Source organism: Nerophis lumbriciformis, linkage group LG32 (assembly GCF_033978685.3).
Source record: "Nerophis lumbriciformis linkage group LG32, RoL_Nlum_v2.1, whole genome shotgun sequence".
NCBI classification, from domain to species: Eukaryota; Metazoa; Chordata; class Actinopteri; order Syngnathiformes; family Syngnathidae; genus Nerophis; species Nerophis lumbriciformis.
In genome coordinates, this window is record NC_084579.2 from 3,938,522 (window position 1) to 4,082,700 (window position 144,179).

A 144,179-nucleotide genomic window follows, 5' to 3' on the forward strand; every position below is an offset into this window, starting at 1 on the left:
AGAAGAAGAGAAGAAGAAGAAGAAGAAAAGAAGAGAAGAAGATGAAGGTGAAGATGAAGGTGAAGAAGAGGAAGAAGAAGATGAAGGTGAAGAAGAAGAAAGAGTAGAAGAAGAAAAGAAAAAGAGAAGAAGAAGATGAAGGTGAAGATGAAGGTGAAGAAGGAGGAGAAGAAGGAGAAGAAGAATAAGAAGAAGAGGAAGAAGAAGAAGCAGATGAGGGTGAAGAAGGAGTAGAAGAAGAAGAAGAAAAGAAGAAGAGAAGAAGAAGAAGATGAAGGTGAAGAAGGAGGAGAAGAAGAAGGAGAAGAAGAAGAAAAAGAAGAAGAAGAAGAAGAAGAAAAGAAGAAGAAGAAATAGATGTATTTTAGTGTAGAAAAGCATATATATATATATATATATATATAGAGTATGTGAATGTTTTGAGACAATAAAGACTTGCCTGCAGTTTAGCACAAATGAAAGATGAAATAAAGAATAAATCATCTTTGGAGGAGCACAAGAAGAAGACTGATCCCTCTTTCATGTACTGCTCCTTCCTTCCTTGCATCTTCTTCTCCTTCCTTGCATCTTCTTCCTTTTTTACAGTCTGTGGGGGCGCAAACACTCTTGCAACACAATCTACACAATACACAATCTACACTATCTACACAATCTACACAATCTACACTATGTACACAATACACAATGTACACGATACACAATGTACACAATCCATGATATCTCTTCTCCTGAGGAGATTTGCCATCACACATTGTCTTCTAATATTTGATCATTCTGCATCATGAACTTCTTTCTTTCTTTATTTGTGACACATTGAAGCAGGCCACTGCAGCTCCAATCAGCTTAAAGCAACTCTTTCTTTCTTTTTTCTTTTGTCCCGAGACTCAGCACTTCCGGTGTGGGGCGGTAAGGAGACACCTGTGAGGGGGCGTGGCCAAGCAGATGCGCTGGTCCTGCTCGTCAAGGTGTGGTCCTTCACTTGTTTATCGCGCTCAGCAGCACTTCCAGGAGCACACGGTGAGCAGCTCCTCTTTTTTCTCTTCTGTCAACTTCAAACTGTCGTCTTGGTTTCCTTCAAACTGACCTTCAGGTGGTCCAACCGGTTTCAAGTCCATTTAATGACGTCATTGATCGAATATTGTTTGGTAGCTAAAGAAGCTAGCTTAGCCCTTAAATTGATTTCGTTATTTCAGGAATTTAAAGTGATTTAGATGAGCCTTTTTTTGTCTGAGTAACCTATTTTTATGGACTTGCCTCTTTAAGTTAATGTCACAAGCTGTTATACAGTATATGCCTTGAGCTCTTAATTTGAAGGCGCTAAGAGCGGAAGTGGTGACACGTTGCGGCGGAGCGGAGTTTTGAAAACAAACGAAATATAAAGTGGTCCTCGTCCTTTTATTCCACATATCAAATATAAATCAGAAGACAGCAGTCATTTGAAAGAAGTCTTCGTGCTTTCTGACAAGACTAAGCTCCGCCGTTGCTAGCTGCGGCTAACTGAGATCAAGCTAGCCGACTCTCCGAACTTTCCCGTAATTAGACGTCTTTCTTTGGCGGGACCTTGAAACCCACCGCTGCCACTAATGTAACCGAGGGTTTATATATGTCGCCTATACTGTATAAAACTACTAAATAACAAACACGAGGACCACTTTATTTCGTTTGTTTTCAAAACTCCGTGTCACCACTTCCGCTCTTAGCGCCTTCACAATAAGAGCTCAAGGCATATACTGTATAACACATTGCTAGGCAAATGAAGGCTCGGGGGCCACATGCGGCCCGTTAAGCTTTTCAATCTGGCCCGCCGGACATTCCCAAAAATTTTTTTTTAGATGTTTAAGATGTAAAGTGTAGCTGCCATTATGGTGTGCAGTGATGTTTTCTAATGACCGTAAGTCTAAAACTATACTAAGTATTTCAATGGTTGGAATCTGCACTTTTGCATGATATTTTAGTGATTAGTGTTGTCCCGATGCTAGTGATGGGTTGATGAGGCGTCATCAGGCCCGGCCCTAACCAATCTGGCGCCCTAGGCAAGATTTTAGGTGGCGCCCCCCCACATCGGCAGTGAAGTGTATATACTCACAAGAAACCGAATAGCTTTGTCTTTGACCTTTTTTTTTTTTTACTTACAACTATACCTAATATATAAAGGGGTGGAAAAGTGACTATTACCTGCAGGGCAAACATTAGCTAACCAGAAGGCAATAACAATGTAAACAAAAAACACCTGCTTAAAAGATCTAATACAAATGTCCCTGAGGAATGTAAGGTGGGAGTACTGTAATTACCTAACGTTACATTATTATTTTCCATAACAATTTAGCCCCCTCCACAATATTAACCCGACGTTAAAACAGAACTAGCTATTTATTGATTAGCAATTGCCGAATCATGTAACATTAGCTTCATGCTAAAAAGCCAGGTTACTATCACATTCTGGAACAGACAAATAATTTCATGTAGGCTAACGTTACCTACCTGCTAACTCTGTCTTTTCTCGTTTCTACTCCTCTTCTTTTCTCTTTTTTCTTCCCTGGGCACCTGACAGTTTTGGCCGTTTTGACATCTTGTGTTGATTTTTTGATGTGGTAACGTCCAAAAAGAGTCATGATACGGGAAGGGAGGGGGCGCACCGTGAGGGGGGAGGAGGGGGCGTAATGTTGTAACAAATAATATTTCTATTAAATAGGCTTTACTTTGCATTTTAATTTACGTGGGATTATTTTTTGTATTTAGAAATAATAATACCAACTTTTTTTTTTCTTTTTTTCTCCAATATTTGTGGCATTGGCGTGGCGCCCCCTGATGGACGGCGCCCTTAGCATTTGCCTATACGGCCTATGCCACGGGCCGGCCCTGGGCGTCATGAAGCGTTTCGACACATTGCAAAACTGTATTGATACTGTGTCGATACTGTGTCACTAAATACTGACATCTGCTGGACATTAAAAATCCCTACAGGCAACCTATGGACCGACTCAACTGACACTGATTTGATGCCCTAGTACAGGGGTCACCAACCTTTTTGAAACCAAAAACTACTTCTTGGGTACTGATTAATGCGAAGGGCTACCAGTTTGATACACACTTAAATAAATAAATATATTGTCATTTGTAAGTTACACGTAAGTGTGATTTAAACAAGAATAGCTAAATAAATAAATGTATATATATTAGGGCTGCAGCTAACGATTATTTTTCTATCGATTAATCTATAGATTATTTTTTTCGATTAATCGGTTAATCTATAGATTATTTTTTTCGATTAATCTATAGATTATTTTTCCTTTTACCGATTATTTTTTTTATTTAAAATGAAGAGGAAAAAATAAATGTAGGCCAGTTTTTTCAAAAGGCATGGCTTTTATTTACAAAAAAAAAAAGTATGGCCACTCAGTCAACATTGACAACAACATGACAAAATATTCTGTAACAATGTAAACATTTAAAACTTTTAACATTTAACAAAATTAAAAGTAGCTTATTTGCTTTTTAATGTGCAAATATAAAAGTAAACATCCAGTGCAAATCTTAATATTCTGGAATAGTATAAGCATTTCAAAAGTAAAAGTATTGCTTATTTTGCTTTAAAATGTGCAAAAATAAAGATAAACATCCAATACAAAAAAGTGCAAAACGGAAATATTCTGTAACAAGTGTAAACATTTCAACAAAAGTAAAAGTATTGCTTATTTGCTAAAATGTGCAAAAATAAAGCTAAACATCCAATACAAAAAAGTGTACAGTGTAAACATTTCAACAAAAGTAAAAGTATTGCTTATTTTGCTTAATAACACAACAATGATAGTATGATTAAAGTGAAAGTTAATTGTTGGTTTGTACATAGTATATGTAACTGTTAATGTTGTAAAAGGTATTTGCACAACTAATTAACGTTAGCGTTTGTGACACGTCTTGTGCCGTGGGGTTCTTTCAGGACCGACAGACTGAACGCCAGACGGCTTTGCCAGGTTTACAATCTTTTAATTTTACACAAAGTCTTTTCTCTTCCAACTCTTTTCTCTTTCTTTCCTCGCTTTTCAGCTCCTCTTCCTCGCTCGCTCGTCGTCCCCTGTCTCTTGCGGCGTCGCTCCCGGCGCGCCCCGCCTCGCCGCTCGCTCGCCGCCGCCGCCTCTCCACAGCGTTAAAGAGGAGCGCGTCTTTGTAAACACTGAACAGGCACGCCAAACGCGCCTCTCAGAGCAAACGGTGCTTTAGTTTATGAATTTACAACGCAGATACAAATGACACATTCATGTTTTTGTGTAATAATGACAACGTATACGCACGCGGACGATTGACTTGTTGATGGTGATGGCAAGAACGCTGTCGGGGGTTTTCTTTTCAAATGTTCGTTCATAGCCGTTGTGCTGCTATGATAGGCCATTTCCGCTCGACACAGTGTGCATACAACAACATTATTAGGCCGTTTATTGAAATACTCCCACACTTTTGACGACTTTTGGCGTGCTTTTTTCCCCTCGCTCGCATCGTCTGCTTTGCGCTCCGCCATGACAGTAAAGTAGTGTGACGTAAATATGCGACGCGCCGACGCACAAAAACGGCGTCGACTTATTTACGTAACCGATGACGTCGACTACGTCGACGCGTCGTTTCAGCCTTAATATATATATAAAAAAAATGGGTATTTCTGTCTGTCATTCCGTTGTACATTTTTTTTTTCTTTTACGGAAGGTTTTTTGTAGAGAATAAATGATGGGAAAAAAACACTTAATTGAACGGTTTAAAAGAGGAGAAAACACGAAAAAAATTTAAATAACATTTTGAAACATAGTATATCTTCAATTTCGACTCTTTAAAATTCAAAATTCAACCGACAAAAAGAAGAGAAGAACTAGCTCATTTGAATCTTTTTGAAAAAAAATAAATAAAAAAAATTTATGGAACATCATTAGTAATTTTTCCTGATTAAGATACATTTTAGAATTTTGATGACATGTTTTAAATTGGTTAAAATCCAATCTGCACTTTGTTAGAATATTTAACAAATTGGACCAAGCTATATTTCTAACAAAGACAAATCAGTATTTCTTCTAGATTTTCCAGAACAAATTTTTTTAAAGAAATTCAAAATATTTTGAAATAAGATTTAAATTTGATTCTACAGATTTTCTAGATTTGCCAGAATAATTTTTTTGAATTTTAATCATAGTAAGTTTGAAGAAATATTTCACAAATATTCTTCGTCGAAAAACCAGAAGCTAAAATATTTATTATTCTTTACAATAAAAAAAATTACTTGAACATTGATTTAAATTGTCAGGAAAGAAGAGGAAGAAATTTAAAAGGTAAAAAGGTATATTTGTTTAAAAATCCTAAAATCATTTTTAAGATTGTATTTTTTCTCTAAAATTGTATTTCTAAAAGTAATAAGAAGCAAAGTAAAAAAATAAATGAATTTATTTAAACAAGTGAAGACCCATCCATCCATCCATTTTCTACCGCTTATTCCAAGTGAAGACCAAGTCTTTAAAATATTTTCTTTGATTTTCAAATTCTATTTGAATTTTGTCTCTTTTAGAATTAAAAATGTGGAGCAAAGCGAGACCAGCTTGCTAGTAAATAAATAAAGTTTAAAAAATAGAGTCAGCTCACTGGTAAGTGCTGCTCTTTGAGCTATTTTTAGAACAGGCCAGCGGGCGACTGATCTGGTCCTTACGGGCTACCTGGTGACTGCGGGCACCGCGTTGGTGACCCCTGCCCTAGTATAACAAAAAATCTTAGGGTTTGGCGGACCGGTACTTTTCAGAGGCGGTATGGTACCGAATATGATTCATTAGTATCGCAATACTATACTAATACCCGTATACCGTACAACCCTACTAGTGACTATGATAATCTACGTCACAACAGGTCAGATGAGGCACCAAGCAGTGTGGGTGGGGAGCGTTTCCACAGAGTGGTTCCAGCGCGGCCAGCCTGAAATGTGGGTGTCAGGGACAGACGCAAAAGGAGATTTTCACAAGAAAGTTCTAAAGCTTAGTGATATATCAGATTGTAGATGTTTTTTGTTTTTTTACCCTTCGCGTTCATATTTTGCTGTGTTTGTTGCATTTGACTTGATTGTAAAATGTGACGTTCATATGTTCTCAATATTCAGGGTTTTATTGTTCATAGAAAAAAAAAATTCAGTTTTTAAGGCGGTTTGTCATAACGTTTTTAGCATTCAATCAGACTTTATTGTGAGGTTTTATATTAGTTTTCCTAAAAATAGATATACCGGCCCCCAGACACATTTTTTTTAATCTAAATTTGGCCCCCGAGTCAAAATAATTGCCCAGGCCTGATATAACAGCTTATGACAGGAACTTAACATCACAAAGAGGCAAGTCTATAAAAATAGGTTACCGTATTTTTGGGACTATAAGTCGCAGTTTTTTCCATAGTTTGGCCGGGGGTGCGACTTATACTCAGGAGCGACTTATGTGTGAAATGATTAACACATTAGCGTAAAATATCAAATAATATTATTGATCTCATTCACGTACGTACGGGTAAAAAGGTGTCTAATGCTTAACCCAAAAATAAACAAAAGGTGAGTGCCCCTAAGTAAGGCATTGAAGCTTAGGGAAGGCTATGCTACAAAGTAAACAAAAACAGAATGCTGGACGACAGCAAAGACTTACTGTGGAGCAAGACGGCGTCCACAAAGTACATCCAAACATGACATGACAATCAACAATGTCCCCACAAAGAAGGATTAAAAACAACTGAAATATTCTTGATTGCTAAAACAAAGTACCGTATTTTTTGGACTATAAGTGGAAGTTCTTTCCATAGTTTGGCCGGGGGTGCGACTTATACTCAGGAGCGACTTATGTGTGAAATGATGAACACATTAGCGTAAAATATCAAATAATATTATTGATCTCATTCACGTAAGAGACTAGACGTATAAGATTTCATGGGATTTAGCGATTAGATTGTTTGGTAAACGTATAGCATGTTCTATATGTTATAGTTAATTGAATGACTCTTACCATAATATGTTACGTTAACATACCAGTTGGTTATTTATGCCTCATATAACGTACACTTATTCCGCCTGTTGTTCACTATTCTTGATTTATTAGGGCCCGCATGGCCCATTGTATAAGGACTCCCAAAGGGAGTCCTTATGCAATGGGACATAAGGACCTATTGAATTTGTAAGGTTTTATTATTCTTTATTCTTTATTCTTCCGCCGACACTTTAAACTGTAATTTGACCCACTTAACATGCTTCAAAACTCACCATATTTGACCCACACATCAGGACCTGTGAAAATTGCCTTTTTAAAAAAAAAAAACCGAACCACAAAACTCAAAATTGCGCTCTAGCGCCCCCTACGAAAAAGAAAAAAAAACCTAGACTGCCTGTAACTCCCACTAGGAAGGTCGGAGAGACATGAAACAAAAACCTTTATGTAGGTGTGACTTAGACCTAGATTTCATAATAGTATATTCTCGGGCAAAAATCAACAGGAAGTTGGCAATTCCCCCTTCAAGACAAAAAAGTACTAAAAACAGTCACTTTTGCCTCTTTGAGCTGTAATTTGACCCCCTTAACATGCTTCAAAACTCACCGAACTGAACACACACATCAGGACTGGCAAAAATTGTGATCTAATAAAAAAAAACCTAACCCCAAATCTCAAAATTGTGCTCTAGCGCAATTTTTTAATGAAACGCACAAAAAAACTGTTCCTCGGATGAAAAAACTGACAAAACTGCCTGTAACTCTCCCTGGGAAGGTCGGAGGTCTCACTTAGACCTACATTTCATAAATTGACAACCCCCAGCAAAAATCAACAGGAAGTTTGCTATTCCCCCTTCAAAAATTTTTTTTTTGTAAAAACCGGTCATCTTCCTTCAAAAACTATCTCCTCTGAGCGCGTTTGTCGTTTCGGCTTCAAACTAACACAGGAGAGAGATTGAACCCTTGTGTATAAAATAACAGCGTTTTAATACCTGCTCCGATTTTGATTTTATGACCCTTCAAAGACCCGCTGCGCTGATGCTGCTGCGCTGCTGTTTTTTTAAGATGGCTGCTTAAAAGCAGGAAGCACCAACGTGCCCACACAATGCAGACAAGGTAGGTACACTAGACAAAAGTCTTGGGACACTTCAGACTAAAAGTAGACAAAAGTATTGGGACACTTAGGACTAGCACCTGCCAAATACGCGGGCCCGACCAACGCTGCTTGCAGCTTTAATTATTCTTTATTCTTTATTCTTCCGCCGCCACTTTAAACTGTAATTTGACCCACTTAACATGCTTCAAAACTCACCATATTTGACCCACACATCAGGACCTGCGAAAATTGCCTTTTAAAAAAAAAAAAAACCGAACCACAAAACTCAAAACTGCGCTCTAGCGCCCCCTACGAAAAACAACAACTAGACTGCCTGTAACTCCCACTAGGAAGGTCGGAGAGACATGAAACAAAAACCTTTATGTAGGTGTGACTTAGACCTAGATTTCATAATAGTATATTCTCGGGCAAAAATCAACAGGAAGTTGGCAATTCCCCCTTCAAGACAAAAAAGTACTAAAAACAGTCACTTTTGCCTCTTTGAGCTGTAATTTGACCCCCTTAACATGCTTCAAAACTCACCGAACTGAACACACACATCAGGACTGGCAAAAATTGTGATCTAATAAAAAAAAAACCTAACCCCAAATCTCAAAATTGTGCTCTAGCGCAATTTTTTAATGAAACGCACAAAAAACTGCTCCTCGGATGAAAAAACTGACAAAACTGCCTGTAACTCTCCCTGGGAAGGTCGGAGGTCTCACTTAGACCTACATTTCATAAATTGACAACCCCCAGCAAAAATCAACAGGAAGTTTGCTATTCCCCCTTCAAAAATTTTTTTTTGTAAAAACCGGTCATCTTCCTTCAAAAACTATCTCCTCTGAGCGCGTTTGTCGTTTCGGCTTCAAACTAACACAGGAGAGAGATTAAACCCTTGTGTATAAAATAACACAACAGAGTTTTAATACCTGCTCCGGTTTTGATTTTATGACCCTTCAAAGACCCGCTGCACTGATGCTGCTGCGCTGCTGTTTTTTTTAAGATGGCTGCTTAAAAGCAGGAAGCACCAACGTGCCCACACAATGCAGACAAGGTAGGTACACTAGACAAAAGTCTTGGGACACTTCAGACTAAAAGTAGACAAAAGTATTGGGACACTTAGGACTAGCACCTGCCAAATACGCGGGCCCGACCAACGCTGCTTGCAGCTTTAATTATTCTTTATTCTTCCGCCGCCACTTTAAACTGTAATTTGACCCACTTAACATGCTTCAAAACTCACCATATTTGACCCACACATCAGGACCTGCGAAAATTGCCTTTTTTAAAAAAAAAAACCGAACCACAAAACTCACAATTGCGCTCTAGCGCCCCCTACGAAAAAAAACAACTAGACTGCCTGTAACTCCCACTAGGAAGGTCGGAGAGACATGAAACAAAAGCCTTTATGTAGGTGTGACTTAGACCTAGATTTCATAATGGTATATTCTCGGGCAAAAATCAACAGGAAGTTGGCAATTCCCCCTTCAAGACAAAAAAGTACTAAAAACAGTCACTTTTGCCTCTTTGAGCTGTAATTTGACCACCTTAACATGCTTCAAAACTCACCGAACTGAACACACACATCAGGACTGGCAAAAATTGTGATCTAATAAAAAAAAACCTAACCCCAAATCTCAAAATTGTGCTCTAGCGCAATTTTTTAATGAAACGCACAAAAAAACTGTTCCTCGGATGAAAAAACTGACAAAACTGCCTGTAACTCCCACTGGGAAGGTCGTAAAATATATAATATACATATATATAAATTGACAACCCCCAGCAAAAATCAACAGGAAGTTTGCTATTCCCCCTTCAAAAAATGTTTTTTTGTAAAAACCGGTCATCTTCCTTCAAAATCTATCTCCTCTGAGCGCGTTTGTCGTTTCGGCTTCAAACTAACACAGGAGAGAGATTGAACCCTTGTGTATAAAATAACAGAACAGCGTTTTAATACCTGCTCCAGTTTTGATTTTATGACCCTTCAAAGACCCGCTGATGCTGCTGTTTTTTTAAGATGGCTGCTCTAAAGCAGGAAGCACCAGCGTGCCCACACAATGCAGACAAGGTAGGTACACTAGACAAAAGTCTTGGGACACTTCAGACTAAAAGTAGACAAAAGTATTGGGACACTTAGGACTAGCACCTGCCAAATACGCGGGCCCGACCAACGCTGCTTGCAGCTTTAATTTTAAATTGCCTTTCAAATGTCTATTCTTGCTGTTGGCTTTTATCAAATACATTTCCCCCCAAAAATGCGACTTATACTCCAGTGCGACTTATACTCCGAAAAATACGGTGCATGTGTTTAAATTTTTGTATTTTATATTATTTTTATTATTATTTGTATATTCTATTTGTATTTCTTTGACATGTTTTGCGAAAGACAGTATTTGCTCCACCTGACTTGAGCTGCGTGTAGTTGAGCTAAACAAGACTTTCTGTGTAGAAATGTGAGAGTACAAATGTTGTGTTCCAGAAAGAAGTCGTCCACTAAGTAGCATCAGAAATGTCCGGCAGGCCCAACGGGAGCCCGCCGCCATACGAGCCCAATGGCTAGTAAGTCTCCTTCTTAATGGACTTGATGACGTTTAGAGGTCGGCCGTGACACTTTTTGACCTTGTGCTCCTTGGCAGCAGCCACCCCCCCGCTCAGCCCGCGTACTCCTACTACCCGGATGACGAGTTCCAGCACTTCTACCGCTGGACGTCGCCGCCGGGCATCCTGAAGATCATGTCCATCATCGGCATCGTGCTGTGCGTCGCCATCTTCGCCTGCGTGGCGTCCACCTTGGCGTGGGACTCCCAGCGGGCGATGTCCGGCTTCGGCGGAGGTATCGGCGGAGGGACCGGCGGAGGCTTCGGCGGCGGGGGATTCGGCGGCGGAGGATTCGGCGGCGGCGGCAGCTTTGGCGGGGGATTCGGGGCTGGGAACAACTACGGCTACGGGGGAATAGGCGGGAACTACAACGACCCCCGCTCGGCCAAGGGCTTCATCATCGCCATGGCGGCCATCACCTTCATCGCCACACTGGCCATCTTCATCATCATCGTGTCCCACCAAAGCATATCAGAAAGCAGGAAGTTCTACCTGGCCGTCATCATCATCTGCGCCATCTTGGCTCTGCTGATGCTGATCGCCACCATCTGTTACCTGGTGGCGGTCAACCCCACGGCGCAGTCCCAAGGCTCCGCCTACGGCAGCCAGATCGCCGCCCTGTGCGCGCCATTCCAGCAGACGCAGACTTCGGGCGTCTTCGTCAACCAGTTCCTGTACCACTACTGCGTGGTGGAGCCGCAGGAGGTCAGCGCGCCGCGCCGCCATCTTTGTTGATGATGTTCAGCTGCTCAGTGTGGTCTCCTCGCAGGCCGTCGCCGTGGTCTTCGGCTTCCTGGTGGTCGCCGCCCTCATCATCATGCTGGTGTTTGCGGTGAAGACGCGCAAGAAGCTCATCAACTACGGGAAGAGCAACATCCTGTGGAAGCGCGTCAAGATGGTGGACGATGCTGAGCCGCCGCAGGACGTGGAGGCCTGGGTGAGGGACACACACACACACACACACACACACACACACACACACACACACACACTCCTAAAATACTTTGCACATGAAGTTAAAGTAGATAAACCGTCCCATAATACTAAAATGCATAATCCAGCTAATCTTTTCATCTTTTAACAATCCTTAATTAGCAACAATTTAAATAATCACAAATTCAAACAAATATGGTTTAGTCAGAAAAGTATTAAGTAACATTCTGAACTGCTAATATTTTCCCCATCGAGCGAAATATACATTATAAAATATATATATATATATATATATATATATTAGAGATGCGCGGATAGGCAATTATTTCATCCGCAACCGCATCAGAAAGTCGTCAACCATCCGCCATCCACCCGATGTAACATTTGATCAGAACCGCACCCGCCCGTTGTTATATATCTAATATAGACGATGCAAGGCATTAGTGAGGTTATAAAGCTTTTGCCTGTTAAAGAAAGGAGACTGATCCAATGCAGTGCAGGCATTCGCGTGCCACGCTGTCACGACCCAGACGCACACACCAGTGCGCAATCATATGGGAGCCGCGTTGAGCGCACCTCCAAGCGCGTCTCGCTGCCGGCGACGGCCGGGTATGAGCCCGACGCTCCAGCGCCATCCATTTTCAGGGCTAGTTGATTCGGCAGGTGGGTTGTTACACACTCCTTAGCAGGTTCCGACTTCCATGGCCACCGTCCAGCTGTTGTCTATATCAACCAGGGTGAGCCCCACCCCTTTCGTGAGCGCACTGCGCGCGGAGTGACCCCTGTTACGCGCCCCCGGCAACGGGGGTGGCGGGCAGGTAAGCTGCGCGGGCGGAGCTCGCGGAGTGACCCCTGTTACGAGCCCCCGGCCACGGGGGTGGCGGGCAGGTAAGCTGCTTACCTGCTGCGCGTGACGCCGGCCGCGGCGAAGGCGGACGAGGCGGGGTGTCGGTGCGGTGGGCGCGGTGGTGACCCTGGACGTGCGTCGGGCCCTTCTCGCGGATCGCCTCAGCTACGGCTCCCGGTGGGGCCCTCTCGGGGGAAGGGGCCTCGGTCCCGGACCCCGGCGAGGCGTCCCTTCTCCGCTCCGTAAAAGTGTCCATCTCTTTTTTTTTTTTTTTCTTCTGTTGTGGCATATGCTGCAGGTGCCTGCTCGTTTTTCGTATGTGGGTAACAACATTTAACTATGTATATATATTTCCCAATTGGTTTAACTGCCACCCACCTGAATCTATTTAAAATCTAATTTTTTTTTATTTCAACCACCCGACCCGACCCGCGGATAAAATCTAATTTTTTTTTATTTCATCCGCCCGATCCGCGGATAATCCGCGGACTCCGCGGTTGTGCCCGCAAACCGCGCATCTCTAATAAATATATATATATATATATATATATATATATATTTATATATATATATGTATATATATATATATATATATGTATGTATATATATATATATATATATATATATGTATGTATATATATATATATATATATATATATGTATGTATATATATATATATATATATATATATATATATATATGTATATATATATATATATATATATATATATATATATGTATATGTCAATGCTTATATATATCTATATATATATATATATATTAGTGCTGCAACTAACGATTAATTTGATAATCGATTAATCTGTCGATTATTACTTTGATTAATCGATTAATAATCGGATAAGAGACAAACTACATTTCTATCCTTTCCAGTATTTTATTGAGAAAACACACTCCTTAAATACTTTGCACATGAAGTTAAAGTAGATAAACCGTCCCATAATACTAAAATGCATAATGCAGCTAATCTTTTCATCTTTTAACAATCCCTAATTAGCAACAATTTAAATAATCACAAATTCAAACAAATATGGTTTAGTCAGAAAAGTATTAAGTAACATTCTGAACTGCTAATATTTTCCCCATCGAGCGAAATATACATTATACATACATATATATATATATATATATATATATATATATATATATATATGTACACACAGAATCTTTCTGTATGGAGTTTGCATGTTCTCCCCGTGACTGCGTGGGTTGATTGACAACACTAAATGATCCCTAGTGTGTGAATGTTGTCTGTCTATCTGTCTTGGCCCTGTGATGAGGTGGTGACTTGTCCAGGGTGTACCCCGCCTTCCGCCCGAATGCAGCTGGGATAGGCTCCAGCACCCCCCGCCACCCCGAACCTGACACTATTTATTTTTAGTCCCCCAGCTGACAAGCGGCTAGCAGTTAATTCTGTGTCTCCATGCACGGTGTAATAGTCACCTCCATTACGGAAAATAAACTGCATTCCTTTTGATCTTGAGTAACACTTATCAAGTATCACTATCCAAGTAGCATTATCACTGCATATTGTAAAAATGATTTGATTATTCATGATATATGATCTAATTTATATAAATATACATCATATATAACCTATATACAAATATATGATTTATACAAGTATATTCAAATAAATAATATATAATTCATTAAATTATATGCAATTATTGGCTTTGTGCTCAGCACTGTTTATATATATATATATATATATATATATATATATATATATATATATATATATATATATATATATATATATATATATATATATATATATATATATATATATATATATATATATATATATATATATAACAGTGCTGAGTACATATACTCCTGTATGTGTACACATGCTGAGGCAGTTTAACCAGTTTGGTAGCTGTCAGAATTTACAGGGGGGAAGGCAGAAGGAGGTGGGGGTAGGGTTAGTGTGTGTGTGTGTGTGTGTGTGTGTGTGTGTGTGTACGTACGTTTGGTTTCAAGGTGTGTCACCATCTTGTGGTACAGTTTCAGTTGGATGCTGACAACCAAAAGTCCTCTCACATTCCTGCCTTTATGTGTGGGTCACTCTCAGTGTGAGTGTGTGTGTGTGTGTGTGTGTGTAAGTGTGTGTGTGTGTGTGTGAGTCACTCACATCATTATACACTCGCTGGCAAGGTGAAAACATGTTGTGAAAGTGCACGCTCATGTTGTGTTGTTTTGATTCAGATCACATGATCTGACAAGACTGAGCTCGCACGTCATACCACAACGGCAACATTGCAGCCTTCTTCTTTCTTCTTTCTTCTTCTTTTTCTTTTTCTTTTTCTTTTTCTTTCTTTTTCTTCTTTCTTCTTTCTTTTTCTTTTTTTTCCTTCTTTTTTCCTTCTTTTTCTTTTTTTTCTTTCTTTTTCTTTTTTTTCTTTTTTCTTTTTTTTCTTTTTTTCTTTTTTTTCTTTTCTTTTTCTTTTTTTTCTTTTTTTTTCTTTTTTTCTTTCTTTTTGTTTTTTCTTTCTTTTTCTTTTTTTCTTTTTTTTTCTTTTTCTTTTTCTTTTTCTTTTTCTTTTTCTTTTTCTTTTTCTTTTTCTTTTTTTTCTTTCTTTTTCTTTTTTTTTCTTTCTTTTTCCTTTTTTCTTTCTTTTTCTTTTTTTCTTTCTTTTTCTTTTTCTTCTTTTTTTTCTTCTTCTTCTTCTATGAAAACACATTAAAGAAGTTTAGATTGGGGAATGACTTTTGGAACTAGAAGGAATTGTGTGTGAATGTTAAAGTGAAATGCCGACAGAATGTAGTATGAATGTAAGAATAGTTTGAATGTTGAAGAGTTTGAATTTCCAGGAAAACCAGAATTTGGTTTGGACTGAGAAATATAGTTAGAAAAAAAAGGTACAACAACCTGACAGCACAGTTATCGTAATCAGCTCGTTTTATTTGTTACATAAATAAATATTTTAATATTAAACAATTGAATTTATAATGGACACAGAAAGACCTGAAAAGTGCACTATTGAGTACCGGTGTGGCGACACCACATCAGTTGACATGAGAAAAGTACCCAGCCCTAACCGTGACTTTTTTCAAGTGCGGTTTTCCAATAATATCATTTGAAGAACTCCAGCTATGTTCTCCAGTCAGTACTTGTCATGTGAGAAATATCCTAATATCCTCCCAACTTGTCTGACTATGCCTTTAACAAATCTTTTTCTTCTTTGCAGGTCAACAACGTGTCCGTCCCGCCTCAGGAGCTGCCCATGTCCGACTACCCCGAGAACATGAGAAGCTCCAGGAACCACCTGGACGACGAGAGCACCAACTACAGCAAGCCTCACTACAACTACACGCCCCCGTCAGTACCTCCACCTTTCACACGCTTGCTTACGGAAGAACATAGTCCTTGTTGTCCGAAGAGAGGAAACACCTTTTATACATTTATTTTTATAAAAACAATGTTTTGGCATTATAGTCAACAACTTTACACATCCATCAGGTTGGGCAAATTATGACTTTAACAAATCATGTCAAGGAAAGAAAATACAAGCAAATACAAATAGAGTATTCAAAATAATAATAAACAATATCATAAAATATACAATTCAAAAAGACCAAAAAAAGGGCTAATTTAAATGACTTAAAAGTACAAAACCCTTTTAAATTGATATTGTTACTGCATTAAAAAAAACAAAACCTAACAAAACATGTCAAGGAAAGAAAATAAAAGCAGATACAAAAAGAGTATTAAAAATAATAATAAACAAAATGATAAAATATCAAATTCAAAAAGACCAAAAAAAGGGCTAATTTAAATCACTTAAAAGTACAAAGGCCTTTAAATTGATATTGTTATTACAAAAATTTTAAGTGATTTAAATGAGCCATTTTTATTTATTTTTTTGCAACAGTCAGCAATTTTACACATCCATCAGGTTGGGCAAATTATGACTTTAACAAAACATGTCGAGGAAAGAAAATACAAGCAAATTCAAATAGAGTATTCAAAATAATGATAAACAAAATGATAAAATATACAATTCAAAAAGACCAAAAAAATGGGCTAATTTAAATGACTTAAAAGTACAAAACCCTTTTAAATTGATATCGTTACTGCATTAAAAAAAACAAAAAAACTAACAAAACATGTCAAGGAAAGAAAATAAAAGCCGATACAAATAGAGTATTAAAAATAATAATAAACAAAATGATCAAATATAAAATTCAAAAAGACCAAAAAAAGGGCTAATTTAAATCACTTAAAAGTACAAAGGCCTTTAAATTGATATTGTTCTTGCAAACATTTTAAGTGATTTAAAAAAATTAATTTTTTTTTGCAACATAGTCAGCAATTTTACACATCCATCAGGTTGGGCAAATTATGACTTTAACAAAACATGTCGAGGAAAGAAAATACAAGAAAATTCAAATAGAGTATTCAAAATAATGATAAACAAAATGATAAAATATACAATTCAAAAAGACCAAAAAAATGGGTTAATTTAAATCACTTAAAAGTAAAAAAGCCTTTAAACTGATATTGTTACTGCATTAAAAAAAAAACCTAACAAAACATGTCAAGGAAAGAAAATAAAAGCAGATACAAAAAGAGTATTAAAAATAATAATACACAAAATGATAAAATATAAAATTCAAAAAGACCAAAAAAAGGGCTAATTTAAATCACTTAAAAGTACAAAAGCCTTTAAATTGATATCGTTATTGCAAAAATTTTAAGTGATTTAAATGAGCCATTTTAATTATTTTTTTGCAAGAGTCAGCAATTTTACACATCCATCAGGTTGAGCAAATTATGACTAACAAAACATGTCGAGGAAAGAAAATAAAAGCAAATACAAATAGAGTATTCAAAATAATAATAAACAATGATGATAAACAAAATGATAAAATATAAAATTCAAAAAGACCAAAAAAAGGGCTAATTTAAATCACTTAAAAGTACAAAGGCCTTTAAATTGATATTGTTCTTGCAAACATTTTAAGTGATTTAAAAAAATAATTTTTTTTTTGCAACATAGTCAGCAATTTTACACATCCATCAGGTTGGGCAAATTATGACTAACAAAACATGTCGAGGAAAGAAAATACAAGCAAGTATAAATAGAGTATTCAAAATAATAATAAACAATATCATAAAATATAAAATTCAAAAAGACCAAAAAAAGGGCTAATTTAAATCACTTAAAAGTACAAAAGCCTTTAAACTGATATTGTTATTACAAAAATTTGAAGTGATTTAAATGAGCCATTTTTATTTATTTTTTTGCAACAGTCAGCAATTTTACACATCCATCAGGTTGTGCAAATTATGACTTTAACAAAACATGTCGAGGAAAGAAAATACAAGCAAGTACAAATAGAGTATTCAAAATAATAATAAACAATATCATAAAATATACAATTCAAAAAGACCAAAAAAAGGGCTAATTTAAATCACTTAAAAGTACAAAAGCCTTTAAACTGATATTGTTACTGCATTAAAAAAAACAACTAACAAAACATGTCAAGGAAAGAAAATAAAAGCAGATACAAAAAGAGTATTAAAAATAATAATAATAAACAAAATTATAAAATATAAAATTCTAAAAGACCAAAAAAAGGGCTAATTTAAATCACTTAAAAGTACAAAGGCCTTTAATTTGATATTATTACAAAAATTTTAAGTGATTTAAATGAGCCATTTTTTTATTTATTTTTTGCAACAGTCAGCAATTTTACACATCCATCAGGTTGAGCAAATTATGACTTTAACAAAACATGTCGAGGAAAGAAAATACAAGCAAATACAAATAGAGTATTCAAAATAATAATAAACAATGATGATAAACAAAATGATAAAATGTACAATTCAAAAAGACAAAAAAAATGGGCTAATTTAAATCACTTAAAAGTACAAAAGCCTTTAAACTGATATCGTTATTACAAAAATTTTAAGTGATTTAAATGAGCCATTTTTATTTATTTTTTTGCAACAGTCAGCAATTTTACACATCCATCAGGTTGAGCAAATTATGACTTTAACAAAACATGTAAAGAAAATACAAGCAAATACAAATAGAGTATTCAAAATAATAATAAACAATATCATAAAATATACAATTCAAAAAGACCAAAAAAAGGGCTAATTTAAATCACTTAAAAGTACAAAAGCCTTTAAACTGATATCGTTATTACAAAAATTTTAAGTGATTTAAATGAGCCATTTTTATTTATTTTTTTGCAACAGTCAGCAATTTTACACATCCATCAGGTTGTGCAAATTATGACTTTAACAAAACATGTCGAGGAAAGAAAATACAAGCAAGTACAAATAGAGTATTCAAAATAATAATAAACAATATCATAAAATATACAATTCAAAAAGACCAAAAAAAGGGCTAATTTAAATCACTTAAAAGTAAAAAAGCCTTTAAACTGATATTGTTACTGCATTAAAAAAAACAACTAACAAAACATGTCAAGGAAAGAAAATAAAAGCAGATACAAAAAGAGTATTAAAAATAATAATAAACAAAATGATAAAATATACAATTCAAAAAGACCAAAAAAAGGGCTAATTTAAATCACTTAAAAGTACAAAAGCCTTTAAACTGATATTGTTACTGCATTAAAAAAAACAACTAACAAAACATGTCAAGGAAAGAAAATAAAAGCAGATACAAAAAGAGTATTAAAAATAATAATAATAAACAAAATTATAAAATATAAAATTCTAAAAGACCAAAAAAAGGGCTAATTTAAATCACTTAAAAGTACAAAGGCCTTTAATTTGATATTATTACAAAAATTTTAAGTGATTTAAATGAGCCATTTTTTTATTTATTTTTTTGCAACAGTCAGCAATTTTACACATCCATCAGGTTGAGCAAATTATGACTTTAACAAAACATGTCGAGGAAAGAAAATACAAGCAAATACAAATAGAGTATTCAAAATAATAATAAACAATGATGATAAACAAAATGATAAAATGTACAATTCAAAAAGACAAAAAAAATGGGCTAATTTAAATCACTTAAAAGTACAAAAGCCTTTAAACTGATATCGTTATTACAAAAATTTTAAGTGATTTAAATGAGCCATTTTTATTTATTTTTTTGCAACAGTCAGCAATTTTACACATCCATCAGGTTGAGCAAATTATGACTTTAACAAAACATGTAAAGAAAATACAAGCAAATACAAATAGAGTATTCAAAATAATAATAAACAATATCATAAAATATACAATTCAAAAAGACCAAAAAAAGGGCTAATTTAAATCACTTAAAAGTACAAAAGCCTTTAAACTGATATCGTTATTACAAAAATTTTAAGTGATTTAAATGAGCCATTTTTATTTATTTTTTTGCAACAGTCAGCAATTTTACACATCCATCAGGTTGGGCAAATTATGACTTTAACAAAACATGTCGAGGAAAGAAAATACAAGCAAGTACAAATAGAGTCTTCAAAATAGTAATATACAATATGATAAAATACAAAATTCTAAAAGACAAAAAAAAGGGCAAATTTAAATCACTTAAAAGGACAAAAGCCTTTAATTTGATATCGTTGTTGCAAAAATTTTAAGTGATTTAAATGAGCCATTTTAATTATTTTTTTGCAACAGTCAGCAATTTTACACATCCATCAGGTTGAGCAAATTATGACTTTAACAAAACATGTCGAGGAAAGAAAATACAAGCAAGTACAAATAGAGTCTTCAAAATAGTAATATACAATATGATAAAATACAAAATTCTAAAAGACAAAAAAAAGGGCAAATTTAAATCACTTAAAAGGACAAAAGCCTTTAATTTGATATCGTTGTTGCAAAAATTTTAAGTGATTTAAATGAGCCATTTTAATTATTTTTTTGCAACAGTCAGCAATTTTACACATCCATCAGGTTGAGCAAATTATGACTTTAACAAAACATGTCGAGGAAAGAAAATACAAGCAAGTACAAATAGAGTATTCAAAATAATAATAAACAATATCATAAAATATACAATTCAAAAAGACCAAAAAAAGGGCTAATTTAAATCACTTAAAAGTACAAAAGCCTTTAAACTGATATTGTTACTGCATTAAAAAAAAACAACTAACAAAACATGTCAAGGAAAGAAAAGAAAAGCAGATACAAAAAGAGTATTAAAAATAATAATAAACAAAATGATAAAATATAAAATTCAAAAAGACCAAAAAAAGGGCTAATTTAAAACACTTAAAAGTACAAAGGCCTTTAAATTGATATTGTTATTACAAAAATTTTAAGTGATTTAAATGAGCCATTTTTATTTATTTTTTTGCAACAGTCAGCAATTTTACACATCCATCAGGTTGGGCAAATTATGACTTTAACAAAACATGTCGAGGAAAGAAAATACAAGCAAGTACAAATAGAGTCTTCAAAATAGTAATATACAATATGATAAAATACAAAATTCTAAAAGACAAAAAAAAGGGCAAATTTAAATCACTTAAAAGGACAAAAGCCTTTAATTTGATATCGTTGTTGCAAAAATTTTAAGTGATTTAAATGAGCCATTTTAATTATTTTTTTGCAACAGTCAGCAATTTTACACATCCATCAGGTTGAGCAAATTATGACTTTAACAAAACATGTCAAGGAAAGAAAATACAAGCAAATACAAATAGAGTATTCAAAATAATAATAATAAACAAAATGATAAAATACAAAATTCAAAAAGACAAAAAAAAGGGCAAATTTAAACCACTTAAAAGTACAAAAGCCTTTAAATTGATATCGTTATCGCAAAAATTGTAAGTGATTTAAATCAGGTTGAGCAAATTATGACCAACAAAACTTGTCAAGGTATTAAAATAAAAGTAAATACAAATAATAATATATAAATAATATTAAAAATATTAAAAATAATAAATATGATGAAATATAAAATTTAAAGACCAAAAAAAATTATCACTTGCAATAACGATATCAATTTAAAGGCTTTTGTACTTTGAACCATTTTCCTGGATTGAATTGATCATTTGAAACCATGAAGCCAATTAGAAAATGAAGGTTTTACTTTCAGAAATGGACATTTATGTATAAAAACATTTCTAGGGCTGCAGCTAACGATTATTTTTCTATCGATTAACCTATAGATTATTTTTTCGATTAATCGGTTAATCTATAGATTATTTTTTTCGATTAATCTATAGATTATTTTTCCTTTTACCGATTTTTTTTTTTATTTAAAATGAAGAGGAAAAAATAAATGTAGGCCAGTTTTTTCAAAAGGCATGGCTTTTATTTACAAAAAAAAAAGTATGGCCACTCAGTCAACATTGACAACAACATGACAAAATATTCTGTAACAATGTAAACATTTAAAACTTTTAACATTTAACAAAATTAAAAGTAGCTTATTTGCTTTTTAATGTGCAAATATAAAAGTAAACATGCAGTGCAAATCTTAATATTCTGGAATAGTATAAGCATTTCAAAAGTAAAAGTATTGCTTATTTTGCTTTAAAATGTGCAAAAATAAAGATAAACATCCAATACAAAAAAGTGCAAAACGGAAATATTCTGTAACAAGCGTAAACATTTCAACAAAAGTAAAAGTATTGCTTATTTGCTAAAATGTGCAAAAATAAAGCTAAACATCCAATACAAAAAAGTGTACAGTGTAAACATTTCAACAAAAGTAAAAGTATTGCTTATTTTGCTTAATAACACAACAATGATAGTATGATTAAAGTGAAAGTTAATTGTTGGTTTGTACATAGTATATGTAACTGTTAATGTTGTAAAAGGTATTTGCACAACTAATTAACGTTAGCGTTTGTGACACGTCTTGTGCCGTGGGGTTCTTTCAGGACCGACAGACTGAACGCCAGACGGCTTTGCCAGGTTTACAATCTTTTAATTTTACACAAAGTCTTTTCTCTTCCAACTGCGCGGATCGCACACCTGGGCACGATTGCGGCGTCGCTCCCGGCGCGCCCCGCCTCGCCGCTCGCTCGCCGCCGCCGCCGCCGCCTCTCCACAGCGTTAAAGAGGAGCGCGTCTTTGTAAACACTGAACAGGCACGCCAAACGCGCCTCTCAGAGCGAAACGGTGCTTTAGTTTATGAATTTACAACGCAGATACAAATGACACATTCATGTTTTTGTGTAATGATGACAACGTATACGCACGCGGACGATTGACTTGTTGATGGTGATGGCAAGAACGCTGTCGGGGGTTTTCTTTTCAAATGTTCGTTCATAGCCGTTGTGCTGCTATGATAGGCCATTTCCGCTCGACACAGTGTGCATACAACAACATTATTAGGCCGTTTATTGAAATGCTCCCACACTTTTGACGACTTTTGGCGTGCTTTTTTCCCCTCGCTCGCATCGTCTGCTTTGCGCTCCGCCATGACAGTAAAGTAGTGTGACGTAAATATGCGACGCGCCGACGCACAAAAACGGCGTCGACGTATTTACGTAACCGATGACGTCGACTACGTCGACGCGTCGTTTCAGCCTTAAACATTTCTATGTTACCATCATTTATAAATATTCCACATGTGAGGTCTTCCACTGTCAACGTGGACATCTCCACACCCTCAGACAGGAAGCACACTTTCGCTTCCTGGAGGTGTCCCGATACTTTTGTCCTCGTGATGATGTCATGACTCATTCATTCACAAACCAACCAAACAGTCAAGTTTCGCATGTGTCATGTTGTGTAATGTGTGTGTGTAATGTGTGTGTGTGTGTAATGTGTGTGTGTCAGACCCGTGGAGGACGAGCGACCTCTTAACAACGCTCCTTACGGCGCCAACTCCGAGGTTCCCAGCTCGGCCGGCAGAACCAACAGGCGGCGCCCGGGTCGTGACCCCGACGCCGACTACGCCTCCTCAGGAGACGAGCTGGACGACGACGACAACGACTTCTACAGGTGAGCACGCCTACCTGCGTGTTTTGGGCGCCGACCTCTTCCTGGTCACCAGGGGTCATGACCTCCTCCTCCTCCTCCTGCAGTGAGTTCCCCGCCATCGCCAACGAGCCGCAGCGTAACGACTACAAGCGCGAGTTCGACCGCGACCACCAGGAGTACAAGGACCTGCAGGCGGAGCTGGACGCCATCAACAAGAGGCTGTCTGACGTGGACCGAGAACTGTACGACCTGCCCGAGGGCAGCCCCCAGTACCTGGTCAGTTCTTATCACACACTGCCCCCTTGTGGACACTTTCAACTATGTCCAACTCCTTTTATCACACACTGCCCCCATGTGAACACTTTCAACTATGTCCAACTCCTTTTATCACACACTGCCCCCCTGTGGACACTTTCAACTATGTCCAACTCCTTTTATCACACACTGCCCCCCTGTGGACACTTTCAACTATGTCTAACTCCTTTTATCACACACTGCCCCCCTGTGGACACTTTCAACTATGTCTAACTCCTTTTATCACACACTGCCCCCCTGTGGACACTTTCAACTATGTCCAACTCCTTTTGTCACACACTGCCCCCATGTGGACACTTTCAACTATGTCCAACTCCTTTTATCACACACTGCCCCCCTGTGGACACTTTCAACTATGTCCAACTCCTTTTATCACACACTGGCCCCCTGTGGACACTTTCAACTATGTCCAACTCCTTTTATCACACACTGCCCCCCTGTGGACACTTTCAACTATGTCCAACTCCTTTTATCACTCACTGCCCCCCTGTGGACACTTTCAACTATGTCCAACTCCTTTTATCACACACTGCCCCCCTGTGGACACTTTCAACTATGTCCAACTCCTTTTATCACACACTGCCCCCCTGTGGACACTTTCAACTATGTCCAACTCCTTTTATCACACACTGCCCCCCCTGTGGACACTTTCAACTATGTCCAACTCCTTTTATCACACACTGCCCCCATGTGGACACTTTCAACTATGTCCAACTCCTTTTATCACACACTGCCCCCCTGTGGACACTTTCAACTATGTCCAACATTTTTTTTCTGTCGCCTACTCCTTCCACATTTTTCAAGCGTTCCACCGTCAAAACATTCCTCTTAATCAGGACAAAAAAACAAAAATTCCCAGTTTTCCCAAAATTCCAGGAATTCTGTAATACCATTTTTCAATTAAAAATGTTACTACTTAAACATTCCTCAACCGTTTTGCCGTTTATTTTTTTTTGCCATTTTCAAAAAAAATCCTTCTTTTCCCGGAATTCCCAAATTTTCATGATATTCCCTTTGAAAAGAATGGGACATTTTTCAAAGTTCGAAAAAATTCAGAATTTCCAAAACATTTTTTTTCTGTCGCCTACTCCTTCCACATTTTTCAAGTGTTCCACCGTCAAAACATTCCTCTTAATCAGGACAAAAAAACAAAAATTCCCAGTTTTCCCAAAATTCCAGGAATTCCGTAATACCATTTTTCAATTAAAAATGTTACTACTTAAACATTCCTCAACCGTTTTGCCATTTTTTTTTTTTTTTGCCATTTTCAAAAAAAATCCTTCTTTTCCCGGAATTCCCAAATTTTCATGATATTCCCTTTGAAATGAATGGGACATTTTTCAAAGTTCGAAAAAATTCAGAATTTCCAAAACATTTTTTTTCTGTCGCCTACTCCTTCCACATTTTTCAAGCGTTCCACCGTCAAAACATTCCTCTTAATCAGGACAAAAAACAAAGTTGTTTTTTGAACTGGACAAATTCCCAGTTTTCCCGAAATTCCAGGAATTCCGTAATACCATTTCTCAATTAAAAATGTTACTACTTAAACATTCCTCAACCGTTTTGCCATTTTTTTTTTTTTTTTTTGCCATTTTCAAAAAAAATCCTTCTTTTCCCGGAATTCCCAAATTTTCATGATATTCCCTTTGAAAAGAATGGGACATTTTTCAAAGTTCGAAAAAATTCAGAATTTCCAAAACATTTTTTTTCTGTCGCCTACTCCTTCCACATTTTTCAAGTGTTCCACCGTCAAAACATTCCTCTTAACCAGGACAAAAAAACAAAAATTCCCAGTTTTCCCAAAATTCCAGGAATTCCGTAATACCATTTCTCAATTAAAAATGTTACTATTTAAACATTCCTCAACCGTTTTGCCATTTTTTATTTTTTTTGCCATTTTCAAAAAAAATCCTTCTTTTCCCGGAATTCCCAAATTTTCATGATATCCCCTTTGAAAAGAATGGGACATTTTTCAAAGTTAAAAAAAATTCAGAATTTCCAAAACATTTTTTTTCTGTTGCCTACTCCTTACACATTTTTCAAGCGTTCCACCGTCAAAACATTCCTCTTAATCAGGACAAAAAACAATGTTGTTTTTTGAACTGGACAAATTCCCAGTTTTCCCGAAATTCCAGGAATTCCGTAATACCATTTCTCAATTAAAAATGTCACTACTTAAACATTCCTCAACCGTTTTGCCATTTTTTTTTTTTTTTGCCATTTTAAAAAAAAATCCTTCTTTTCCCGGAATTCCCAAATTTTCATGATATCCCCTTTGAAAAGAATGGGACATTTTTCAAAGTTAAAAAAAAATTCAGAATTTCCAAAACATTTTTTTTCTGTCGCCTACTCCTTCCACATTTTTCAAGCGTTCCACCGTCAAAACATTCCTCTTAATCAGGACAAAAAAACAAAAATTCCCAGTTTTCCCAAAATTCCAGGAATTCCGTAATACCATTTTTCAATTAAAAATGTTACTACTTAAACATTCCTCAACCGTTTTGCCATTTTTTATTTTTTTTGCCATTTTCAAAAAAAATCCTTCTTTTCCCGGAATTCCCAAATTTTCATGATATTCCCTTTGAAAAGAATGGGACATTTTTCAAAGTTCGAAAAAATTCAGAATTTCCAAAACATTTTTTTTCTGTCGCCTACTCCTTCCACATTTTTCAAGCGTTCCACCGTCAAAACATTCCTCTTAATCAGGACAAAAAACAAAGTTGTTTTTTGAACTGGACAAATTCCCAGTTTTCCCGAAATTCCAGGAATTCCGTAATACCATTTCTCAATTAAAAATGTTACTACTTAAACATTCCTCAACCGTTTTGCCATTTTTTTTTTTTTTGCCATTTTCAAAAAAAATCCTTCTTTTCCCGGAATTCCCAAATTTTCATGATATTCCCTTTGAAAAGAATGGGCCATTTTTCAAAGTTCAAAAAATTTCAGAATTTCCAAAACATTTTTTTTTCTGTCGCCTACTCCTTCCACATTTTTCAAGCGTTCCACCGTCAAAACATTCCTCTTAATCAGGACAAAAAAACAAAAATTCCCAGTTTCCCCAAAATTCCAGGAATTCCGTAATACCATTTTTCAATTAAAAATGTTACTACTTAAACATTCCTCAACCGTTTTGCCATTTTTTTTTTTTTTTGCCATTTTCAAAAAAAATCCTTCTTTTCCCGAAATTCCCAAATTTTCATGATATTCCCTTTGAAAAGAATGGGACATTTTTCAAAGTTCGAAAAAATTCAGAATTTCCAAAACATTTTTTTTCTGTCGCCTACTCCTTCCACATTTTTCAAGCGTTCCACCGTCAAAACATTCCTCTTAATCAGGACAAAAAACAAAGTTGTTTTTTGAACTGGACAAATTCCCAGTTTTCCCGAAATTCCAGGAATTCCGTAATACCATTTCTCAATTAAAAATGTTACTACTTAAACATTCCTCAACCGTTTTGCCATTTTTTTTTTTTTTTTGCCATTTTCAAAAAAAATCCTTCTTTTCCCGGAATTCCCAAATTTTCATGATATCCCCTTTGAAAAGAATGGGACATTTTTCAAAGTTAAAAAAAATTCAGAATTTCCAAAACATTTTTTTTCTGTTGCCTACTCCTTCCACATTTTTCAAGCGTTCCACCGTCAAAACATTCCTCTTAATCAGGACAAAAAACAAAAATTCCCAGTTTTCCCAAAATTCCAGGAATTCCGTAATACCATTTCTCAATTAAAAATGTTACTACTTAAACATTCCTCAACCGTTTTGCCATTTTTTTTTTTTTTGCCATTTTCAAAAAAAATCCTTCTTTTCCCGGAATTCCCAAATTTTCATGATATTCCCTTTGAAAAGAATGGGCCATTTTTCAAAGTTCAAAAAATTTCAGAATTTCCAAAACATTTTTTTTTCTGTGGCCTACTCCTTCCACATTTTTCAAGCGTTCCACCGTCAAAACATTCCTCTTAATCAGGACAAAAAAACAAAAATTCCCAGTTTCCCCAAAATTCCAGGAATTCCGTAATACCATTTTTCAATTAAAAATGTTACTACTTAAACATTCCTCAACCGTTTTGCCATTTTTTTTTTTTTTTTGCCATTTTCAAAAAAAATCCTTCTTTTCCCGAAATTCCCAAATTTTCATGATATTCCCTTTGAAAAGAATGGGACATTTTTCAAAGTTCGAAAAAATTCAGAATTTCCAAAACATTTTTTTTCTGTGGCCTACTCCTTCCACATTTTTCAAGCGTTCCACTGTCAAAACATTCCTCTTAATCAGGACAAAAAAACAAAAATTCCCAGTTTTCCCAAAATTCCAGGAATTCCGTAATACCATTTTTCAATTAAAAATGTTACTACTTAAACATTCCTCAACCATTTTGCCATTTTTTTTTTTTTTTTGCCATTTTCAAAAAAAATCCTTCTTTTCCCGGAATTCCCAAATTTTCATGATATTCCCTTTGAAAAGAATGGGACATTTTTCAAAGTTCGAAAAAATTCAGAATTTCCAAAACATTTTTTTTCTGTCGCCTACTCCTTCCACATTTTACAAGCTTTCCACCGTCAAAACATTCCTCTTAATCAGGACAAAAAACAAAGTTGTTTTTTGAACTGGACAAATTCCCAGTTTTCCCGAAATTCCAGGAATTCCGTAATACCATTTCTCAATTAAAAATGTTACTACTTAAACATTCCTCAACCGTTTTGCCATTTTTTTCCCCCCCGCCATTTTCAAAAAAAATCCTTCTTTTCCCGGAATTCCCAAATTTTCATGATATTCCCTTTGAAAAGAATGGGACATTTTTCAAAGTTAAAAAAAATTCAGAATTTCCAAAACATTTTTTTTCTGTCGCCTACTCCTTCCACATTTTTCAAGCGTTCCACCGTCAAAACATTCCTCTTAATCAGGACAAAAAACAAAGTTGTTTTTTTGAACTGGACAAATTCCCAGTTTTCCCGAAATTCCAGGAATTCCGTAATACCATTTCTCAATTAAAAATGTTACTACTTCAACATTTCTCAACCGTTTTGAAAAATTCCAACACCAACCATTTCAACTCAATCAGAACATGGTCAAAAAAAGATATATATATTTTCCCAAAAATTCCGTCTTTTCCCGGAATTCCCAAATGTTCATGATATTCCCATTGAAAAGAATAGGACATTTTTCAAAGTTCTCACATTTTTGATCCGATTCAAACAGTTACAACTTCAAAATATTCAGCCTGTTCAGGAATTATGTGCGCTCCTTCAGCAATTATAAAAAAAATTCCCGAATTCCCAGTTTTTAGGGACATTTTCAATTGTCAATTTTTCTCATTTCCACATTTTTCAACCATTCCACCTTCAACACATTCCACTCATCCTGGACATGCAAACTAACATTTTTCACGCGTTCAACAAATTTCCAGGAATTGCTGTTTTTTTCTAACCTTATTTCCAACCTTTTTTAGCTTTCACATTTTTCAACCCATTTCAAATGTCAAAACATTCCTTTTAATCAGGAGAGAAAAGAGAAAACAAGTTAAAAGTTAAAGTAGCAATGATTGTCACACACACACACACACACTAAGTGTGTGAAATAATTCTCCGAATTTGACCCATCACCCTTGACCACCCCCTGGGAGGTGAGGGGAGCAGTGAGCAGCAGCGGTGCCCGCGCCCGGGAATAATTTTTGGTGATTTAACCCCCAATTCCAACCCTTGATGCTGAGTGCCAAGCAGGGAGGTAACGGCTCCCATTTTTATAGTCTTTGGTATGACTCGGCCGGGGTTTGAACTCAGGGCGGACACTCTAACCCAGGGGTGCTCACACTTTTTCTGCAGGCGAGCTACTTTTCAATTGATCAAGTCGTGGGGATCTACCTCATTCATATATATAATGTATATTTACTTATTTATGAAATATTGTTTTTTGTTAACAAGTTAAAGGTGTTTAATGATAATGCAAGCATGTTTAACACATATAGTTAATATTGTTAAAAATTAAAGGTGTTTAATGATAATACAAGTATGTTTAATACATATAGTTAATATTGTTAACAAGTTAAAGGTGTTTAAAGATAATGCAAGCATGTTTAACCCATATAGTTAATATTGTTAACAAGTTAAAGGTGTTTAAAGATAATGCAAGCATGTTTAACCCATATAGTTAATATTGTTAACAAGTTAAAGGTGTTTAAAGATAATACAAGCATGTTTAACACATATAGTTAATATTGTTAACAAGTTAAAGGTGTTTAATGATAATACAAGAATGTTTAATACATATAGTTAATATTGTTAACAACGTAAAAGTGTTTAAAGATAATACAAGCATGTTTAACACATATAGTTAATATTGTTAACAAGTTAAAGGTGTTTAAAGATAATACAAGCATGTTTAACACATATAGATTCCTTTCTTTCATGAAGACAAGAATATAAGTTGGTGTATTACCTGATTCTGATGACTTGCATTGATAGGAATCAGACAGTGGTGATGATAACGTCTGCATTTTCGAATGGAGGAGAAAAAAAGTCCTCCTTTCTGTCCAATACCACATGAAAGTTGTTGGTTTTTGCCATCTTATTTGTCCAGCTTCCGTACTCCTCTGTATACACTTTACAAGAAATACATTGTCGGCAAACTCTGCAGCTTGCTAGCTTGTGCACGCCAGCTTTCTGAGACTCTTATTTTGGTAGCGCAACTGTGCAGTCGGTCTTTGGAGTTTTGACGACAGGTACAGAGTCTGTTGAAATAAAGTGTTATAAAGTGCCAGCGTCATCTCAGAAGACCCTCGGGTGCCGTGAATGTCAATCAAGTGACGAAAGTGACGTCATAGTGAAGATTTATGATCGCTCATTTTTAGGACTATTTTTTTAATGCCTGGCTGGTGATCGACTGACACACCCTCCGAGATCGACCGGTAGCTCGCGATCGACGTAATGAGCACCCCTGCTCTAACCACTAGGCCACTGAGTCGGTTGGTTTAAGAACTTGAAAAATTCCATATTACCATTTTTAAATAAAAAAAACTGTTACTACTTTGACATTTCTTGACGGATTTAAACAATTCCAACACCGACCAATTCAGCTCATTCAGGACATTTATGCTCATTTTTTTCACGAAAATCCCGCCTTTCCCAAATTTCCAGGAAGTTCCCATTGAAGTGAATGGGACATTTTGCCAAGTTGCACAGGTCACACATTTTTCAAGCTATTCAAAGCATTCCAACATCAACACATCCTGGACATTCACACTAACACTTTCCTAAGTTCCCTTTTTCCTGGAAATTCAAACCATTCAAACTATTCTTCCATTCTGTCAGCATTTCACTTCTACTTCAGCATTGGAGCATTATAATAAAGTGCATTATTACTTCCTAATAGCCAATCTGCACGTTGGACATTATGGCTTTAACACTTTTTGGTTTCCACCAGGACGCTCTTGACGAGTACAACAGGATCAAGGACTTGAAAAAGGTGAGTGTTGCCGACACAAGCGTGCGTCAGCGGCCAGTTACATTTTTGGGATGTGTTAGTCGGCAGATTATCGCGGCAGGAAGCGACGCAGCAAATACTTGAAGGCCAAACTGAGCCACATCAAGAAGATGGTGAGCGACTACGACCGCCGAGCCTGAGACGCCCCGACTACACGCACCTGTTGTCACTGCAGGTGATCTTATGACATCATGGTATGACATCATGGTATGACAGCTGTCAGTGGCACACAGAACAAACAGTGTACATATTTAGCCTGCAACAAAGAACTATTCTTATATCAACCCAATAAGCTCCGTTTTTAAATGTTTTTAATCTTTTAATGCACATTTTTACCAACATGTATAAAACACTTTTTTTTTTTTTTTTTAGCGTTCCTTAGCTGTTTTTGTGTGTATTTTAGGAGGGTTTTTATGACACGGTTGTGTATCTTTACCATGATTTGTCTGACAACAATAATAAATTGTCCTCTCAACACTTATCTTTTTAATTCATCACACGTGTGACAACTTCAAAAGTCATGATGTACAATTTGGAATTTGAAGAAAATACTGAAGAATAGTTTGCAGTTGTATTATTTCACTGTTAACATGTGGAGCAAAATGAAGGTTTTGTACTTGGAAAAACAAACTAAAAAATCTAGTCTTTTTTTTTTTTTTTTAATTTATTGCAATGTTTTTACAAAAAATATACAATATCTTGTCCTTTAACGTTGCACTTTTTTAAAGAAATAAACAATGAACCAAAAACCAATTTTTTTTTTTAATTGGTTTTTAATTTTCATTATTGACTTCAAGTTATTACAGTATTTATATACATATTTATTTATTTTTTTAAATACTAGTAAACATTTTTTTACAGAAATTGTATTTTTTAAAAACCCACAAAATAAAGTATTGCTGTTGAATTTTAAAATAAATATAAAATAGGTGCACACAATTTTTCAGGTTGAATGTAAATATCACTGGGAATTTAAAAAATATATACATTTAAATTTTTCGCTTTTGTTCATTCTATATTTGAGTTTTCAGATTCGGACTTTTGGCCCGAATTGAGTGTGGGGGCGTGTCATAAACTGAGGGGCGTGGCCTCCTGACAGAATAGGGGGTCCACTATCATGTGATTAGATGTATAAAACCAAGCGAGGCACAGCATGAAATTAAAAACACAAAATTAATTATGTAACTTTATTTGGAAAAAAAAAAAACATTAGAAAAAATAATTTTCTAAAATTGAAAAAAAAAAGGTAAGCTTTTAGTTAATTATTATAATTTATTTTTTTTAAATTGGTTTTTAATTTTCATTATTTACTTCGTTATTACAGTATTTATATACATATTTATTAATTTTTTTAAATACTAGTAAAACATTTTTTTACAGAAATTGTATTTTTAAAAAACCCACAAAATAAAGTATTGATGTTGAATTTTAAAATAAATATAAAATAGGTGCACACAATTTTTCAGGTTGAATGTAAACATCACTGGGAATTTAAAAAAAATATATATTTAAATTTTTCACTTTTATTCATTCTATATTTGAGTTTTCAGAGTGTGGGGGCGTGTCATAAACTGAGAGGGGCGTGGCCTCCTGACAGAATAGGGGGTCCACTATCATGTGATTAGATGTATAAAACCAAGTGAGGCACAGCATGAAATTAAAAACACAAAATTAATTATGTAACTTTATTTGAAAAAAAAAACATTTGAAAAAATAATTTTCTAAAATTGAAAAAAAAAAAAAAAAAAATTCGGATTTTAATTTGATAAAACAGAAGCTGAAATATAACACTTGGAATTATATTCAACCTGAAATTAATCGTTAGAACTTCTGTTTATTTTGAATACACTGATCTATTTTTCACGTGCCAAACTTAAGCTTGGAAGGTTCACTTCTTTTTCCACTTAAAACATAACAAAGTGAGCACCTCTTTAAACTTCTCCATCACTTTTCCTGTTGCCATGGAAACTTGGCCAGCTCATCCGCAGCTCATGGCTCCACAGCCAGGTGGCAGCATCTGTCAGTCACGCTGGATAATTCCTTTTTTATCATGAATACTTTCATGAGGATTTAGCCTCCTTGACCTCTGCTTCAACTTCAGGGGGATAGCCCCGCCCCCTTGATGATCCTAATGTGAGACGGCGACCTCGGTTGTAATCCCGCTAAGACTTGACCGTACAACAATACGTTGTTGCTTTGTTTACTTCCTGTGCCTCAGTCCACAGTATAGGACACCGAGGACCTCCTAGTGGTTTTTGTCCTACCTGCAGCCCATGTGACCCTGAAATAACTTCAAGGATGATGATTGACATGCTCTTCCCCCAAAGACACGCCCCTTAAAGTCAGAGCAGGCTGCTCATGAATATTACTTACTCCCTCCAATCAACACTACAAGGTCAGAAGTTACACACACACACACATTCTTGTATTTCTTACCTTCTTGAGACCTGGGAAAAATGCCTACCTCTTTAGGACCACCCTTTCTAGATATATAAAGATGTGTATTTACAACATTAATAATATATACATACTATGCAAATATAAAAAAAGGTAAGCTTTTAGTTAATTATTATAATTTTTTTTTTTTTTTTTTTTTTAATTGGATTTTAATTTTCATTATTTACTTCAAGTTATTACAGTATTTATATACATATTTATTTATTTTTTTTAAATACATTTTGGCCAAAGGGGGCGCATTTCAATTTCTTACACACACTTGTTATTTCATATGTTGACCAGAGGGGGAGCACTTTTACACCCTCATGTTGATAGATGTCACCAGCAGGGGTGCAAATGAGACATTGTCTATTAGATGCAATGGTATTGATTTATGTCATCACTTGTTCACACCTCCTCATATGGAAGATACTTTTCCTTCTTCGTGTCTCAAGAAGGCTAGAAATACAAGAATAGACACACACACACACACACACACACACACATAACATCTGTTTACACACACACACTGCAACATCTGCTTGTCCTCCCAGGCTGGAAGAGTTTCAGAAAAAAAGCATCACGCAGTGGACACTTGATTAGGGACACCACCTCCAATGTTGACTTTGACAGTTATCATTATTGTCATTTTATCAAGGGTTTTTATTGTCGTAAAGGCAAATAGCTGATGGTGTACCTAATGAAGTGTCCACTGATGCTTTTCCAGTTCCATTTTTTTAAGTTCATCGTTGACCAATATGGAATTTCATTGAATAAAAATGTTTTGTTTTGTTTAAAAATTAAGTATAAAACCTTTCAGTGACATGACGTCATGCGTGAACCCCGTTAGGAGTTAGGAGGGCGAGGCTCGCAGCTTTAATGATTAATATTGTTTGTATTTAAAAACAATGTTACTAATAAAATTATTAAAATAGTTTGATGTTAAAAAAAGTCATTTCACAAAATTCAAATACATTTTTTTTTTAATTTTGTCAACTGAATTATGCTGATAATTTGAATAAAAAAAATGGTTAAATATGCAGTTAGTTAAAACAATGTTTTAAAATTAAGTGTAGATTAATTGTGTAAAAAAAACAACAAAAAACAGTGCATAAATATTGGTTGCTTCAACAAAAGTTTCTGTACGGAATTTTTCTGCATTACAAAAGCTTTTGTAAAAAAAGACCCAAATTAACCTCCATATGAATTAGTGTCTTTATTACGAAAGCTTTTTTTGACACTGAATTTATGTAATCTGATTTTTTTGTTTAAATTTTGTGAAATGATTTTTTTTCCTACATCAAACTATACTGTTAATTTGATTGAATAAAGAAATTGGTTGAAATGCAGTTAGTTAAAACACTTGTAAAAATTTAGTGTAAATTAATTGTTTTAATAAAAATGGTGCATAAATATTGGTTGCTTCAACAAAAGTTTCTGCACTGAATTTTTCTGAATTAAAAAAGCTTTTGTAAAAAATACCAAAATCAACTTCCATATTAATTAGTGTCTCTTTTTCCGAAATAATTTATGTATCTGATTTTTTTGTTTAAATTTTGTGAAATTATTTTTTTTTCCTACATCAAATTATACTGTTCATTTGATTGAAAAAAGAAATTGGTTAAAATGCAGTTAAAACACTGTTATAAAATGTAGTGTAAATTATGTGTAAATAAATAAATTAAAACTGTGCATAAATATTGGTTGCTTCAACAAAAGTTTCTGCACTGAATTTTTCTGCATTAAAAAAGCTTTTGTAAAAAAAGACCCAAATTAACCTCCATATTAATTAGTGTCTTTATTATGGAAACTTTTTGACACTGAATTTATGTATCGGATTTTTTTGTGTTTAAATTTGGTGAACTGATTTTTTTTTCCTAAATCAAATCATTGTAGTGACGACTATGACTGCTTTAATTTGGATTAGCAATCACTTCAGGACAGCAATGATGCGTTCAGGTGAGTGTAGGAGAAATGAGAGATTGTCCAAGTAAGATTTGTAGTTTGAGTTGAAGACGTGACTTTCAGTGAATTCTAGCTATATATATATATATATATATATATATATATATATATATATATATATATATATATACCGGTATATATATATATATACCGGTATATATATATATATATATATATATATATATATATATATATATATATATATATATATGTCTTAATAAGGTTATCCAAAAAATAGTGCTCGATACCGTAGTAGAGCGCAATATATGTATGTGTGGGGAAAAAAAATCACAAGACTATTTCATCTCTACAGGCCTGTTTCATGAGGGGGGTACCCTCTCCTGACGATTGAGGGTACCCCCCTCATGAAACAGGCCTGTAGAGATGAAATAGTCTTGTGATTTTTTTCCCCACACATACATATATATATATATATATATATATATTATTACATATATATATATATATATATATATATATATATAAATAAATAAAAGAAATACTTGAATTTCAGTGTTCATTTATTTACACATATACACACACATAACACTCGTCTACTCATTGTTGAGTTAAGGGTTGAATTGTCCATCCTTGTTCTATTCTCTGTCACTATTTCAGAACACACACATTATACAAATATACATTATAAAATCAATAAGAAAACGGGAGCTCTAATTTGGGAGTCTGAATTAGGATCAGAAGTTCCTATATAAACATTGCGCACTCACGTCGCCATTTTGTATTGATTACTGCAGCTGTGCACTGGATTCATTCACAAATACAAACTACAACTCACAAACACTTTAGAGTTAGGCTCCACCATCAGAATGTGTACTTAAACTTATAAAGATCACATGGATATTATTCAGTGAGTTGATTCACCAAAACTAACCTGTTATACAGGAGGAAAAAGCACACAGGACGTTTCAATTGTTCACAGACTGGTCGCGCTCATCAGAATGACAAGACACTTCCGGTCTGCAGGTGATAGCATTCAATTGGGAACAAACGCCCTACTGTCCCCTACTGACCAATGTGAATACTGATAAATGTGTAATGACAGCTCCAAAACCGAATTCAAACCACAAAATAAAATAAATAAATCAACACAAAAATGTGACACATTATGGGTGGGTCACATATGCATGTACAGTAGATGGCAGTATTGTCCTGTTTAAAAGTGTCACAACATTGCTGTTTACGACAGACGAACTGCTTTACGGTAGACGAAAACTTGACTGCTGTTGTTGTGTGTTGTTACCGCGCTGGGAGGACGTTAATGAAACTGCCCAACAATAAACCCACATAAGAAACCAAGAACTCGCCCTCCATCATTAGCTGTTTAAATTGTGAGAAAGCGGACGTGTGAACAGGCTGTCAACACGTCACTCGGGTCCGCATGGAGCTGGAGGGGGCGTGGCCTCCAGCTCCGCCTGAATTTCGGGAAATTTTCGGGAGAGGCGCTGTATTTCGGGAGTCTCCCGGAAAATCTGGGAGGGTTGGCAAGTATGATGTTCACATAACCTTCAGAGAATGCTGATGCAACGATGCGTTCAAAGCCCCCTCCAGTGTCGTAAAAGTGAACTACAACCCTACTTTCTGCCCTCTTCCGGTAAATAAATGAAATTATTTAAAAAAAAAAAGCTTTCGTAATAAAGACGCATGAATGTGTCGGTTACCATAAAGTGTGTCTTTATTAACAAAACTTTTTCAACACTCAATTTATCGAATTGTTTGAATTTTTGTACATCAAATTATGTTGACCAAATCGTATAATTTTAGTTGAATTTAGTTTGATCATTCCATTGGATCATTTACGTTTACATATTTTTTTTTTTTTACATCAATTGATGTTACATACAGTTTATGGAAATAAAAGTGTATGAGAAAAAATTGCGTAAAAAAAAAATCAGTGCAGAAATATTTGTTGCGTCAAAAAAAGCGACACACTTTTACACATTTTGACAAACTGATTTTATAAACATTGTCAGCATAATTTGATGTAAAAAAAACAACCATTCATTTTACAAATTTTGAACACTAAAAAATTACAAAAATTCAGTGTAAAAAAAAATCAGTGCAGAAATATTTGTTGCGTCAAAAAAAGCGACACACTTTTACACATTTTGACAAACTGATTTTATAAACATTTTCAGCATAATTTGATGTAAAAAAAACAAAAAAACATTAATTTTACAAATTTTGAACACTAAAAAATTACAAAAATTCAGTGTAAAAAAAAATCAGTGCAGAAATATTTGTTGCGTCAAAAAAAGCGACACACTTTTACACTTTTGACAAACTGATTTTATAAACATTGTCAGCATAATTTGATGTAAAAAAAACCCCCATTAATTTTACAAATTTTGAACACTAAAAAATTACAAAAATTCAGTGTCAAAAAAAATCAGTGCAGAAATATTTGTTGCGTCAAAAAAAGCGACACACTTTTACACTTTTGACAAACTGATTTTATAAACATTGTCAGCATAATTTGATGTAAAAAAAACAACATTCATTTTACAAATTTTGAACACTAAAAAAATTACAAAAATTCAGTGTCAAAAAAAAGTTTTTGTAATAAAGAAACAAAAGAAGCTGCATACAAATAGTCTGAAATAAAACAGTTTGATGGCTGGGATAGGCTCCGCCACCGAAAAGGACAAACGGTAGTAAATGGATGGATGGATGGCTGGACTGGCAGGAGGCCACGGGGAAGACCCAGGACACGTTGGGAAGACTATGTCTCCCGGCTGGCCTGGGAACGCCTCGGGATCCCACGGGAGGAGCTGGACCAAGTGGCTGGGGAGAGGGAAGTCTGGGCTTCCCTGCTTAGGCTGCTGCCCCCGCGACCCGACCTCGGATAAGCGGAAGAAGATGGATGGATGGATGGATGCATTTTATAAACATTGTCAGCATAATTTGATGCAAAAAACATTCATTTTACACATTTTGAATGCTAAAAATTCAGTGTCAAAAAAAAGTTTTTGTAATAAAGCTTGAGACCTCCGATTTCGGGCGTGGGGGCGTGGTTGGGGGCGTGGTTAAGAGGGGAGGAGTATATTGACAGCTAGTCACCAAGTCAAGTATTTCATACATATTATATATATATATATAGATATATAGATATATAGATATCTACATCCTGAAAATATGTAAACAAAACTGTGTTTAGATGATTGATACTTCAAACTTGCATAAATAAATATTAAGGAATATAACATAACTTGGCTTCTGAGAGCTTCAAAATGTAATGAATAAAATGCTAAAGTTGTTGATAAACAAGCAATTATTTTAATAATTAAATATGGTCATTTTAAATGAATTATTATGATCATTTAAAATCAATTATTTGAAATACGTTCATTTAAATGTATAATTCTATGGCTGGATGTAATAAGGAGTCACGAAAAAATACAAATAAAAATACAATTAATTTTGATGTTTTTAGCAAAATATAGTACAAATGTATTTAGTTTTTTGTTTTGTTTTTAATTAATAAATATATTTATTTTTAGGTAAAATAAACATAATAATACAATTTATCTCTAGTCTGGATGATTTAGTTCTTGTCACCCTGTTGTCCTCCCGTCGTGAAAAAAGGCTGTCCTCACTCAGGTCCGCATGGAGCTGGAGGGGGCGTGGCTTCCAGCTCCGGCTGAAAACCGGGAGATTTTCGGGAGAATATATTCAGCGCCTTTTTTGGGAGAGGCGCTGAATTTCGGGAGTCTCCCGGAAAATTCGGGAGGGTTGGCAAGTATGTAATAAAGAAACAAAAGAAGCTGCATACAAAGAGTCTGAAATAAAACAGTTGGGATAGGCTCCGCCTCCGAGAAGGACAAACGGTAGAAAATGGATGGATGGGTGGACCATGATACCGCAGCCCGCCTTTGATTGCGCGCCCGTCCTCACCTGTCCTCCTCCTCCTCCTTGGCACGCGCCCACGCGTGCTGCTGTGCCTTTAAGTGGACTTGAAAGCCGATTAGCGCTCCACGCCGCCGCCAGTCCGCGAACATCATTGGCGTCTTTGTGTCATCCTCATCCTCATCCTCATCCTCATCGCCCTCCGTTTTAGGGAAGACCCAAGTTCGCTTCGCGCGCGAGCGTGATGCCCACGCAGCGACGCGGGAAACTTTCTGTCCCGCGCCAAAAACCCCGGATTAGTTTACCCGCGAACGGAGCCATGACGCGCCGTCACCGCGGCGCGCCTCTGCCCCTATAGCCTAGCCGGAGCGCGCGCGCTGTGACGCGCGCAGGAGCCCGCGCCGGGACGCATCCCCGTGGACATGCAGAAGAGCGTGCGCTACAACGAGGGCCACGCGCTCCACCTGTCGCTGGTGGCGCGGAAGGAGGGCGCCAAGCGCGGCTTCCTGAGCAAGAAGAGCGCGGAGAACAGCCGCTGGACCGACAAGTTCTTCGCGCTCTACCAGAACGTTCTCTTCTACTTCGAGGGCGAGCAGAGCGCGCGACCCTCGGGCATGTACCTGCTGGAGGGCTGCACGTGCGAGCGCGCCCCCGCCACCAAGGTGACGTCACTGAGCAGCAGAGAAACTCCCGACAAGCAGCAGGTGGGTCCCCGTGACGTCATCCGCTGTTTATGTTTGGGACTTTATACAGGGGCGTGGAAAGGAAGTGACGTCACGTTGTAGTTGACGCGAAAGCACTACTTAGAGACTAAAGTAGTGACCTCTGACCTCCCAGAGGACCGGAAGCTCTTCTAACGTTCACTTCCTGTTTGTGGTGTCCGTATGGAGCCGCTCCCAAGTTGTTGTTGTTGTTGTTACAGACTCATTAGTGTCATGTGACTTGTTTCCAGACCTCAGCTTAGAAAAGGGGCGTGGCCTGTACACACTGTGTGTGTGTGCGTATGTGCGCGTGTGTGTGTGTGTGTGTGTGTGTCATTGTTGTCCTCCAGCTTAAATCCAGCCGGCTGCCAGGGAAGCCGCATTAGCGCAGCAAAGGAGCTGTACAAGCCTTGTTGGTTATGTAAGCACCACACACACACACACACACACACACACACACACACACACACGAACAAGCCTTTAAGCCTCCTGCTGGTCTGATGCTGGCACACGCTAGCAAGTGTCTCCTGATTATTTGACTGTCGTCATGCACACAACATGCCTGAAAGTGTTGCAAAGTGTTGCAAAGTTGGACATTTGCTATAGGGCAGCACGGTGGTAGAGGGGTTAGTGCGTCTGCCTCACAATATGAAGGTCCTGAGTAGTCGTGAGTCGGGATCTTTCTGTGTGGAGTTTGCATGTTCTCCCCGTGACTGCGTGGGTTCCCTCCGGGTACTCCGGCTTCCTCCCACCTCCAAAGACATGCACCTGGGGATAGGCCCCTCCCACCTCCAAAGACATGCACCTGGGGATAGGCCCCTCCCACCTCCAAAGACATGCACCTGGGGATAGGCCCCTCCCACCTCCAAAGACATGCACCTGGGGATAGGTTGATTGGCAACACTAAATGGTCCCTAGTGTGTGAATGTTGTCTGTCTATCTGTGTTGGCCCTGTGATGAGGTGGCGACTTGTCCAGGGTGTACCCCGCCTTCCGCCCGATTGTAGCTGAGATAGGCGTATGCGTGTTGCCACTTTGTCAACATGGTTGTCACTTCGCTGCGAGCGTCTGAGAAGCTGTCACAAGAAGTCATGTGACTGACACGATCAGGTGCTGCGGGGAATCGAACACGCGGCCTTCGTGGATCCTAACGCGTTTGGACACGGCGGCGTGAGCACGACAACAACCGCTGTTAGCACTCTTGCACCTTCAATCATGTCCATCAGGAAGTCAGCTGTGATACAGGAAGTGATTGTGTGAAGTCAGGTGCGATGCAGGAAGTGACTGTGGTGCAGGAAGTCAGGAGTGATATAGGAAGTCAGGTGTGGTACAGGAAGTGATTGTGTTACAGGAAGTCAGGTGTGGTACAGGAAGTGATTGTGGTACAGGAAGTCAGGAGTGATATAGGAAGTCAGGTGTGGTACAGGAAGTGATTGTGTTACAGGAAGTCAGGTGTGATACAGGAAGTGATTGTGTGATACAGGAAGTCAGGAGTGATATAGGAAGTCAGGTGTGGTACTGGAAGTGATTGTGTAATACAGGAAGTCAGGTGTAGTACAGGAAGTCAGGCGTGATACAGGAAGTCAGGTGTGATACAGGAAGTGAATGTGATACAGGAAATCAGGTGTGATACAGGAAGTCAGGTGTGATACAGGAAGGGGATGTGGTACAGGAAGTCAGGTGTGATACAGGAAAAGAATGTGGTACAGGAAGTCAGGTGTGATACAGGAAGTCAGGTGTGTCAGGTGTGGTACAGGAAGTCAGGTGGGATACCAGAAGTGAATGTGGTAAAGGAAGTCAGGTGTGATACAGGAAGTCAGGTGTGATACAGGAAGGGAATGTGGTACAGGAAGTCAGTTGTGATACAGGAAGTCAGGTGTGATACAGGAAGGGAATGTGGTACAGGAAGTCAGGTGTGGTACAGGAAGTCAGGTGGGATACCAGAAGTGAATGTGGTAAAGGAATTCAGGTGTGATACAGGAAGTCAGGTGTGATACAGGAAGTGAATGTGGTACAGGAAGTAATGTGTCGTACAGGAAGTCAGGTGTGATACAGGAAATAATGTGTGATACAGGAAGTAATGTGTGGTACAGGAAGTCAGGTGTGGTACAGGAAGTCAGGTGTGATACAGGAAATCAGGTGTGATACAGGAAGTCAGGTGTGATACAGGAAGGGAATGTGGTACAGGAAGTCAGGTGGGATACCAGAAGTGAATGTGGTACAGGAAGTAATGTGTGGTACAGGAAGTCAGGTGTGATACAGGAAGTAATGTGTGATACAGGAAGTAATGTGTGGTACAGGAAGTCAGGTGTGATACAGGAAGTAATGTGTGGTACAGGAAGTCAGGTGTGATACAGGAAATGCATGTGGTACAGGAAGGCAGGTGTGATGCAGGAAGTAATGTGTGGTACAGGAAATAATGTGTGGTACAGGAAGTCAGGTGTGATACAGGAAGGAATGTGTGATACAGGAAGGAATGTGTTGTACAGGAAGTAATGTGTGGTACAGGAAGTAATGTGTGGTACAGGAAGTCAGGTGTGATACCAGAAGTGAATGTGATACAGGAAGTCAGGTGTGATACAGGAAGTCAGGTGTGATACAGGAAGTCAGGCGTGATACAGGAAGTCAGGTGTGATACAGGAAGTGAATGTGATACAGAAAATCAGGTGTGATACAGGAAGTCAGGTGTGATACAGGAAGGGAATGTGGTACAGGAAGTCAGGTGTGATACAGGAAGAGAATGTGGTACAGGAAGTCAGGTGTGATACAGGAAGTCAGGTGTGATACAGGAAGGGAATGTGGTACAGGAAGTCAGGTGTGATACAGGAAGAGAATGTGGTACAGGAAGTCAGGTGTGATACAGGAAGTCAGGTGTGTCAGGTGTGGTACAGGAAGTCAGGTGGGATACCAGAAGTGAATGTGGTAAAGGAAGTCAGGTGTGATACAGGAAGGGAATGTGGTACAGGAAGTCAGGTGTGATACAGGAAGTCAGGTGTGATACAGGAAGGGAATGTGGTACAGGAAGTCAGGTGGGATACCAGAAGTGAATGTGGTAAAGGAATTCAGGTGTGATACAGGAAGTCAGGTGTGATACAGGAAGTGAATGTGGTACAGGAAGTAATGTGTCGTACAGGAAGTCAGGTGTGATACAGGAAATAATGTGTGATACAGGAAGTAATGTGTGGTACAGGAAGTCAGGTGTGATACAGGAAATCAGGTGTGATACAGGAAGTCAGGTGTGATACAGGAAGGGAATGTGGTACAGGAAGTCAGGTGGGATACCAGAAGTGAATGTGGTACAGGAAGTAATGTGTGGTACAGGAAGTCAGGTGTGATACAGGAAGTAATGTGTGATACAGGAAGTAATGTGTGGTACAGGAAGTCAGGTGTGATACAGGAAGTAATGTGTGGTACAGGAAGTCAGGTGTGATACAGGAAATGCATGTGGTACAGGAAGGCAGGTGTGATGCAGGAAGTAATGTGTGGTACAGGAAATAATGTGTGGTACAGGAAGTCAGGTGTGATACAGGAAGGAATGTGTGATACAGGAAGGAATGTGTGGTACAGGAAGTAATGTGTGGTACAGGAAGTAATGTGTGGTACAGGAAGTCAGATGTGATACCAGAAGTGAATGTGGTACAGGAAGTCAGGTGTGATACAGGAAGTCAGGTGTGATACAGGAAGTCAGGTGTGATACAGGAAGTGAATGTGGTACAGGAAGTAATGTGTGGTACAGGAAGTCAGGTGTGATACAGGAAGTAATGTGTGGTACAGGAAGTAATGTGTGGTACAGGAAGTCAGGTGTGATACAGGAAGTCAGGTGTGATACCAGAAGTGAATGTGGTACAGGAAGTCAGGTGTGATACAGGAAGTCAGGTGTGATACAGGAAGTCAGCTGTGATACAGGAAGTCAGGTGTGACACAGGAAGTCAGGTGTGATACAGGAAGTCAGGTGTGATACAGGAAGTGAATGTGGTACAGGAAGTAATGTGTGGTACAGGAAGTCAGGTGTGATACAGGAAGTAATGTGTGGTACAGGAAGTCAGGTGTGATACAGGAAGTCAGGTGTGATACCAGAAGTGAATGTGGTACAGGAAGTCAGGTGTGATACAGGAAGTCAGGTGTGATACCAGAAGTGAATGTGGTACAGGAAGTCAGGTGTGATACAGGAAGTCAGGTGTGATACAGGAAGTCAGGTGTGATACAGGAAGTGAATGTGGTACAGGAAGTAATGTGTGGTACAGGAAGTCAGGTGTGATACAGGAAGTAATGTGTGGTACAGGAAGTCAGGTGTGATACAGGAAGTCAGGTGTGATACAGGAAGTCAGGTGTGATACCAGAAGTGAATGTGGTACAGGAAGTCAGGTGTGATACAGGAAGTCAGGTGTGATACAGGAAGTCAGCTGTGATACAGGAAGTCAGGTGTGATACAGGAAGTCAGGTGTGATACAGGAAGTCAGGTGTGATACAGGAAGGAATGTGTGATACAGGAAGGAATGTGTTGTACAGGAAGTAATGTGTGGTACAGGAAGTAATGTGTGGTACAGGAAATAATGTGTGGTACAGGAAGTAATGTGTGGTACAGGAAGTCAGGTGTGATACCAGAAGTGAATGTGGTACAGGAAGTCAGGTGTGATACAGGAAGTCAGGTGTGATACAGGAAGTCAGGTGTGATACAGGAAGTGAATGTGGTACAGGAAGTAATGTGTGGTACAGGAAGTCAGGTGTGATACAGGAAGTAATGTGTGGTACAGGAAGTCAGGTGTGATACAGGAAGTCAGGTGTGATACCAGAAGTGAATGTGGTACAGGAAGTCAGGTGTGATACAGGAAGTCAGGTGTGATACAGGAAGTCAGGTGTGATACAGGAAGTCAGGTGTGATACAGGAAGTGAATGTGGTACAGGAAGTAATGTGTGGTACAGGAAGTCAGGTGTGATACAGGAAGTAATGTGTGATACAGGAAGCAATGTGTGGTACAGGAAGTCAGGTGTGATACAGGAAGTAATGTGTGATACAGGAAGCAATGTGTGGTACAGGAAGTCAGGTGTGATACAGGAAGTCAGGTGTGATACAGGAAGACAGGTGTGATACAGGAAGTCAGCTGTGATACAGGAAGTCAGGTGTGATACAGGAAGTCAGTGGTGATACAGGAAGTCAGGTGTGATACATGACGTGAATGTGGTACAGGAAGTCAGGTGTGATACAGGAAGTGAATGTGGTACAGGAAGTAATGTGTGGTACAGGAAGTCAGGTGTGATACAGGAAGTAATGTGTGATACAGGAAGCAATGTGTGGTACAGGAAGTCAGGTGTGATACAGGAAGCCAGGTGTGATACAGGAAGTCAGTTGTGGTACAGGAAGTCAGGTGTGATACAGGAAGTCAGGTGTGATACAGGAAGTCAGGTGTGATACAGGAAGACAGGTGTGATACAGGAAGTCAGCTGTGATACAGGAAGTCAGGTGTGATACAGGAAGTCAGTTGTGATACAGGAAGTCAGGTGTGATACATGACGTGAATGTGGTACAGGAAGTCAGGTGTGATACAGGAAGTGAATGTGGTACAGGAAGTAATGTGTGGTACAGGAAGTCAGGTGTGATACAGGAAGTAATGTGTGATACAGGAAGCAATGTGTGGTACAGGAAGTCAGGTGTGATACAGGAAGCCAGGTGTGATACAGGAAGTCAGCTGTGATACAGGAAGTCAGGTGTGATACCAGAAGTGAATGTGGTACAGGAAGTCAGGTGTGATACAGGAAGTCAGGTGTGATACAGGAAGTCAGTTGTGGTACAGGAAGTCAGGTGTGATACATGACGTGAATGTGGTACAGGAAGTCAGGTGTGATACAGGAAGTCAGCTGTGATACAGGAAGTCAGGTGTGATACAGGAAGTCAGGTGTGATACAGGAAGTCAGGTGTGATACAGGAAGGAATGTGTGATACAGGAAGGAATGTGTTGTACAGGAAGTAATGTGTGGTACAGGAAGTAATGTGTGGTACAGGAAATAATGTGTGGTACAGGAAGTAATGTGTGGTACAGGAAGTCAGGTGTGATACCAGAAGTGAATGTGGTACAGGAAGTCAGGTGTGATACAGGAAGTCAGGTGTGATACAGGAAGTCAGGTGTGATACAGGAAGTGAATGTGGTACAGGAAGTAATGTGTGGTACAGGAAGTCAGGTGTGATACAGGAAGTAATGTGTGGTACAGGAAGTCAGGTGTGATACAGGAAGTCAGGTGTGATACCAGAAGTGAATGTGGTACAGGAAGTCAGGTGTGATACAGGAAGTCAGGTGTGATACAGGAAGTCAGCTGTGATACAGGAAGTCAGGTGTGATACAGGAAGTCAGGTGTGATACAGGAAGTGAATGTGGTACAGGAAGTAATGTGTGGTACAGGAAGTCAGGTGTGATACAGGAAGTAATGTGTGATACAGGAAGCAATGTGTGGTACAGGAAGTCAGGTGTGATACAGGAAGTAATGTGTGATACAGGAAGCAATGTGTGGTACAGGAAGTCAGGTGTGATACAGGAAGTCAGGTGTGATACAGGAAGACAGGTGTGATACAGGAAGTCAGCTGTGATACAGGAAGTCAGGTGTGATACAGGAAGTCAGTTGTGATACAGGAAGTCAGGTGTGATACATGACGTGAATGTGGTACAGGAAGTCAGGTGTGATACAGGAAGTGAATGTGGTACAGGAAGTAATGTGTGGTACAGGAAGTCAGGTGTGATACAGGAAGTAATGTGTGATACAGGAAGCAATGTGTGGTACAGGAAGTCAGGTGTGATACAGGAAGCCAGGTGTGATACAGGAAGTCAGCTGTGATACAGGAAGTCAGGTGTGATACCAGAAGTGAATGTGGTACAGGAAGTCAGGTGTGATACAGGAAGTCAGGTGTGATACAGGAAGTCAGTTGTGGTACAGGAAGTCAGGTGTGATACATGACGTGAATGTGGTACAGGAAGTCAGGTGTGATACAGGAAGTCAGGTGTGATACAGGAAGTCAGGTGTGATACAGGAAGACAGGTGTGATACAGGAAGTCAGCTGTGATACAGGAAGTCAGGTGTGATACAGGAAGTCAGTTGTGATACAGGAAGTCAGGTGTGATACATGACGTGAATGTGGTACAGGAAGTCAGGTGTGATACAGGAAGTGAATGTGGTACAGGAAGTAATGTGTGGTACAGGAAGTCAGGTGTGATACAGGAAGTAATGTGTGATACAGGAAGCAATGTGTGGTACAGGAAGTCAGGTGTGATACAGGAAGCCAGGTGTGATACAGGAAGTCAGCTGTGATACAGGAAGTCAGGTGTGATACCAGAAGTGAATGTGGTACAGGAAGTCAGGTGTGATACAGGAAGTCAGGTGTGATACAGGAAGTCAGTTGTGGTACAGGAAGTCAGGTGTGATACATGACGTGAATGTGGTACAGGAAGTCAGGTGTGATACAGGAAGTCAGGTGTGATACAGGAAGTGAATGTGGTACAGGAAGTAATGTGTGGTACAGGAAGTCAGGTGTGATACAGGAAGTAATGTGTGGTACAGGAAGTCAGGTGTGATACAGGAAGTAATGTGTGGTACAGGAAGTCAGGTGTGATACAGGAAGTAATGTGTGATACAGAAAGTAATGTGTGGTACAGGAAGTAATGTGTGGTACAGGAAGTAATGTGTGATACAGGAAGTAATGTGTGGTACAGGAAGTAATGTGTGATACAGGAAGTAATGTGTGGTACAGGAAGTAATGTGTGGTACAGGAAGTCAAGGGTGATACAGGAAGTCAGGTGTGATACAGGAAGTAATGTGTGGTACAGGAAGTCAGGTGTGATACAGGAAGTGAATGTGGTACAGGAAGTCAGGTGTGATACAGGAAGTCAGGTGTGATACAGGAAGTCAGGTGTGGTACAGGAAGTCAGGTGTGATACAGGAAGTGAATGTGGTACAGGAAGTCAGGTGTGATACAGGAAGTAATTGTGATACAGGAAGTCAGGTGTGATACAGGAAGTCAGGTGTGGTACAGGAAGTCAGGTGTGGTACAGGAAGTCAGGTGTGATACAGGAAGTCAGGTGTGATACAGGAAGTGATTGTGGTACAGGAAGTCAGGAGTGATATAGGAAGTCAGGTGTGGTACAGGAAGTGATTGTGTTACAGGAAGTCAGGTGTGGTACAGGAAGTGATTGTGTGATACAGGAAGTCAGGAGTGATATAGGAAGTCAGGTGTGGTACTGGAAGTGATTGTGTAATACAGGAAGTCAGGTGTAGTACAGGAAGTCAGGTGTGATACAAGAAGTCAGGTGTGATACAGGAAGTGAATGTGATAGAGGAAATCAGGTGTGTACCTTGAAAATGTTTTTGTACCTTGAAAATCATTTTTTACCTTGAAAATCATGTTTTAACTTAAAACATTTTTTTTGTTTTTTTTTGTTTTTGTTTTTTTACTTTTTGTAACTTTTTTTTTAACTTTTTTAACTTTTTTTAAAACTTTTTTTTAACTTTTTTAAAACTTTTTTTTAACTTTTTTTTAACTTTTTTTAACTTTTTAAAAACTTTTTTTAACTTTTTAAATTTTTTTTTACCCTTACCCTAACCCTAATCTTAACCCTAACTCTAACCCTAACCCTAACCCTAACCCTAACCCTAATCTTAACCCTAACCCTAACCCTAACCCTAACCCTAAAAAAAATGTTAATTGTTAAAATTGTTGAAAAAAATTAAAAACATTTAAAATTGTTTGAAATTGTTTTAAAAAATTAAAAAAATTTAAAAAAAGTTTAAAAAATTTTACAAATTAAAAAAAATTCAAAAAATAAAAAAATTTAAAAACATTTTTTTAAAATTTAAAAAAATTGAAAATCATTTTTTACCTTGAAAAAAAAATGTTACCTTGAAAATTTTTTTGTACCTTGAAAATCATTTTTTACCTTGAAAAAAAATTTTTACCTTGAAAAAAAAATTTTACCTTGAAAATTTTTTTGTACCTTGAAAATCATTTTTTACCTTGAAAAATTTTTTTTACCTTGAAAAAAAAATTTTACCTTGAAAATTTTTTTGTACCTTGAAAATCATTTTTTACCTTGATAAAAAAATTGTACCTTGAAAAAAAAATGTTACCTTGAAAATTTTTTTGTACCTTGAAAATAATTTTTTACCTTGAAAAAATCATTTTTTTACCTTGAAAAAAAAATTTTGCCTTGAAAATTTTTTTGTACCTTGAAAATCATTTTTTACCTTGAAAAAAAAATTTTACCTTGAAAATTTTTTTGTACCTTGAAAATCATTTTTTACCTTGAAAAAAATATTTTACCTTGAAAAACAATTTTTACCTTGAAAAAAAAATTTTACCTTGAAAATTTTTTTGTACCTTGAAAATCATGTTTTACCTTGAAAACAAAATTTTACCTTGAAAAAAAAATTTTACCTTGAAAATTTTTTTGTACCTTGAAAATCATTTTTTACCTTGAAAAAAAAATTTTACCTTGAAAAAAAAATTGTACCTGGAAATTTTTTTTGTACCTTGAAAATCATTTTTTACCTTGAAAAAAAAATTTTACCTTGAAACTTTTTTTTTACCTTGAAAATAATTTTTTACCTTGAAAATCATGTTTTAACTTAAATTTTTTTTTTTAATTTTTAAATTTTGTTAAAATTTTTTAAATTTTTAATTTTTTTTTAAATTTTTTTAAATTTTATTTTTTATTTTTTAATTTTTTTTAATTTTTTTTAATTTTTTTAAATTTTTTTTTAATTTTTTTTAAGTTTTTTTGTAATTTTTGTAAAAAATTTAATTTTTGTAAAAAATTTAATTTTTGTAAAAAATTTAATTTTTTTAAAAATGTTTGTAAAAAATTTAATTTTTTTTAAAATTTTTGTAAAAAATTCAATTATTTTTAAATTTTTAATTTTTTTAAAAATGTTTAATTTTTTTTTTAAATTTTTTAATTTTTTTAAAAATATTTTTTAATTTTTTTTAAATTAACTTTTTAAACTTTTTTTTTTAACTTTTTTGAACTTTAAAAAAAAAAAATTACCCTAACCCTAACCCTAACCCTAATCTTAACCCTAACCCTAACCCTAACCCTAAAAAAAATGTTAATTGTTAAAATTGTTTAAAAAAATTTAAAAAATTTAAAATTGTTTTAAATTGTTTTAAATTGTTTTAAATTGTTTTAAATTGTTTTAAATTGTTTTAAATTGTTTTAAAAAATTAAAAAAATTAAAAAAAAGTTTAAAAAATTTTACAAATTAAAAAAATTTAAAAACATATTTTAAAAATTAAAAAAATTTGAAAATAATTTTTTACCTTGAAAAAAAAATGTTACCTTGAAATTTTTTTTGTACCTTGAAAATCATTTTTTACCTTGAAAAAATTTTTTTACCTTGAAAAAAAAATGTTACCTTGAAAAAAAAATGTTACCTTGAAAATTTTTTTGTACCTTGAAAATCATTTTTTACCTTGAAAAAAATTGTTTACCTTGAAAATTTTTTTGTACCTTGAATATCATTTTTTACCTTGAAAAAAAATTTTACCTTGAAAAAAAAATTTTACCTTGAAAATTGTTTTTGTACCTTGAAAATCATTTTTTACCTTGAAAAAAAAATTTTACCTTGAAAAATTTTTTTTACCTTGAAAATCATTTTTTACCTTGAAAATCATGTTTTAACTTAATACATTTTTTTTTAATTTTTTAATTTTTTAAAAGGTTTTTTAATTTTTTTTTTAATTTTTGTAAAATTTTTAATTTTTTTAAATTTGTTTTAATTTTTTTAAATTTGTTTTAATTTTTTTAAATTTGTTTTAATTTGTTTTAATATTTTTTTAAATTTTAATTTTTATTTATTTTTTTTAATTTATTTATTTATTTATTTTTATTTTTTTTAAAGTTTTTTTAAAAAAAATTAATTTTTAAATTTTTTTTAAATTTTTTATTTTTTTTCACTTTTTTTTCACTTTTTTAAAACTTTTTTTTAAACTTTTTTTAACTTTTTAATTTTTTTTTTACCCTAACCCTAACCCTAACCCTTATCTTAACTCTAACCCTAACCCTAACCCTAACCCTAATCTTAACCCTAACCCTAACCCTAACCCTAAAAAAAATGTTAATTGTTAAAATTGTTTAAAAAAATTAAGTAATTAAGTAATGTGTGATACAGGAAGTAATGTGTGGTACAGGAAGTAATGTGTGGTACAGGAAGTCAAGTGTGATACAGGAAGTCAGGTGTGATACAGGAAGTCAGGTGTGATACAGGAAGTGAATGTGGTACAGGAAGTCAGGTGTGATACAGGAAGTCAGGTGTGGTACAGGAAGTGAATGTGGTACAGGAAGATGTTATTGGATGTTGCTCACTGCTCCCCTCACCTCCCAGGGGGTGATCAAGGGTGATGGGTCAAATGCAGAGAATCATTTGGCCACACCTGGTGTGTGTGTGTGTGTGTGTGTGTGTGTGTGTGTGTGTGTGTGTGTGTGTGTGTGTGTGTGTGTGTGACAATCATTGCTACTTGAACTTGAACTTACATGACCTGTGTATCTCTGCAGCACTACTTCCTGGTTGTCACATGACCTGTGTATCTCTGCAGCACTACTTCCTGGTTGTGTTCGGCCATGACGCTCAGAAACCTCTTGAGCTGCGCACTGAGGAGGAGTCCGACTGTGCCGAGTGGGTGGAGTGCATCCAGCAGGCCAGGTGACACACACCCACACACACAGGACTTCACATGTCAAACACCGTCAGCTGGAGGCAGCACGATGGCACAGTGGTTAGCGCTTGTCGGGTTCGATTCCGGGGCTTTTTGTATGGCGTTTGCATGTTTGCATGTTCTCTCCGGCTCCCTTTCACCTCGGACTAGGCTGATTGGCAACACTAAAGTGGCCCGAGAAGGTGTCTAACATGATGAGGTGACTAAGAGTGAAGTTGTACAAAACAAACAATAACAACATCAGCGTGTGAGAGGATGAATTGAGCCATGTCAAGGTCAAAGCAGTCTTAAAGTTTGCTTTTTGCAACCTCGTTGCTATGGATTGTGGGTTATTGAAACTGAAAGTTAAGTTGACGTCGCCTTCTTCACTCTCTCTCCAGGCTGGTACTTTATGACAACATTAATAATATTAATAATAATAATAATAATAATATGTGCGTGAGAGCAGAGATAACAAAGGTTGTGTCTCTTCTAGCCCAACCAAAGTTAATGATTTCGAAGGCCTTCGTATTCTGCCAAAAGGAGGGAAAATATTCCTCCAACACGAGCTTTAATAATCTATACAATGATTCATCCATCCATCCATTTTCTACCGCTTGTCCCTTTGGTGTTATTTTAATATCTTATGATTATTAACAATAATAACATACCTACAGTACCTATAGGTGTAAAGGCACATACAAAGTGATGTAACAACTGATGATGCGTAAATAAATACCCAAAAAATAATAATAGTAATAATAATAATAATAGTAATAATAATAATAATAGTAGCAATAATAATAATAGTAATAGTTATAGTAATAATAATAATAGTAATAATAATAATAATAATATTAATAGTAGCAATAATAATAATAGTAATAGTTATAATAATAATAATAGTAATAATAATAATAGTAATAATAATAATAATAATAGTAATAATAATAACAATAGTAACAACGTAGACATCACATGATTGTTAGAAACCCTCATTCTTGCATATGTTGAAAATCATATATCTCTTTTTAAACTGGTCTATAATTATACATTCTATTAATTAAACTGTTAATTGTATCCCTTGAATAAATTAATAATAATAATAATAGATTTTATTTGTAAAAAAAAAAAAAACACTTAACATTGAGCAAACAACCTCAAAGTGCTACAGTGTATTAAAAATAATAATAATAATAAAAAGATAATAAAAATAAATAAAAATAAAAACTAGAACAGCCTAATAGCTAGAACTAGTCTGCATATATATCTATTAAAAGGCTTTTTTTTTTTTTTTTTTTTTTTTAAAGAAGGGTTTTTAAGCCTTTTTTAAAAGCATCCGCAGTCTGTGGTGCCCTCAGGTGGTCAGGGAGAGCGTTCGGAGCAGAAAACAGAAATACGCAGGGTTTTCCAATCAAAAAAACATGAATAAATAATGTAGTAATAATAAACTTGTTTTCTAAACAAAAAATTAGTAGTGAAATGAATATGCATAACCAATATGGTGACCACAACATGTTTAATATCAAACTTCTCTTCCTCTCGTCTTGTTTTATGCTGACACACATTCTTCTACATCACACAGCAATGTTGCTGATGGTGTGTGTGTGTGTGTGTGTGTGTGCGTGTGTGTGTGTGTGTGTTCTGCTCGCAGCAGTTGACATTTAGGTCACACTGGTGCTTTTTAGCTCCTCTGCTTACATCACACACTGAAGCTGGCCTTCTGTCGCTGCCGCTCCTATTTTTATCTCCTCATTCTGCTGCCTTTTGTTTGCTCGTCTTCATTTGTATGGCATTTATTAGAAAACATGTCTTTAATAATTGTTCACTAACAGACTTGTGAACACAAGTTTGAATAGGACACTATAATGTTGTAGCTCCAAAGTGACCAATAACACCTTTGTTTGACCAAAGTACTTTTCCATTTTGACATTTTCTTTGTTTTCCACATGGAAATAAATAGTCTGTAGACAATGTTTTATGTGAGCATTTACATAGGAAGTCATGTAGAAATAGTCTGTTCTAGGGTCAAACTGTGGTCGTCACAAAAGTTATATTGTACAATGTTTCATGTGAGTATTTACATAGGAGGTAATGTACAAATAGTCAGTTCCGGGGTCAAGACGTGGTTTTCACAAAAACTTTATTGTACACACAATGATTTATGTGAGTATTTACATAGGAAGTAATGTAGAAATAGTCAGTTCTAGGGTCAAACTGTCATCACAAAAACTTTAGGTAACACTTAAGTTTGGGGAACATTTTCTACCATTAATTAGTTGCTTATTAACATGCAAATTAGTAACATATTGCCTCTTAATTAGTCATTATTAAGTACTTATTAATGCCATATTCTGCATGGCCTCATTATACAAGCAGTAAGCCATTAACTAAGAGTCTTCCCTCAATAACCTCAGAATGATTGCTTATTAGCAGTGTTGGGACTAACGCGTTACAAAGTAACGCGTTACTGTAACGCCGTTAGTTTCGGCGGTAACTAGTAATCTAACGCGTTATTTTTTTATATTCAGTAACTCAGTTACCGTTACTACATGATGCGTTTACGTTACTTTTTATGTAGTATAAAGTGTGTTTTATCGGAGCGCTGCTGTGTCATCGTTCTGATTCTTCTTGTATCACAAGCCGGAGAAGAGAGAGAGACATGCGCTCTGTGTGGGTGTGTCTGAGTGTGAGTGTGGGGAGCGAGGGGGGGGCGTGTCTGATCATGGCGGAGCCAGAAGTCGAGTTTGCTAACATGGAGATATTTTCACTACTTTTCTTTTGTCGAGCACAAAGAAAATAACATTTTAGTTAAATGTAAATTGCGCTTTGGATCAAAGATGCCATCTACTGCCCAAAACAGCAATTCAGATCTGCTGAAACAAGCTACATAAGCAACATGCTTCGACGAAGCTAGTAAAGAGAGACAGAGACTCTGATGCCATTTCACCTCCACCTCCACCACCATTCACCGCTGAAGGTACACACTCTGTCAATCAATGTTCCCTCTAATTGTTCATGTGTGAGCAAATGCAAAAAGTCCCTGAGCATTGAGTGGAGTCCATGTGAGCAACTTTAGACGTGCACACTGTGGCTACACCAGCAGCACACCTGTCCCAAACCTGACTAAATAACAACTTACATCTCCATCCATCCATCCATTTTCTACCGCTTGTCCCTTTCGGGGTCGCTGGAGCCTATCTCAGCTGCATTCGGGCGGAAGGCAGGGTACACCCTGGACAAGTCCCCACCTCATCACAGGGCCAACACAAATAGACAGACAACATTCTCTTATTATTAGAATCAAATGACAGCAGTCATTTCCATTTCTAATAGAAGTGTTTAGGCCCACTTACAATGACAATAACAACAAATATTGTTTTTCATGAACTGTGTACTTGTATTGTTTGTCTGGGTGGAGGTCCTGCTTTGGAAATAGTTTGTACCCCTTTCAGACATTGCATTTAGTTCCCATTAAAACATTCACATGTTGCACAATGAGATGTAAGCAGGGGATCATGTGTACATTCCTGCAACTTCCTGTTTGTAAAAAATATATTTTTATTAGTATTTATTTAATATACTAACAGCATTTAATGATTAATATTTATAAATTAAGATTCCTAATAAATGACACTAGAATAAGCACACATTTGATTGGTAAATCATAGTGTAACGACCTGGAATGACACTTTATGTGTGGTGTTGGAGTTGTCCGACTTTTTGTGTGGCTGTAAACGCATCACTGGCTAAGTGCCATATGTGCAAGTGTTGGCGCACGTGAGAGAGCGAGCGGCTGCTGTTGATATAACAAAGTTGCTTTTGGTCTGGTTTGTACTGCAGAAAATGACCAGTTTTGCTAGATATCATTTTTTTTTACTAATGTTTTGGTGATGTGTTTATGGCCGACAGTAAAGAGTTTTGCTCAGTAAAGTGATGGATGGAATTCATGTCCTCAAAGCGTCTCGACAGACGTTACAATATTTGAACAATGATGACGAAAACGGTTTTCTCTGTCGTGTCCGTGTCGTGTCGAAAATTGTTATGCGCTTATTTTTTTATTTGATTTTGTGCATGGCATAGATTTGCCGTGCGCAGAGGACGCTTGAGCAGTGCGCAATTGCACAGGCGCGCTCCTGAGAGGGAACGTTGCTGTCAATTCTCTTATATACTCTTTCATTCTAGACTTCTAGAGTGTTTGATTATCACATCACTCTAAATGTATAGACTATAAAGTTCACAAACAAAGAGGGATGCTAGTGGGCCAGGCCAATCTTTCCTTATCTCTAAACTAAAACTGGGGAAATGTGTAGAGTGTTCTGGGTTTCAGACATGATTTTGTATAAGAATTACTTGAGGAAGAAAACGCCTGGTTAGACTTTGTGTATGTAGTGTGTGCCTTTCTTGCTTTACATCTATGCTGTTATTATGTTGTTTGTTACTTATGTATGTTATGTTGCAGCTATTTAAAATAGTTTTGTCAATTTGTTCTGGCCAGAAACAAATTGGCCCTTTGAAACATATCTTTGTCTTTGTGTGTTGTATGTAGAGCACATTGCTTAGCAGAGTTCAGTGATGCAAATGCATGTCAAGTTGATCAACAGATTGTATTATTCTCCAGTGCAATAACAGTACTGAAATGAAGGCTAAAAGGGCATTAAATGGAGCTTTAAAAAAAAAAGAAAAAAGAAGTAACTAAATAGTTACTTTTCACAGTAACGCATTACTTTTTGGTGTAAGTAACTGAGTTAGTAACTGAGTTACTTTTGAAATGAAGTAACTAGTAACTGTAACTAGTTACTGCTTTTCAGTAACTAACCCAACACTGCTTATTAGTAACCCTAACCCTAACCTGTTAGAACAATTGTATCTAAGTTACCACAAAACTTTGTGTTACATTGAGTTCCCGGCAAGAGGACAAAAGCTGTCTTTAATCCTACCAATCAAAAGGCTTGTAAAACTCCACTGTGTAGGATGGGAAGCAACATCAAGGTGTTCTGTTTCTTTCATGTATTGTAATCAACAGAAAGATATTGTCTGACCCAAGAACTACAACGTGGAGAGGAAGCAGTGCACCGCTTGTTTGAACTGTTTTACGACCTTTTCTGTGAACTGTTTTACGACCTTTTCTTTGAACTGTTGTAATCAAAGGCCATGGCTGTTTACGACCCACGTCCCTTAGAAACAGCTGTTGCCATGTAATCAGGGAAAGTCCAAATACAAGAGGCGGCGTACAATCTTTCGCCAGATTTCAAGAGTACAGCCCAGACGTCTCTCCTCAAATTGAGCCACATTTAATTCTGTCTCTGTTTAATTCTTTGCTTCTTGTCTTGTTTAATAGCTGTCATCAGTGTTTGAACCTGACATAACCCTGATATGTTCCCCTATTGTCCAAATAACTCTAAATGTTACTCATTTGCATGTTAATAAGCAACTAATTAATGGTGAATATGTTCCCCATACTAAAGTGTTACCAAACTTTATTGTACAGACAATGATTATGTGAATAATGATGTATAATAGACTGTATTTATATTATTCACATGTGAATAATGTTGTATAATAGACTGTATTTATGTTATTCACATGTGAATAATGCTGTATAATAGACTGTATTTATATTATTCACATGTGAATAATGATGTATAATGGACTGTATTTCTATAATTCACATGTGAATAATGCTGTATTTATATTATTCACATGTGAATAATGCTGTGTAATAGACTGTATTTATATTATTCACATGTGAATAATGCTGTATAATAGACTGTATTTATGTTATTCACGTGTGAATAATGCTGTATTTATATTATTCACATGTGAATAATGCTGTATAATAGACTGTATTTATATTATTCACATGAGAATAATGTTGTATAATAGACTGTATTTATATTATTCACATGTGAATAATGCTGTATAATAGACTGTATTTATATTATTCACCTGTGAATAATGCTGTATAATAGACTGTATTTATTTTATTCACATGTGAATAATGCTGTATAATAGACTGTATTTATGTTATTCACAATGTGAATAATCCAATCCAATCCACTTTATTTATATAGCACATCTAAACAACAAAAATGTTTCCAAAGTGCTGCACAACAATATTAAAAACAATATTCAAATCAATAATCAAATATTATCCTGATAATGCTGTATAATAGACTGTATTTATATTATTCACATGTGAATAATGCTGTATAATAGACTGTATTTATATTATTCACATGTGAATAATGCTGTATAATAGACTGTATTTATATTATTCACATGTGAATAATGCTGTATTTATATTATTCACATGAGAATAATGCTGTATAATAGACTGTATTTATATTATTCACATGTGAATAATGCTGTATAATAGACTGTATTTATATTATTCACATGTGAATAATGCTGTATTTATATTATTCCCATGTGAATAATGCTGTATAATAGACTGTATTTATATTATTCACATGTGAATAATGCGGTATAATAGACTGTATTTATATTATTCACATGTGAATAATGCTGTATAATAGACTGTATTTATATTATTCACATGTGAATACTAAATTGGCCCTAGTGTGTGGATGTGAGTGTGAATGTTGTCTGTCTATCTGTGTTGGCCCTGCGATGAGGTGGCGACTTGTCCAGGGTGTACCCCGCCTTCCGCCCGATTGTAGCTGAGATAGGCTCCAGCGCCCCCCGCGACCCCAAAGGGAATAAGCGGTAGAAAATGGATGGATGGATGGATTTACATAGGAAGTAATGTAGAAATAGTCAGTTCCAGGGTCAAACCGTGGCCGTCACCAAAGCTTTATTGTCCAGACAAGGTTGTGAGTATTTTACGTGTCGTCCTCACCAGCTACTCTGACATCATCATGGAGCGTGAGATCCTCATGCAGAAGTACATCCACCTGGTCCAGATCATGGACACCGAGAAGACGGCAGCCAATCAGCTGCGCACTCAGCTGGAGGACCAGGACACGGAGATCGAGAGGCTGAAGGCGGAGGTAGGCTGAAGCTAATGCTAATGCTAATGCTAAGACGGATTGTCACAGTAGAAGTGCTGTGCAGATCGTGCTGCTGAACAGGACCAAGGAGCGCCTGCAGCCCAACCACAACCACCAGGACGAGGAGGACCCGGACATCAAAAAGATCAAGAAGGTAAGTGTCAGGTGTCAGGTGTCAGGTGGCGTGTGGGCGGAGTCAGACGCGCCGCGTGTGCGCAGGTGCAGAGCTTCATGCGCGGCTGGCTGTGCCGCCGCAAGTGGAAGATCATCGTGCAGGACTACATCTGCTCGCCGCACGCCGAGAGCATGAGGAAGAGGAACCAGATCGTCTTCAACATGGCGGAGGCGGAGACGGAGTACGTGCACCAGCTCTCCATCCTGGTCAACTGCTTCCTGCGCCCGCTCCGCATGGCCGCCAGCTCCAAGAAGCCGCCCATAAGCCACGACGACGTCAGCAGCATCTTCCTCAACAGGTAGGCGTCGCCATGGTTACCCCAAGCACACCTGGAGCTCAGCCCCGCCTTGTGTGTTCCAGCGAGACCATCATGTTCCTGCACGAGATCTTCCACCAGGGACTGGACGCCCGCATGGCCAACTGGCCCACGCTGGTCCTAGGTGAGGACTCAGGTCCAGGGTCCCAAACCCCCCCCCCCCCGCCACCTTTCACTCTGCTCCTCCCCCTGCAGCCGACCTCTTCGACATCCTGCTGCCCATGTTGAACATCTACCAGGAGTTTGTGCGCAACCACCAGTACAGCCTGCAGGTCCTGGCCCACTGCAAGCAGAACCGAGACCTGGACAAGCTGCTCAAGCAGTACGAGTCCAACGCCGCCTGCGAGGGACGCATGCTGGAGACCTTCCTCACCTACCCCATGTTCCAGGTACAGGTCACATGACCACCAACACATGACCACCAATACATGACCACCAACACATGACCACCAACACATGACCACCAACACATGACCACCAATACATGACCACCAACACATGACCACCAATACATGACCACCAACACATGACCACCAATACATGACCACCAACACATGACCACCAACACATGATCACCAACACATGATCACCAACACATGACCACCAACACATGATCACCAACACATGACCACCAACACATGACCACCAATACATGACCACCAACACATGGCCACCAACACATGACCACCAACACATGACCACCAACACATGACCACCAACACATGACCACCAATACATGACCACCAACACATGACCACCAACACATGATCACCAACACATGACCACCAACACATGACCACCAACACATGACCACCAACACATGACCACCAATACATGACCACCAATACATGACCACCAACACATGACCACCAACACATGACCACCAACACATGACCACCAACACATGACCACCAACACATGACCACCACCAACACATGACCACCAATACATGACCACCAATACATGACCACCAATACATGACCACCAACACATGACCACCAACACATGACCACCAACACATGACCACCAACACATGACCACCAACACATGTCCACCAACACATGACCACCAATACATGACCACCAATACATGACCACCAATACATGACCACCAACACATGACCACCAACACATGACCACCAATACATGACCACCAACACATGACCACCAACACATGACCACCAACACATGACCACCAATACATGACTACCAATACATGACCACCAACACATGACCACCAACACATGACCACCAACACATGACCACCAACACATGACCACCAACACATGACCACCAACACATGACCACCAACACATGACCACCAATACATGACCACCAACACATGACCACCAATACATGACCACCAACACATGACCACCAACACATGACCACCAACACATGACCACCAACACATGACCACCAACACATGACCACCAACACATGACCACCAATACATGACCACCAACACATGACCACCAACACATGACCACCAACACATGACCACCAACACATGACCACCAACACATGACCACCAATACATGACCACCAACACATGACCACCAACACATGACCACCAACACATGACCACCAACACATGACCACCAACACATGACCACCAACACATGACCACCAACACATGACCACCAATACATGACCACCAACACATGACCACCAACACATGACCACCAATACATAACCACCAACACATGACCACCAACACATGACCACCAATACATGACCACCAACACATGACCACCAACACATGACCACCAACACATAACCACCAACACATGACCACCAACACATGACCACCAATACATGACCACCAACACATGACCACCAATACATGACCACCAACACATGACCACCAATACATGACCACCAACACATGACCACCAACACATGACCACCAATACATGACCACCAACACATGACCACCAACACATGACCACCAACACATGACCACCAATACATGACCACCAACACATGAACACCAACACATGAACACCAACACATGACCACCAACACATGAACACCAACACATGACCACCAACACATGACCACCAACACATGACCACCAACACATGAACACCAACACATGAACACCAACACATGACCACCAACACATGACCACCAACACATGACCACCAATACATAACCACCAACACATGACCACCAATACATGACCACCAACACATGACCACCAACACATGACCACCAACACATGACCACCAACACATGACCACCAATACATGACCACCAACACATGACCACCAACACATGACCACCAACACATGGCCACCAATACATGACCACCAATACATGACCACCAACACATGACCACCAACACATGACCACCAACACATGACCACCAACACATGACCACCAATACATGACCACCAACACATGACCACCAACACATGACCACCAACACATGACCACCAATACATGACCACCAATACATGACCACCAACACATGACCACCAACACATGACCACCAACACATGACCACCAACACATGGAGCTGTGGGAGCAGAGCCTCTCCACCTTTTTCACCTTTTCCACTACACAGCAGCTAAGCACACAATAGCACTTCAGATAGACACACAATATCGCCTAAAATAGACACACAATAGCACTTAAGATAGATACACAATTGCACTTAAGATAGACACACAATAGCACCTAAAATAGACACACAATAGCACTTAAGATAGACACACAATATCACCTAAAATAGACACACAATAGCACTTAAGATAGACACACAATAGCACTTAAAATAGAAACACAATAACACCTAAAATAGACACACAATATCACTTAAGATAGACACACAATAGCACTTAAAATAGACACACAATAGCATTTAAAAAAGGCACGCAATAGCACTTAAAATAGACACACAATAGCACCTAAAATAGACACACAATAGCACTTAAGATAGACACACAATATCACCTAAAATAGACACACAATATCACCTAAAATAGACACACAATATCACCTAAAATAGACACACAATAGCACTTAAGATAGACACATAATATCACCTAAAATAGACACACAATATCACCTAAAATAGACACACAATACCACCTAAAATAGACACACAATATCACTTAAAATAGACACACAATAGCACTTCAGATAGACACATAATATCACCTAAAATAGACACACAGTATCACCTAAAATAGACACACAATAGCACCTAAAATAGACACACAATATCACTTAAAATAGACACACAATATCACCTAAAATAGACACACAATACCACCTAAAATAGACACACAATATCACTTAAAATAGACACACAATATCACCTAAAATAGACACACAATAGCACTTAAGATAGACACACAATAGCACTTAAGATAGACACACAATATCACCTAAAATAGACACACAATAGCACTTAAGATAGACACACAATATCACCTAAAATAGACACACAATATCACCTAAAACAGACACACAATACCACCTAAAATAGACACACAATATCACTTAAAATAGACACACAATATCACCTAAAATAGACACACAATAGCACCTAAAATAGACACACAATAGCACCTAAGATAGACACACAAAAGCACTTAAAAAAGGCACACAATAGCACTTAAAATAGACAAACAATAGCACCTAAAATAGACACACAATAGCACTTAAGATAGACACACAATAGCACTTAAGATAGACACACAATATCACCTAAAATAGACACACAATAGCACTTAAGATAGACACACAATATCACCTAAAATAGACACACAATAGCACTTAAGATAGACACACAATAGCACTTAAAATAGAAACACAATATCACCTAAAATAGACACACAATAGAATTAAGATAGACACACAATAGCACCTAGAATAGACACACAATAGCACTTGAAATAGACACACAATAGCACTTAAGATAGACACACAATAGCACTTAAAATAGGCACACGGTAGCACTTAAAATAGACACACAATAGCACTTAAGATAGACACACAATAGCACCTAAAATAGACACACAATAGCACTTAAGATAGACACACAATAGCACTTAAAATAGAAACACAATATCACCTAAAATAGACACACAATAGAATTAAGATAGACACACAATAGCACCTAGAATAGACACACAATAGCACTTGAAATAGACACACAATAGCACTTAAGATAGACACACAATAGCACTTAAAATAGGCACACGGTAGCACTTAAAATAGACACACAATAGCACTTAAGATAGACACACAATAGCACCTAAAATAGACACACAATAGCACTTAAGATAGACACACAATAGCAGCTAAAATAGACACACAATAGCACTTAAGATAGACACACAATAGCACTTAAGATAGACACACAATAGCAGCTAAAATAGACACACAATAGCACTTAATATAGACACACAATATCACCTAAAATAGACACACAATAGCACTTAAGATAGACACACAATAGCAGCTAAAATAGACACACAATAGCACTTAAGATAGACACACAATAGCACTTAAAATAGACACACAATAGCACCTAAAATAGACACACAATAGCACTTAAAATAGACACACAATAGCACCTAAAATAGACACACAATAGCATTTATAATAGACACACAATAGCACTTAAAATAGACACACAATAGCACCTAAAATAGACACACAATAGCATTTATAATAGACACACAATAACACTTAAAATAGACACACAAGAGCATTTATAATAGACAAATAGCACTTAAAATAGACACACAATAGCACCTAGAATAGACACACAATAGCACTTACAATAAACACACAATAGCACTTAAAATAGACACACAATTGCACTTAAAATAGACACACAATAGCAATTAAAATAGACACACAATAGTAAGTGTTAACAATTGAACACTATGAGTCACAATATTTGTTGATATGAACAAGTTTAAAATCATGATATTATTGACACAATAAAGTCTCCGAGGCAGATAGGTAACAGAAAGCATCCAGTAACAAACGTGTCCGCATCATTCAACACTCACTTCCAAAGCATAAATCTGCCATAAGGTGAGTATTTTTAATAATTATTTCCCTCGGTCCGACCGACAAAACAATGCGCGCGCGTGCGACGATATCGGGTGCGACGTCAGTATGGAGGCTCCAGTATCGGCGGTGTGCGGGTCCCTAATGAAGTGACTGTTCCAGATCCCTCGCTACATCATCACGCTGCACGAGCTGCTGGCCCACACGCCTCACGAGCACGTGGAGCGCAAGAGTCTGGACTTTGCCAAATCCAAACTGGAGGAGCTGTCCAAGTAAGGCTGGGGGCAGGTTCGGGAGCGGGCGGGTTCGGGAGCGGGCGGGTTCGGGAGCGGGCGGGCTCGGGAGCGAAAGTGACGAGCGTGTTTGGTCGACCAGGATGATGCACGACGAGGTGAGCGACACGGAGAACATCCGTAAGAACCTGGCCATCGAGAGGATGATCGTGGAAGGCTGCGACATCCTGCTGGACACCAGCCAGACCTTCGTCAGACAAGGTGGACATCTTTTGCCAGGTGGTCAAACCACGCCCCCTGGCGGTTGCTTACGTGGTCTCCCGCCCGCAGGGTCTCTGGTCCAGCTTCCGTCCAGCAGCGAGCGAGGCGTGCTCAGCAAAGTCCGCCTGGGCTCGCTCTCCCTCAGGAAGGAAGGGGAGAGGCAGTGCTTCCTGTTCACCAAACACTTCCTGGTCTGCACCAGAACTTCTGGAGGGAAACTCCACCTCCTCAAGCAAGGAGGCGGAGCCTTGTCCCTCATGGAGTGTACGCTCATCGAGGAGCTGGACGCCGGCGATGAAGACTGTGAGCATCTTCTTCATTTTTAACCCTCTTGGTTTTTTTCCGACCGCTCAAGTTTGTTTGGCAGACAACGCGGCCGGTCAGGGCTTCAACCACCTGCAGTTCAAAATCGTGGTGGAGCCTCCTGATGGTCAGACCTTCTCCGTGGTCCTCCTGGCTCCTTCCCGCCAGGAGAAGGCGGCATGGACCAGCGACATCAGCCAGGTGAGGGATGATTAAATGCTAACAGTTAGCACGCTGGCCAGAGAGCATCGAGGAAAAACAAACAAAAAAAAAGCTAGCATGCTAACAGCACAGTACTACAGTACTATGCTAACATGCTAACAATAACATGCTTATGGTTAGCATTAGTGAAATACCAAACCATATGACACTGAGGTGTCTGCTTGCTGAATTAGCTAAAAAAAAAGTTAGCGTGCTAAAATTCTAACTGCATGAAGTACCAAAAATATTTTACTCTGTGGTGTGTACCTGACCAATGTGTTTAAAATGCTAGCATGCTACATTAACAAGCAACAAGTACCAAAATATAACGGAGTTGTATACGTACAGAATTTGCTCAAATAAAGTAATAAAGCTATGTTTGCATGCTAGCATGTATCAAGCAACAAAATATTTGACACTGACATGTTTACCTGAAAAAATAGCAAAAAAGCTAGCATGCTAACAGCACTGTACTATGCTAACATGCTTACATTAGCATGGTCACGGTTAGTATTAATGAAATACAAAAATATGCCACTGAGGTGCCTAACCGCTAAATTAGCTAAAAAAAAAAGTTTGCATGCTAAAGCTAGCATGCTACAATTTTAACTGTAACATGCATGAAGTACCAAAATATATTAATCTGTGGTGTGTACCTGACCAATGTGTTTAAAGTGCTAGTATGCTACATTAACAAGCATCAAGTACCAAAATATAACAGAGTGCAAAATGTGCTACAATAAAATGATAACGCTACGTTTGCATGCTAGCAAGAATCGAACAACAAAATATTTGACACTGACATGTTTACCTGAAAAAATAGCAAAAAAGCTAGCATGCTAACAGCACTGTACTATGCTAACATGCTTACATTAGCATGGTCACGGTTAGTAGTAATGAAATACAAAAATATGCCACTGAGGTGCCTACCCGCTAAATTAGCTAAAATTTTTTTTGCATGCTACAGCTAGCATGCTAAAATTTTAACTGTAACATGCATGAAGTACCAAAATATATTAATCTGACCAATGTGTTTAAAATGCTAGTATGCTACATTAACAAGCATCAAGTACCAAAATATAACGGAGTTGTATACGTGCAAAATGTGCTAAAATAAAATGATAACGCTATGTTTGCATGCTAGCAAGAATCGAACAACAAAATATTTGACACTGATGTGTTTACCTGAAAAAATAGTATAAAAGCTAGCATGCTAACAGCACTGTACTATGCTAACATGCTTACATTAGCATGGTCACGGTTAGTATTAATGAAATACAAAAATATGCCACTGAGGTGCCTACCCGCTAAATTAGCTAAAAATTTTTTTGCATGCTACAGCTAGCATGCTAAAATTTTAACTGTAACATGCATGAAGTACCAAAATATATTAATCTGACCAATGTGTTTAAAATGCTAGTATGCTACATTAACAAGCATCAAGTACCAAAATATAACGGAGTGCAAAATGTGCTAAAATAAAATGATAACGCTACGTTTGCATGCTAGCAAGAATCGAACAACAAAATATTTGACACTGATGTGTTTACCTGTAAAAACAGCAAAAAAGCCAGCATGCTAATATAGCATCCTAACAATTGTGCTGCATTTGGTTAACAAATATAGCCACAAATGGCCCCCGGGCCGCACTTTGGACACTCCTGCTGTCCTGTCTTCATGTCTGTTTTGGTTTTTAGTGCGTGGACAACATCCGCTGTAACGGCCTGATGACCAGCGTCTTCGAGGAGAACTCCAAGGTTTCCGTGCCTCACATGATAAAGTACGACGTCTCACCATCAACGCCATGAGCGCCCCCTTAACTCGTCCCCAACAAAAACCCGTTTTTTGTTTTTTTTCCCCCCCTCTCCCCCCACAGGTCAGACACCCGCCTGCACAAGGACGACGTGGACATCTGCTTCAGCAAGACGCTCAACTCCTGCAAGGTTCCTCAGATCCGCTACGCCAGCGTGGAACGTCTGCTGGAGCGCCTGACCGACCTGCGCTTCCTGTCCATCGACTTCCTCAACACCTTCCTGCACACCTACCGCATCTTCACCAGCGCCGCCGTGGTCATGGACAAGCTGGCCGGCATCTACAAGAAGCCCTTCACCTCCATACCTGTCAGGTAGCCTCCAGCAGTTGTAGACATGCTGCAGTGTGCGTGCTCTGCCAGCAGGGAGCGGAGTTACGCCACATTCAAGCCATTAAAATTGGAATAGTAACAATCGTTAGAAGGGGAACCGGAGGGTGTGTTCTAACTATCGTGGGATCACACTCCTCAGCCTTCCCGGTAAGGTCTATTCAGGTGTACTGGAGAGGAGGCTATGCCGGATAGTCGAACCTCGGATTCAGGAGGAACAGTGTGGTTTTCGTCCTGGTCGTGGAACTGTGGACCAGCTCTATACTCTGGGCAGGGTCCTTGAGGGTGCATGGGAGTTTGCCCAACCAGTCTACATGTGTTTTGTGGACTTGGAGAAGGAATTCGACCGTGTCCCTCGGGAAGTCCTGTGGGGAGTGCTCAGAGAGTATGGGGTAACGGACTGTCTGATTTTGGCGGTCCGCTCCCTGTATGATCAGTGTCAGAGCTTGGTCCGCATTGCCGGCAGTAAGTCGGACACGTTTCCAGTGAGGGTTGGACTCCGCCAAGGCTGCCCTTTGTCACCCATTCTGTTCATAACTTTTATGGACAGAATTTCTAGGCGCAGTCAAGGCGTTGAGGGGATCTGGTTTGGTGGCTACAGGATTAGGTCTCTGCGTTTTGCAGATGATGTGGTCCTGATGGCTTCATCTGGCCGGGATCTCCAGCTCTCGCTGGATCGGTTCGCAGCCGAGTGTGAAGCGACTGGGATGAGAATCAGCACCTCCAAGTCCGAGTCCATGGTTCTCGCCCGGAAAAGGGTGGAATGCCACCTTCGGGTTGGGGAGGAGACCCTGCCCCAAGTGGAGGAGTTCAAGTACCTCGGAGTCTTGTTCACGAGTGAGGGAAGAGTGGATCGTGAGATCGACAGGCGGATCGGTGCGGCGTCTTCAGTAATGCGGACGCTGTATCGATCCGTTGTGGTGAAGAAGGAGCTGAGCCGGAAGGCAAAGCTCTCAATTTACCGGTCGATCTACGTTCCCATCCTCACCTATGGTCATGAGCTTTGGGTTATGACCGAAAGGACAAGATCACGGGTACAAGCGGCCCAAATGAGTTTCCTCCGCCGGGTGGCGGGGCTCTCCCTTAGAGATAGGGTGAGAAGCTCTGCCATCCGGGGGGAGCTCAAAGTAAAGCCGCTGCTCCTCCACATCGAGAGGAGCCAGATGAGGTGGTTCGGGCATCTGGTCAGGATGCCACCCGATCGCCTCCCTAGGGAGGTGTTTAGGGCACGTCCGACCGGTAGGAGGCCACGGGGAAGACCCAGGACACGTTGGGAAGACTATGTCTCCCGGCTGGCCTGGGAACGCCTCGGGATCCCCCGGGAGGAGCTGGACGAAGTGGCTGGGGAGAGGGAAGTCTGGGCTTCCCTGCTTAGGCTGCTGCCCCCGCGACCCGACCTCGGATAAGCGGAAGAAGATGGATGGATGGATGGATGGAGAATCGTTAGTGTTCTAATATTAGCATGCTAGCTTTTTTTTGTGCTAATTTTTGCAAGTATAAATTATTTTGTTACATGACAAATGACCCTGCTAGCATTCTAACATAGATTTTTTTTTTTTGAGCAAATTTTGTAGTAATACAACTCAATCATATTTTGGTACTTGATGGATGCTACCGTTAGCATGCTAGCTTTTTCGAATAATTTTTTAGGTGCACACCTCAGAGTAATATATTTTGGTACTTGACTAATGCTACAGTTAGCATTTTAGCATGCTAGCTTATTTTAGTAGCTACTTTATCAGGCTTACACCTCAGCGTACAGTATTTTACTCCTTCACAAATGATACCTGTTAGCATGCTAACATAGATTTTTATTTTTTGAGCAAATTTTGTAGTTATGCAACTCAGTCATATTTTGGTACTTCATAGATGCTACCGTTAGCATGCTAGCTTTTTCGAATAATGTTTTAGGTACACACCTCAGAGTAATATATTTTGGTACTTTACGAATGCTACAGTTAGCATTTTAGCTTATTTTTGTAGCTACTTTATCAGGCTTACACCTCAGCGTACAGTATTTTACTCCTTCACAAATGATACCTGTTAGCATGCTAACATAGATTTTTTATTTTTTGAGCAAATTTTGTAGTTATGCAACTCAGTCATATTTTGGTACTTCATAGATGCTACCGTTAGCATGCTAGCTTTTTCGAATAATGTTTTAGGTACACACCTCAGAGTAATATATTTTGGTACTTTACGAATGCTACAGTTAGCATTTTAGCTTATTTTTGTAGCTACTTTATCAGGCTTACGCCTCAGCGTACAGTATTTTACTCCTTCACAAATGATACCTGTTAGCATGCTAACATAGATTTTTTATTTTTTGAGCAAATTTTGTAGTTATGCAACTCAGTCATATTTTGGTACTTCATAGATGCTACCGTTAGCATGCTAGCTTTTTCGAATAATGTTTTAGGTACACACCTCAGAGTAATATATTTTGGTACTTTACGAATGCTACAGTTAGCATTTTAGCATGCTAGCTTATTTGTGTAGCTACTTTATCAGGCTTACGCCTCAGCGTACAGTATTTTGCTCCTTCACAAATGATAGCTGTTAGCATGCTAACGTTATGCTAGCTTTTTTAAAGCAAATGTTGTAGGTACAGTATACTCTTCATTGATATGTTTGGACTTGATGCATGCTAAAGTTAGCATCCTAGCAATTTAAAGACATTTTACAGGTACACACCTCAGAGTAAGATATTTTGGTACTTGACGCAGGCTACAGTTAGCATTTTAGCATGCTATCTTCTTTTTTTTTTAGCTAATTTACCAGGTGTACACCTTTTATTACTTCACAAATGATACCTGTTAGCATGCTAACGTGTATGCTAGCTTTTTTAAAGCAAATGTTGTAGGTATACACTTCAGTCATATTTTTGGACTTTATGCATGCTAACGTTAGCATCCTAGCAATTAAAAAAAATAATTCAGGTACACACCTCAGGGTAGGATATTTTGGTACTTTACGCATGCTACAGTTAGCTTTTTAGCATACTGACATTAGCATACTTTTTTGTAGCTAATTTACCGCGTGTACACCTCAGCCGCAAACATTTTGTTACTTCGCGAATGATACCTGTTGGTATGCTAGCTTTTTTTTAAAGCTAATTTGGTAGGTATACTCTTCAGTCATGCATGCTAAGGTTTGCATCCTAGCAATTTAAAGACATTTTTCAGGTACACACCTCAGAGTAAGATATTTTGGTACTTGACGCAGGCTACAGTTAGCATTTTAGCATGCTAGCTTTTTTTTTTTTTAGCTAATTTACCAGGTGTACACCTCAGTGCCCAGTATTTTATTACTTCACAAATGATACCTGTTAGCATGCTAATGTGTATGCTAGCTTTTTTTTAACGCAAATGTTGTAGGTATACACTTCAGTCATATTTTTGGATTTTATGCATGCTAACATTAGCATCCTAGCAATTAAAAAAAATAATTCAGGTACACACCTCAGGGTAGGATATTTTGGTACTTTACGCATGCTACAGTTAGCTTTTTAGCATACTGACATTAGCATACTAGATTTTTTTTGTAGCGTGTACACCTCAGCCGCAAACATTTTGTTGCTTCGCGAATGATACCTGTTGGTATGCTAGCTTTTTTTAAAGCTAATTTTGTAGGTATACTCTTCAGTCATGCATGCTAACGTTGGCATCCTAGCAATTTAAGCACATTGTTCAGGTACACACCTCAGGGTAATATATGTTGGCACTTGACACATGCTACAGTTAGCATTTTAGCATACTAGCTTTTGTTTTAGCTAATTTATCGGGTGTACACCTCAGCGTCAAATATTTTGCTACTTCACAAATGATACCTGTTAGCATGCTAACATTAGCATGCTAGCTTTTTCAAAGCAAATTTTGTAGGTATAATATTCAGTCATATTTTTGGACTTGATGCATGCTAACGTTAGCACCGTAGCATTTTAAAAGATTTTTTTTTCAGGTGCCCACCTCAGAGTAATATATTTTGGCACTTGACACATGCTACAGTTAGCATTTTAGCATGCTGGCTTTTGTTTTAGCTAATTTATCGGGTGTACACCTCAGCGTCAAATATTTTGCTACTTCACAAATGATACCTGTTAGCATGCTAACATTAGTATGCTAGCTTTTTCAAAGCAAATTTTGTAAGTATAATATTCAGTCATATTTTTGGACTTGATGCATGCTAACGTTAGCACCGTAGCATTTTAAAATATTTTTTTTTCAGGTGCCCACCTCAGAGTAATATATTTTGGCACTTGACACATGCTACAGTTAGCATTTTAGCATGCTAGCTTTTGTTTTAGCTAATTTATCGGGTGTACACCTCAGCGTCAAATATTTTGCTACTTCACAAATGATACCTGTTAGCATGCTAACATTAGCATGCTAGCTTTTTCAAAGCAAATTTTGTAGGTATAATATTCAGTCATATTTTTGGACTTGATGCATGCTAACGTTAGCACCGTAGCATTTTAAAAGATTTTTTTTTTCAGGTGCCCACCTCAGAGTAATATATTTTGGCACTTGACACATGCTACAGTTAGCATTTTAGCATGCTGGCTTTTGTTTTAGCTAATTTATCGGGTGTACACCTCAGCGTCAAATATTTTGCTACTTCACAAATGATACCTGTTAGCATGCTAACATTAGCATGCTAGCTTTTTCAAAGCAAATTTTGTAGGTATAATATTCAGTCATATTTTTGGACTTGATGCATGCTAACGTTAGCACCGTAGCATTTTAAAATATTTTTTTTTCAGGTGCCCACCTCAGAGTAATATATTTTGGCGCTTGACACATGCTACAGTTAGCATTTTAGCATGCTAGCTTTTGTTTTAGCTAATTTATCGGGTGTACACCTCAGCGTCAAATATTTAGCTACTTCACAAATGATACCTGTTAGCATGCTAACATTAGTATGCTAGCTTTTTCAAAGCAAATTTTGTAAGTATAATATTCAGTCATATTTTTGGACTTGATGAATGCTAACGTTAGCACCGTAGCATTTTAAAAGATTTTTTTTTCAGGTGCACACCTCAGAGTAATATATTTTGGCACTTGACACATGCTACAGTTAGCATTTTAGCATGCTAGCTTTTGTTTTAGCTAATTTATCGGGTGTACACCTCAGCGTCAAATATTTTGCTACTTCACAAATGATACCTGTTAGCATGCTAACATTAGTATGCTAGCTTTTTCAAAGCAAATTTTGTAGGTATAATATTCAGTCATATTTTTGGACTTGATGCATGCTAACGTTAGCACCGTAGCATTTTAAAAGATTTTTTTTTTCAGGTGCACACCTCAGAGTAATATATTTTGGCACTTGACACATGCTACAGTTAGCATTTTAGCATGCTAGCTTTGCGCTAGCTGTGCCCAGTATTTTATTACTTCACAAATGATACCTGTTAGCATGCTAACATTAGTATGCTAGCTTTTTCAAAGCAAATTTTGTAGGTATAATATTCAGTCATATTTTTGGACTTTATGCATGCTAACGTTAGCACTGTAGCATTTTAAATTTTTTTTTTTTCAGGTACACACCTCAGAGTAATATGTTAGTGCATTTTAGCTTGGATATAGTTTGGTCACTCACTAATGTTAACTGTTAGCATGCTAACGTTATGCTAGCTTTTTTAAAGCAAATGTTGTAGGTATACTCTTCAGTGATATGTTTGGACTTGATGCATGCTAAAGTTAGCATCCTAGCAATTTAAAGAAATTTTTCAGGTACACACCTCAGAGTAAGATATTTTGATACTTGATGCATGCTACAGTTAGCATTTTAGCATGCTAGCTTTGCGCTAGCTGTGCCCAGTATTTTATTACTTCACAAATGATACCTGTTAGCATGCTAACATTAGTATGCTACCTTTTTCAAAGCAAATTTTGTAGGTATAATATTCAGTCATATTTTTGGACTTGATGCATGCTAACGTTAGCACTGTAGCATTTTAAATGATTTTTTTTTCAGGTACACACCTCAAAGTAATATGTTGATATAGTTTGGTCACTCACTAATGTTAACTGTTAGCATGCACAGTACTGTTAGCATGCTGGGTGTGTTGAGGTGAGAAGTGTGGTGCAAACATCCTGCAGTCCCAGTGTGGTCCTCATCATCATCATCATCATCATCATCCTCACATCAGGGTTGAGCAGCACTCATGTGACCGCCTGTCCGTCATGTCCCTCTGTCCCGACTACACCCTGAAGACCACCCAGCTGGCTCTGGATCAGTCCAAGTAAACACAGACACCCCCCCCCCAGTCCCCGGGTCCGCCAGTCACACATACTCCTGTGTCCCCCCAGGTCCCTAGAGATCTTCTTCGCCACCAACCAGGGCTCGTGGGGGACGGACCCCCTCAACAACAAATCCCCCAGACTGTGCCGCAAGTTCTCCTCGCCGCCCCCGCTCTCCATCCCCACCCGGACTTCCTCTCCCGTCCACTGCCGCAAACTGTCCCTCAGCTCGCCGGTCGGTGGCGCCAAGGCCCTGGACCTGTCTCCCACCCCGTCCTGCTCCCCGACGTTCACCCACTGCCCCGCCCTCCCTTCCCCGCCCCCCGGCTCCCCGCGCCCGCCCTCCGGGTTCTCCTACCCGCCGCCCACCGCCACACGCTCTCCCGGCCTCCCCCACGCGTCCTCCCCGCCTCCTGTCTCCACCAAGGCCCCCCTGGACCTCAGTCGGGGTCCCAGCTCGCCCGAGCTCAGCCCGGGGCCCGGTGACGACTTCAGCCTCGAGCTCCCGCGCATCGACGCCTTCTGCGGGAAACTGCGGCGCAGCATCCGGCGAGGTGGCCATCTTGGTAGTTGCCCCAGCAACCCTAGATACGAGTGTTGTCATGGTTACGTGTCCCTCGACAGCTGTCCTGGAGTCTGTGTCCCTGGACAAGTTCATCCCAGAAGCTCCGCCCAGCAGCGAGTCGGGAGACGTCTCGCCGAGCCGCTCGCCGTCCACGCCCAGACACATGCGATACAGACCAGCGGGAGGTATCACTTTAAAGCGACTCCTCTGATGTCAAAGATCATTTATTATAACAAGATGGAGTCGCTGCTTGCCGTTCATTCTCGTCTTCCTGTTCCCGCAGCGACTTCTTCGGGGGACAACTCTCGCTGCGCCATGTCGCCCGCCTCCGCCTTCGCCATCGCCACGGCGGCGGCGAGCCACAGCAGCTCCCAGGGTGAGCGAGACATGACGGACACGTTGTTCATACTTGCCAACTGTTGCGTTTTGGACCAGTTGTCCCTCCCAGGGAATTCAAGTCACAATTCGCTCCCAAGTTCTTTCCGACACTTAAAGCTGAGTTGAAAAACCACCAGAGACAGAATAGGTATTTTGTTGTATATTCCTCTCTTTAAGAAGGGGAACCGGAGGGTGTGTTCTAACTATCGTGGGATCACACTCCTCAGCCTTCCCGGTAAGGTCTATTCAGGTGTACTGGAGAGGAGGCTACGCCGGATAGTCGAACCTCGGATTCAGGAGGAACAGTGTGGTTTTCGTCCTGGTCGTGGAACTGTGGACCAGCTCTATACTCTCGGCAGGGTCCTTGAGGGTGCATGGGAGTTTGCCCAACCAGTCTACATGTGTTTTGTGGACTTGGAGAAGGCATTCGACCGTGTCCCTCGGGAAGTCCTGTGGGGAGTGCTCAGAGAGTACGGGGTATCGGACTGTCTGATTGTGGCAGTCCGCTCCCTGTATGATCAGTGCCAGAGCTTGGTCCGCATTGCCGGTAGTAAGTCGGACACGTTTCCAGTGAGGGTTGGACTCCGCCAAGGCTGCCCTTTGTCACCGATTCTGTTCATAACTTTTATGGACAGAATTTCTAGGCGCAGTCATGGCGTTGAGGGGATCTGGTTTGGTGGCTGTAGGATTAGGTCTCTGCTTTTTGCAGATGATGTGGTCCTGATGGCTTCATCTGGCCAGGATCTTCAGCTCTCACTGGATCGGTTCGCAGCTGAGTGTGAAGCGACTGGGATGAGAATCAGCACCTCCAAGTCCGAGTCCATGGTTCTCACCCAGAAAAGGGTGGAGTGCCATCTCCGGGTTGGGGAGGAGATCTTGCCCCAAGTGGAGGAGTTCAAGTACCTCGGAGTCTTGTTCACGAGTGAGGGAAGAGTGGATGGTGAGATCGACAGGCGGCTCGGTGCGGCGTCTTCAGTAATGCGGACGCTGTATCGATCCGTTGTGGTGAAGAAGGAGCTGAGCCGGAAGGCAAAGCTCTCAATTTACCGGTCGATCTACGTTCCCATCCTCACCTATGGTCATGAGCTTTGGGTTATGACCGAAAGGACAAGATCACGGGTACAAGCGGCCGAAATGAGTTTCCTCCGCCGGGTGGCGGGGCTCTCCCTTAGAGATAGGGTGAGAAGCTCTGCCATCCGGGAGGAGCTCAAAGTAAAGCCGCTGCTCCTCCACATCGAGAGGAGCCAGATGAGGTGGTTCGGGCATCTGGTCAGGATGCCACCCGAACGCCTCCCTAGGGAGGTGTTTAGGGCACGTCCGACCGGTAGGAGGCCGCGGGGAAGACCCAGGACACGTTGGGAAGACTATGTTTCCCGGCTGGCCTGGGAACGCCTCGGGGTCCCACGGGAAGAGCTGGACGAAGTGGCTGGGGAGAGGGAAGTCTGGGCTTCCCTGCTTAGGCTGCTGCCCCCGCGACCCGACCTCGGATAAGCGGAAGAAGATGGATGGATGGATGGATTCTCAAAGCTTTGCCAATATACATTTTGATTGAGACCAGTCTAACCCTAGAACATTCTATCGCGCTTCCCCAAAATGGTCTGTCTTCCCGATCCCACCACCCTCTCTCTCGTCCCATCTCTGTAGACAAAACAAAATGCTAGTCTAAACACATTCCAAAGAACTCAAGGTTAACACACACAGTATACTTGCTGACAGAGCATCAAGAGAAGAAATGGAAAACACGAGCTGTTTTCAAATATGACTAAGAAATGAAAGAAGTACAACTTAAATTCGGATATATGTAAATATCTGCCTCCGACACAACCCTCCCGAATTTTCCGGGAGTCTCCCGAAATTCAGCGCCTCTCCCGAAAACCTCCCGGGACAAATATTCTCCCGAAAATCTCCCGATTTTCAGCCGGAGCTGGAGGCCACGCCCCCTCCAGCTCCATGCGGACCTGAGTGAGGACAGCCTTTTTTCATGACGGGAGGACAACAGGGTGACAAGAACTAAATCATCCAGACTAGAGACAAATTGTATTATTATGTTTATCTTACCTAAAAATAAATATATTTATTAATTAAAAAAAAAAAAAAACTAAATACATTTTTACTATATTTTGCTAAAAACATCAAAATTAATTGTATTTAGGGACCGCAATGTCCCTTTGGGACAGAGGACCCTATTGTAATTGTAAGGTTTTATTATTATTATTATTATACCGGCCGCCTCTTTGAGCTGTAATTTGACCCCCTTAACATGCTTCAAAACTCACCAAATTTGACACACACATCAGGACTGGCGAAAATTGCAATCTAATCAAAAAACCAAACCCCAAAACTCAAAATTGCGCTCTCGCACTCCCTAGGAAAAAACACAGACAAAACTGTCTGTAACTTCCAGTAGGAATGTCGTAGAGACATCTATGTAGGTCTCACTTAGACCTAGATTTCATACACTGACATCTTTCAGCAAAAATCAACAGGAAGTTGGCAATTCCCCTTTCAAAACAAAAAGTTCCTAAAAACAGTCACTTTTGCCTTTTTGAGCTGTAATTTGACCCCCTTAACATGCTTCAAAACTCACCAAACTGGACACACACATCAGGACTGGCGGTAATTGCGATCTAATAAAAAAAAAAAAAAGCAAACCCCAAAACTCAAAATTGCGCTCTAGCGTCCCCTAGGAATAAAACAGACAAAGCTGCTCTTGGAAGAAAACAGACAAAACTGCCTGTAACTTCCAGTAGAAATGTCATAGAGACATGAAACAAAAATCTCTACGTAGGTCTCTCTTAGACCTACATTTCATTCATTGAGAACCCCCAGCAAAAATCAACAGGAAGTTTGCAATTCCCCCTTCAAAATAAAAGTTGGGTTAAAAACAGTCACCTTTTTTTAAACATTATCTCCTCGTTTGTCGTGTCGGCTTCAAACTAGCACAGGAGAGAGATTGTACCCTTCTGATTAAAAGTTGACGAAAGAGTTTTAATTACTGCTCTGGTTTGGATTTTATGTGCCGTCAAAGTCGGTCCCGTCCATCGCTGCTTGCAGCTTTAATTTTATTTGTATTTTTTCTGACTCCTTATTACATCCAGCCATAGAATTAAAATAAACATATTTGAAATGATACATTTTAAATTTATCATAATAATTCATTTAAAATGACCATATTTAATTATTGAAAATAATTGCTTGTTTATCAACAACTTTAGCATTTTATTCATTACATTTTGAAGCTCTCAGAAGCCAAGTTATGTTATATTCCTTAAGATTTATTTATGCAAGTTTGAAGTATCAATTATCTAAACACAGTTTTGTTTGCATATTTTCAGGATGCAGATATATATATATATATATATATATATATGTATATATATATATATATATATATATATATATATATATATATATATATATATATATATATATATATATATATATATATATATATATATATATATAAATTGTCGGAGGCAGATATTTACATATATCCGAATTTAAGTTGTACTTCTTCCATTTCTTTGTCATATTTGAAAACAGCTCGTGTTTTCCATTTCTTCTCTTGATGCTCTGTCAGCAAGTATACTGTGTGTGTTAACCTTGAGTTCTTTGGAATGTGTTTTGACTAGCATTTGTTTTGTCTACAGAGATGGGACGAGAGAGAGGGTGGTGAGATCGGGAAGACAGACCATTTTGGGAGGCGCAATAGAATGTTCTATGGTTAGACTGGTCTCAATCAATGTATATTGGCAAAGCTTTGAGAATATACAACAAAATACCTATTCTGTCTCTGGTGGTTTTTCAACTCAGCTTTAAGTGTCGGAAAGAACTTGGGAGCGAATTGTGACTTGAATTCCCTGGGAGGAACAACTGGTCCAAAACGCAACAATTTGGGGGCTCGTCCGGGCGACACGCTGAGAATTGGACACCTCTTCATATATATATATATGTATGAAATACTTGACTTGGTGAATTCTAGCTGTCAATATACTCCTCCCCTCTTAACCACGCCCCCAACCACGCCCCGACCCCGACCACGCCCCCCACCCTCCATCCCCCACCTCCCGAAATCGGAGGTCTCAAGGTTGGCAAGTATGACGTTGTTTCCATTCTTAATGATACAAACCCCAAAAGCAGTGAAGTTGTCACATTGTGTAAATGGTAAATAAAAAGAGAATACAACAAAATCCTTTTCAACTTATATTCAATTGAATAGACTGCAAAGACAAGATATTTCATGTTCACACTGAGAAACTCATGAACTTAGAATTTAATGGCAGCAACACATTGCAAAAAAGTAGTCAGAGGGGCATTTTTACCAGTGTGTTACATGGCATTTCCTTTTAACAACACTCAGTAAAGGTTTGGGAACTGAGGAGACACATTTTTGAAGTGGAATTCTTTCCCATTCTTGCTTGATGTACAGCTTAAGTTGTTTAACATTTTCCCTTCTCATATTTTAGCCTTCACACATTTTCAATGTCTGGACTACAGGCAGGCCAGTCTAGAACCCGCACTCTTTTACTATGAAGCTATACACTGTGGCTTGGCATCGTCTTGCTGAAATAAGCAGGGGCGTCCATGATAACGTTGCTTGGATGGCAACATATGTTGCTCTAAAAGCTGTATGTACCTTTCAGCATTAATGGTGCCTTCACAGATGTGTAAGTTACCCATGTCTTGGCCACTAATACACCCCCATACCATCACACCATCCATCCATCCATCTTCTTCCGCTTATCCGAGGTCGGGTCGCGGGGGCAGCAGCCTAAGCAGGGAAGCCCAGACTTCCCTCTCCCCGGCCACTTCGTCCAGCTCCTCCCGGGGGATCCCGAGGCGTTCCCAGGCCAGCCGGGAGACATAGTCTTCCCAACGTGTCCTGGGTCTTCCTCGTGGCCTCCTACCGGTCAGACATGCCCTAAACACCTCCTTAGGGAGGCGCTCGGGTGGCATCCTGACCAGATGCCCGAACCACCTCATCTGGCTCCTCTCGATGTGGAGGAGCAGCGGCTTTACTTTGAGCTCCCCCCGGATGACAGAGCTTCTCACCCTATCTCTAAGAGAGAGCCCCGCCACCCGGCGGAGGAAACTCATTTCGGCCGCTTGTACCCGTGATCTTGTCCTTTCGGTCATAACCCAAAGCTCATGACCATAGGTGAGGATGGGAACGTAGATCGACCGGTAAATTGAGAGCTTTGCCTTCCGGCTCAGCTCCTTCTTCACCACAACGGATCGATACAGCGTCCGCATTACTGAAGACGCCGCACCGATCCGCCTGTCGATCTCACGATCCACTCTTCCCTCACTCGTGAACAAGACTCCGAGGTACTTGAACTCCTCCACTTGGGGCAAGATCTCCTCCCCAACCCGGAGATGGCACTCCACCCTTTTCCGGGCGAGAACCATGGACTCGGACTTGGAGGTGCTGATTCTCATCCCAGTCGCTTCACACTCAGCTGCGAACCGATCCAGTGAGAGCTGAAGATCCTGGCCAGATGAAGCCATCAGGACCAAATCATCTGCAAAAAGCAGAGACCTAATCCTGCAGCCACCAAACCGGATCCCCTCAACGCCTTGACTGCGCCTAGAAATTCTGTCCATAAAAGTTATGAACAGAATCGGTGACAAATGGCAGCCTTGGCGGAGTCCAACCCTCACCGGAATCGCGTCCGACTTACTGCCGGCAATGCGAACCAAGCTCTGACACTGATCATACAGGGAGCGGACCGCCACAATCAGACAGTCCGAAACCCCATACTCTCTGAGCACTCCCCACAGGACTTCCCGAGGGACACGGTCGAATGCCTTCTCCAAGTCCACAAAGCACATGTAGACTGGTTGGGCAAACTCCCATGCACCCTCAAGGACCCTGCCGAGAGTATAGAGCTGGTCCACAGTTCCACGACCAGGACGAAAACCACACTGTTTCTCCTGAATCCGAGGTTCAACTATCCGGCGTAGCCTCCTCTCCAGTACACCTGAATAGACCTTACCGGGAAGGCTGAGGAGTGTGATCCCACGATAGTTAGAACACACCCTCCGGTTCCCCTTTTTAAAGAGAGGAACCACCACCCCGGTCTGCCAATCCAGAGGTACTGCCCCCGATGTCCACGCGATGCTGCAGAGTCTTGTCAACCAAGACAGCCCTACAGCATCCAGAGCCTTGCTGCCTTTTACACTTTGCGTCTAAAACAATCCGGATGGTTCTTATCCTTTTTGGTCCGGAGGACACGACGTCCAAAGTTTCCAAAAGCACTCCACAGAACACTTTTCCACTTTGCATCAGTCCATCTTAGATGAGCTCGGGCCGAGCGAAGCCGACGGCGTTTCTGGGTGTTGTTGATAAATGGCTTCGGCTTTGCATAGTAGTTTTAACTTGCACTTACAGATGTAGCGACCAACTGTAGTTACTGACAGTGGTTTTCTGAAGTGTTCCTGAGCCCATGTGGTGATATCCTTTACACACCGATGTCGCTTTTTGATGCGGTACCGCCTGAGGGATGGAAGGTGCGTAATATCATGGCTTACGTGCAGTGATTTCTCCAGATCCTCTGAACCTTTTGATGATATTACGGAGCGTAGATGGTGAAATCCCTAAATTCCTTGCAATATAGCTGGTTGATAAATGTTGTTCTTAAACAATTTGCTCAGGCATTTGTTGACAAAGTGGTGACCCTCGCCCCGTCCTTGTTTGTGAATGACTGAGCATTTCATGGAATCTGCTTTTATACCCAATCATGGCACCCACCTGTTCCCAATTAGCCTGTTCACCTGTGGGATGTTCCAAATGAGTGTTTGATGAGCATTCTTCAACTTTCCAAATGAGCTAATATTTGCCAAAAATAACAAAGTTTTCCAGTTCAAACGTTAAGTATCTTGTCTTTGCAGTCGAGCCATCCATTTTCTACCGCTTGGCGGCTGGGGGTGCTAGAGCCTATCTCAGCTGCGTTCAGGCAGTAGGCGGAGTACACCCTGGACAAGTCGCCACCTCATCTATTCAATTGAATATACGTTGAAAAGGATTTGCAAATCATTGTATTCTGTTTTGTTTACCATTTACACAACGTGACAACTTCACTGGCTTTGGGTTTTGTAGTTCCGGCTGTGCATAAAATGACCAAAATACGGTAAATATTGTACATATTGTTATGAAGGTGTCTATATATATATACTTGCAGTGTGTATATTGTACATATTACATATTGTTATGAAGGTGTCTGTTACTACATTATATATATACTTGCAGTGTGTATATTGTACATATTACATATTGTTATGAAGGTGTTTGTTACTACATTATATATATACTTGCAGTGTGCATATTGTACATATTACATATTGTTATGAAGGTGTCTGTTACTACATTATATATATACTTGCAGTGTGTATATTGTACATATTACATATCGTTATGAAGGTGTCTGTTACTACATTATATATATACTTGCAGTGTGTATATTGTACATATTACATATTGTTATGAAGGTGTCTGTTACTACATTATATATATACTTGCAGTGTGTATATTGTACATATTACATATTGTTATGAAGGTGTCTGTTACTACATTATATATATACTTGCAGTGTGTATATTGTATATTACATATTGTTATGAAGGTGTCTGTTACTACATTATATATATATACTTGCAGTGTGTATATTGTACATATTACATATTGTTATGAAGGTGTCTGTTACTACATTATATATATATACTTGCAGTGTGTATATTGTACATATTACATATTGTTATGAAGGTGTCTGTTACTACATTATATATATACTTGCAGTGTGTATAATGTACATATTACATATTGTTATGAAGGTGTCTGTTACTACATTATATATATACTTGCAGTGTGTATATTGTACATATTACATATTGTTATGAAGGTGTCTGTTACTACATTATATATATATACTTGCAGTGTGTATATTGTACATATTACATATTGTTATGAAGGTGTCTGTTACTACATTATATATATATATATATATACTTGCAGTGTGTATATTGTACATATTACATATTGTTATGAAGGTGTCTGTTACTACATTATATATATACTTGCAGTGTGTATATTGTACATATTACATATTGTTATGAAGGTGTCTGTTACTACATTATATATATACTTGCAGTGTGTATATTGTACATATTACATATTGTTATGAAGGTGTCTGTTACTACATTATATATATACTTGCAGTGTGTATATTGTACATATTACATATTGTTATGACAGTGTGTCTGTCACTACATTATATATATACTTGCAGTGTGTATATAGTACGTATTACATATTGTTATGAAGGTGTCTGTTACTACATTATATATATACTTGCAGTGTGTATATTGTACATATTACATATTGTTATGAAGCTGTCTGTTACTACATTATATATATATACTTGCAGTGTGTATATTGTACATATTACATATTGTTATGAAGGTGTCTGTTACTACATTATATATATATACTTGCAGTGTGTATATTGTACATATTACATATTGTTATGAAGGTGTCTGTTACTACATTATATATATACTTGCAGTGTGTATATTGTACATATTACATATTGTTATGAAGATGTCTGTTACTACATTATATATATACTTGCAGTGTGTATATTGTACATATTACATATTGTTATGAAGGTGTCTGTTACTAAATTATATATATACTTGCAGTGTGTATATTGTACATATTACATATTGTTATGAAGGTGTCTGTTACTACATTATATATATACTTGCAGTGTGTATATTGTACATATTACATATTGTTATGAAGGTGTCTATTACTACATTATATATATATATACTTGCAGTGTGTATATTGTACATGTTAAATATTGTTATGAAGGTGTCTATTACTACATTATATATATATATATACTTGCAGTGTGTATATTGTACATGTTAAATACTGTTATGAAGGTATGCATGCTTTGCTCAGTGGACAAAGTTCGGACACCCCTGATCTGAAGCCTTTCTGGTCATGTGCCCCCTAGTGGTTGTCGCCCTAAACAACAAGTTGCAGCTTTGCTTTGTCTCGCAGTTTTCAGCAGCTCAGACAAGTCCTGTGACAAGGAGTTCGTCATCCGCCGGGCGGCCACCAACAGAGTCCTCAACGTGCTGCGTCACTGGGTCTCCAAGCACTCGCAGGTCTGAACCCAAGTCTTACTTCCTGCTGGTCTGCCATGGAACACTTGTCCGTACACTCAGTAAACATCATGTTCGTGACCAGTGTTGGGACTACCGCGTTACAAAGTAACGCCGTTATTTTCGGCGGTAACTAGTAGTCTAACGCGTTATTTTTTATATTCAGTAACTCAGTTACCGTTACTACATGATGCGTTACTGCGTTATTTTACCAAAGCCGAGTTTCTTAACATGGAGATATTCTCACTACTTTTCTTTTGTCGAGCACAAAGAAAAGAACATTTTAGTTAAATGTAAGTTGTGTCTTGGATCAAAGATCCTATCTATCTTCTGCCCAAAACAGCAATTCAAATCTGCTGAAACAGCTACAAAAGCAACATGCTTCGACGAAGCTAGTAAAGAGTAAGGGGGCGGTATAGCTCGGTTGGTAGAGCGGCCGTGCCAGCAACTTGAGGGTTGCAGGTTCGATCCCCGCATCCGCCATCCTAGTTACTGCCGTTGTGTCCTTGGGCAAGACACTTTACCCACCTGCTCCCTGGTTTAAATGTAACTTAGATATTGGGTTTCACTATGTAAAGCGCTTTGGGTCACTAGAGAAAAGCGCTATATAAATATAATTCACTTCACTTCACTAAAGAGAGACACAGACTCTGATGTCACTTCACCTCCACCAAAGGATTTTAACGGAGGGACTGCTAGCAAGGACAACATTGACAGAGCCATTGCAGCGTATGTGCTAGAAGACATGCAGGCTATTTCTACCGTGGAGTCACCCGCTTTCAGGCAGCTAATTAGCATGTTAGCGGGCGTCAAACGGCAAATTGCACGGAAAACATTTTCCAAGTACATAAAAATGGAAAGCGAGCTAAAGAAGACACTCCAAACTCTGCCTCTGCTCATCATTCATCACTGAAGGTACACACTGTCAATTCTCTTATATACTCTTTCATTCTAGACTTCTAAATGTATAGACTATAAAGTTCACAAACATAAAGAGGGATCCTAGTGGGCCAGGCCAATCTTTCCTTATCTCTAAACTAAAACTGGGGAAATGCGTAGAGTGTTCTGGGCTTCAGTACAGTGTTGATCTCCTGAAGACATGATTTTATTTCACAATTCCTTGAGAGAAAAAAAGGCCTGGTTAGGCTTTGTGTATAGCAGTATGTGTGCGGTATATAGTGACATGACATATAATCATGTCATGTGTGCCTTCCTTGAGTGAAGGCAGGTTTACAGCTATGTTGTTATTATGCTGTTTGCTACTTATGTATGTTTTGTTGCAGCTATTTAAAATAGTTTTGTCAATTTGTGGTGGTCCAAATATATTTGTAACAGTCGAAATCTATTTGTGGCGGTTTGAATCTGTGTGGTGGTCCAAATCTATTTGTCCATCCATCCATCCATCTTCTTCCGCTTATCCGAGGTCGGGTCGCGGGGGCAGCAGCCTAAGCAGGGAAGCCCAGACTTCCCTCTCCCCAGCCACTTCGTCCAGCTCCTCCCGGGGGATCCCGAGGCGTTCCCAGGCCAGCCGGGATATATAGTCTTCCCAACGTGTCCTGGGTCTTCCCCGTGGCCTCCTACCGGTCGGACGTGCCCTAAACGCCGCCTCAGGAAGGGGAAGCAGTGCAATGTCAACACCGTGTATGGTGAGGATGGTGTTCTGCTGACCTCGACTGCGGATGTTGTGGATCGGTGGAGGGAATACTTCGAAGACCTCCTCAATCCTACCAGCACGTCTTCCTATGAGGAAGCAGGGCCTGGAGAATCTGTGGTGGGCTCTCCTATTTCTGGGGCTGAGGTTGCCGAGGTAGTTAAAAAGCTTCTCGGTGGCAAGGCCCCGGGGGTGGATGAGATCCGCCCGGAGTTCCTTAGGGCTCTGGATGTTGTGGGGCTGTCTTGGTTGACAAGACTCTGCAACATCGCGTGGACATCGGGGGCGGTACCTCTGGATTGGCAGACCGGGGTGGTGGTTCCTCTCTTTAAGAAGGGGAACCGGAGGGTGTGTTCCAACTATCGTGGGATCACACTCCTCAGCCTTCCCGGTAAGGTCTATTCAGGTGTACTGGAGAGGAGGCTACGCCGGATAGTCGAACCTCGGATTCAGGAGGAACAGTGTGATTTTCGTCCTGGTCGTGGAACTGTGGACCAGCTCTATACTCTCGGCAGGGTCCTTGAGGGTGCATGGGAGTTTGCCCAACCAGTCTACATGTGCTTTGTGGATTTGGAGAAGGCATTCGACCGTGTCCCTCGGGAAGTCCTGTGTGGAGTGCTCAGAGAGTATGGGGTATCGGACTGTCTGATTGTGGCAGTCCGCTCCCTGTATGATCAGTGTCAGAGCTTGGTCCGCATTGCCGGCAGTAAGTCGGACCCGTTTCCAGTGAGGGTTGGACTCCGCCAAGGCTGCCCTTTGTCACCCATTCTGTTCATAACTTTTATGGACAGAATTTCTAGGCGCAGTCAAGGCGTTGAGGGTATCTGGTTTGGTGGTTGCAGGATTAGGTCTCTGCTTTTTGCAGATGATGTGGTCCTGATGGCTTCCTCCGGCCAAGATCTTCAGCTCTCACTGGATCGGTTCGCAGCCGAGTGTGAAGCGACTGGGATGGGAATCAGCACGTCCAAGTCCGAGTCCATGGTTCTCGCCCGGAAAAGGGTGGAGTGCCATCTCCGGGTTGGGGAGGAGATCTTGCCCCAAGTGGAGGAGTTCAAGTACCTCGGAGTCTTGTTCACGAGTGGGGGAAGAGTGGATCGTGAGATCGACAGGCGGATCGGTGCGACGTCTTCAGTAATGCGGACGCTGTATCGATCCGTTGTGGTGAAGAAGGAGCTGAGCCGGAAGGCAAAGCTCTCGATTTACCGGTCGATCTACGTTCCCATCTTCACCTATGGTCATGAGCTTTGGGTTATGACCGAAAGGACAAGATCACGGGTACAAGCGGCCGAAATGAGTTTCCTCCGCCGGGTGGCGGGGCTCTCCCTTAGAGATAGGGTGAGAAGCTCTGTCATTCGGGGGGAGCTCAAAGTAAAGCCGCTGCTCCTCCACATGGAGAGGAGCCAGATGAGGTGGTTCGGGCATCTGGTCAGGATGCCACCCGAACGCCTCCCTAGGAAGGTGTTTCGGGCACGTCCGACCGGTAGGAGGCCACAGGGAAGACCCAGGACACGTTGGGAAGACTCTCTCTCCCGGCTGGCCTGGGAACGCCTCGGGGTCCCACAGGAAGAGCTGGACGAAGTGGCTGGGGAGAGGGAAGTCTGGGCTTCCCTGCTTAGGCTGCTGCCCCCGCGACCCGACCTCGGATAAGCGGAAGAAGATGGATGGATGGATAAATGGACAGTCGAAATCTATTTGTGGCGGTTTGAATCTGTGTGGTGGTCTGGGTCTGTGTGGTGGTCCAAATCTATTTGTGGTGGTCCACATATATTTGTGGCGGTTTGAATCTGTGTGGTGGTCCAAATCTATTTGTGGTGGTTCATATATATTTGTAGAAGTCGAAATCTATTTGTAGCCGTCAAAATGTATCTGTGGCGGTCCAAATCTTCGATGTGAGTCAGAACAAAACTTCTTCCTTCCTTGGCAGGACTTTGACAGCAACAGCGAACTGAAGGTGGGCGTGGTCAGCCTGCTGGAGGAGGTGCTGCGTGACCCCGACCTGCTGCCCCAGGAGAGGAAGGCCACCGCCAACATTCTCAGGTGGACATCTTTGTCGTTTTGTGGCGTCAAACATACGACCGCTTTCCTCTCTTTCAGTGCTCTTTCTCAAGAAGAACAAGACGACGCTCAGCTGAAGATCGAAGACATTTTACAAATGGTGGGTGTCCGCCACACACACACACACAACTTAAACACACACATTGTGTCTAACAAGCTCGTATTCAACGTTGTCACGGTGATGATGATGATGATGATGATGATGATGATGATGATGGAGCAGAAAAGTTGTCCACTTCTTCACTTCATTGCGGTAAGATTTAACATCCATCTTCTTTTATGATGCTGTTTTTAGTATTGTGTGTCTTTCTTACTGTGTGTGTGTGTGTGTGTGTGTGTGTGTGTGTGTGTGTGTGTGTGTGTGTGTGTGTGTGTGTGTGTGTGTGTGTGTGTGTGTGTGTGTGTAGACGGAGAATCCAAAGGCGGAGTGTTTTGAGTCGCTGTCAGCAATGGAGCTCGCAGAACAGATCACCTTATTGGACCACATCGTCTTCCGTAGTATTCCTTACGAGTAAGTCCCAGCACTGATGACGTCATCAATCACTCCATGACAAACCTGACGCCCCCTAGTGGTCAGGAAAGAGAATGCAGGTTTAAGTTGTCTCGTGTACACAAAATGTATGAAATATTGGCAAATAATAACAAGAATTGATTTATTGTGACAAATACGAATGAATAAGTCCATAAAAGGATGAGTCCGTCTTCTTTCGGGTAAAACATTTGACAGTATTTGGTGTTCTCAGGGAGTTCCTGGGTCAAGGCTGGATGAAGGTGGACAAGACGGAGAAGACTCCTTTCATCATGAAAACCAGCCAGCACTTCAACAATGTACGTTGACTCCAACAAGAAAGTGCAATGTTCATTTAGAAAAGTGACTTTTGCCCTTTTAAAAAGCATTTTTTTTACTCAAGTTTCTTCATTTAAAAAGAATCCCACTCCTGACTGCTTTGTCTCCCTCTAGTGCTCATATTTTGTAATACACCTCTTAACGCCTCATTTACGGTCCAAGCTCCAAACTGAATCGAAACAAGCTGAAACCAATCTAACGTCGATACACAGCATCGGTGTTACAAAGTCTGTTATTATTGATGTTTATGTTTGATATTATTTATGTCAACATTTCAACTTTTTCTCTGCGCTGTATATCATTTTAGTTTTCTAATTTAGCATACTTGCCAACCCTCCCGGATTTTCCGGGAGACTCCCGAAATTCAGCGCCTCTCCCGGAAAAAAATTTTCTCCCGAAAATCTCCCGAAATTCAGGTCCATGCGGACCTGAGTCCGCTTTGCCACAATATAAAGAACGTCTACAGTAAAGCAGTCCGTCTGCCGTAAACAGCAATGTTGTGACACTCTTAAACAGGACAATACTGCCATCTAGTGCATTTGATGAAAGCACTTTTGTGCGTGCCACACAGCAATGCATCATCAGAGAGGGTGTTCAGCATGGTTAGAAAGATAGTGACAGAGAATAGAACAAGGATGGACAATACAACCCTTAACTCAACAATGAGTAGATGAGTGTTATGTGTGTGTATATGTGTAAATAAATGAACACTGAAATTCAAGTATTTCTTTTATTTATATATATATATATATATATATATATATATATATATATATATATATATATATATATATATATATATATATATATATAGCTAGCTAGAATTCACTGAAAGTCAATTATTTCTTATATATATATATATATATATATATATATATATATATATATATATATATATATATATATATATATATATATATATATATCCATCCATCCATTTCCTACCGCTTATTCCCTTCGGGGTCGCGGGCAAATATATATATATATATATATATATATATATATATATATATATATGAAAATTCTAGCTGTAAATATACTCCTCCCCTCTTAACCACGCCTCCAACCACGCCCCCGCCCCAACCACGCCCCCCGCAACCACCCCCCACCCTCCACCTCCTGAAATTGGAGGTCTCAAGGTTGGCAAGTATGTAATTTAGGAGTATTTTTAGTAAGGGCCCGGTCACTTTGGACACCCCCTGTCCTGGAATAACTATCACAATCATGAATAAAAAATATAATCATTGAAAAATTATAAATTACATCTATATATTAGCACTAATTCAAATATTGCTTTAAGTTCCCTCTAAAAGTTCTTTATGGCATCTCAGCTGGATTTTATTTGCGACAAAACAGACTGTATAATAATAATAATAATGTTAGTAAGTATCAAATTGTCTATCTTTTTTCCATTTCTACAATGTAAACATTTTCCAGGATTTAATGTGTATGTTTATCATACTTGCCAACCCTCCCGGATTTTCCGGGAGACTCCCGAAATTCAGCGCCTCTCCCGAAAACCCCCCGGGACAAATTTTCTCCCGAAAATCTCCCGAAATTCAGGCGGAGCTGGAGGCCACGCCCCCTCCAGCTCCATGTGGACCTGAGTGACGTGTTGACAGCCTGTTCTCACGTCCGCTTTCCCACAATATAAACAGCTAATGATGGAGGGCGAGTTCTTGGTTTCTTATGTGGGTTTATTGTTAGGCAGTTTCATTAACGTCCTCCCAGCGCGACAACAGCAGTCAAGTTTTCGTCCCCCGTAAAGCAGTTCGTCTGCCGTAGACAGCAATGTTGTGACACTTTTAAACAGGACAATACTGCCATCTACTGTACATGCATATGTGACCCACCCATAATGTGTCACATTTTTGTGTTGATTTATTTATTTTATTTTGTGGTTTGAATTCGTTTTTGGAGCTGTCATTACACATTTATCAGTATTCACATTGGTCAGTAGGGGGCAGTAGGGCGTTTCTTCCCAATTGAATGCTATCACCTGCAGACCGGAAGTGTCTTGTCATTCTGATGAGCGCGACCAGTCTGTGAACAATTGAAACGTCCTGTGTGCTTTTTCCTCCTGTATAACAGGTTAGTTTTGGTGAATCAACTCACTGAATAATATCCATGTGATCTTTATAAGTTTAAGTACACATTCTGATGGTGGAGCCTAACTCTAAAGTGTTTGTGAGTTGTAGTTTGTATTTGTGAATGAATCCAGTGCACAGCTGCAGTAATCAATACAAAAAGGTGACGTGAGTGCGCAATGTTTATATAGGAACTTCTGATCCTAATTCAGACTCCCAAATTAGAGCTCCCGTTTTCTTATTGATTTTATAATGTATATTTGTATAATGTGTGTGTTCTGAAATAGTGACAGAGAATAGAACAAGGATGGACAATTCAACCCTTAACTCAACAATGAGTAGATGAGTGTTATGTGTGTGTAAATGTGTAAATAAATGAACACTGAAATTCAAGTATTTCTTTTATTTATTTATATATACATATATATATATATACATACATATATATATATATATATATATATATATATATATATATATGTAATAAAATATATATATATATATATATATATATATATATATATATATATATATATATATATATATATATATATATATATATATATATATATATATATATAGCTAGAATTCACTGAAAGTCAAGTATTTCTTATATATATATATCTTAACGACGCCCCCCAACCCCCACCCCACCACCTCCCGAAATCGGAGGTCTCAAGGTTGGCAAGCATGATGTTTATATGTACGTGTATATGTATGTATATATGTACGTGTATGTGTATGTTTATATATATATATATATATATATATATATACATACATACATATATATACAGTATATATATATATATATATATATATATATATATATATATATATATATATATATATATATATATATATATATATGTGTGTGTGTGAGTGATTGTGTGTATATATGTATATGTATATTTTTTTAAAAATCAATATTTGAAAAATCTGAATGGATTTAGGATGGGGATGAATAAGAGTCACAGCTGTAGTAATTGTATTGTATAATGTTCCCAATCAACGTGCTTTAAACACTTCTGGAATAGGACATACCGTATTTTCCGCACCATAAGCCGCCCCGTGTTATAAGCCGCGCCTTCAATGAACGGCATATTTCAAAACTTTGTCCACCTATAAGCCGCCCCGTGTTGTAAGCCGCATCTAACTGCGCTAAAGGAATGTCAAAAAAACAGTCAGATAGGTCAGTCAAACTTTAATAATATATTAAAAACCAGCGTTCTAACAACTCTGTTCACTCCCAAAATGTACGCAAATGTGCAATCACAAACATAGTAAAATTCAAAATAGTGCAGAGCAATAGCAACATAATGTTGCTCGAACGTTAATGTCACAACACACAAAATAAACATAACGCTCACTTTCTGAAGTTATTCTTCATTCATAAATCCCTCGAATTCTTCTCTTTCGGTGTCCGAATTAAAAAGTTGGGCGAATACGGGATCCAAAATGGCCGGCTCCGTCTCGTCGAAGTCATTGCCTTCCGGAAAGCTCGGACCACAGTTGTGACCGAAATATCCGCCCAGGCATTTACGATCCACTGGCAGATGTTGGCGTATGTCGTCCGGCGCTGTCTCCCTGTCTTAGTGAAGGTGTGTTCGCCTTCGGTCATCCATTGTTCCCACGCCGTTCGCAGTCGTGCTTTAAATGCCCTGTTGACACCAATATCGAGCGGTTGGAGTTCTTTGGTTAATCCACCCGGAATGACGGCGAGTGTTGTATTTGTGTGCTTCACTTGTTTTTTGACACCATCTGTGATGTGGGCGCGCATGGAGTCGTATATCAACATGGAACACACAAAGGAAATGAAACGTAATACCCGCGCGCTTCTTCTTCTACGGGGGCGGGTGGTTGCTTACCGTAGAAGAAGAAGCGCTTCCTCTTCTACGGGGGCGGGTGCTTACCTTGGCAGTTGCTTACCATAGAAGAAGAAGCGCTTCCTCTTCTACGGGGAAAAAACATGGCGGCTGTTTACCGTAGTTGCGAGACCGAAACTTTATGAAAGTAAATATTTATATTAATCCATATATAAGGCGCACCGGGTTATAAGCCGCACTGTCAGCTTTTGTGAAAATTTGTGGTTTTTAGGTGCGGCTTATAGTGCGGAAAATACGGTACACAATTATTACATCATAACACAAAAGGACAAGATCCCCTAAAAACCCAGTAAAGACTGTCATGTACTTTCTTTTGTCTGCCCATTAGATGAGCAACCTGGTGGCCTCTCAGATCATGACCCAGGTGGAGGTGGGCTCTCGGGCCGGCGCCATCGAGAAGTGGCTGGCGGTGGCCGACATCTGCCGCTGCCTCAACAACTACAACGGCGTGCTGGAGATCACCTCCGCCCTCAACCGCAGCGCCATCTATCGGCTGAAGAAGACCTGGGCCAAAGTCTGCAAACAGGTGAGGGGGCCGCGTGCGCGCTCGGGGGGGCCACTTGATTAGGTACAATCAACGTTGTCCTGGTCTTCTGCCGCAGACCAAGGCGCTGATGGAGCGTCTGCAGAGGACCGTGTCGTCTGAGGGACGCTTCAAGAACCTGCGAGAGACGCTGAAAAAGTAACCCTGCTTGAGCGTCTTCAAGCTAAACCATGGCTTCTTACGCGTGTGTGTGTGTGTGTGTGTGTGTGTGTGTGTGTGTGTGTGTGTGTGCGCAGCTGTAACCCCCCGTGCGTCCCCTACCTGGGCATGTATCTGACCGACCTGGCCTTCATCGAGGAGGGAACGCCCAACTTCACGGAGGACGGCCTGGTCAACTTCTCCAAGATGAGGATGGTAAAGAGGCTGTTGCTAGGCAACCGTCCCGCCTGTTGCTAACGTGGGCGTCGTGGTCATGTTTTGTGTGTTTCAGATCTCCCACATCATCCGAGAGATCCGTCAGTTCCAGCAAGCTCCTTACAGGCTGGAGCACCAGGCCAAGGTGGGGGGGTGCAGGGCGTCTACGTCTACGTACTTCCGGCTTGCCTTGATTGACGTCTTACAAACTCCCGCCCCCTCCAGGTGACCCACTTCCTGCTGGACAAGACGCAGGTGATGGACGAGGACACGCTCTATGAGCGCTCCCTCAAGACGGAGCCGAGGGTGTCGCCGGGCTAGCGACGTCGCCGCTTCACTCCCACGGCGGTGCCTTCGCTCGACTGTTACGGTCACCTGACATGGAAACCGGAACCGTAGCCGGAACCAGGGACGCTCTTACACGGCTTGGATCAGGTTTGGGGCGTTGCCTAGCAACCGATGTTACCGTGAAGAAAGACCGCGTTTCTGGAGGTTCTCGTAGAAATGTTTGTTCTACGTTACCAATCCACTCAGGCGGACCTGAACTTATACAGAAAGTTAGCTTGCATGTACAAAAACTAATCAATCAATCAATCAATCAATCAATGTTTATTTATATAGCCCTAAATCACAAGTGTCTCAAAGGGCTGCACAAGCCACAACCACATCCTCGGTACAGAGCCCACATAAGGGCAAGGAAAAACTCACAACCCAGTGGGATGTCAATGTGAATGACTATGAGAAACCTTGGAGAGGACCGCAGATGTGGGTGACCCCACCCCCCTCTAGGGGAGACCGGATGCAATGGACGTCGAGTGGATCTAGCATAATATTGTGAAAGTCCAGTCCATAGTGGATCTAACATAATAGTGAGAGTCCAGTCCATAGTGGATCTAACATAATAGTAAGAGTCCAGTCCATAGAGGATCTAACATAATAGTGAGAGTCCAGTCCATAGTGGATCTAACATAATAGTGAGAGTCCAGTCCATAGTGAATCTAACATAATAGTGAGAGTCCAGTCCATAGTGGATCTAACATAATAGTGAGAGTCCAGTCCATAGTGCATCTAACATAATAGTGAGAGTCCAGTCCATAGTGGATCTAACATAATAGTGAGAGTCCAGTCCATAGTGGATCTAACATAATAGTGAGAGAGTCCAGTCCATAGTGGATCTAACATAAAGTAAGAGTCCAGTCCATAGTGGATCTAACATAATAGTGAGAGAGTCCAGTCCATAGTGGATCTAACATAATAGTAAGAGTCCAGTCCATAGTGGATCTAACATAATAGTAAGAGAGTCCAGTCCATAGTGGATCTAACATAATAGTGAGAGTCCAGTCCATAGTGGATATAACATAATAGTGAGAGAGTCCAGTCCATAGTGGATCTAACATAATAGTAAGAGTCCAGTCCATAGTGGATCTAACATAATAGTAAGAGTCCAGTCCATAGTGGATCTAACATAATATTGTGAAAGTCCAGTCCATAGTGGATCTAACATAATATTGTGAAAGTCCAGTCCATAGTGGATCTAACATAATAGTAAGAGTCCAGTCCATAGTGGATCTAACATAATAGTGAGAGTCCAGTCCATAGTGGGGCCAGCAAGAGACCATCCCGAGCGGAGACGGGTCAGCAGCGCATAGATGTTCCCAACCGATGCACAGGCGAGTCGTCCACTCTGGGTCCCGACTCTGGACAGCCAGCACTTCATCCATGGCCACCGGACCTGTGCCCCCCCGCCCCCCTTTCCACAAGGGAGAGGGGGGCAGAAAAGAAAAGAGACGGCAGATCAACTGGTCTAAGAGGGTGCCCCCCCTTTTCCACAAGAGAGAGGGGGGCAGAAAAGAAAAGAGACGGCAGATCAACTGGTCTAAAAGGGTAACCCCCCCCCCTCCACAAGGGAGAGGGGGGCAGAAAAGAAAAGAGACGGCAGATCAACTGGTCTAAAAGGGGGGCTATTTAAAGGCTAGAGTATACAAATGAGTTTTAAGACGGGACTTAAATGCTTCTACTGAGGTAGCATCTCTAATTGTTACCGGGAGGGCATTCCAGAGTACTGGAGCCCCAATAGAAAACGCTCTATAACAAAGCACTTCCTGTTTCCAGAGCTCGACGTGATGTCACTTCCTGTCCGCAGTCACATGATCAAATATTCGCACTTTTGTACACAAAACCCAGTCTTTTTAACAAGATAATACACGTATTGATGCTTTCCATTAGTATTATTAATGCTATTATTATTAGCTTCTGGATCAGGTTTGGGGCGTTGCCTAGCAACCCACGTCACTGGGAAGAAAGACCGCGTTTCTGGAGGTTCTCGTAGAAATGTTTGTTCTACGTTACCAGCCCACTGAACTTAGCAGTAACAGAAAGTTCTGGTTCTTTGGTCCAAGCTGTGGTTCCGCGAAATGATGCACGTTTTTTTTTTTAACAAGATAATACACTTAAAATCCTATTGATGCTTTCCATTATTGTTATTATTATTAATATTATTATCTCCTGGCCAGTATTGTTAACGTAGTTGGAGTGTGTCGTTAGCAGTAGCACCTTTGCACTGTACAAGAATGTAAACCTAAGCAGTTTATTTATAATATTTACTTTCCGTGTATGTTTAATGTCATCAATCAATCAATCAATCAATCAATCAATGTTTATTTATATAGCCCTAAATCGCAAGTGTCTCAAAGGGCTGCACAAGCCACAACCACATCCTCGGTACAGAGCCCACATAAGGGCAAGGAAAAACTCACCCCAGTGGGACGTCGATGTGAATGACTATGAGAAACCTTGGAGAGGACCACATATATGGGTAACCCCCCCCACCCCCCTCCAGGGGAGACCGAATGAATGTGACAGTTGTTTTCTTTCCCATCATTTTCACACCAATAAAAAGTAAAAAAATGACACGCTGACTAACATTGGGGTTCCTTTGTGTGTGTGTGTGTGTGTTAGTGTGTGTGTGTGTGTGTGTGTGTTCTGGCAATGCTTACTTAATGGGGACATGGCTCTGTTTACACAGTCACCTTTAGGCATACTTGCCAACCCTCCCGGATTTTCCGGGAGACTCCCGAAATTCAGCACCTCTCCCGAAAACCTCCCGGGACCAATTTTCTCCCGAAATTCAGGTGGACCTGAGTGACGTGTTGACAACACACAACAACAGTGTCTACCGTAAAGCAGTTCGTCTGCCGTAAACAGCAATGTTGTGACACTTTTAAACAGGACAATACTGCCATCTACTGTACATGCATATGTGACCCACCCATAATGTGTCACATTTTTGTGTTGATTTATTTATTTTATTTTGTGGTTTGAATTCGTTTTTGGAGCTGTCATTACACATTTATCAGTATTCACATTGGTCAGTAGGGGGCAGTAGGGCGTTTCTTCCCAATTGAATGCTATCGCCTGCAGACCGGAAGTGTCTTGTCATTCTGATGAGCGCGACCAGTCTGTGAACAATTGAAACGTCCTGTGTGCTTTTTCCTCCTGTATAACAGGTTAGTTTTGGTGAATCAACTCACTGAATAATATCCATGTGATCTTTATAAGTTTAAGTACACATTCTGATGGTGGAGCCTAACTCTAAAGTGTTTGTGCGTTGTAGTTTGTAAATGAACACTGAAATTCAAGTATTTATTTTATTTATATATATATATATATATATATATATATATATATATATATATATATATATATATATATATATATATAGCTAGAATTCACTGAAAGTCAAGTATTTCTTATATATATATATATATTAGAGATGCGCGGTTTGCGGACACAACCGCGGAGTCCGCGGATTATCCGCGGATCGGGCGGATGAAATTAAAAACAATAAGATTTTATCCGCTCGCGGGTCGGGTCGGGCGGATTAATTAGATATTTTTTTTATTTTTTTTGCGGGTGGCAGTTAAACCAATTCGGAAATATATATACATAGTTAAATGTTGTTACCCACATACGAAAAACGAGCAGGCACCTGCAGCATATGCCACAACAGAAGAAAAAAAAAGAAAAGAGATGGACACTTTTACGGAGCGGAGAAGGGACGCCTCGCCGGGGTCCGGGACCGAGGCCCCTTCCCCCGAGAGGGCCCCACCGGGAGCCGTAGCTGAGGCGATCCGCGAGAAGGGCCCGACGCACGTCCAGGGTCACTACCGCGCCCACCGCACCGACACCCCGCCTCGTCCGCTTTCGCAGTGCGCTCACGAAAGGGGTGGGGCTCACCCTGGTTGATATAGAGAGCAGGACGGTGGCCATGGAATTTCATTTAAGGTTTGTGATAAACCATCAAACTCATTCGTTAAAAGGACTCTATAGTAATATAAAGCAAATTTTTCTGGACATTATCATGCAAGAAAAGTTTATTTTTGGGATCGCGATCACCGCGTAATGATTTTTAAAGGTTGCATTACATTATTAACTGTCCCATGTGATCAGCCAGTGCGATTGGAAGTCCATGCTCAATTATTGCCTCCGTAAATAAAACTTCGGCATTTATCACATCCAAAGAATCTGTTTGGGCGACGAAAAACGTTGAAAGTTTTCCACTTGTATCGCTAGCAACGGCATTAGACTTGTGTTTTTTTGTCCCAACGTGGTCTTTTACATCGCTAATTCCTCCGTGTCCGATCGAAAAATCTTGTCTGCACAAGGTGCAATTCGCGTAGTTTTCACCCTTTTTTTTATTTTTTTATTAATATTAGATATATAACAACGGGCGGATGGCGGGCGGGTGCAGTTCTGATCAAACGTTACATCGGGTGGATGGCGGATGGTTGACGACTTTCTGACGCGGTTGCGGATGAAATAAATTGCCTATCCGCGCATCTCTAATATATATATATATATATATCCTAACCACGCCCCCAACCACGCCCCCCGCCCCACCCCCCACCTCCCGAAATCGGAGGTCTCAAGGTTGGCAAGTATGCCTTTAGGGGACCTCTGACGGTATGGGGACAAAAAAAACAGGTCCCCTAAAGCAGTGGTCCCCAACCTTTTTGTAGCTGCGGATCGTTCAACGCTTGAAAATTTGTCTCACGGACCGGGGGGGTGTTTGGTTTTTTTTTTTTTTTTTTTTTTTTTGTCATAAAAAAATACAATCATGTGTGCTTACGGACTGTATCTCTGCAGACTGTATTGATCTACCGTATTTTTCGGACTATAAGTCACAGTTTTTTCCATAGTTTGGCCGGGGGTGCGACTTATACTCAGGAGCGACTTATGTGTGAAATGATTAACACATTAGCGTAAAATATCAAATATAATATTAAAGCTGCAAGCAGCGTTGTTCAGGCCCGCGTATTTGGCAGGTGCTAGTCCTAAGTGTCCCAATACTTTTGTCTACTTTTAGTCTGAAGTGTCCCAAGACTTTTGTCTAGTGTACCTACCTTGTCTGCATTGTGTGGGCACGTTGGTGCTTCCTGCTTTTAAGCAGCCATCTTAAAAAAACAGCACCGCAGGAGCATCAGTGCAGCAAGTCTTTGAAGGGTCATAAAATCAAAACCGGAGCAGGTATCACAACTCTTTCACCAACTTTTAATCAGAAGGGTTCAATCTCTCTCCTGTGTTAGTTTGAAGCCGAAACAACAAACGCGCTCAGAGGAGATAATGTTTGAAGAAAGGGGACGGGTTTTTACAAAAATGTTGTGTTGAAGGGGGTATAGCAAACTTCCTGTAGGTTTTTGCTGGGGGTTGTCAATTTATGAAATGTAGGTCTAAGTGAGACCTACATTGAGGTTTTCGTTTCATGTCTCTCCGACCTTCCCAGTGGGAGTTACAGGCAGTTTTGTCATTTTTTTTCTTCCGAGGAGCAGTTTTTTCTCCGTTTTATTCAAAAATTGCTCAAGAGCACAATTTTGAGATTTGGGGTTATGTTTTTTATTAGATCAAAATTTTTGCCAGTCCTGATGTGTGCGTTCAGTTTGGTGAGTTTTGAAGCATGTTAAGGGGGTCAAATTGCAGCTCAAAGAGGCAAAAGTGACTGTTTTTAGTACTTTTTTGTCTTGAAGGGGGAATTGCCAACTTCCTGTTGATTTTTGCCCGAGGATATACAATTATGAGAAGTAGGTCTAAGTCAGACCTACATAGAGGTTTTTGTTTCATGTCTCTCCGACCTTCCTAGTGGGAGTTACAGGCAGTCTAGTTTTTTTTTTCCTAGGGGGCGCTAGAGCGCAATTTTGAGTTTTGGGGTTCGTTTTTTTTTAAAAAAGGTAATTTTCGTAGGTCCTGATGTGTGGGTCAAAGATGGTGAGTTTTGAAGCATGTTAAGTGGGTCAAATTACAGTTTGTTGTGGCGGCGGAAGAATAAAGAATAATAATAAAACCTTAGAATAACAATAGGTCCTTATGTCCCATTGCATAAGGACTCCCTTGAGTCCTTTTGCAATGGGCCATTGCGGGCCCTAATTATTGATCTCATTCACGTAAGAGACTAGACCAGGGGTCGGCAACCCAAAATGTTGAAAGAGCCATATTGGACCAAAAATACAAAAACAAATCTGTCTGGAGCCGCAAAAAAATTAAAAGCCATATTACATACAGATAGTGTGTCATGAGATATAAATTGAATTAAGAGGACTTGAAGGAAACTAAATGACCTCAAATAAAGCTACAAATGAGGCATAATGATGCAATATGTACATATAGCTAGTCTAAATAGCATGTTAGCATCGATTAGCTTGCAGTCATGCAGTGACCAAATATGCCCGATTAGCACTCCACACAAGTCAATAACATCAACAAAACTCACCTTTGTGCATTCACGCACAACGTTAAAAGTTTGGTGGACAACATGAGACAGAAAAAGAAGTGGCATAAAACACGTCCTAGAAAGTCGGAGAAAGTTATACATGTAAACAAACTAAGGTGAGTTCAAGGACCGCCAAAATTAGTAGGACAAAACGGCGCTCCCCAAATACTCGAACCAGTGAAGCATGTTTAATATAAACAGTGTGCTTTGTAACAATTAGGGAGGTTTGTGTCATGTTTTTCCTCCTACAGAAACCATATTAACACAAAAATATTTTTTTTTCCCCCTCATCTTTTTCCATTTTTCATACATTTTTGAAAAAGCTCCAGAGAGCCACCAGGGCGGACTAGACATACAGGTAAAAGCCAGTAAATTAGAATATTTTGAAAAACTTGATTTATTTCAGTAATTGCATTCAAAAGGTGTAACTTGTACATTATATTTATTCATTGCACACAGACTGATGCATTCAAATGTTTATTTCATTTAATTTTGATGATTTGAAGTGGCAACAAATGAAAATCCAAAATTCCGTGTGTCACAAAATAAGAATATTACTTAAGGCTAATACAAAAAAGGGATTTTTAGAAATGTTGGCCAACTGAAAAGTATGAAAATGAAAAATATGAGCATGTACAATACTCAATACTTGGTTGGAGCTCCTTTTGCCTCAATTACTGCGTTAATGCGGCGTGGCATGGAGTCGATGAGTTTCTGGCACTGCTCAGGTGTTATGAGAGCCCAGGTTGCTCTGATAGTGGCCTTCAACTCCTCTGCGATTTTGGGTCTGGCATTCTGCATCTTCCTTTTCACAATACCCCACAGATTTTCTACGGGGCTAAGGTCAGGGGAGTTGGCGGGCCAATTTAGAACAGAAATACCATGGTCCGTAAACCAGGCACGGGTAGATTTTGCGCTGTGTGCAGGCGCCAAGTCCTGTTGGAACTTGAAATCTCCATCTCCATAGAGCAGGTCAGCAGCAGGAAGCATGAAGTGCTCTAAAACTTGCTGGTAGACGGCTGCGTTGACCCTGGATCTCAGGAAACAGAGTGGACCGACACCAGCAGATGACATGGCACCCCAAACCATCACCCAACCATGCAAATTTTGCATTTCCTTTGGAAATCGAGGTCCCAGAGTCTGGAGGAAGACAGGAGAGGCACAGGATCCACGTTGCCTGAAGTCTAGTGTAAAGTTTCCACCATCAGTGATGGTTTGGGGTCCAGGGTCAACGCAGCCGTCCACCAGCAAGTTTTAGAGCACTTCATGCTTCCTGCTGCTGACCTGCTCTATGGAGATGGAGATTTCAAGTTCCAACAGGACTTGGCGCCTGCACACAGCGCAAAATCTACCCGTGCCTGGTTTACGGACCATGGTATTTCTGTTCTAAATTGGCCCGCCAACTCCCCTGACCTTAGCCCCATAGAAAATCTGTGGGGTATTGTGAAAAGGAAGATGCAGAATGCCAGACCCAAAAACGCAGAAGAGTTGAAGGCCACTATCAGAGCAACCTGGGCTCTCATAACACCTGAGCAGTGCCAGAAACTCATCGACTCCATGCCACGCCGCATTAACGCAGTAATTGAGGCAAAAGGAGCTCCAAACCAAGTATTGAGTATTGTACATGCTCATATTTTTCATTTTCATACTTTTCAGTTGGCCAACATTTCTAAAAATCCCTTTTTTGTATTAGCCTTAAGTAATATTCTAATTTTGTGACACACGGAATTTTGGATTTTCATTTGTTGCCACTTCAAATCATCAAAATTAAATGAAATAAACATTTGAATGCATCAGTCTGTGTGCAATGAATAAATATAATGTACAAGTTACACCTTTTGAATGCAATTACTGAAATAAATCAAGTTTTTCAAAATATTCTAATTTACTGGCTTTTACCTGTATGTGTGTGTGTGTGTGTGTGTGTGTAAGAGAAAGGTATGTAACTGCTGACAGCGAGTGTGTGAACTTATGATTGGCCAGCAGTTGAAATGTCACGTGATGGGGTGGAGCCTGCTGTGAGTCCAGCGTGTAAAGCTCATTAAGAGGCGACGTTGAAGGCAGAGCAGCGTCTAGACAGGTAATGTGCGTCACTCTTCTTCTATTTCATGCTTTTTGCAGGAAGTCGAAGGTGAAGTTGTCTTTATTTTGATGTAATGTTGCCGGTGTCCTCTGGAGAGGACGTGCTGGGAGGTGAAAGGTCACCAGCAGGCCATGATGGGTGCAGGGGGCCGGGGGGGGATTAAGACCATTAAGACCATTACTTAGTGATCCAGTCTACTCTTCTTTGTGCCCGTTTCGTCTCTGTGACCTTTCATGGACCTCGTTGGTCCTGCTGGGGTCCGCTCCAGTCTGGTCCTGTGACCAGAATGTCCCTGAGCTGAGACCCTGCCATGGCTCAAGTCCAGCCTTGGCACAATGGTCCTGTGATCATCTCAAATTACCATCAAGGGGTCGGACCAATATAGACGTGTGACCAGCACATGTGATTAGAGGAGGCTGACACTAAGCTCGTTAGCAGCGCTCCTTGACCACCTGGCAGGTCAAAGTCTGGAGAGAAATGTGACAACTAAACAGAAAAAAGAAACATGGATTTGGATGCAAATCCTTTTTAATTGTTGTTATTGTTGCAAATCTGTTTTTTTTTTCTCTGTTCAAAATATCAGCTTTTTTTTGTTTGGGGTTTCATTTTTGTTTTTGGTTACAAATCGTAACTTTGGGTTAGAAATATTTTTTTAATGGCCACATTGTATTTGGTTGGAGAAAGTTTTTCTGAGGGGTTAAAACATACTTGCCAACCCTCCCGAATTTTCCGGGAGACTCCCGAAATTCAGCGCCTCTCCCGAAAATCTACCGATTTTCGGCCGGAGCTGGAGGCCACGCCCCCTCCAGCTCCATGCGGACCTGAGTGAGGACAGCCTTTTTTCACGACAGGGTGACAAGAACTAAATCATCCAGACTAGAGATAAATTGTATTATTATGTTTATCTTACCTAAAAATAAATATATTTATTAATTAAAAAAAAAAAAAAAAACTAAATAAATTTTTGCTATATTTTGCTAAAAACATAAAAATTAATTGTTTTTTTTTTTTTTTTTTTTCTTGGCTCCTTCTTACATCCAGCCATAGAATTATACCGGTACATTAAAATAAACATATTTGAAATAATACATTTTAAATTATCATAATAATTCATTTAAAATGCCCATATTTAATTATTTAAAAAATGGCTTGTTTATCAACAACTTTAGCATTTTATTCATTACATTTTGAAGCTCTCAGAAGCCAAGTTATGTTATATTCATGTTATCTTTATGCAAGTTTGAAGTATCAATTATCTAAACACAATTTTGTTTGCATATTTTCAGGATATATATATATATATATATATATATATATATATATATATATATATATATATATATATATATATATATATATATATATGTATGTGTGGGAAAAAAAATCACAAGACTATTTCATCTCTACAGGCCTGTTTCATGAGGGGTTCCCTCAATCATCAGGAGATTTTAATGGGAGCATTCGCATACCATGGTTTATATAGGGCACAGAGTGGGTGGGTACAGGCTGGCGTAGGGGCGTGGTGATTGGCTCATGTGTTACCTAGGAGGTGTTTCCGTCTGTGGCGGCATGCTGATACAATTTCGCTGCGCTTGTTGAGGGATGACAGGTCTGGACGGTAAATAATAAACAGTTTCTCTTTCAAGCATAGGTTGCATCTTTTATTACCACTATTGTAAGGTGTGCTGGATGCAAGAATTTGCCATGTTATTGAATATTCAACATTATTGTCTTTGAGGTCCCAAATGTGTTTGCTGAGTTCTGTGGTATTCCGCAGGTTTTGGTTCCTGAAAGAAGCCTTGTGATTGTTCCATCTGGTTTTGAATTCTCCCTCGGTTAATCCTACATATGTGTCGGATGTGTTAATGTCCTTGCGTATTACCTTAGATTGGTAGACAACTGATGTTTGTAAGCACCCCCCGTTGAGAGGGCAATCAGGTTTCTTTCGACAGTTACAGCCTTTGTTGGTTTTGGAGTCGCTCTGTCCGGGGGCCGACGGCTCATTTGCAATTGTTTTGTTGTGGTTTGAGATGATTTGTCGTATATTGTTCATACAGCTGTAGCTCAATTTAATGTTGTTCTTGTTGAATACTTTTCTTAGGGTGTTGTCTTTGGGAAAGTGTTTGTCAATCAGATTGAGGAATTTGTGTCCAATGTTAGTTGAGACGTTTTTGCTGTATGGGGGGTTGTACCAGATGATGTCGTTTTCGTTTTCTGTTCTTTTTTGGCCAGCCTGTACCCACCCACTCTGTGCCCTATATAAACCATGGTATGTGAATGCTCCCATTAAAATCTCCTGATGATTGAGGGAACCCCCCCTCATGAAACAGGCCTGTAGAGATGAAATAGTCTTGTGATTTTTTTCCCCACACATACATATATTGCGCTCTACTACGGTATCGAGCACTATTTTTTGGATAACCTTATTAAGACATATATATATATATATATATATATATATATATATATATATATATATATATATATATATATATATATATATATATATATATATGTATGAAATACTTGACTTGGTGAATTCTAGCTGTCAATATATTCCTCCCCTCTTAACCACGCCCCCAACCACGCCCCGCCCCACCCCCCGACCACGCCCCCACCCCCCACCTCCCGAAATCGGAGGTCTCAAGGTTGGCAAGTATGGGTTAAAAATCTTTTTTTTTTTTTCGTTAGAATCGTTTTTGGGGGTTGCAGGTAGTTTTTTTGTTGTAAATTGTTTCTTTAGATTGCAAATCGTTTTTTTTGGGTTGTGAATCTTTTTTTTTTTTGTAAATTATTTTGTTAGCAAACTTTTTTTTTGGTTTGCAAATCTTTTTTTTGGTTTTCGTTCAAAATATCTGTTTATTTTTATTTCTGGTGACAAATAGTTTTTTTAATGGCAAATGATGTATTTGGTTGCAAAAAGTTTTTTTGATGGGTTATAAATCTTTTTTTTGGTTAGAAATGTTTTCTTTGTTTGCAAATCCTAATTTTTGTTGCAAATCTTTTTTTCGTCGTAAATTGATTTTTGGTGGCAGTCGATTGTTTTGTTTGCAAATCTTTTTTTTTTTTTGTTGTAAATGGTTTTTTGTTAGCACATTTTTTTTTGTTTGCAAATAATTTTTTTGTTTCAATTCTGGCTTTTTTGCTTTCAAATTTAATTTTTTTCGGCTACAACTTTTTTGTGTGTGTGCAAATCGATTTTTGGGGGGTAATAGAGACACAAATGAGTTCGATGGTCCAAGTCAGGCGTGTTCAAATGTCTCTCAGGAGGGAGGAATATTAAAAAGTTGAATAATTTTTAGCCTTTTTTCCAAAATCCTTTTCCCACTCCGCCTGTACATGACGCCACACCCGTGGTCTAAGTCCCAACACTTTACTGTAACAAGTGTCCACGTGGTTGCCATGGCGACTCAAGCCTCTTTCACCAATCCGATTGGATCACTTTCGCTTCCTTTTCTCGCTCAAGCTCCTTCACTCCAGACTCGACAGCAAGATGGCGAACACTTTCACACGCGTGGTCACCGGCCGCAACACCGCCGCCCTGCTGGCCACCCTGGGGGCGGGCGGCCTGGCCGCTGGCTTCCTGCTGAGTGACAGCAGCACTCTGGCGGCCGAAGCCAAGAAAAAGCTCTTTCCTCCCAGGTGAGAACCTCCGCTTTTGAAGAATTAGCCGTGATTGGCATATTGTTGGCATGACAACCTTCTGGGCTGGTCAAGTTTTACACTTAAAGTATTTGACAGGTGTACCTAATGAAGGGACGGTGTTGATGACATCATCGTGTCCTGGTGTGAAAGTGTTGCTGTGACCCTCTCAGATTTCATTTTCCACCCCTCCCTCCTCACCCTTGCAGCTCTGACTTTCCCGACCTTCGCCAACACAACAACTGCATGGCGGCGGCATTGACGCCCGCCATTTACGCTAAGCTGAGGGACAAATTGACCCCCAACAGCTGGACCTTGGACCAGTGCATCCAGACGGGGGTGGACAACCCCGGGCATCCTTTCATCAAGACGGTGGGCTGCGTGGCGGGAGACGAGGAGAGCTATGAGGTACAGGGAGGTGAAAGGTCACCTGTGGGCTTCCTGCTTCACCCCATGCTGCTTCCTGCTTCAGGTCTTTGCCGAGCTCTTTGACCCCATCATCAAGGACCGCCACAACGGCTACGACCCCAAGACCATGACCCACCCCACCGACCTGGACTCCTCCAAGGTGCCGTGTCCACGCTCCTCTCCTCCCGCCCCCTCGCCGCTCACAACCGCGCTCTCTTGTCCTCCAGCTGACCAACGGCGTGTTTGACGAGAACTACGTGCTGTCGTCGCGCGTCCGCACCGGCCGCAGCATCCGCGGCCTCAGCCTGCCGCCCGCCTGCACGAGGGCGGAGCGTCGGGAGGTGGAGCGTGTGGCGGTGACGGCCTTGGCCGGCCTGAAGGGCGACCTGGCGGGGCGCTACTACAGCCTGGGAGAGATGACGGAGCGCGAGCAGCAGCAGCTGATTGACGTAAGAATATTTACCCAAACAAGTTCCTCTTTTGGCCACATGGGGGCAGTAGTACGGCCACTTCATTAGATATTAATTCTACCTAAATAAGTTCCTCTTTTGGCCACATGGGGGCAGTAGTACGGCCACTTCATTAGATATTAATTCTACCTAAATAAGTTCCTCTTTTGACCGCATGAGGGCAGTAGTACGGCCACTTCATTAGGTACACAAGCTACCAAAGAAAGTTACTCTTTTGGCCACATGGGGGCAGTAGTACGGCCACTTCATTAGGTACACAAGCTACCGAAAAAAGTTACTCTTTTGGCCACATGGGGGCAGTAGTACAGCCACTTCATTAGGTACACAAGCTACCGAAAAAAGTTACTCTTTTGGCCACATGGGGGCAGTAGTACGGCCACTTCATTAGATATTAATTCTACCTAAATAAGTTCCTCTTTTGGCCACATGGGGGCAGTAGTACGGCCACGTCATTTGATATTAATTCTACTTAAATAAGTTCCTCTTTTGGCCACATGGGGGCAGTAGTACGGCCACTTCATTAGATATTAATTCTACCTAAATGAGTTCCTCTTTTGGCCACATGGGGGCAGTAGTACAGCCACTTCATTAGATATTAATTCTACCCAAATAAGTTCCTCTTTTAGCCACATGGGGGCAGTAGTACGGCCACTTCATTAGATATTAATTCTACCTAAATAAGTTCCTCTTTTGGCCACATGGGGGCAGTAGTATGGCCACTTCATTAGATATTAATTCTACCTAAATAAGTTCCTCTTTTGGCCACATGGGGGCAGTAGTATGGCCACTTCATTAGATATTAATTCCACCTAAATAAGTTCCTCTTTTGGCCACATGGGGGCAGTAGTACGGCCACTTCATTAAATATTAATTCTACCTAAATAAGTTCCTCTTTTGGCCACATGGGGGCAGTAGTACGGCCACTTCATTAAATATTAATTCTACCTAAATAAGTTCCTCTTTTGGCCACATGGAGGCAGTAGTACGGCCACTTCATTAGATATTAATTCTACCTAAATAAGTTCCTCTTTTGGCCACATGGGGGCAGTAGTACGGCCACTTCATTAGATATTAATTCTACTTAAATAAGTTCCTCTTTTGGCCACATGGGGGCAGTAGTACGGCCACTTCATTAAATATTAATTCTACCTAAATAAGTTCCTCTTTTGGCCACATGGAGGCAGTAGTACGGCCACTTCATTAGATATTAATTCTACCTAAATAAGTTCCTATTTTGGCCACATGGGGGCAGTAGTATGGCCACTTCATTAGATATTAATTCTACTTAAATAAGTTCCTCTTTTGGCCACATGGGGGCAGTAGTATGGCCACTTCATTAGGTACACAAGCTACCAAAATAAGTTCCTCTTTTGGCCACATGGGGGCTGTAGACACTAGTAGAGCCACATTAATTAGGTACAAAGTCTACCTAAATAAGTTGTTCTTTTGGCCACATGGGGGCAGTAGTACGGCCACTTCATTAGGTACACAATCTAGCTCAATAAGTTACTCTTTTGGCCGCTTGGGGGCAGTAGACACTACTACGGCCACTTCATTAGGTACACAATCAGGATCCAAACGGTTTCCAGTGAGGATGAAATATGGATAACTATTGGTAAATCGGGAGATAAATATACATACTTATACATAGAAATAGATATACAAAATATGTTGTCGTTAAATATTGTCTTTTTTTCAAAAAGAGGAGCAGATGAAGAAAGTCTTATTGAAATAAAAATAGTACTCTCAAAAGTCACTTTTTAAAATGCTAAGATTTTCTTCAGTATAGCTTTTGTTTTTCCGTACAAAAAAAATCACTAAGATATCTATTTTAATATTTATTTAAATTTGTTTTGAAGAATTTCAAAATTGACAGTATGAAATGATGTATTAATAATAAAATAATTATGTGCTGATCTGAAAAGTCTTAGTTTTGTGTTCAAGGTGACAAAGCAAATTAGTCTAAAAATCATTAATAATCGTTTTTATTTGTACAATATACAAATAAAACTTGAGCTGTAGAATCCAGACCACACTTTAGACACCTCTGCTCCAGTAAGATCCATTAAAAGGTGGAACAAAACAATATTGCCTTGAACTGGCATGGCTTTCTCAATTATCGTAATATTTCCAGATCTTTACAGAAAACTACACTGTAAAAATATCCATTGTTGATTCACAGCAAATGTCTGGCTGATAATTGCATTATTTTCACAGTAAATTTACTGTAGAATATCTTTATAGCAATTTACTGTTGAACTGTGATTTCACAGTTAATTACAATAAAGCCACAACTAAATGCTGCAACTCTACACTTTTTATAGTTATTGACATTAAAATTGCAACTGCATGCTGTAACTTCACAATTTTATTTCGTTCAACAGAACACTGCCACCTACTGTACAAGAGTGTGCAATGTAGTAGAGATGCGCGGATAGGCAATTATTTCATCCGCAACCGCATCAGAAAGTCGTCAACCATCCGCCATCCACCCGATGTAACATTTGATCAGAACCGCACCCGCCCGCACCCGCCCGTTGTTATATATCTAATATAGACGATGCAAGGCATTAGTGAGGTTATAAAGCTTTTGCCTGTTAAAGAAAGGAGACTGATCCAATGCAGCACAGACATTCGCGTGCCACGCTGTCACGACCCAGACGCACACCAGTGCGCAATCATATGGGAGCCGCGCTGAGCGCACCTCCAAGCGCGTCTCGCTGCCGGCGACGGCCGGGTATGGGCCCGACGCTCCAGCGCCATCCATTTTCAGGGCTAGTTGATTCGGCAGGTGGGTTGTTACACACTCCTTAGCGGGTTCCGACTTCCATGGCCACCGTCCTGCTGTCTATATCAACCAGGGTGAGCCCCACCCCTTTCGTGAGCGCACTGCGCGCGGAGTGACCCCTGTTACGCGCCCCCGGCAATAGGGGTGGCGGGCAGGTAAGCTGCGCGGGCGGAGCGCGCGGAGTGACCCCTGTTACGAGCCCCCGGCCACGGGGGTGGCGGGCAGGTAAGCTGCTTACCTGCTGCGCGTGACGCCGGCCGCGGCGAAGGCGGACGAGGCGGGGTGTCGGTGCGGTGGGCGCGGTGGTGACCCTGGACGTGCGTCGGGCCCTTCTCGCGGATCGCCTCAGCTACGGCTCCCGGTGGGGCCCTCTCGGGGGAAGGGGCCTCGGTCCCGGACCCCGGCGAGGCGTCCCTTCTCCGCTCCGTAAAAGTGTCCATCTCTTTTTTTTTTTTTCTTCTGTTGTGGCATATGCTGCAGGTGCCTGCTCGTTTTTCGTATGTGGGTAACAACATTTAACTATGTATATATATTTACCAATTGGTTTAACTGCCACCCGCCTGAATCTATTTAAAATCTAATTTTTTTTTATTTCAACCGCCCGACCCGACCCGACCCGCGGATAAAATCTAATTTTTTTTTTATTTCATCCGCCCGACCCGCGGATAATCCGCGGACTTCGCGGTTGTGCCCGCAAACCGCGCATCTCTACAATGTAGTCTATGGAACCCCTTTTTAAAAGAAAAATCAGTTTTAATTCACAGTCATTTGTTGTGATATTTGTTTTCTATTAAATACAAAACATTTCCAAAGAACGTTTATTTGAGATCCCGAATAAAATCAGATTACCCAGGAGAAAGTTTTACGCTGCAACAGAAAGGAGGAGGAAAGCACAATGCAGCAAGAGAGAGTGAAAGAGACCAAGAAACTTTCAGATCTCATATTGCTTTTAGGAATGGAGGGGTTGGGCCAAGTGTCCCACCCTGGGAGGGGGAAGGAAGAATGAGTAAAATACACTTTATTTGATTGTGATTTTAGCACAAACAGGAATGTTTGAATTAAAGATGGGGAAAGACCATCGTTAAGAGTAACTTTTAAACAACAGAATGGGAATGAGTGATGTTTAAACATCAGAGCAGTCTTTGTTCTATGCTTGGAGAAGGTGTGGGTGGAAGATGAACCGTGTCGATGTCCCCCATGGGCTTCAGGAATGTATGAGTGCCATAAAAGTGTCTTATTTTTGATGCAGTTAGGACGAAGCAACACACATAAGCACTTAGTCTAAACTTGTTAGACAAGAAATGACTAAAATATCAATTTTGCCCCAACATATTACAGAGGCCTCAGTATTTTTGTCACGTTCAAACACTGAGGACATCTATTAAACAAGACAAAAGGCAAGGAATCAAACAGAGACAGAATTCAATTTGGACTCAATATTGAGGAGAGACATGGCCACTGCACTCTCTGTACAGTCCTGCACCACGCTCTGACGAAGAAGGTTTTCGTCTCCTCTTTTAATTCAGATGTTCAATGTTCACGCACCAACACATGTCACAGCAGGAATGGGAAGTATGTAAAACAGTCATTGTTTTCGGTCGCTTTGAAGACCAAGAAGAGGATTTCTCGGGCTTGGGCTCTTCCTGGATCCAGCTGGGGCAGGTGTTGGAGGACAATGGATAGCCCCTCCCGTCTCCTGACCACGGCGACTTCAAGAGGGCAGCGGGTCGTAAATAGCGTTGACCTCGGTTACCAAATAGTTGGAAGAGAGTTTGTGAAATACTTCAGAGAGAGTTCGTTTAACACTTCAAAGAGAGTTCCTCTGGAAGTTGAGCAGATCCTGCCATCTGTCCGTGTTGAAATCACGGTGGCGTTTCACGAGCCTTCTTCCTCTTGTTAGGCCTCGAAAGACAGCATTCATAATACATTTCTTTTGTGATAACTTACAAACAATTATTCCAACAATTTTACTTTGAAATGACAGTTAATTGCTGCAAAATAAAAGAGTATCATCATTTTTAAAGTCATTTGTTGTAGACTAAAATACTATTCAATGCTGTGCAATTCTGGCCGTTTCTACACGGTAGACAACATGTGACTTTTGTGTTCCGATCCAACGCTGCCACGCACCATCAGGACCACTTCCTGTTTGACAAGCCCGTGTCTCCCTTACTCACCTCGGCCTTCATGGCCCGAGACTGGCCCGATGCTAGGGGGATCTGGTAAGGCCGACCCAGTCCACAGACCTCCCCCCTTTCGTAGAGGATTAGAAATGTAGGGCTTCAAGTGTTCCTCCGTCCTTGACTCCTTCCTGGTCCTTCTTCTATCCTCCATGTGTTCCTCTCTTTTTCTTCCCCCCCTCCCCCGACACACCCTGTAGGACCACTTCCTGTTTGACAAGCCAGTGTCTCCCTTGTTGACATGTGCCTTCATGGCCCGGGACTGGCCTGACGCCAGGGGCATCTGGTAGGACGCATGTCACGATGGCGTGTGCCGCATCCTCGTGGTCCAGAGCTTGACAAGACGGGACGTGACGTGTTCCTCACCAACGTCTTTGTTCCCCCTCAGGCACAACAACGAGAAGACCTTCCTGATCTGGATCAACGAGGAGGACCACACCAGAGTCATCTCCATGGAGAAGGGGGGCAACATGAAGAGGGTCTTTGAGAGATTCTGCAGAGGACTCACACAGGTCCACCTCAGGAACAGATCAATGAAACGTTGCTAAGGATCTTAGCGTGGCAGAGTTCATGTGCACCAGAGTCACTTGTTGCTAGGCAGACTGAGTCTAAGATCCTGCTGTGGTGTCCTGCAGGTGGAACATCTGATCCACGAGAGAGGCTGGGAGTTCATGTGGAATGAACATCTGGGCTACGTACTCACGTGCCCCTCCAACCTGGGCACAGGTCTCAGGGCGGGCGTGCACGTGCGCCTGCCCAAACTTAGCAAGGTAAGTTTGGGCAACGCAGTGATGTGTTTGGGGGGGGGCGTGAGAGTTAATAGCGTCTCTACAATGGCACGGTAGAAAATCATCACGGCGTAAGCAGCCATATCATGATGATTTTCTACCGTGCCATTGGAGAGAGCATCATTAGATACGGGATCACCTCATGGTTTGGCAACCTAACCGTTAAGCTAAAAAGCAAACTGGCCGGCATGCATAAAACGGCAATGAAAATCGTAGGGAGGAAAGAATATGAGCCTATACAGAGCATCTATGAGCAGGCAGTTAGGAAAAAAGCTAAGAAAATTATTTCCAATTCACAACACCCACTCTTTCCTGAATATGGAACCCTGCCATCAGGGAGAAGACTCCGGGTCCCACTATGCAAATCTAACCGCCTTAAATTATCATTTGTTCCAGCCTCCATTAAGCTGACCAACAATGTGCAATAGAATTTTAATACATAGGTTAGCACTTTTTTAGCACATAGCACTTTAGCACATAGCACTTTAGCACACAGCACTTTATCCATGAGCTCTAGTGCAATGCACATTGGTACTTTATCTTTATCCCCTTACTGTAGATTTTACGCCTACATCAAAGTGCCACCTATGTCTATCAAGCTCCATGTTCTGATGTTTAAATGTTAGTTGTATGGTTGTGGTTGTGTCTGTGCTTGTGTTTTTCTTCTGTTGTTTTTGGGTATGTTAAGAAAGCAATGATGCACTGTGCCCAAGACAAATTTCCCTGCGGGGACAATAAAGTTGAACCTTGAACTTGACCTTGATATCTTGACACATACAGAGATATAAATAAATATTAATTTTAATACGTTAAGAACAGGGGTTCTTAACGTTTTTGACCTCAGGGCCCAATTTTTCCACTACAGAAGGGCTTGGGTGCCACTCAAATATTAATGATCCAATCCCCTTTATTTCTCTTGCACTATTAACAACAAAACTGTCTCCAGAGTGCTGCACATAAAATAAGGAACAATAAAAGTAATCAAATTACAAGCATTTAAAATGAAACAAGTAAACAACAATAAATAAACAAATAATAATAATAATAGAATAAAATTATAAAATACATCAATAAAATAATAATAACAAATAAAATAATATAGTACATAAATAAAATGGAATAAAACAAAACAAACAAATAATAATAATAAAATAAAATAATAAAAGACATCAATAAAGTAGGTTAAAACAAACAAATAATAATAAAAAACTAAAATAATAAAATACATAAATAGAATAGAATAAAACAAAACAAACAAATAATAATAATACAATAAAAAGAATAAAAGACATCAATAAAATTGAATAAAACAAATAATATACTACAAGAATAAAAGACATCAATAAAATAGAATAAAACTAAACAAACAAATAATAATAAAAAATAAAATAATAAATTATATAAATAAAATAGAATAAAACAAAACAAATAATATTAATAATACAATTAAAAGAATGAAAGACATAAATAAAATAGAATAAAACAAATAAATAATAGAATAAAAGACATCAATAAAATGGAATAAAACAAAACAAACAAATAATAATAATAATAAAATAAAAGAATAAAAGACATCAATAAAGTAGAATAAAACAAACAAATGATAATAAAAAACTAAAATAATAAAATACATAAATAGAATAGAACAAAACAAAACAAACAAATAATAATAATACAATAAAAAGAATAAAAGACATCAATAAAATTGAATAAAACAAATAAATAGTAGACTACAAGAATAAAAGACATCAATAAAATAGAATAAAACTAAACAAACAAATAATAATAAAAAATAAAATAATAAATTATATAAATAAAATAGAATAAAACAAAACAAATAATAATAATAATAATAAATGATAATAAATAAATGATAAATGGGTTGTACTTGTATAGCGCTTTTCTACCTTCAAGGTACTCAAAGCGCTTTGACACTACTTCCACATTTACCCATTCACACACACATTCACACACTGATGGAGGGAGCTGCCATGCAAGGCGCTAACCAGCACCCATCAGGAGCAAGGGTGAAGTGTCTTGCTCAGGACACAACGGACATGACGAGGTTGGTACTAGGTGGGGATTGAACCAGGGACCCTCGGGTCGCGCACGGCCACTCTTCCACTGCGCCACGCCGTCCCTAATAATAAAATAAAAAGAATAAAAGACATCAATAAAATAGAATAAAACAAATAAATAATAATAGAATAAAAGACATCAATAAAATAGAATAAAACAAAACAAACAAATAATAATATAATAAAAAGAATAAAATACATCAATAAAATAGAATAAAACAAATAATAGAATAAAAGAATAAAACAAATAAATAATAGAATAAAAGAATAAAAGACATCAGCATAGATTTCCCCCGTTAGCCTGTGTATCGGTGTGTCATTGACCGGGCTAGCATGCTAAGCATTAGACTAGGAGCGAAGCACCATCACACTAAGCGTTGGTTGCAGGAACATACTATCTTTGTTAGACAAGATCATAGACTATATTGGACAATATAGTTTACATACCAAATGTCCATTTCCATTTATTACAAGTAATAAGAAAACGTAAATGCCTGACTTACCTATCAAGGAGGAAGTTAGCAAGTTTGGCGTCGGATTAAAAAATCTTCAATGGTCTCCATCTTTCAAAGGCATCCCTGATACAAATACGGGTTTTGTTCCTGGCTTTGTCGTGAATAAGTTGAGAACGGTAACTTTTAGACTGACTAAGGTCTGACATGTTTAGTAACTTTACCAGTGACATTAGCCAGACCCAGATGGCGGTGTGTAACTGGCAACCTGGATGTGACACACTCACGGACTTTCTAAGTGGTTAAACGGTGGAGGGCGGAGCGTTGAAATGAAAACAAAAACCGGATTTCGGGGCTGTAAATGTAATTTTGAAATGAGCTGAACTACTGTTATCAGTTATGGAGGTATTGGAAAATGTATTAATGCCTTTTGACATATCATTTAATGATGACTTGACATGGCATTATTACATAGGGCTCCTTTAAGTAAAAAAACAGAAGATAACTAGTCCTAAGTGTCCCAATACTTTTGTCCAGTTTTAGTCCCAAGTGTCCCAATACTTTTGTCGAGTTGTAGTCCCAAGTGTCCCAATACTTTTGTCCAGTTTTCGGCCTAAGTGTCCCAATACTTTTGTCCGGTGGTAGTCATAAGTGTCCCAATACTTTTGTCTAGTGTACCTACCTTGTCTGCATTGTGTGGGCACGCTGGTGCTTCCTGCTTTTAAGCAGCCATCTTAAAAAAACAGCAGCGCAGCCGCATCAGCGCAGCGGGTCTTTGAAGGGTCATAAAATCAAAACCGGAGCAGGTATTAAAACGCTGTTCTGTTATTTCATACACAAGGGTTTAATCTCTCTCCTGTGTTAGTTTGAAGCCGAAACGACAAACGCGCTCAGAGGAGATAGATTTTGACGAAAGGTGACCGGTTTTTACAAAGATTTTGTTTTGAAGGGGGAATAGCAAACTTCCTGTTGATTTTTGCTGGGGGTTGTCAATTTATGAAATGTAGGTCTAAGTGAGACCTACATAGAGGTTTTTGTTTCATGTCTCTCCGACCTTCCCAGTGGGAGTTACAGGCAGTTTTGTCAGTTTTTTCATCCGGGGAGCAGTTTTTTGTGCGTTTTATTAAAAAAATTGCGCTAGAGCACAATTTTGAGATTTGGGGTTAGGTTTTTTTTATTAGATCACAGTTTTTGCCAGTCCTGATGTGTGCGTTCAGTTTGGTGAGTTTTGAAGCATGTTAAGGGGGTCAAATTACAGCTCAAAGAGGCAAAAGTGACTGTTTTTAGTACTTTTTTGTCTTGAAGGGGGAATTGCCAACTTCCTGTTGATTTTAGCCCGAGAATGTACTATTATGAAATGTAGGTCTAAGTCAGACCTACATAGAGGTTTTTGTTTCATGTCTCTCCGACCTTCCTAGTTTTTTTTTCTAGGGGGCGCTAGAGCGCAATTTTGAGTTTTGTGGTTCGTTTTTTTTTTTAAAAAGGCAATTTTCGCAGGTCCTGATGTGTGGGTCAAATATGGTGAGTTTTGAAGCATGTTAAGTGGGTCAAATTACAGTTTAATGTGGCGGCGGGAGAATAAAGAATAAAGAATAAAACCTTAGAAATTCAATAGGTCCTTATGTCCCATTGTATAAGGACTCCCTTTGGGAGTCCTTATACAATGGGCCATGCGGGCCCTAAAAACCTTAGAAATTCAATAGGTCCTTATGTCCCATTGTATAAGGACTCCCTTTGGGAGTCCTTATACAATGGGCCATGCGGGCCCTAAAAACCTTAGAAATTCAATAGGTCCTTATGTCCCATTGTATAAGGACTCCCTTTGGGAGTCCTTATACAATGGGCCATGCGGGCCCTAACTAAGAATCACTGCTCCGTAGGAATGTTGTTAATGTTGGTCGCGTGATCATGTGTCAAAATTCTCCTGCAGGATCTACGCTTCTCTAAAATCCTGGACAACTTGAGGCTGCAGAAGAGGGGCACGGGGGGCGTGGACACTGCGGCCACAGGCGACACCTTTGACATCTCCAACAACGACCGTCTGGGCAAGTCCGAGGTGAGCGTCCGTCCGTCCGTCCGTCCGTCTTGAGATCAGGCGCGTAGACAGAGGTACATGGACTTGTCTCTGCCGTGCCTCAGGTGGAGCTGGTCCAGCTGGTGGTGGACGGCGTCAACTACCTGATTGAGTGCGAGAAGAGGCTGGAGAAGGGCCAGGACATCAAGGTCCCGCCTCCCATCGCTCAGTTCCGCAGATAAGACCTTTGCTGTGGATTTGCACCGAGGGCACGATTCTTTCTCCCTCAGATGTTTCACTGTAACTGCAGAAGTAAAATCATCATTCAACATTTGACTTGTTCTGTGCTTCGCTGCATCTGCACCAAGGAATGATCAGACTTTTTTCTTTTTTTTTTTTTGCATCACTTGCGATTCTCTACTGAAACACTGGAGGGGGTTTTACTCTAAGCGTTATCGCACAAATGACTAATGATCTACTGCTAACGATGGATTCTGATGCGTCATCTATGTTGCTGCTTCTTGATCTTAGCGCTGCTTTCGATACCGTCGATCATAATATTTTATTAGAGCGTATCAAAACACGTATTGGTATGTCAGACTTAGCCTTGTCGTGGTTTAACTCTTATCTTACTGACAGGATGCAGTGCGTCTCCCATAACAATGTGACCTCGGACTATGTTAAGGTAACGTGCGGAGTCCCCCAAGGTTCGGTTCTTGGCCCTGCACTCTTTAGTATTTACATGTTGCCGCTAGGCGACATCATACGCAAATACGGTGTTCGCTTTCATTGTTATGCTGATGACAGCCAACTCTACATGCCCCTAAAGCTGACCAACACGCCGGATTGTAGTCAGCTGGAGGCGTGTCTTAATGAAATTAAACAATGGATGTCCGCTAACTTCTTGCAACTCAACGCCAAGAAAACGGAAATGCTGATTATCGGTCCTGCTAAACACCGACATTTATTTAATAATACCACCTTAACATTTGACAACCAAACAATTACACAAGGCGAATCAGTAAAGAATCTGGGTATTATCTTCCACCCAACTCTCTCCTTTGAGTCACACATTAAGAGTGTTACTAAAACGGCCTTCTTTCATCTCCGTAATATCGCTAAAATTCGTTCCATTTTGTCCACTAGCGACGCTGAGATCATTATTCATGCGTTCGTTACGTCTCGTCTCGACTACTGTAACGTATTATTTTCGGGTCTCCCTATGTCTAGCATTAAAAGATTACAGTTGGTACAAAATGCGGCTGCTAGACTTTTGACAAGAACAAGAAAGTTTGATCATATTACGCCTATACTGTATATACACCTTTATATACATATATATATATACCTATACTGGCTCACCTGCACTGGCTTCCTGTGCACTTAAGATGCGACTTTAAGGTTTTACTACTTACGTATAAAATACTAAACGGTCTAGCTCCAGCCTATCTTGCCGATTGTATTGTACCATATGTCCCGGCAAGAAATCTGCGTTCGAAGAACTCCGGCTTATTAGTGATTCCCAGAGCCCAAAAAAAGTCTGCGGGCTATAGAGCGTTTTCTATTGGGGCTCCAGTACTATGGAATGCCCTCCCGGTAACAGTTAGAGATGCTACCTCAGTAGAAACATTTAAGTCCCATCTCAAAACTCATTTGTATACTCTAGCCTTTGAATAGCCCCCCTTTTCTTAGACCAGTTGATCTGCCGTTTCTTTTCTGTTCTCCTCTGCTCCCCCCTATCCCTTGTGGAAGGGGAGACACACAGATCCGGTGGCCATGGATGGGGTGCTGGCTGTCCGGGGTCGGGACCCGGGGTGGACCGCTCACCTGTATATCGGTTGGGAACATCTCTGCGCTGCTGACCCGTCTCCGCTCGGGATGGTTTCCTGCTGACCCCACTGTGGACTGGACTCTTACTGTTATGCTGGATCCACTATGGACTGGACTCTCACAATATTATGTTAGACCCACTCGACATCCATTGCATTCGGTCTCCCTAGAGGGGGGGGGGTTACCCACATATGCGGTCCTCTCCAAGGTTTCTCATAGTCATTCACATCGACGTCCCACTGGGGTGAGTTTTTCCTTGCCCTTATGTGGGCTATACCGAGGATGTCGTTGTGGCTTGTGCAGCCCTTTGAGACACTTGTGATTTAGGGCTATATAAATAAACATTGATTGATTGATTGATTGATTTAGCCTCCTGTGTTGGAGTATTTTTAGGAAATTTCTGGCCAAATTTAGTGAAAAAATGTGCCAGGGGGACAACACACACACACACACATTATTGTATTTGTTAGATTGAAAAGCTTAATGGGCCGCGTGTGGCCCCCGGGCCTTGATTTTCCCAGGTCTGATATAAGCAGAGGTGGGTAGTAACGCGCTACATTTACTCCGTTACATCTACTTGAGTAACTTTTGGGATAAATTGTACTTCTAAGAGTAGTTTTAATGCAACATACTTTTACTTTTACTTAAGTATATTTATAGAGAAGGAACGCTACTTTTACTCCGCTACTTTTATCTACATTCAGCTCGCTACTCGCTACTAATTTTTATCGATCTGTTAATGCACGCTTTGTTTGTTTTGGTCTGTCAGACAGACCTTCAAAGTGCCTGCCTTACTGGTGACGTTTCACTTCGTTCCACCAATCAGATGCAGTCACTGGTGACGTTGGACCAATCAAACAGAGCCAGGTGGTCACATGACCTGACTTAAACAAGTTGAAAAACTTATTGGGGTGTTACCATTTAGTGGTCAATTGTACGGAATATATACTGTACTGTGCAATCTACTAATAAAAGTTCCAATCAATTAATCAAAAGTGTGAAGGAAAAAAGATACTTTTTCATTCCAACCATAAATCCCGTCAAAAGCCTAAAGACTGACCGCACATGAGGACGTTCCTGTCTTCACAATAAAAGTGTCGCTCCATCGCGCCTGCGCTTTCAAAATAAGAGTCTCCGAAAGCCAGCGCAAACAAGCTAGCAAGCTACGGAGTTTGACGCCAATATATTTCTTGTAAAGTGTATAAAAACGATGAGGTGGCGACTGAGGTGGCGACTTGTCCAGGGTGTACCCCGCCTTCCGCCCGATTGTAGCTGAGATAGGCTCCAGCGCCCCCCGCGACCCCAAAGGGAATAAGCGGTAGAAAATGGATGGATGGATGTATAAAAACGAATATGGAAGCTGGACAACTAAGATGCCAAAAACCAACCACTTTCATGTGGTATTAGACAGAAAGGAGGAACTTTTCTTCTCCTCCATTTGAAAACGTGGACGTTATCAGCACTACTGTCTGATTACAATCAATGCAAGTCATCAGAATCAGGTAATACACCAACTTATATTCTTGTCTTCATGAAAGAAAGGAATCTATATGTTAAACATGCATGTATATTCATTAAAACACCTTTAACATGTAAACAAAAACAGCAAAATAAATACATATAAATTATATACTGTATATATCAATGTATATGTATGTATATATCAATGTATATGTATGTATATATATATATATATATATATATATATATATATATATATATATATATATATATATATATATGATATGTGTGTGTATGTTACTCATCAGTTACTCAGTACTTGAGTAGTTTTTTCACAACATACTTTTTACTTTTACTCAAGTAAATATTTGGGTGACTACTCCTTACTTTTACTTGAGTAATAAATCTCTAAAGTAACAGTACTCTTACTTGAGTACAATTTCTGGCTACTCTACCCACCTCTGGATATAAGTGATCATCACATTGGCAAACGTCTTTGTCATACTTGCCAACCCTCCCGAATTTTCCGGGAGACTCCCAAAATTCAGCGCCTCTCCCAAAAAAACTCCCGGGACAAAATATTCTCCCGAAAATCTCCCGATTTTCAGCCGGAGCTGGAAGCCACACCCCCCTCCAGCTCCATGCGGACCTGAGTGAGGACAGCCTTTTTTTCATGACGGGAGGACAACAGGGTGACAAGAACTAAATCATCCAGACTAGAGATAAATTGTATTATTATGTTTATTTTACCTAAAAATAAATATATTTATTAATTAAAAAAAAAAAAAAAACTAAATACATTTTTACTATATTTTGCTAAAAACATCAAAATTAATTGTATTTTTATTTGTATTTTTTCGTGACTCCTTATTACATCCAGCCATAGAATTATACATTAAAATAAACATATTTCAAATAATTGATTTTAAATTATCATAATAATTCATTTAAAATGACCATATTTAATTATGAAAATAATTGCTTGTTTATCAACAACTTTAGCATTTTATTCATTACATTTTGAAACTCTCAGAAGCCAAGTTATGTTATATTCCTTAATATTTATTTATGCAAGTTTGAAGTATCAATTATCTAAACAGTTTTGTTTGCATATTTTCAGGATGTGTATATATATATATATATATATATATATATATATATATATATATATATATATATATATATATATAATATGTATGAAATACTTGACTTGGTGACTAGCTGTCAATATACTCCTCCGCTCTTAACCACGCCCCCAACCACGCCCCGCCCCAACCACGCCCCCACCCCCCACCTCCCGAAATCGGAGGTCTCAAGGTTGGCAAGTATGGTCTTTGTTGAGATGCTCCTCAATTTGCTCTGTCATTTCTTTTGTTTTGGCATGAAGGAAAAAGAGGAAAGTCTACATTCAGGGATATCACTTAATTAAAAAAGCTGACCAATTACATCACTGTGCTTCGCGCCACCCTTGACACAAGGTTTTTGGGAGGTGCACGTCAAGGATTTGGCCTGGCTTACAGGGGCGCCGTGACGCTGACATAATAAAGGATTAACACTCCTGTTTCAGGACTTCACTGGTTCGAAAAAATGTCTCATATTAACATACTTGCCAACCTTGAGACCTCCGATTTCGGGAGGTGGGGGGAGGGGGGTTTGCGTGGGCGTGGTCGGGGTGGGACGGGGGCGTGGTCGGGGGCGTGGCTAAAAGGGGAGGGGTATATTTACAGCTAGAATTCACCAAGTCAAGTATTTCATATATATATATATATATATATATATATATATATATATATATTAGAGATGCGCAGTTTGCGGGCACAACCGCGGAGTCCGCGGATTATCCGCGGATCGGGCGGATGAAATTAAAAAAAATTAGATTTTATCCGCGGGTCGGGTCGGGTTTTAAATAGATTCAGGCGGGTGGCAGTTAAACCAATTGGGAAATATATATACATAGTTAAATGTTGTTACCCACATACGAAAAACGAGCAGGCACCTGCAGCATATGCCACAACAGAAGAAAAAAAAAAGAGATGGACACTTTTACGGAGCGGAGAAGGGACGCCTCGCCGGGGTCCGGGACCGAGGCCCCTTCCCCCGAGAGGGCCCCACCGGGAGCCGTAGCTGAGGCGATCCGCGAGAAGGGCCCGACGCACGTCCAGGGTCACCACCGCGCCCACCGCACCGACACCCCGCCTCGTCCGCCTTCGCCGCGGCCGGCGTCACGCGCAGCAGGTAAGCAGCTTACCTGCCCGCCACCCCCGTGGCCGGGGGCTCGTAACAGGGGTCACTCCGCGCGCTCCGCCCGCGCAGCTTACCTGCCCGCCACCCCTGTTGCCGGGGGCGCGTAACAGGGGTCACTCCGCGCGCAGTGCGCTCACGAAAGGGGTGGGGCTCACCCTGGTTGATATAGACAGCAGGACGGTGGCCATGGAAGTCGGAACCCGCTAAGGAGTGTGTAACAACCCACCTGCCGAATCAACTAGCCCTGAAAATGGATGGCGCTGGAGCGTCGGGCCCATACCCGGCCGTCGCCGGCAGCGAGACGCGCTTGGAGGTGCGCTCAGCGCGGCTCCCATATGATTGCGCACTGGTGTGCGTCTGGGTCGTGACAGCGTGGCACGCGAATGTCTGTGCTGCGTTGGATCAGTCTCCTTTCTTTAACAGGCAAAAGCTTTATAATCTCACTAATGCCTTGCATCGTCTATATTAGATATATAACAACGGGCGGGTGCAGGCGGGTGCGGTTCTGATCAAATGTTACATCGGGTGGATGGCGGATGGTTGACGACTTTCTGATGCGGTTGCGGATGAAATAATTGCCTATCCGCGCATCTCTAATATATATATATATATATATATATATATATATATATATATATATATATATATATATATATATATATATATATATATATATATATATATATATAAGAAATACTTGACGTTCAGTGAATTCTATATATATATATATATATATATATATATATATATATATATATATATATATATATATATATATATATATATATATATATATTTTATTATATATTTATTTTATTATATATATACATATTATATATATATATATAAAATAAATACTTGAATTTCAGTGTTCATTTATTTACACATATACACACACATAACACTCATCTACTCATTGTTGAGTTAAGGGTTGAATTGTCCATCCTTGTTCTATTCTCTGTCACTATTTTTCGAACCATGCTGAACACCCTCTCTGATGATGCATTGCTGTGTGGCACGCACAAAAGTGCTTTCATCAAATGCACTAGATGGCAGTATTGTCCTGTTTAAGAGTGTCACAACATTGCTGTTTACGGCAGACGAACTGCTTTACGGTATACAAAAAAGTGACTGCTGTTGTTGTGTGTTGTTGCCGCGCTGGGAGGACGTTAATGAAACTGCCTGATAATAAACCCACATAGGAAACCAAGAACTCGCCCTCCATCATTCTACAGTTATAACGTCATTGGGCAGGTACGCTTTTTTATATTGTGGAGGACCTGAGTCCGCCTGAATTTCGGGAGATTTTCGGGAGAAAATTTGTCCCGGGAGGTTTTCGGGAGAGGCGCTGAATTTCGGGAGTCTCCCGGAAAATCCGGGAGGGTTGGCAAGTATGTATTAAGAATCAGGCATGGGATTTGAACTTAATGAAAAAGACTGAGAATAAGCCGGTGGTCTGGAGGCCGGTGGTCTGGGGGTGGTCTGTCCAACTCTTTCGTCATCATTTGGGATGTCTGTTATGATTTCTGTCAGGTTCAAACACCAAACTACAGTATCTATTAAACAAGACAAGAAGCAAAGGAATCAAACAGAGACAGGATTCAATTGAGCTCATGAGGAGAAACGTCTGGGGCTGCGTAAGCTAAAGGCTCCCACCATGCTCTGAAGGCACTCCTCCTTTATTTGGGCATTTTCTGATTACATTGTGCAACTGCTCCTAAGGGGAGGGGGTTCGTAAACAGTTCAAAGAAAAGGTGCCTGGAGCGGTGTTAGGTTTTCCCCCTTTCTGCTTTGTAGACCTCGGGTCATGACAAGGTCTTCCTGTGGCTGTCCAATAGATCAAAGAAACCGACACCTCCACGTCGCATCCCATCGCACGGAGTGGAGTTTTACAAGCGGTAGGCCTTTCGCTTGATAAGATCAAAGACTGCTTTTGTCTTCTCGCAGGACAACCCGAACTCATGGGAACACAAGTGGTGTGATAACTTGTATACAATTATTCTGACAATTTCCCTTCCTGGTTCCATGACCCGCCCTATCTTGCCTCTGATTGGCCTGTCCCTTATGTTCATACTTGCCAACCCTCCCGGATTTTCCGGGAGACTCCCGAAATTCAGCGCCTCTCCCGAAAACCTCCCGGGACACATTTTCTCCCGAAAATCTCTGGAAATTCAGGCGGACCTGAGTCCGCTTTCCCACAATATAAAGAACGTCTACAGTAAAGCAGTCCGTCTGCCGTAAACAGCAATGTTGTGACACTCTTAAACAGGACAATACTGCCATCTAGTGCATTTGATGAAAGCACTTTTGTGCGTGCCACACAGCAATGCATCATCAGAGAGGGTGTTCAGTATGGTTAGAAAGATAGTGACAGAGAATAGAACAAGGATGGACAATTCAACCCATAACTCAACAATGAGTAGATGAGTGTTATGTGTGTGTATATGTGTAAATAAATAAACACTGAAATTCAAGTATTTCTTTTATTTATATATATATATCAGAGGGGTTAGTGCATCTGCCTCGCAATACAAAGGTCCTGAGTAGTCTTGGGTTCAATCCCGGGCTCGGGATCTTTCTGTGTGGAGTTTGCATGTCCTCCCCGTGACTGCGTGGGTTCCCTCCGGGTACTCCTGCTTCCTCCCACCTCCAAAGACATGCACCTGGGGATAGGTTGATTGGCAACACTATATTGGCCCTAGTGTGTGAATGTGAGTGTGAATGTTGTCTGTCTATCTGTGTTGGCCCTGCGATGAGGTGGCGACTTGTCCAGGGTGTACCCCGCCTTCCGCCCGATTGTAGCTGAGATAGGCTCCAGCGCCCCCCGCGACCCCAAAGGGAATAAGCGGTAGAAAATGGATGGATATATATATATATATATATATATATATATATATATATAATTAACTGAAAGTCAATTATTTCTTATATATATTTTATATATATATATATATATATATATATCAATCCATCCATTTTCTACCGCGTATTCCCTTCGGGGTCGCGGGGATATATATATACGGTATATATATATATATATATGGATGTGTGGGAAAAAATCACAAGACTACTTCATCTCTACAGGCCTGTTTCATGAGGGGTTCCCTCAATCATCAGGAGATCTCCTGATGATTGAGGGAACCCCTCATGAAACAGGCCTGTAGAGATGAAGTAGTCTTGTGATTTTTTTCCCACACATACATATATTGCGCTCTACCACGGTATCGAGCACAATTTTTTGGATAATCTTATTAAGACATATATATATATATATATATATATATATATATATACATATATATGAAATACTTGACTTGGTGAATTCTAGCTGTAAATATACTCCTCCCCTCTTAACCACGCCCCCGCCCCAACCACGCCCCCTGCACCAACCCCCCGAAATTGGAGGTCTCAAGGATGGCAAGTATGCTTATGTTTTGCCCTAATCTTTACCAATCGTGACTCATCATAGTAAACCAACCAACCAATCATGGATATTCTTATACGTAAACCAACCAATCATCATTGATGTTTCCCGTATATGTTGTCCCCTGCCCGTGGAGTTGCTTCGCTACATAGCTTCCATTTTTAAGTTTTATTTTTAAAGGAAAACTGTATTTTTGATCACTGGATGATCAAAAACCGTACTTATTACGGGAAAACCGTAGTTGGTATGGCAAAGAGACACACCAAGATTTTAACACACATTATAGGTTGGAAAAAACGAAAAAAAATTTAAATTTATTTTTAGAGATAGAAAAAGCGGATTGGGAGAGTGGCCGTGCCAGCAACCTGAGGGTTCCTGGTTCGATCCCCACCTTCTACCAACCTCGTCACGTCCGTTGTGTCCTTGAGCAAGACACTTCACCCCTTGCTCCTGATGGCTGCTGGTTAGCGCCTTGCATGGCAGCTCCCGCCATCAGTGTGTGAATGTGTGTGTGAATGTGTCAAGACTTGGTCCTGGGTGTGTGCTTTTCCAGGATGCTACGGAAAGTTGGCACGGGCGAGACGGGAATGAAGGTACATGATTTATTTATTAACTATAAATACAAAAAAAAGGATCAAACAAAAAGCGCGCACAGTGGCGGAGAATAAACTATGAACAATTAAACAAAACTTGCAAACTATGGCTTGAATAAAGAAAACTTACTTGGCATGGACAAAAAAGGAGCAGCGTGAACATGGACATGAAAAAATGGACAGAGCATAAATGTGGTGTGAGGTCGTCAGGACGAACAACAGAAAATGAATGAACTTAAATACTTATGGACATGATTAACAACAGGTGCGTGACTCAAAACAGGTGCGTGACATGACAGGTGAAACTAATGGGTAACTATGGTGACAAAACAAAACAAAAGTGCACAAAAAGTCCAAAAATAAAACCTGATCACACAGACATGACAGAATGGGTGAATGTGGAAATAGTGTCAAAGCGCTTTGAGTACCTTGAAGGTAGAAAAGCGCTATACAAGTATAACCCATTTACCATTTCCGGCTATAGACGGAAAAAATCACATGCCTGTAAGAATACTGTATTTTGCATCGTATAGCACAGCAGTCCAGAGGTGGGACCAAGTCATTATTTTGCAAGTCACAAGTAAGTCTCAAGTCTTTGCCCTCAAGTCCGAGTCAAGTCCCGAGTCAAGACAGGCAAGCCCCGAGTCAAGTCCAAAGTCAAGACTGGAAAGTCTCAAGTCAAGTCCTAAGTCCTGCATTTTGAGTTTCGAGTCCTTTCAAGTCCTTTCAAGTCCTTTTAACCACAGACTAATATATTAACACAGATTGTGTATGCTTTTCAAACGCTGTATTTATTTATTAAAACAAGTGCATTTTAAATTGCAGGAAAGAAAATTGTGCTGACATTGCACTTTATAATAGCACTATTAACCAGTCATTTTAAACATTAACTCATTCCTTTACAGAACAAACACATTGAAAAATAAAGTGCAAATGTACTTATTTGTACAAAAGTGTTAACATTGAAAAAACATGACATATACGTGAACATAACAAAAAAGTTGTACTTTTTATATGTCAGGGCCCTATGCTGCATTGCATTTGCAAAAGACCAAATTAGCCAAGAGTCTGTCAGTCATTTGTGCACAATGGGGGCGTAGTATGATGCCACCATGGCTGAAAACTCGCTCCACTGGAGCACTGGAGGCAGGCACTGCCAAGACTCTCATGGCCACTCGGAACAGTGAAGGAAGAGTCTTCATGTTCAATGCCCAGAACAAAAGGGGGGAGAGAGTTTGTTTGGGTTGGTGCACTACTTGTAAGTGTATATTGTGTTTTTTATGTTGATTTAATAAAAAAGAAAAAAATGTTTTTTTCTTGTGCGGCCCGATACCAATCGATCCACGGACCAGTGGTCCCCAACCACCGCGCCCCGGTGGTTGGGGACCACTGAGGTAAACAACCAACAGTATGTCAGAAAGCTAGCTAAAACGGTACACATATTCATAATATAGTATACATTTTAACTGACCTTTATTTTACTATTTTTGTCTTTTTTTAGGTGGCTAAAATACGCGGTGCTGCTGACCGCCGTTTAACGTTACGTGTGATATATTGACTAACGTAACCCTGCTTAAAAAAATCACTGAACAAAAAGTATGAATAAGGTAGTGAACTGCAACAGATTCCCGTGTTTGCAATAACGTTATAACGTTAGCAGTGAGTTTACAGCCTCACTGATTTAACTACACAGCAAATAAAAGTCACGTTACTTAGCCAATAAACGTTATCTTACATTCAAAACTTACCGTTCTTTGTGCAACTTCAAATGCCGGACGAAGTTGGAAGTTGTTGAATTTTCGAACCGCATGTGTTGCATACTGCAAACCGTTTTGTGTTGACCACCTCGTAATTTTTATACCCAAACAAAATTATTTTAGGTATCATTTTTTGTTCACTGGCGTGTGGTTTGGACATGTCTTCTTCGTTGGTTGTCCTGCAAATTTGATTGGATGAATGCTGTGTGATGAAAACAAAGTAGATCTAATTTGATTGGCTGTTGTACTGAGAGCACACCAGCTGACACACGCAACGCTGATAGACAAGTACACAATGAAAAATACGGAGCGCTCCCGAATAACTTTTTCATCTTTGGGTTTTGGGGAAAGTAGCAAGTCATGTCAAGTCATGTCAATTCAAAAGGCTCAAGTCCAAGTGAAGTCACAAGTCATTGATGTTAAAGTCTAAGTCGAGTTGCAAGTCTTTCTACATTTTGTCAAGTCGAGTCTAAAGTCATCAAATTCATGACTCGAGTCTGACTCGAGTCCAAGTCATGTGACTCGAGTCCACACCTCTGCAGCAGTCCCTCCATGCGGTGAAACCATGTGTCCTAGTGGCTGTCAACAGCATTACATCAGTGCTGTGACAGGTCTAATTAAGTCCATTTTGATGGCTTAAAGTTTTTACTTAATGTATTCTTTATTGTCCAGTAAATTCAAGCGTGAACTCAAACACTTTGAGAGATGAAATGGACAAAAGAGTTCAGAAGTAGTTTATTTTGAACATGCTGACAAGTTACATCAAAATCCCAATTATTTACAATTCACAGTTCAACATGTTGGAAAGGGAGCATGGGAATAAAGCTGCACATTTTCAAGCATTCATCAGCCCTAAAACATGACCCAGGACCACTTTTGGTTCCACAACCCAAACCAGATTCAATCATCAGTTTTGAACATTGTCAACTCTAATAATAAGACGGTGTTAAAGCGTACAAACACCAGCACACAATTGTGCTTACATACATAAAATAGTTCAGGACACATTCAGCTCGTCTTTTGCCGCAGCCCGACTAGTCACCAGAAGGTCTTTAAAGGAAACAAGGAGCACGTCAGTCCAGGGGTCGCGTCTCACCGTGTGTCCTTGTGTACTCCTCGGCGTTCCTCATGAACAGATCTCGGTTTTCCGTGTACTCGTTGGCCAAGTCCGCCCTCAGGGGACGTTCGGGTTGCGGGACATTCACCAGGGAGATGAGACACTGGATGACTGCCACACACACACACACACACACACACACACACACACACACACACACACACACACACACACACACACACACGCACACACGTCAGCATCATGTTGAGAAAAACTAAAGTAGACATTGGAAAGTTTCATTAGCTGAAGTACTCTGTGAAATGCAAAATGTAATTATTATAAAATTAAATGTAAATGCAATTTAAAATTGTATGTAATATGAAATTAAATGTAAAATTACATTAAAAATCACATTTAAAATTTAATATAAAATTAAATGTAAAATGTAAGATTAAATGTGAATTTAAATAGAAAAAGAATAAAACATGTACAACTAGATGAGGCAATTCCTCAAGGAATTGCGTGTGAATGCTCCAATGCTGAAATTGAACTGAAATCCTGGAATTTTTTTTTTTTAGAATTGTTGAACTAGACCACACAATTTCCCCAAACAGGCTGAACATTTTGAAGTTGGAACAGTTTGAATCAGATGAAAAATGTGGGAGTTGTGGAACTTTGAAGAATGTCCCATTGATTTCAATGGGGATTTCGGGAAAAGCGGGAATTTTTTTGAAAATGGTAAAAAACTTGAATGGTCTGAATTGAATTGAAATGGTTGGTGTTGGAATTTTTCAAATTGGTCGAGAAATGTTGAAGTAGAAACGTTTTTAATTGAGAAATGGTATCACGGAATTCCTGGAATTTCAGGAAACCCGGGAATTTCTTTGTTTTTTTTTGTCCTGATTAAGAGGAATGTTTTGATGGTGGAACGGTTGAAATGCGTTAAAAAATGTGGAAGGAGTAGTCGCCAGAAAAAAGGGTGGAAATAGGGCTTTGGAAAACCAGGAATTCTGGAAAATCCTGGAATTTTTTTTTTAACTTGGAAAAAGGGTAATTTGAAATCCCAGGATGGTGGAATATGTTGAAGGTGGAATGGTTTGAATCGGTTGAAAAATGTGGGAATGGTGAATCAGATGAAAAATGTGAGAGTTGTGGAACTTTGAAGAATGTCCCTTTGATTTCAATGGGAATTTCGGGAAAAGCGGGATTTTTTTTGAAAATGGTAAAAAACTTGAATGGTCTAAATTGAGTGGAAATGGTTGGTGTTGGAATTTTTCAAATTGGTCGAGAAATGTTGAAGTAGAAACGTTTTTAATTGAGAAATGGTATCACGGAATTCCTGGAATTTCAGGAAACCCGGGAATTTCTTTGTTTTTTTTGGTCCTGATTAAGAGGAATGTTTTGATGGTGGAACGGTTGAAATGCGTTGAAAAATGTGGATGGAGTAGTCGCCAGAAAAAAGGGTGGAAATAGGGCTTTGGAAAACCAGGAATTCTGGAAAATCCTGGAATTTTTTTTTTTTACTTGGAAAAAGGGTAGTTTGAAATTCCAGGATGGTGGAATATGTTGAAGGTGGAATGGTTTGAATCGGTTGAAAAATGTGGTAATGGTAGAAGTTTGAAAAAAATGGCCAATTCATTTTGAATGGGAAAAATATCCCAGAAAACCTGGAATTCTGGGAAATCTGGGAATTTGTCAAGGGAAAGCCCGCCATTCCCGAATAGGCCGAACAGTTTGAAGTTGGAACAGTTTGAATCAGATGAAAAACGTGGGAGTTGTGGAACTTTGAAGAATGTCCCATTGATTTCAATGGAAATTTCGGGAAAAGCGGGAATTTTTTTGAAAATGGTAAAAAAACTTGAATGGTCTAAATTGAGTTGAAATGGTTGGTGTTGGAATTTTTCAAATTGGTCGAGAAATGTTGAAGTAGAAACGTTTTTAATTGAGAAATGGTATCACGGAATTCCTGGAATTTCAGGAAACCCGAGAATTTCTTTGGGTTTTTTTGTCCTGATTAAGAGGAATGTTTTGACTGTGGAACGGTTGAAATGCGTTGAAAAATGTGGAAGAAGTAGTCGCCAGAAAAAAGGGTGGAAATAGGGCTTTGGAAAACCAGGAATTCTGGAAAATTTTGGAATTTTTTTTAACTTGGAAAAAGGGTAGTTTGAAATTCCAGGATGGTGGAACATGTTGAAGGTGGAATGGTTTGAATCGGTTGAAAAATGTGGGAATGGTGCAAGTTTGAAAAAAAATGGCCAATTCATTTTGAATGGGAAAAATATCCCAGAAAACCTGGAATTCTGGGAAATCTGGGAATTTGTCAAGGGAAAGCCCGCCATTCCCGAATAGGCTGAACAGTTTGAAGTTGGAACGGTTTGAATCAGATGAAAAATGTGGGAGTTGTGGAACTTTGAAGAACGTCCCATTGATTTCAATGGGAATTTCGGGAAAAGCGGGAATTTTTTTGAAAATGGTAAAAAACTTGAATGGTCTAAATTGAGTTGAAATGGTTGGTGTTGGAATTTTTCAAATTGGTCGAGAAATGTTGAAGTAGAAACGTTTTTAATTGAGAAATGGTATCACGGAATTCCTGGAATTTCAGGAAACCCGGGAATTTCTTAATTTTTTTTGTCCTGATTAAGAGGAATGTTTTGACGGTGGAACGGTTGAAATGCGTTGAAAAATGTGGAAGGAGTAGTCGCCAGAAAAAAGGGTGGAAATAGGGCTTTGGAAAACCAGGAATTCTGGAAAATTTTGGAATTTTTTTTTAACTTGGAAAAAGGGTAATTTGAAATTCCAGGATGGTGGAATATGTTGAAGGTGGAATGGTTTGAATCGGTTGAAAAATGTGGGAATGGTGAATCAGATGAAAAATGTGAGAGTTGTGGAACTTTGAAGAATGTCCCATTGATTTCAATGGGAATTTTGGGAAAAGCGGGAATTTTTTGGAAAATGGTAAAATACTTGAATGGTCTAAATTGAGTTGGAATGGTTGGTGTTGGAATTTTTCAAATTGGTCGAGAAATGTTGAAGTAGTAACGTTTTTAAGTGAGAAATGGTATCACGGAATTCCTGGAATTTCAGGAAACCCGGGAATTTCTTTGTTTTTTTGGTCCTGATTAAGAAGAATGTTTTGACGGTGGAACGGTTGAAATGCGTTGAAAAATGTGGAAGGAGTAGTCGCCAGAAAAAAGGGTGGAAATAGGGCTTTGGAAAACCAGGAATTCTGGAAAACTCTGGAATTTTTTTGAACTTGGAAAAAGGGTAATTTGAAATTCCAGGATGGTGGAACATGTTGAAGGTGGAATGGTTTGAATCGGTTGAAAAATGTGGGAATGGTAGAAGTTTGAAAAAAATGGCCAATTCATTTTGAATGGGAAAAATATCCCAGAAAACCTGGAATTCTGGGAAATCTGGGAATTTGTCAAGGGAAAGCCCGCCATTCCCGAATTGGCTGAACAGTTTGAAGTTGGAACAGTTTGAATCAGATGAAAAACGTGGGAGTTGTGGAACTTTGAAGAATGTCCCATTGATTTCAATGGGAAAAGCGGGAATATTTTTGAAAATGGTAAAAAACTTGAATGGTCTAAATTGAATTGAAATGGTTGGTGTTGGAATTTTTCAAATTGGTCGAGAAATGTTGAAGTACAAACGTTTTTAATTGAGAAATGGTATCACGGAATTCCTGGAATTTCAGGAAACCCGGGAATTTCTTTGTTTTTTTTTGTCCTGATTAAGAGGAATGTTTTGACGGTGGAACGGTTGAAATGCGTTGAAAAATGTGGAAGAAGTAGTCGCCAGAAAAAAGGGTGGAAATAGGGCTTTGGAAAACCAGGAATTCTGGAAAATTCTGGAATTTTTTTGAACTTGGAAAAAGGGTAATTTGAAATTCCAGGATGGTGGAATATGTTGAAGGTGGAATGGTTTGAATCGGTTGAAAAATGTGGGAATGGTAGAAGTTTAAAAAAAATGGCCAATTTATTTTGAATGGGAAAAATATCCCAGAAAACCTGGAATTCTGGGAAATCTGGGAATTTGTCAAGGGAAAGCCCGCCATTAACCGAATAGGCTGAACAGTTTGAAGTTGGAACAGTTTGAATCAGATGAAAAACGTGGGAGTTGTGGAACTTTGAAGAATGTCCCATTGATTTCAATGGGAATTTCGGGAAAAGCGGGAATTGTTTTGAAAATGGTAAAAAACTTGAATGGTCTAAAAGTTGAAATGGTTGGTGTTGGAATTTTTCAAATTGGTCGAGAAATGTTGAAGTAGAAACGTTTTTAATTGAGAAATGGTGTCACGGAATTCCTGGAATTTCAGGAAACCCGGGAATTTCTTAATTTTTTTTGTCCTGATTAAGAGGAATGTTTTGACGGTGGAACGGTTGAAATGCGTTGAAAAATGTGGAAGAAGTAGTCGCCAGAAAAAAGGGGGGAAATAGGGCTTTGGAAAACCAGGAATTCTGGAAAATCCTGGAATTTTTTTTTTACTTGGAAAAAGGGTAGTTTGAAATTCCAGGATGGTGGAATATGTTGAAGGTGGGATGGTTTGAATCGGTTGAAAAATGTGGGAATGGTGGAAGTTTGAAAAAAATGGCCAATTCATTTTGAATGGGAAAAATTTCCCAGAAAACCTGGAATTCTGGGAAATCTGGGGAATTTGTCAAGGGAAAGCCCGCCATTCCCGAATAGGCTGAACAGTTTGAAGTTGGAACGGTTTGAATCAGATGAAAAACGTGGGAAATGTGGAACTTTGAAGAACGTCCCATTGATTTCAATGGGAATTTCGGAAAAAGCGGGAATTTTTTTGAAAATGGTAAAAAAAAACTTGAATGGTCTAAATTGAATTGAAATGGTTGGTGTTGGAACTTTTCAAATTGGTCGAGAAATGTTGAAGTAGAAACGTTTTTAATTGAGAAATGGTATCACGGAATTCCTGGAATTTCAGGAAACCCGGGAATTTCGTTGTTTTTTTTTGTCCTGATTAAGAGGAATGTTTTGACGGCGGAACGGTTGAAATGCGTTGAAAAATGTGGAAGGAGTAGTCGCCAGAAAAAAGGGTGGAAATAGGGCTTTGGAAAACCAGGAATTCTGGAAAATTTTGGAATTTTTTTTAACTTGGAAAAAGGGTAATTTGAAATTCCAGGATGGTGGAACATGTTGAAGGTGGAATGGTTTGAATCGGTTGAAAAATGTGGGAATGGTAGAAGTTTGAAAAAAAATGGCCAATTCATTTTGAATGGGAAAAATTTCCCAGAAAACCTGGAATTCTGGGAAATCTGGGAATTTGTCAAGGGAAAGCCCGCCATTCCCGAATAGGCTGAACAGTTTGAAGTTAGAACGGTTTGAATCAGATGAAAAACGTGGGAGTTGTGGAACTTTGAAGAATGTCCCATTGATTTCAATGGGAATATCGGGAAAAGCGGGAATATTTTTGAAAATGGTAAAAAACTTGAATGGTCTAAATTGAGTTGAAATGGTTGGTGTTGGAATTTTTCAAATTGGTCGAGAAATGTTGAAGTAGAAACGTTTTTAATTGAGAAATGGTATCACGTAATTCCTGGAATTTCAGGAAACCCGGGAATTTCTTTGTTTTTTTTGTCCTGATTAAGAGGAATGTTTTGACGGTGGAACGGTTGAAATGCGTTGAAAAATGTGGAAGAAGTAGTCGCCAGAAAAAAGGGTGGAAATAGGGCTTTGGAAAACCAGGAATTCTGGAAAATCCTGGAATTTTTTTTTACTTGGAAAAAGGGTAATTTGAAATTCCAGGATAGTGGAATATGTTGAAGGTGGAATGGTTTGAATCGGTTGAAAAATGTGGTAATGGTAGAAGTTTGAAAAAAATGGCCAATTCATTTTGAATGGGAAAAATATCCCAGAAAACCTGGAATTCTGGGAAATCTGGGAATTTGTCAAGGGAAAGCCCGCCATTCCCGAATAGGCCGAACAGTTTGAAGTTGGAACGGTTTGAATCAGATGAAAAACGTGGGAGTTGTGGAACTTTGAAGAATGTCCCATTGATTTCAATGGGAATTTCGGGAAAAGCGGGAATATTTTTGAAAATGGTAAAAAACTTGAATGGTCTAAATTGAATTGAAATGGTTGGTGTTGGAATTTTTCAAATTGGTCGAGAAATGTTGAAGTAGAAATGTTTTTAATTGAGAAATGGTGTCACGGAATTCCTGGAATTTCAGGAAACCCGGGAATTTCTTTGTTTTTTTTGTCCTGATTAAGAGGAATGTTTTGACGGTGGAACGGTTGAAATGCGTTGAAAAATGTGGAAGAAGTAGTCGCCAGATAAAAGGGTGGAAATAGGGCTTTGGAAAACCAGGAATTCTGGAAAATCCTGGAATTTTTTTTTTTACTTGGAAAAAGGGTAGTTTGAAATTCCAGGATGGTGGAATATGTTGAAGGTGGAATGGTTTGAATCGGTTGAAAAATGTGGGAATGGTGGAAGTTTGAAAAAAATGGCCAATTCATTTTGAATGGGAAAAATATCCCGGAAAACCTGGAATTCTGGGAAATCTGGGAATTTGTCAAGGGAAAGCCCGCCATTCCCGAATAGGCTGAACAGTTTGAAGTTGGAACGGTTTGAATCAGATGAAAAACGTGGGAGTTGTGGAACTTTGAAGAATGTCCCATTGATTTCAATGGGAATTTCGGGAAAAGCGGGAATATTTTTGAAAATGGTAAAAAACTTGAATGGTCTAAATTGAATTGAAATGGTTGGTGTTGGAATTTTTCAAATTGGTCGAGAAATGTTGAAGTAGAAACGTTTTTAATTGAGAAATGGTATCACGGAATTCCTGGAATTTCAGGAAACCCGGGAAGTTTTTTTTGTCCTGATTAAGAGGAATGTTTTGACGGTGGAACGGTTGAAATGCGTTGAAAAATGTGGAAGGAGTAGTCGCCAGAAAAAAGGGTGGAAATAGGGCTTTGGAAAATTCTGGAAAAATCCTGGAATTTTTTTTAACTTGGAAAAAGGGTCATTTGAAATTCCAGGATGGTGGAATATGTTGAAGGTGGAATGGTTTGAATCGGTTGAAAAATGTGGGAATGGTAGAAGTTTGAAAAAAATGGCCAATTCATTTTGAATGGGAAAAATATCCCAGAAAACCCGGAATTCTGGGAAATCTGGGAATTTGTCAAGGGAAAGCCCGCCATTCCCGAATAGGCTGAACAGTTTGAAGTTGGAACAGTTTGAATCAGATGAAAAACGTGGGAGTTGTGGAACTTTGAAGAATGTCCCATTGATTTCAATGGGAATTTCGGGAAAAGCGGGAATATTTTTGGAAATGGTAAAAAACTTGAATGATCTAAATTGAATTGAAATGGTCGGTGTTGGAATTTTTCAAATTGGTCGAGAAATGTTGAAGTAGAAACGTTTTTAACTGAGAAATGGTATCACGGAATTCCTGGAATTTCAGGAAACCCGGGAATTTCTTTGTTTTTTTTGTCCTGATTAAGAGGAATGTTTTGACGGTGGAACGGTTGAAATGCGTTGAAAAATGTGGAAGGAGTAGTCGCCAGAAAAAAGGGTGGAAATAGGGCTTTGGAAAATTCTGGAAAAATCCTGGAATTTTTTTGAACTTGGAAAAAGGGTAATTTGAAATTCCAGGATGGTGGAATATGTTGAAGGTGGAATGGTTTGAAACGGTTGAAAAATGTGGGAATGGTAGAAATTTGAAAAAAATGGCCAATTCATTTTGAATGGGAAAAATATCCCAGAAAACCTGGAATTCTGGGAAATCTGGGAATTTGTCAAGGGAAAGCCCGCCATTCCCGAATAGTCTGAACAGTTTGAAGTTGGAACGGTTTGAATCAGATGAAAAACGTGGGAGTTGTGGAACTTTGAAGAATGTCCCATTGATTTCAATGGGAATTTCGGGAAAAGCGGGAATTGTTTTGAAAATGGTAAAAAAAACTTGAATGGTCTAAATTGAGTTGAAATGGTTGGTGTTGGAATTTTTCAAATTGGTCGAGAAATGTTGAAGTAGAAACGTTTTTAATTGAGAAATGGTATCACGGAATTCCTGGAATTTCAGGAAACCCGGGAATTTCTTAATTTTTTTTGTCCTGATTAAGAGGAATGTTTTGACGGTGGAACGGTTGAAATGCGTTGAAGGAGTAGTCGCCAGAAAAAAGGGTGGAAATAGGGCTTTGGAAAACCAGGAATTCTGGAAAATTCTGGAATTTTTTTGAACTTGGAAAAAGGGTAATTTGAAATTCCAGGATGGTGGAATATGTTGAAGGTGGAATGGTTTGAATCGGTTGAAAAATGTGGGAATGGTGGAAGTCTGAAAAAAATGGCCAATTCATTTTGAATGGGAAAAATATCCCAGAAAACCTGGAATTCTGGGAAATCTGGGAATTTGTCAAGGGAAAGCCCGCCATTCCCGAATAGGCTGAACAGTTTGAAGTTGGAACAGTTTGAATCAGATGAAAAATGTGGGAGTTGTGGAACTTTGAAGATTGTCCCATTGATTTCAATGGGAAAAGCGGGAATATTTTTGAAAATGGTAAAAAACTTGAATGGTCTAAATTGAGTTGAAATGGTTGGTGTTGGAATTTTTCAAATTGGTCGAGAAATGTTGAAGTAGAAACGTTTTTAATTGAGAAATGGTATCACGGAATTCCTTGAATTTCAGGAAACCCGGGAATTTCTTTATTTTTTTTGTCCTGATTAAGAGGAATGTTTTGACGGTGGAACGGTTGAAATGCGTTGAAAAATGTGGAAGAAGTAGTCGCCAAAAAAAAGGGTGGAAATAGGGCTTTGGAAAACGAGGAATTCTGGAAAATTCTGGAATTTTTTTGAGCTTGGAAAAAGGGTAATTTGAAATTCCAGGATGGTGGAATATGTTGAAGGTGGACTGGTTTGCATCGGTTGAAAAATGTGGGAATGGTAGAAGTTTGAAAAAAATGGCCAATTCATTTTGAATGGGAAACATTTTGCAGAAAACCTGGAATTCTGGGAAATCTGGGAATTTGTCAAGGGAAAGCCCGCCATTCCCGAATAGGCTGAACAGTTTGAAGTTGGAACTGTTTGAATCAGATGAAAAACGTGGGAGTTGTGGAACTTTGAAGAATGTCCCATTGATTTCAATGGGAATTTCGGGAAAAGCGGGAATTTTTTTGAAAATGGTAAAAAACTTGAATGGTCTAAATTGAGTTGAAATGGTTGGTGTTGGAATTTTTCAAATTGGTCGAGAAATGTTGAAGTAGAAACGTTTTTAATTGAGAAATGGTATCACGGAATTCCTGGAATTTCAGGAAACCCGGGAATTTCTTAATTTTTTTTGTCCTGATTAAGAGGAATGTTTTGACGGTGGAACGGTTGAAATGCGTTGAAAAATGTGGAAGGAGTAGTCGCCAGAAAAAAGGGTGGAAATAGGGCTTTGGAAAACCAGGAATTCTGGAAAATTTTGGATTTTTTTTTAACTTGGAAAAAGGGTAGTTTGAAATTCCAGGATGGTGGAATATGTTGAAGGTGGAATGGTTTGAATCGGTTGAAAAATGTGGGAATGGTAGAAGTTTGAAAAAAATGGCCAATTCATTTTGAATGGGAAAAATATCCCAGAAAACCTGGAATTCTGGGAAATCTGGGAATTTGTCAAGGGAAAGGCCGCCATTTCCGAATAGGCCGAACAGTTTGAAGTTGGAACGGTTCGAATCGGGTGAAAAATGTGGATGGTAGAGCGCGCCAAAATCTGTAGAAGTTGAATAAATAGATGGATTTTGGTGTAGAAGAGTATATATGTGAATGTTTTGGAGCATTCACACAATTCAATATAAAATGGAAAGTAAAGTGAAGTATAAAATGAACTTAAATGTCAAATAAATCAAGTCTGATGTTGGCCTGCCTTGAGCGGTCCTGGTGGCAGGCTTCCAGTTCTCGATGCTGATTATGCCGAGACACACGCCGCCCTTCTCGTCCACGTTGGGATGGTAGATTTTGGTCTTGAAGGTGATCCTGGGGGGCTTGAAGGGGTACTCTGTGGGGAAGATGATTTCCACCCGGAAGGCTCCTTTGTCATAGGGGGGGCTTTCCTTACCAGGAGTTCATCCACACAAGCAGAACATTATTATTACAACTAGGGCTCGTTCTCCAGGTCAGGGGTGTCCAAAGTTTAGCCTGGGGGCCATTTGTGGCCCTCAGCTTTTTGTGTAAATTATTTTTCTGATAGGCTCCAGCATCCCCCGCGACCCCAAAAGGGACAAGCGGTAGAAAATGGATGGATGGATGTTTTTTCTTCAAATATACAGGTAAAAGCCAGTACATTAGAATATTTTGAAAAACTTGATTTATTTCGGTAATTGCATTCAAAAGGTGTAACTTGTACATTATATTTATTCATTGCACACAGACTGATGCATTCAAATGTTTATTTCATTTAATTTTGATGATTTGAAGTGGCAACAAATGAAAATCCAAAATTCCGTGTGTCACAAAATTAGAATGTTGTGTAAGGCTAATACAAAAAAGAGATTTTTTAGAAATGTTGGCCAACTGAAAAGTATGAAAATGAAAAATATGAGCATGTACAATACTCAATACTTGGTTGGAGCTCCTTTTGCCTCAATTACTGCGTTAATGCGGCGTGGCATGGAGTCGATGAGTTTCTGGCACTGCTCAGGTGTTATGAGAGCCCAGGTTGCTCTGATAGTGGCCTTCAACTCTTCTGCGTTTTTGGGTCTGGCATTCTGCATCTTCCTTTTCACAATACCCCACAGATTTTCTATGGGGCTAAGGTCAGGGGAGTTGGCGGGCCAATTTAGAACAGAAATACCATGGTCCGTAAACCAGGCACGGGTAGATTTTGCGCTGTGTGCAGGCGCCAAGTCCTGTTGGAACTTGAAATCTCCATCTCCATAGAGCAGGTCAGCAGCAGGAAGCATGAAGTGCTCTAAAACTTGCTGGTAGACGGCTGCGTTGACCCTGGATCTCAGGAAACAGAGTGGACCGACACCAGCTGGACTGCTGCTGAGTGGTCCAAAGTCATGTTTTCTGACGAAAGCAAATTTTGCATTTCCTTTGGAAATCGAGGTCCCAGAGTCTGGAGGAAGACAGGAGGGGCACAGGATCCACGTTGCCTGAAGTCTAGTGTAAAGTTTCCACCATCAGTGATGGTTTGGGGTGCCATGTCATCTGCTGGTGTCGGTCCACTATGTTTCCTGAGATCCAGGGTCAACGCAGCCGTCTACCAGCAAGTTTTAGAGCACTTCATGCTTCCTGCTGCTGACCTGCTCTATGGAGATGGAGATTTCAAGTTCCAACAGGACTTGGCGCCTGCACACAGCGCAAAATCTACCCGTGCCTGGTTTACGGACCATGGTATTTCTGTTCTAAATTGGCCCGCCAACTCCCCTGACCTTAGCCCCATAGAAAATCTGTGGGGTATTGTGAAAAGGAAGATGCAGAATGCCAGACCCAAAAACGCAAAAGAGTTGAAGGCCACTATCAGAGCAACCTGGGCTCTCATAACACCTGAGCAGTGCCAGAAACTCATCCACTCCATGCCATGCCGCATTAACGCAGTAATTGAGGCAAAAGGAGCTCCAACCAAGTATTGAGTATTGTACATGCTCATATTTTTCATTTTCATACTTTTCAGTTGGCTAAACATTTCTAAAAATCCCTTTTTTGTATTAGCCTTAAGTAATATTCTAATTTTGTGACACACGGAATTTGGGATTTTCATTTGTTGCCACTTCAAATCATCAAAATTAAATGAAATAAACATTTGAATGCATCAGTCTGTGTGCAATGAATAAATATAATGTACAAGTTACACCTTTTGAATGCAATTACTGAAATAAATCAAGTTTTTCAAAATATTCTAATTTACTGGCTTTTACCTGTATACAAGCGTTAATCTTGAGTTACATTTGATTGTTTTTAAAGTGTTTTAATTGGGCCCTGTGGGTGGAAGAAGTGTGGACACCCCAGCTCGAGACGGAAACATGTCTTCTAGTAAAGCAGAGTTCCTCACTTACAGGAACAATGAGTCCTTGCCAGTTCAAAATGTTTGCATCGTCCACTTCTATGTTGCGAAACTGTTTGAATCCAGAATTGTGGATTTCCTCAAGCTCCTAAAAAGAACATTTTATCATCACCTTGCATCAAGAAATTGTTAATACTATTAACATGTTGAGTAAACAGCAAGACACGATGTAATGTCATCCCTACACTTGCTTATATGCAGAGGTGGGTAGTAACGCGCTACATTTACTCCGTTACATCTACTTGAGTAACTTTTGGGATAAATTGTACTTCTAAGAGTAGTTTTAATGCAACATACTTTTACTTTTACTTGAGTATATTTATAGAGAAGAAACGCTACTTTTACTCCGCTACTTTTATCTACATTCAGCTCGCTACTCGCTACTAATTTTTATCGATCTGTTAATGCACACTTTGTTTGTTTTGGTCCGTCATAGTGCCTGTGTTTCAACAAATACAGTCACTGGTGACGTTTACTCCGTTCCACCAATCAGATGCAGTCACTGGTGACGTTGGACCAATCAAACAGAGCCAGGCGGTCACATGACCTGACTTAAACAAGTTGAAAAACTTATTGGGGTGTTACCATTTAGTGGTCAATTGTACGGAATATGTACTGTACTGTGCAATCTACTAATAAAAGTTTCAATCAATCAATCAAAAGTGTGAAGGAAAAAAGACCCTTTTTTATTTCAACCGTACATCCCGTCAAAAGCCTAAAGACTGACTGCACAGTTCCTGTCTTCACAATAAAAGTGCCACTCCATCGCGCCTGCACTTTCAAAACAAGAGTCTCCGAAAGCCAGCGCAAACAAGCTAGCAAGCTACGGAGTTCGCCGCCAATGTATTTCTTGTAAAGTGTATAAAAACGGATATGGAAGCTGGACAAATAAGATGCCAAAAACCAACCACTTTCATGTGGTATTAGACAGAAAGGAGGAACTTTTTTTCTCCTCCATTTGAAATCGTGGACGCTATCAGCACTACTGTCTGATTACAATCAATGCAAGTCATCAGAATCAGGTAATACACCAACTTATATTCTTGTCTTCATGAAAGAAAGGAATCTATATGTGTTAAACATGCATGTATATTCATTAAAACACCTTTAACATGTAAACAAAAACGGCAAAATAAATAAATATAAATTATATACTGTATATATATATATATGTGTATATATATATATATATATATATATGTATATATATTTAAATGTGTGTGTATATATATATATATATATATATATATATATATATATATATATATATGTGTGTATATATATATGTGTGTATGTGTATATATATATATATATATATATATATATATATATATGTGTGTGTATATATATATATATATATATATATATATATATATATGTGTGTGTGTATATATATATATATATATATATATATATATATATATATATATATATATATATGTGTGTGTATATATATATATATATATATATATATATATATATATATATATATGATATGTGTGTGTATGTTACTCATCAGTTACTCAGTACTTGAGTAGTTTTTTCACAACATACTTTTTACTTTTACTCAAGTAAATATTTGGGTGACTACTCCTTACTTTTACTTGAGTAATAAATCTCTAAAGTAACAGTACTCTTACTTGAGTACAATTTCTGGCTACTCTACCCACCTCTGCTTATATGTGCTATATTCTATTCACATTACGTTTGTATAACCAGCAATACATTCCATTATTCATTTTGAGCTCACCAGCAATCTTCTCTTTAGATCTTAAAAAAAAATCCCATTGTCATTCACTGTCAATGTGTGGATGAATGAAATCATACAGTGCATCGGAAAAGTATTTATGGCTTTTTCCAGATTTTATTATGTTACAGCCTTATTCCAAAATGGAATCTATAAATCCTCAAAATTCTACATACAATATCCAATATATCAGGGGTGTCCAAACTACGGCCCGCGGGCCATATGCGGCCCAACGGCATCTTCAATTTGGCCTGCGAGACGTTATGAGTGTTATAAGGAATTTGGCCGCAGGGAGATTTCAATTCATTTTAAAAGTCAATGGACATGTCGCTGCTGTGTCGCCATCTTGTGGACAAAATGTGTACTTCAGGTCTATGAGCACTTATCATGCATCTAATGATACCAATATACTTATATGACCCAATGCAAACCTAGTTTCCCTGGTTGTGGTGCCCAAGAGGAAAAAAATCTAACCAACCCAAAATACCAACAGACCTGGTCACACATGACATAATACAACACAATTTGTGGATGTTATAAAAGAAAAAACCTCCATGTCCCATTAAAAAAAAAAAATCAGAATTACACCCATTTAAATCCATTAAAAGCATGATGGAAAAATGCGAAACACTATCACCATTCTTATCTATGTTTGGCGTATTTTAGCTGCTTGATATTTCTGATTGATTACAAAACTTTAAGGAGGTTGTCACAGAAGTAAACAAGGTAGGAGTCCAACTTTCACATTCTCTTAATATCCAATTATATTCATTATTAATGTACACACACACACATTATATATATATATATATATATATATATATATATATATATATATATATATATATATATATATTGATTGATTGAAACTTTTATTAGTAGATTGCAAAGTACAGTACATATTCTGTGCAATTGACCACTAAATGGTAACACCCGAATAAGTTTTTCAACTTGTTTAAGTTGGGGTCCACGTTAATCAATTCATGGTAAATGGTAAATGGTATATATATATATATATATATATATATATATATATATATATATATATATATATATATTAGAGATGCGCGGATAGGCAATTATTTCATCCGCAACCGCATCAGAAAGTCGTCAACCATCCGCCATCCACCCGGTCTAACATTTAATCAGAACCGCACCCGCCCGTTGTTAT

At 39.6% G+C, this 144,179-nt stretch overlaps 4 protein-coding genes across 12 annotated transcripts in view; 3 read left to right on the forward strand and 1 right to left on the reverse strand.

The window, feature by feature from the left end:
* The first annotated feature begins 886 nt into the window (after window positions 1-886).
* Window positions 887-31,614, forward strand: oclna (occludin a). 5 transcript variants are annotated; one of them, XM_061927388.1, is made up of 9 exons: window positions 887-1,017; window positions 10,561-10,640; window positions 10,718-11,384; window positions 11,449-11,616; window positions 15,672-15,802; window positions 23,201-23,365; window positions 23,449-23,620; window positions 31,074-31,115; window positions 31,175-31,614. In XM_061927388.1, the coding sequence occupies exons 2-9, from the start codon at window positions 10,591-10,593 to the stop codon at window positions 31,271-31,273; spliced, it is 1,494 nt and encodes a 497-aa protein (XP_061783372.1). In that variant the 5' UTR covers window positions 887-1,017; window positions 10,561-10,590; the 3' UTR covers window positions 31,274-31,614. The 5 variants fall into 5 exon arrangements, with proteins under 5 accessions (XP_061783372.1, XP_061783375.1, XP_061783374.1 ...); XM_061927391.1 differs by having other exon boundaries at window positions 10,721-11,384; XM_061927390.1 differs by lacking the exon at window positions 887-1,017 and adding an exon at window positions 1,040-1,090.
* Window positions 31,615-39,820: 8,206 nt separating this feature from the next.
* Window positions 39,821-94,937, forward strand: rasgrf2a (Ras protein-specific guanine nucleotide-releasing factor 2a). Of its 4 annotated transcripts, XR_012049261.1 has the most exons (29): window positions 39,821-40,102; window positions 51,671-51,777; window positions 58,635-58,782; window positions 58,847-58,936; window positions 59,002-59,255; window positions 59,318-59,397; window positions 59,469-59,662; window positions 64,472-64,581; window positions 64,685-64,803; window positions 64,873-65,106; window positions 65,171-65,307; window positions 67,005-67,087; window positions 67,184-67,432; window positions 73,602-73,694; window positions 73,762-74,246; window positions 74,317-74,442; window positions 74,541-74,633; window positions 83,703-83,809; window positions 87,382-87,494; window positions 87,552-87,612; window positions 87,736-87,765; window positions 87,920-88,023; window positions 88,256-88,340; window positions 92,661-92,858; window positions 92,935-93,014; window positions 93,113-93,230; window positions 93,307-93,375; window positions 93,456-94,631; window positions 94,777-94,937. XR_012049261.1 is itself a non-coding variant. In XM_061927352.2 (28 exons), exons 1-28 carry the CDS (start codon window positions 39,821-39,823, stop codon window positions 93,549-93,551), a joined length of 3,945 nt encoding a protein of 1,314 aa, XP_061783336.1. In that variant the 3' UTR covers window positions 93,552-94,937. The 4 variants fall into 4 exon arrangements, 3 of the variants coding, with proteins under 3 accessions (XP_061783336.1, XP_061783337.1, XP_061783338.1); XM_061927352.2 differs by having other exon boundaries at window positions 93,456-94,937; XM_061927353.2 differs by lacking the exon at window positions 87,736-87,765 and having other exon boundaries at window positions 87,926-88,023; window positions 93,456-94,937.
* A 7,068-nt stretch (window positions 94,938-102,005) lies between these two features.
* ckmt2a (creatine kinase, mitochondrial 2a (sarcomeric)) lies at window positions 102,006-117,230 on the forward strand. Of its 2 annotated transcripts, none has more exons than XM_061926793.1 (10): window positions 102,006-102,073; window positions 105,543-105,718; window positions 105,928-106,126; window positions 106,191-106,286; window positions 106,354-106,575; window positions 111,521-111,606; window positions 111,953-112,076; window positions 112,200-112,334; window positions 116,813-116,938; window positions 117,022-117,230. In XM_061926793.1, the coding sequence occupies exons 2-10, from the start codon at window positions 105,570-105,572 to the stop codon at window positions 117,136-117,138; spliced, it is 1,254 nt and encodes a 417-aa protein (XP_061782777.1). In that variant the 5' UTR covers window positions 102,006-102,073; window positions 105,543-105,569; the 3' UTR covers window positions 117,139-117,230. The 2 variants fall into 2 exon arrangements, with proteins under 2 accessions (XP_061782777.1, XP_061782778.1); XM_061926794.1 differs by lacking the exon at window positions 111,521-111,606 and adding an exon at window positions 111,765-111,850.
* An 11,695-nt stretch (window positions 117,231-128,925) lies between these two features.
* The window catches only part of ube2l3a (ubiquitin-conjugating enzyme E2L 3a), a 17,240-nt gene continuing 1,986 nt past the window's right edge, over window positions 128,926-144,179 (reverse strand). Inside the window, exons 3-5 of the mRNA XM_061927408.2 lie at window positions 141,254-141,349; window positions 139,120-139,306; window positions 128,926-129,433 (exon numbers count right to left, since the gene is read on the reverse strand). Of these exons, the coding sequence (XP_061783392.1) occupies window positions 129,279-129,433; window positions 139,120-139,306; window positions 141,254-141,349 (438 nt within the window). The 3' untranslated portion in view covers window positions 128,926-129,278. The remainder of the gene's footprint in view (window positions 129,434-139,119; window positions 139,307-141,253; window positions 141,350-144,179) is intronic.

What these genes read in the sequence shown, in the direction of transcription:
- rasgrf2a (XM_061927352.2), top strand. Translation starts at nt 39,821, where the DNA reads ATGCAGAAGAGCGTGCGCTACAACGAGGGCCACGCGCTCCACCTGTCG. An exon ending in GAGCCACAGCAGCTCCCAGG is followed by an intron (nt 74,634 to 83,702) that starts GTGAGCGAGACA and finishes TTTGTCTCGCAG; the next exon opens with TTTTCAGCAGCTCAGACAAG. An exon ending in CACTTCTTCACTTCATTGCG is followed by an intron (nt 87,766 to 87,919) that starts GTAAGATTTAAC and finishes GTGTGTGTGTAG; the next exon opens with ACGGAGAATCCAAAGGCGGA.
- oclna (XM_061927388.1), top strand. Translation starts at nt 10,591, where the DNA reads ATGTCCGGCAGGCCCAACGGGAGCCCGCCGCCATACGAGCCCAATGGC. An exon ending in CCATACGAGCCCAATGGCTA is followed by an intron (nt 10,641 to 10,717) that starts GTAAGTCTCCTT and finishes GCTCCTTGGCAG; the next exon opens with CAGCCACCCCCCCGCTCAGC. An exon ending in CACTACAACTACACGCCCCC is followed by an intron (nt 15,803 to 23,200) that starts GTCAGTACCTCC and finishes TGTGTGTGTCAG; the next exon opens with ACCCGTGGAGGACGAGCGAC.
- ckmt2a (XM_061926793.1), top strand. Translation starts at nt 105,570, where the DNA reads ATGGCGAACACTTTCACACGCGTGGTCACCGGCCGCAACACCGCCGCC. An exon ending in CCGACCTGGACTCCTCCAAG is followed by an intron (nt 106,287 to 106,353) that starts GTGCCGTGTCCA and finishes CTTGTCCTCCAG; the next exon opens with CTGACCAACGGCGTGTTTGA. An exon ending in ACCGTCTGGGCAAGTCCGAG is followed by an intron (nt 116,939 to 117,021) that starts GTGAGCGTCCGT and finishes GCCGTGCCTCAG; the next exon opens with GTGGAGCTGGTCCAGCTGGT.